Source organism: Equus caballus, chromosome 1 (genome assembly GCF_041296265.1).
Source record: "Equus caballus isolate H_3958 breed thoroughbred chromosome 1, TB-T2T, whole genome shotgun sequence".
In the NCBI taxonomy this organism is placed as follows: Eukaryota; Metazoa; Chordata; class Mammalia; order Perissodactyla; family Equidae; genus Equus; species Equus caballus.
In genome coordinates, this window is record NC_091684.1 from 37,955,700 (window position 1) to 38,099,878 (window position 144,179).

At 39.5% G+C, this 144,179-nt stretch overlaps 1 protein-coding gene, 2 long non-coding RNA genes and 1 pseudogene across 9 annotated transcripts; 1 reads left to right on the plus strand and 3 right to left on the minus strand.

The window, feature by feature from the left end:
• Positions 1-2,310: 2,310 nt before the first annotated feature.
• LOC138923419 (uncharacterized) lies at positions 2,311-29,991 on the minus strand. Of its 4 annotated transcripts, none has more exons than XR_011436993.1 (5): positions 29,750-29,991; positions 15,058-15,478; positions 13,502-13,680; positions 5,735-6,228; positions 2,311-5,008 (listed from the first exon to the last, which is right to left on the minus strand). It is a non-coding gene; the product is annotated as an uncharacterized lncRNA (long non-coding RNA). The 4 variants fall into 4 exon arrangements; XR_011437003.1 differs by having other exon boundaries at positions 4,770-5,008; positions 14,917-15,478; XR_011436992.1 differs by lacking the exons at positions 2,311-5,008; positions 5,735-6,228 and having other exon boundaries at positions 13,469-13,680; positions 29,750-29,961.
• LOC111774425 (small ribosomal subunit protein eS27-like) lies at positions 16,209-16,477 on the minus strand (annotated as a pseudogene).
• Positions 29,992-30,107: 116 nt separating the features above from the next.
• On the plus strand, positions 30,108-48,856 carry LOC138923415 (uncharacterized). Its single transcript, XR_011436988.1, has 2 exons — positions 30,108-30,456; positions 48,499-48,856. It is a non-coding gene; the product is annotated as an uncharacterized lncRNA (long non-coding RNA).
• Positions 39,276-117,550, minus strand: HECTD2 (HECT domain E3 ubiquitin protein ligase 2). 4 transcript variants are annotated; one of them, XR_011436981.1, is made up of 21 exons: positions 117,265-117,544; positions 101,471-101,600; positions 79,992-80,130; positions 79,176-79,278; positions 78,183-78,272; positions 69,858-69,922; positions 66,534-66,579; positions 64,227-64,336; positions 62,623-62,771; positions 61,925-62,048; positions 59,407-59,503; positions 56,212-56,319; positions 55,218-55,350; positions 54,212-54,300; positions 50,443-50,610; positions 47,169-47,243; positions 46,394-46,481; positions 46,202-46,308; positions 44,535-44,650; positions 43,810-43,953; positions 39,276-41,760 (listed from the first exon to the last, which is right to left on the minus strand). XR_011436981.1 is itself a non-coding variant. In XM_023642734.2 (21 exons), the coding sequence occupies exons 1-21, from the start codon at positions 117,400-117,402 to the stop codon at positions 41,640-41,642; spliced, it is 2,331 nt and encodes a 776-aa protein (XP_023498502.2). In that variant the 5' UTR covers positions 117,403-117,550; the 3' UTR covers positions 39,276-41,639. The 4 variants fall into 4 exon arrangements, 1 of the variants encoding a protein (XP_023498502.2); XM_023642734.2 differs by having other exon boundaries at positions 50,443-50,601; positions 117,265-117,550; XR_011436985.1 differs by lacking the exon at positions 59,407-59,503 and having other exon boundaries at positions 50,443-50,601.
• Positions 117,551-144,179: the final 26,629 nt, after the last annotated feature.

The following is a 144,179-nucleotide window of genomic DNA, read 5'->3' on the forward strand; positions in this document are numbered from 1 at the left end:
ATAACCCTGGATCAAGAGGTCTTGGCCAATCTTTACTCCAGGTGTTCTCTGTGGGGATTACCTTGACAACAAGCTGAGATTTCAGAACTGTGCATTGCCTCAAAGCTCACGCAGGCAGGATCCCACTCTCAACCACCGACGTCAACCAATTGGGGATCACGAGGGTATCTGTGGGACCCACTACTTAGAGGAGTGCCAGGTTACAGCTACCACCACCCCCGGCTCCCCAAAAGTGTGCAATGTGATTGCCTTCTCTCTGCCAACTGGCCCATTTAGGAGACCTCACGGTCCCTCCAGTAGACAGACAATTCTTATCTTAGATTGCGGTCAGTTCCTGGATGATAAGATTACCCAGGATGCCCTTCAGTGGGAGGCCACCCCCTTCACTGTTGGTCATTTCCAGCCCCCAAGAAACTGAGGCCTTTTCCTTTTCTCGCCTGTGACCTAAGACTTAAGACTTGACTCTTTGCTCTTCCCTCTCCCTTAAACTTGTTTTGCGGTGAATCATCTGAAGCATTTGACCCTTCCAGAGCTAAATTTGACTCTCTTGTGAGGAATTTCAGGGCATATGTGACATGTAGGAAGGCAATTTACGTGTATGCTCCAAAGCCTGAGTCCGGCTTGGCCTGACTGTATGCCTTCCACTCATCGCCCAGCCTGGCCAGCATGTTCGCTCAGCCCCAGCTCTTGGTGAAACCCGGTCCTTTCTGGCTGGACCTCGAGTCCAGCTCTTCCGCAGCCACTAGGCTCTGTTGGTTCCTTCGCCCAGGCTCCACACTCACTTGAAAATCTGTAATGCTTCACCTACCTGGGCTCCCGAGCCTGGGGAAAGCTTTATCAATGTCCAGCATCTCGCTCAACTTCAAACAGCTATCTTTTTTGAAGGCAAGTACCCACTTACTCCCAGTCCTTCCTTTTTCTTTTACTCTCCCTTCACTCAAAGAGGAATTTATATTTACAAAACATCTATATGTATTTTAGGATTACTGTTAGTCTCAACAAAACCAGGGAAGGTCCAATATGTTGATTGAACCTGATTACTCATCAGGCCATATGGCAGTTGCTATATAAATATTTATAGAATTGAATTAGTTTTTTTGATAAATATGCCAGGTTATGTCCTTTTCAGAAATTCAACCCAAGCCTTTGTGTGCATGTCTCAGCTAAGATGCTTTCAGCCTTATCACTTACAAATACTTCTGTGGGATGGTTGGAGATAATTTTTCACTGTCCTTTCAAATGGAGCAGGTGCTGATGGGCTGGGGGGCAGAAAGAGGTTACAGTACTGATCATGGGAAGGCAGAAGCTGGGCTGCAATTTGATCGAAGCTGCAACCTTATCTATTGTCCACCAGATTAAGTGTAACAGAGCGAGTGGGCCCCTGGCTTTACAGCTGTGGGCACAGGGCTTTGACAACTGTCACACTGACCAACATAGCCCAATATAGAATCCACTGCCCTGGTAGGCTCTGGAGGCAGAGGCTGTGGCCCGTGTAATTTTGCATCCCCAGTGCCTGGGCCTGGTACATAGTTGGTGCTCAATAAATGAATAAATCAAGATATGGACCATATATAAGCACTACAGGAACTTTAGAAGAGAGGTATTATTTTAGACTTTCTCAGGCCTTGAAGGATGAGACATGAGACGGTGTATAATGAGTTACTGGGTAGGGACAAACTGAAAAACAACTTGGAGTGGGAAGCTGCCAGCATGCCTGTGAGAAGATGGACATGGCTGCTCACCTTGGTTCATAAAGAGTCACTCAAATGGGGACTCAGTTAAGGAATGTACGTGGACACCTATTGGCCTGGAAGAAAGGTGTAACGGGGACTTGTTTTCTTTTGTGGCTTAATAGCAGCTGCTTCTTCCCTTGGTTGGCTGCACTCTGAAGAAATTTGGGTCAGTTTGCATATGAAGCCCAGGATTCTTCTGGGTGGGAAAGGACAGGAGCACAACCTCCTTTTGCAGAGTTTGGAAGTAAGGGAAATCTGATGGGGGTGGCCCGGGGGTGGTCAGGACTTTGGACAGTCTGGCAGATTGTCACTCTGGGGTCTCCAGGGAGGGACTTACCATGAGGGAAAGGGGAGTCTAGCTTTGTGACTTGGGCTCAACATAGGGCCTAATACTGGTTGTAGAGGCCTCTAGAATCAAACTTTGGTGGAGGTGGATCAGCGAATAGATGTGATTATAAGAGCTGTAACCTGCCACCTGGGGCGAGGGCGTAACTACAGGGCAGACAAACGTCATAAGATGGTGCAGCGCGATTGTTCAACTGCATGGAGCAACAAGAAACAATGGTAGGACTCAACATTAGATTTTCTAGTTGTTGTTTCATTTTACTTAGAAAGCTCGTGGGACTCTTGTACAAATTTTAGGAGATCATAAAGATGGAAATATAATTCTAATAGAAACATGTAAGACCTCCAAGGGTTTAATTGAGGAAGAAAAAGTGAATATGCTTGTACTCCAAGCTAATGAAGTAGGTCATGCCAGTTACAAGTTGAGAAGTGATGAAAGTTTGTCAGCTGGGAGGCACCAAAGGAGCAAAGGTGTGGAGATGGAAAGAAGTCTGCTGTGTGGTTTGTGGGGCAGTGAGCAGTCTTGTCCCCACAGTGAGAAAGGTTGAGTTGGCCAGTGGTCAAATGTGAGTCTGTGTGGGTAAGAGAAGTTAGATTATGGATGGGTTACCACAATGGAAGGCCAGGAGTGTGCACATTATTCCCAGGAAGCCATCGCTTTTGAAGCATGTAAACCAAGAAGTCATTCTGGTGGTGCCCTGAGGGATGGATGGGAGGAGCAGAAGCCTGGATGCAGGGAGGCCAGCTGGAGGCTTTGGTCCAGGGGAAGGCAATCTGTTACCTTGAGGGCAGGGATTGTGTCTTCTTCATCATGGATCCCCAGAAGAGTGTCTGGCACATAATAGGTGTTCAATAAAAGTTTGTTGACCTGAGTAACAGGAATGCTGTCACATGGTGGGATGCAACCTCTAGGTGTCATGCAGAGCTCCTGATTTCAGAAGTCAGGAGACCCAGGTTCCAAGTTCTAGCACTTCCTTTCTACGTGATATTGTGCTTCTCACTTCACCCTGTCGGAATTTCAGTTTCCTTAGGTATGAAGATCAGTCAGCCAGTCATTCGCGAGCATTTGTTGAGCACTAGTCAAGTACCACATATTGTGCTAAGTCTCAAAGAGGAACAACAACAACATGCACACACATACACATATGTGTATATATGTGTAAAAAGAAAAGACTTATTCTCAGGAAGTGGAGGCTGATAAGTCCCAAGATCTGCAGTCAGCAAGCTGGAGACCCAAGAAGAGCTGATGTTTAAAGTTCAAACACTGGGAGAAACCAGTGTCATCGCTCAGGTAGTCAGGCAGGAGGAGTTCACTTCTCAGTCTTTTCATTCTCTTCAGGTCTTCAGCGGATTGGATGAGCTCACCCACATTGGGGAGGCAATGCGCTTTAGTCAGTCTACCGATTCAGATGTTAATCTCATCCAGAGACACCGTCACAGACACGCCCGGAATAATGTTTGAGCAAATTTCTGGGCACCCTGCGGACCAGTCAAGTGGACACATAGAATTGGCCATCACAGGGTGTTAAGTGTGAAAGGGAGTCTGCAGTTGGAGTGGACACTGTTGACTGCCTGCCCATTCTGCGCTGCCTTCCCAACAGAGCTCCAGTTTTGTTCAGGAATATATTCCACCTCCACGCAGCCACCTGCTTCAGGGAAGCTGACTCACCTCCAGCTTCAGGGCGAATGGTCAGAGGGAAACGCCATTCTTTTTGCCAATGACTGACTCAGGAGTGGACACGTGATGTGATTCTGGCCAATGAGACCTGAATGGATGTCACGGTCCTTGTGGGAGAGTTTCTTCTCAGGAAGAAATGCTCTCTCTTCTTCCTCTGCCATGTGTCAGCCCTGAATGTGATGCCTGGAACTGCCGTCTTGATCGGCCTAATGAGGAAGCCATCACTGAGAACGCCAGAGCAGAAAAACTGGAGGAGAAATCTCCAAAACCTGCTTTACCTTGCTGAGCGTCTGGTTTGTGAAGGACCCATGTCCTTATTGTTTATCTCAGTTTTGAGTCAGAGTTTCTGTCACTTGCAGCTGTATCCTACCTGATACAATCATAAAATAAGATTGGAAGCTTGGCTTAAACAGAGTTAAGGAGGTTTTCTTTATTCCAGGACTGCTTGGTTCAACAGCATTTATTACGTGGATGCGCATTGCAAATTTCCAAGAGCGGGATGTAACTGGCAGCATTTCCCAAAGGAGCATGACTGTGCAAACCTTTGCAGAGAGGAGCCCGGGAGACTGATGTTCCACAGAAATGCTGCTACAGGAGGGGGAGATGTGAGACGTTAAAGCAGAAAGATGATAGCATCACGTGCTCCATATACCCCTTCATTTCCCTCTCCAGCCACATCAAGGTTTATGTCTCCTGTGATCATAAAATTTAAGGAAACTCAGAAGCAGCCCCCCAGAAAAAGGTTTCATGCCCTGACTTACTCTACTAACTGATTTCTCAGTCTCCTTCCAGTTCTCGAATTCTGTGGGTATAATTGGGTACACCCATCTCTAAACATCGAACAAAGTTCCACTTCTTTTTTAGTCACTTGCCAACATCTGTGAATGATGTTGAAGTTGGTGAGATATATACATGTATGCACATGTACTCAACCAGTCTTTTTCTGGAGTGAATTATTTAAAATAACCAGCTGAATGAATCCCTGTGCCGCGGGTCTCTGACTAACGTTCAAGTTTTACTTAGATTCTGATTTTTTTATTTCTCTGGGTTTTTTTAGTCCAATAGCCCCAGGGAAATGGCTTGAGGCCACAAAGGACAGTGTTAGAATGTTTTCTCTGCAGTTAGTGACAGGGTAGACAAATGGCACAAAATTGTATATTCTGTTCCTTCCCAGATGGGAAAAATTGCTTCTGCGGCTTTTCTTGATCTATGTTAAATTCATTATGGTTTTCAAACTGAAACCACTTTGGTCCTAAAAAGTGAAAGGGAAAAAGGAAGAGAACAATATGTGACGGATCTCTGCATTTAAGTGACCGGACCCCCTGAAGATATGAAGAATTGTGCGACCTTGGGCAGGCCAATTATCCTCAGTTTCCTCCTCCACACCACGGGGTGCTGACCATGACCTCCCAGAGATGGCATGATGGGAACTAAGGGACTTAGAGAGCTCCTGTGAGGATGAGGTGACACCTCGCTGTAGATTTCTGCCCTCAGGTTGTGCTGGGGTGAAGTCACCGCTGACGACAGCCTGGGCTCCAGGATGTGAGGATGTCTGTGTAGGTGGTGACTTATCTGAACTGGGAGCCATGGAGAGAAACACTTTCTCTGTCAGTCTCTCCTTCATTAGAAGAAATGTCCCATTCCTACCCCAAAGCCCAAACCTCAAAGGCCTCCACTGGGAATTCCCTTCTAAACCTTAGAGGATCGTGTCAAGCAGCTAGGGTCTCACACTGATCCAGGGTTGCCCGACTCAGAAAAAGTCCTTTACTTCTCTAACTGTTGACAGAGGCCAATCAATATGGGAGCTGCTTTACAAAGCCCGGCTTGGGCCAGGAAGGCCAGAGGAGTGGACTTTCATTGCAGGGCAGTGGTTGCATGTTTCTTCTGACCAGGTAATTATCGGTTATGGGACAAAGAGGCAGCCTGGTTACCAGTCAGCAAAGTGAAATTAAAAATTAACATGCTTCTGTTTGCTCACCTGTAATCTTTGAATGAGTCAATACCCAGAGGCTGTGGCCGTAACCTGATTTGAGGGCAGCCATGGATTCTGCTCAGAGACCAGCCCAGGTAAACAGTTAAGGTTGAGACCAGGTGGGCAAGACCGGGCTGAAAGTCATCTGGGAGATGGATACCCACAAAGTGCTCAGAGAGTTCCTGCAGGGGGCTGGCATTTGTGGTGCTGGGTGTGGTGGGCTTGACAGGACCCACAGCCGCAGGCTCTCTGGATAGTATTTATTCCAGCTGTCCATTCCAAGGAAGGCCAAGGTCACCAGGCAATACCTTTTCCTTATTCTCTCCTCTTCTGCCCCTTTCTCTCTTCCCAGCCCAATATGGCAGCCAGTCAGATGGAGGTGTGTGGGCAGGAGGCAGGGAAGGAGCTGGTCAGCACAGGTGGGAGCTGGAGGTGTAGCTGTCTGAACTCTGGGTTCACTCACTCCAACTTCCTCTCTTCATTTTGAGGTTTGAAAATACCTGTGAAGAAGGGGGCGTGGGTAGAAAATTTACCTATAGTTTAGTATTTTAAATATATCTATGAGCACAGTTCCTAGCACATGGTAAGCACTCAATGAATATTTACTGCATGAAGAAAAGAATGAATGAGGGGACTAGGACCACAGAAGATGGAGAATCAGAAATAGGAACTTTAATTTACTTTCAACCATTTATATACAGTTGTCTATACCTATGTCTGCCTATCACTGTCCTGTTCCCTTGTGCTTGCTTACTTGTTCTCTCTCTCTGTCTCTGTCTCTGTCTCTCTGTATCTATATACGTATAAAACAGTGGTTCTCAATCAGGGGTGATTCTGCCCCCAGGGATGTTTGACAACATCTGGAGATAGTTTTGGTTGTCATAAATGAGGGGATGTTACTGGTATCTCCTGGATAGGGGCCAGATAGACTGCTAACCACCCTGCAACAAAGAATTATCCAGCCCAAAGTGTCAGTAGTGCAAGGCTGACAAACCCTAGTATAAGAGAATGTCGTGAAACTGTTAATAATGGTTCTTAGTGGTGAGGAGGATGGAATAGAATTTGGGGAAACTTTGCAGTTACTAAGCTTAATCACTTGTGTCTTGGGATTTTTTAACAGCACAGTGTATCACACGTGTAATGAGAGTCAGCTGGGAGGACAGAAATCTTTACTACACACTCAGTCTGTTTAGGAACCATCTAGACCCTGGGGACAGAGAGAGGAGAAAGTGGTACATGCTTCGATTCTGGGGCCCACAGTTAAAAGGGACCATCAGACAAGTACTCCCTTAGCAAGGTGGAACGTGCTCAGAGCTTGTTGAAATACTACTTTTTGTTTTAAAGGCTTGGTGTCATCAGGTATAATTACTGTGCAGCGTGGTTCCAAAGCACAGACAACACGTCCTTCCTGAGGAGGAGGCCGTGGGGCTTTGCCTGGCCTAGGAAACTCTAGTCTGGTTCTGGCCTCCAGGGCAGCCTCTTTGCCAGCCTCTCTGGTCAGGCCCAGCCTCCACTCTAGCCACGCCAGCTGCCTCCCAGTGACCCTGAGTGCAGGGAGCAGAGTCCCAGGGAAGGATTGATGTTAGAGGGAGCTCCCAGCACAGAAAGAGAAGCAAGACTCACTGACCAAATCTAACATTTGTGCTAGAAGGGCCTTAGGAGCATCAGTGCTAACACCCTCATTTTATGGGGAGGAAACAGAGGCCCAGAGAGGGTAAAGGCTTGCCTAAGCTCACACAGTGAATTATTGTGAGGGCTGGGGCTGGAACCCAGGCTTCTCTTCCCTTGGCTTCAGGATCTGTTGTTGTTTTAGGACGCTCCTTGCTTCTTACTGGCCTGGCCAATTTCCTACCCTCTCCCCTCCCGTCACTATAGCAGCCTCTGTTTGCCTGGCCCTGAGCTTGGTCCATGTTCCCCAGCTAAAGTTTTTACCCCTGGAAGGCCAGGTAGGGGCTGGGGAGATTTGAGAGCAGCCTGTTCGGATGCTCAGCCTGGGCCAGGGGGAACACCTTTAACCTCCTGAGAGAGTGAAGCCAGTGAGGTCTGGAAGGTGGTTGTGAGGGAAAACCATACAGCAGTAACCCCATGTTTGGCAGGCTTGGGGCAGTTTCGGTCTGAATAGCCTTGGGATGGGATGGGGTACGTGTGTCTGCAATTATACACACGTCTGTGTTAGCATAAGTAGATATTGATTATGCGTGCGTGTTCATGTGCAGCCATTAAAAAGTTAGATCCATACGTGCTGAGTTCAAGGAACGCTGACAGTACAACGTCAAAGATGTAAGTTGCTGAAAAACAAGTTCAGTAACGGTCCTATTTTGAGATCTAAAAATCCTCAATGAATTTTATATATATTCGCATCAGTTCAGAGAAAGATACCAAAGGATACACCCCAACTGCCAACACTGATTACATCAAAGGATTGAGATTATTAAAGTATTATCTGTGTAATATCTGGCCTATTACAGGGAACCTGTTACCTTTGTAATTATCAAAAACTTAAGTAGAAAAGAAAGTATGTGTAATTATGGCTGCATGTGAATATGTTAATGTGTGTACAGATGTACATGTGTCAGGGTGTTTATGTGAGTGTGTGTGGACATGTGTATGTATGGGAGAGGAAGTCTCAAGGGAGAGCTGTACTTTTGGTGCAAATTCCAGACACGTGACATCCTCCAACCCTTTGGAAAGAACCCTCAAGGATATGCGCCTTACTTGAAAGTTTTGACATAAACATCACCTGCATTTCAGGTGTGGGCTGTTCTGCGGCTCCTAGCTTAGACAAATGGCCTTGGGTAAATTACAAATGTGAGAAGTTGGAGGAGAAGCTACCGCCATGCAGCCAAGACCACTGGCGATTTAGCGGCATTTCTGGGAAAATCCACATCCCCTTGCCCCGTGTTTGTGGGGCATCTCCAGTGTGCAGAGTGCTGTGTGCTGTAGGAATTGGTTTTTCTGGGAGGCTGTTGCACAAAGGAGAGGGCTTCGAAATCTCAGCCTGTGTAGGGCCGATGCCTTCCGCAGGTGGAACCATTTCTCAATCTCTCTCTTTCTCTCAGATCCAGCAGGATTTCCCAGGTACCAGGATTTAGTAATTGAGTTGACTATGGCTCAGTGAAGTGGGTAAAGCTGGTTTCCAAGCTGATCTGGGCTTTCAAATTCCCATCTAGAGCTGCATTCCTACCAAATGGTAGTTAGAATGACCTTTTCCTAGTGTTGGGTGGGTTATTGTGTGTGTGTGTGTGTGTGTGTACACATGTGTGTATGCATATACACACACGTCTGCATACACACATGTAAGGAGAGGCAGCCCTGCCCCCTGGAGGAGACACTCCAAGACCAACAGAGGGTTGTGTTGGCTGTGCCAGGCCACAGACCTCTGAGCACACACAGTCCCTGTGCAATCAAAGACAGCTGTTCTAGTGAGCGGATATCCTTCCTGCCCTAAATGCCACTGCATCCCCTCTCCTCTCAAGCTTTTGGCAGAAGTTTGGGGAGTTTCAAGAGAAATGAGGGCTCCTTGTATCACTGGACCCCTCTCCTTTGGACGGGTTTCTGGGGATGAGGCAGCTGGAGCCAGGCTGGTGGGAACAGTAGGCAGAGGTGTTCGGGCATTTTCTTGATACCATCTGGGCCCAGTGAGAGGGTGGGTCTGTCCTCCAGGAATTGGGGGCACAATGAGAGGGAACTGTGGCTGCTTTTCCCCTATAAGCCAGAAAGTTAAACGAGGAGAAGGGGAAGAGCAAGGTGAGAGAGAGAAAGACAAGAGCGTGGGGGAGGGGGAAGGAAACAGGAGGAGGCAGTGGGTGATGGGAAGGAGAAGATGGGGGAGGGAAACCGACCTTCCCTCACAGGGATTTCGAAAAAGCCAGGAGGGCAGGGGGAGGAGGGAGGGCAAAGGGGGTGATTAAGCACACGTGTGAGGGATGGGCTATAATTAGTTTCTGGGTGGTAAACATGATGTAATCTACACAGAATTCGAAATATATTATGATGTACATCTGAAAATAAACAAATCAATGAAAAAAAATTAAAAACAAAAAGAAAAAGCCAGGAGGGACCCTGCCAAGCCACTTCCTAACCACCCCATTGTGTCAGTGTGAGGCTTAATGCAGATGGGGAGCAGCTGTGTGTCTCCTCAAGCCTGCATGAGGGGAAATACTGGTCTCCTGGGCAGAAAGTCCTAGAGGCATGCCTCCTGGTCTCTGTGTTATTCTCTGTGCTTAATCCTGGAGCTTTGCCATTTCTGCCTTCATTTGTGCGTCTCCAATCTGCCCATCTTCTTAGTTCTGGGTGACTGGCCCCGCTCCGGTCTCTAAAACCCTGGCCTCTGTTTCAGGGAGTGAGGCCCTCCTAGTGTTTCTCCTTGTCTCCAGTTCTTCAGCTGGGTCTCAGTAACACCACTGCCCAAGAGCCTGCATCAGCTGCCGATGGCTGGCAGGCCTCGCCAGGGTCAAACTCCTCGCTCTGCTCTCCACTTGTTTTCAAGACCCTCCCTTCCCAGCCTCATCCTACTTACTGGCCAGGTTCCCTGCTCCTCTCCCAGGGAAGTCCTCAGCCTGCTGAGCCCTGAATACGCTGACCTCATCTCTGCCTCTGTGCCTGGCTGCACAGTTCCCACCCTTCCTGCATTAGTCTAAGGCCAACTCATCTCTCAAGACCTAGTTCATGTCCTGTCCCCAGGACACCTCCCAGTCACTCAGCCCATGCTGGCTGCCCCATTCCCCGACTCCCACTGCATATACAGTTCAGTGCCCCCACAGTTTGCTTCTCATTGTTTTTGTGCCCAGCTACATACAGGCTCCATGAGGGCATAAACCATGCCCTTTACTTTCTTCTTTCTCAGTCCCAACCGAAGACTGGGATTACTCACTGATTGAAATGAGGAAATTAGAGCTAAAGAGATTTGGGGAGGCAGGGTGCTTGAATAGTCCAGAATCTTCCTCCAAGGTCGTCTTTAGCCAAATGTCATTCTCTGTGGCTATGTTCATATGTTTGGTCATGCTGGGTTCCGACAACACTGTAGCAAACACTTCCACATGCCATTGTATGGAGCCATTTCTGTTTTCTCCTTCTCACATGGACACAGCCCAGGTGGTTACTGAGAGTCAGAATACATCAGAGTGCAAACTGATTTGGGAGTCATCTATCCTGCTCATTCTGTGATGTGAGAATCAACAACTGAACTGCCAGCCAATTTCACCAACGAGGAATTCTCTGCCTCTTAAGGCCATCCACTGAGCCTCTGACATATACAAGCGCGGGAGCATTCACCCTTATTCAGAGTGCAAACCTGCCTACAGTGGGGCAATATGCTGGTCATCCTGTCATGGCATTCGGAATTTTCCCCTATACTTCCTGTCCATGTTGTTGTGACTTCTCTTCCCATAGAAAAAGAGGTCAAGGAGGGTGGGTTTGAATGAGATTATCAGTAAGTTTCTTTACAATTTAGATTTCAGTTCCAATTGTGACACGTATTTTTCTTACCTCTGTAATGAGTCAGGAATCTGTGGTTGCAAGTAACAAAAACTCTGCAGATGTCTTCAGGTGTCCGTGTTCTTGCGGTAAGTATATCTGTTAGTACAGTATCAATGTGTCTTCACTGATCATCAACGTGACAGTAGACCCTGTTGTCTTTCCCCATAGCCATTTCATTCCTCTTCTCCACTGACAAACCCCCAATGTGACCAGCCCCAGGGGATGAGTCTGAGATTGTGGTGGCTATCTGTGTTGGGGGTCCCAAGACCACCCCAGGTCCTGCGATTTGCTCGGAAGACTCACAAGACTCAGCATATAGTTGTACTCATGGCTAAGATTAACTACAGTGAAAGGCTACAAAGCCAAATCAGCACAGGGAAAAGGTGCATGGGGCAGAGTCCACAAGAACCCAGGCACAAGCTTCTGAGAATTGTCTCCCAGTGGAGTCACACAGGACATGCTAATTCCTCCAGTGAGTTGTGACAAGATACGTGAAATGCTGTCTCCCAGTGAAGCTCATTAGAGACTCAGTGCCCAGGGATTTTATTGAGGGCTGGTCACATAGACACTCTTTGCCTAGCACATACTAACTTTTCAGACTTCCAGAAGGAAAGCAGGTGTCCAGCATAAACTTTATTACTTGCACACTCAGTTTCAGCACAGTGAGCCACTCTTATAAGTTCTTGGAATGGTGGGAACCCTCCCAAAATCCAAATTCCTAGATGCCAGCCAAGGGGCAACTTCGTAAGCAGGGTTTCCTAAGGATAGCAGTCTCAGGCCTCCTAATTTAGCTCTTTTCTGCACACTGCCTAGTCTCCTTTGCCTGATACTTGCTTTGTCAGCCTCCCTTGCAGCTATGAGTAGCTACATGATTCAATTCTGGCCAATAATTTGCAAGGGGAGAATGTTATGATAATATCTGGAGCTGTGGCAGCCATCTTGTGACATGTGAAAGGACAAAACCACAATATACCAAAGGTGGCATAGGGACAGGTGAAAAGACACTAGATCCTTGGTAATATCTTTAAGCCAATGCACCATTCTGGGAACAAAATATCTCCATACTTCTTTTCCTATGTGAGATCATAAAATGTCTTTATTGCTTAAATAATTATTAGTTGGATTAAGTTGAATGCAGGTTAAATGCACTCCTAAGTAATGTAAGACATATTCTTCTTTGTTGTGGGCTGAATTGTGTCCCCCTAAAATTCGTGTGTTGAAGCCCTGACCTCCAGTGCCTCAGAATGTGACTGTATTGGAGGTAGGGCCTTTAAAGAGGTGGTTAAGTTAAAAAGAATCCATCAAGGTGGGTCCTAATCAATATGACTGGTGTCCTTGTAAGAAGAGCAAATTTGGGCCTAGACGTGTACAGAGGGAAGATGTGAGGACACAGCGAGAAGGAGGCCATGAGCAAACAAAGGAGAGAGGTCACAGAAGGAACTAAACCATCTGATGCCTTGATCTTGGACTTCTAGCTCCAGAACTGTGGGAAAATAAACTTTTGTTGTTTAAGCCATGCTGTCTGTGGTATTTTGTTGTGAGAGCCCTAGCAAACTAACAGACTCTCCATACATGGATAGAGAAAGGGTAACTATAGCAAATATAACTGACAAAAGCAGGAACTTAGAAGAAATGGTCAGATTTGGTGTTCACACACAATTCTCATGCAGGAAAATGATCCAACAGGGTGAGGGAAGAGGATGGATTAGCCAAGTGCCTTTGGAGAAGAGCTGGTTTTACCCATCCAGTCTCTCTTCTTCCAGAGGCTAAAGCTTCTGTGTAACTGTGCTACTTATAGTGAGGTAGCACTGAGACATAATAAGGGAAATGGTCAATGGAGATACGACATCTGGTGGCCACAAGTTGATGGACAATGGAGAAGAGAGGGGAGGCCCCCACGGGGAGGTCCTGGAGAAGGAGCAGAGGCAGAGAGAAGAGAAAGACCATATCCCTGGACTGTAGATAGCCAGATTCTTCTTTGTGACCCCAGGTCTTGGACAGACCACAGTGGTTAAGGGCTTTCTCCTTAGAGCGCGGCAGGGGCTCTCAGGAGGGAAACAAGAGAAAGTGGTTACTGCTGGCATGGAGTCTGACTTGTTCCTAGGGAAGATGGTCGGTTTTGTGTGGGATGCCTGGGATATGTTCTCTGGTCAGACTTCATTTGGTCCTATTGACTTAGGGCTCTTTGAGGATACTATGTGGCCCAGGATTATTGGCTAAGATACGAGTGAGTCGCAATAGCTGGAAACCCAACTCAGATTAATTTAAGCAAAAAAGAGGAATTTATTTGCTTACGTAACTGGAAGGTCCAGAGATACGGGTGGCTTGAGGCACACTGGAGCAAGGGGCTCATCACAGTTGGTTTTCTTTCTCTACCTCTCTGCTCATCTTGTCTCTATAAGGTTTCATTCCTCCAACTGGCTCTCCCCATGTGATTGTCAAGAAAGCTGCTGGTACTCCTGCCCAAAGTGAATCTAATCATGAGGAAACAATCAGACAAACTGAATCAGGAATATTCTACAAAACAACTGGCTTTTTTTTTGGTGAGGAAGATTGACCCTGAGCTAATACCTGTTGCCAATCTTCCTCTTTTCTGCTTGAGGAAGATTAGCCCTGACCTAACATCTGTGCCCATCTTCCTCTATTTTGTATGTAGGTTGCCACCACAGCATGGCTTGATGAATGGTGTAGGTCTGTGTCCGTGATCCAAACCCATGAACTCAGGCCGCTGAAGCAGAGTGTGCTGAACTTAACCACTACACCATCAGGCCAGCCCCTGGCCTATATTTTTTAAAAGTGCCAATGTCCTGAAAGCCAAAGAAAGGCTAAGGAGCTTTTCAAATTAAATGAGATTAAGAAACTCTCATTTTCATTTACGAAAATTAAATGCAATGTGTCAACCTAGATTGTGGATTAGACGTTGGATGGGAAATAAATTGTTATAAATGAATGTGCTGTATATTAGGTAACAGTATTGTTTCAATATTAAATTTCCTGAATTTGATCTTTATATTGTGGTTATGTAAAAGAATATCTTTGTTCTTAAGAGATAAATGCAAAGCATATAGGGATAAAAGGTCAAGATGTCTGCAACTTACTCTCAAATGCAGTAATAATTACAACAACAACAAAAATACTACAATATCACAGAATAGATTAGAATAAAATATGCAGAGAAGGGGGAGAGAGAGAATGATAAAGCACATTTGGTAAAATGTTACTCAAGGTGAAGGGCATACTAAGTTTGTTGTACTATCCTTGCTACTTTTCCATAAGTTTGAATTTTTTTGAAAATTTAAATTTAAAAATTAAGAAAAAAGATGTTCATGGCAGACGTCTATCTCTCAATGTCCATGTATCAATCTCAAGGAAGAGTCTAATTGGTTAGCCTGGACCAGATGCTAACTTCATTGAGATAAGAGGCAGACACTGATTGACAGCCTCACCAGGGACCTTATGAAATGGGGAGGCATTCCCCAAAGAATTCAAAGGAAAGAGCATGGGAGAGCGTGCTGGACACATGAAAGTGAAGACCAAGACATCTATCACAACCCTCTCTCAGTCTTCTCTCTTCTCACAGCTCCCGGTCTCCCACATCCTCTTCTGTTGGTCTCCCGGTGTCCACATGCTGTCTGGTTCCATCTCCCAGGCCATCCCTCCCTCCAAAATGGCACCAGACTCAGGCGGATTCCTCTCAACAAATAGCTCACACTTGGGACTTTTTTGGGATTCCCCTCTCCTCTCGTCACACCCATCTGGATTCCATTCCTCTTGGTCCTACTTCTCTCAGTTCGTTGATGAAGGAAGCTGTGTTCATGAAGTGTTACCAAGGGTTATCTGTGCCCTCTTACCCTCAGCTCACAAATTCATGTTTCTGACTGGGCCTTGATCCGGGCAAGAGAAGCCAGTGGCAGGAGTTCCGAGCACAGAAGCAGCCCAAGGAGGTAGGTAATTTGGGGCAGGTGGGCCTCTGGCTTCTCCTGCACCCCACTGTGTTGGCAGTTCTTTCCTTCATCTCAGGCCAGGCTTTCTGACAGGGGGTGACTGCTGTCCCTCTCCGTTGGAGGAAGCCAGGGTAGCTGAGAGGAACCAGGCCAACATCACTTCATTTCCTAACGGAATTTTGACAATTGATGTGTTCCCAAGCAGTAAAGCAGAGTTAGCAAAGAGGTTGCTGGAACTCTCTTAGTGCAGTCTTGGCATGGATACCTCTGCATTCAGCCTTCTTGAGCACAAGGCAGGATTTAGGGAACCCGTCTGTTGAGGGTGAACCTAGTAAGCAGAAATGAAGAGAATTTACTCATTCACTTATCATATGTTTATTCACGCATTTATTCATTTATGAAAGGCCCAATAGCATAGTGGTAAAGGTAGGCCCACATGAACGTTCTTCAAGGCTGTGCTGTGTTCTCCAGGGGGTGCTATTTGCAAGGACCACACACAGCAGCCCTAGGTTAGAGGCACATGAGTTGGGATTGCATTACCTGGTTTCAAATCTGTCTCCACCACCTCCACCTGTGTGACCTTAGGCTAGATTCTCCCTGTCTCTGTGACTCGGTGACCTCATATGTAAAGTGAACTACCGCCACCTCATAGGGTTGTTTGAGGATTAAATGAGTGAATACATCTTCAGGACTCTGGACTGTTTAAAGAGCATTGTAATCACCTGTTCCCAAAGGGTTGGTAGAAGGGTCTTGGGAAGTCGTCTGGGTCTGGGGCTTTTCTGTGTGTGTGTGTGTGTTTATGTTCCCGGACATTTTAAAGGCAAATCCCTGCCAGCGTATTATTTCACCTATAAATACTGCTATGTGCCTGTAACAGAAAAGGACTAAAACAAAAAACAACAGCAATCCATCCATATACAATGCCATTATCACATAGTAATTCCTAAATACCCCTAATGTCCAGTTCATATTCAAAGTTCTCTGTCTCAATTACTTTTTTTTGTATCCAAAATGTGTGCATTGGGCTGGTTTCCCACTCATGCTGATGCAGGGTGCTGTTAGTGCTGCTTCCATCTGAGGGAACGTTCTTCTGTAAGTCTTGCTTTTCCTCCTGGAGGCTGCCAGAGACAGCGGAGCAGCCAGCACACAAAACTACCATTTGTGTGTGGCTACAGGTGGTGATTAGATAGCATCTAGGCATTTCACATCCATCAAGTAGGAACTGGGCTCTGCTCCAGGCGCTTCTTGTGTTTCTTCTTCTCTCCTGGAGATGGAGGAGAGATGAAGGAGATCCTTCGAGAGAGGCATGTTCTCTTAGGGAAGTCATTGTGGCTGGAAAATTCAATTACTTTTCATGGTTGGTTTTCAAATCAGAATCCAAACAAAGCCTACAAATAGTATTTCTTTACTATTTTACTTGACCTGTAGTATCTGGCTACAGATGCTTCAAACGCCCTTCGCACACGCTGTGAAAAGCCCTGGCGTCCTGTGCCTTTCTCCGGATAGTACTCACAGTCACCTCTTGTTCCGATTTCCCGCTTTTGTAAAGGCTCAGCATCCACTTCTCGAGGCCACTTGCTTTTCTCCTTCAGTGCCCACCCAGACCTGGATCATGGCCTTTTCCCCTTCATTTCCTCAAAATGTTACTTGCGTGTAGCTCTCAGGGCATTCATGGGAAATTGGAAGCAGGAATGATACGGGTGGAGAAGGCATTCAACAGTAGCAACACACAGCACAAAACCACCTCCTGGTTCCTAAATGTCCTTCTGCTACCCCTGTCCCCTGAGATTGCTCCCTGGTCTTTGCCTCCCCTCGGGACCCTGGCTCTTGCCATCTTGCTGAGCTCCCTCTCCACTCCCGTTGCAGCAATGTCTCCCCATTCCTGTGCTTCCTCATCCCTTCCTTTGAGATTGCCCGTGGAGACCTCAACTTCTTACATAATTAGGCCAGGAACCTAGTTTCCTCGGTCTAATTCCTCTGCCTCTGAATAAGACTTAGGATCTCTTACTACAATGAGAAGGCCCAGCAGAGTGTTTTGTTAAACAAAAGTCAGAGTTCTCTCTTGCCAACATGCATTCCTACATGGTCTATCGCCCCTGCACTGTACTAGTCCAGGTTGGCACAGTTGTTCACCTGGAGTGTCACAGTAGCCTTTTATCTGGCCTCTCTGATGTCATTCTTTGTCCTCTCCAACTTACATTTTACACTAAAGCCAGAGCGAGCTTTCCAAGACACTAATGTGCTCACATGGCTGCCCTGCTTAAAATACATCAGTGGTATCCCATTGTGCTTCAGACAACATAGCAAATCCTCAGGGTGCTCACAGGCTCTGCCTGAGTCCAGCCCTGCCCACCCCCGCCTCCCCTCATGCTGCTCTCCCGTGTGCCCTGTCCATCCACTGGTTTTCCTTCAGTTCCTCAAATGCTAGCAGTTCTCTCTAGCAGCCAGATCTTGTCATGCTTTTTGCTCCACCAGCTCTGCTCTCCTCCTTCCCTTCATCTGGCTACCTCTGACTTCTCCTTTGAGTGTTGCTCAGAGAGAGGACTTCCCTGGCCCCTTTTTGTACCCTGCACCTTCCTCTCCCTTCATAGTATTTATATACTTACAATTGTTTGTCTAATGTCTGCTGTCCCGGCTAGAATGTGAGTTATGTAAAGGCAGGGACCATGACTGTCTTGTTCATTGCTCCATCTCCAACTTCCGACACAGTGTCTGATGTAAATACTCAATGAATAATTACAAATGCAACTGAACAACTAAGGGGATGATACTGGTGCCACAGACACTGGTGATAATGGAAAAATCCCAGTAACTCAGAAGTGGAATCATCATTCTTTTAAGGAAATCAACCATGCCACATTATGCTTACACACTAGTGCCAGGATTCTGCCATTTCAAAGGAAAAAAGGAAATAAAAAGTGCATCCAGAGCTGCCCAGCTGGTGCTTACAGAAATGCTGCTCTGCGATGTTTCTTTCTGCACTCAAGAAAGAATATTTTTTAAACCACGTTTCCAAAATTACACAATTGCATGCAAAATGCCTTAGTTCCTGCTGATGAAGTGATTTCTGCAGAGAACTGGCTGCCTTTCAAGAGGAAGGAAGGACTCCTGAGATGCCTCTGAAAAAGATGAAAGAATTTCCAAAATAGCAGCTTAATGTTGTACCACATATGGGATTTTCAAATTCACAGCTGGTTGGAAAATCATTTCCGGCTTCAAGGCATTTGACTCACTGTCTCCGTGGCTTCAAGCGCCCAGTGCTTTATTTATCTCCTGGTTACCAGGGAATTTCTCTGCCTTTCTCCTCCCTGAGTCCCTCCTTCCTGTTGAGTATTTCCAGTTGTGTGGTACTAGCATTTGACTAAGTGTGGACACTTAGAATATAGAATATAAGCTCCATGGAGATGGTACTGCATCTGTGCTTTGTCCCTTTGATCCTGCAAATAGCTGTATCTTAATATATATTGTTGAATAAACAAATCCTCAATCAAAAGGCTGAATGCCAATCAGAAAAGCATGCAGAGAGAATCAACAGTCGATATAAAAGAGAAGATTGATACTAACCTAAACCCTTAACTTAAATATATTCACTCATGCCCATATTGTACCCATTTCCTGTTCCAGTTACAACTACTGTATCGCAAACTGCCCCAAAACTTAGTGACTTAAAATAACAACCATTTTTATTATGCTCACAGATTCTTTGGGTCAGGAATTTAGACAGGACGTGAAGGGGATGCCTCACAACATCTGGGACCTCAGCTGGGAAGACTCAAGGCTGGGAGTGTCCCAGCAGGTGGGGGCTGTAATCCTCTGGAAGACCCTTCACTCACATGGCTGGCGCCTCAGCTTCTATGACTTGAAGACCAGGACTGCTGACCGGAGCACCTACATGTGGCCTCCCCATGGGGCTTGGGCTTCCTCACAGCATGGCAGCCTCAGGGTAGCTGGACTTCTTACTCGGCTGGGAGTATTGCAGTGAGCAAGGTAGAAGCTGCATCGCTTTTTATGACTCAGGCCCACAAGTCACACAGTGTTACTTCCTGCCATATTCTGTTGGTCAAAGAAGTCACAGGACCACCAAGGTTCAAGAGAAAGGGAAATCTACTCTGCCTCCTAACAGTGGCTTGGCAAGCTTGCATTGTAGAAGAGAATGTGGAGAGAAGAGAAAGAAAGATTTTTGCAGCCGTGTTTGGAAAATACAATCTGGCACACTCCCTCAGGCTTCTTCTGCTGATAGGTGGGTAACAAACTTCCAGGCGTCGAGCCTGCAGCCAATGTGATCTCACGCTCCTACTGAATCTTTGTTAAGATTTATTTTTTCCTTTCAAGAAGCGATCCCTGCCTTTATCTTCTTAATCATGATTGGTTTTTGGCTTAGGAAATGATGTTTTAGAGCTGCAAATAGATAGGCAAGATGAGACCAACATTTCCCACCTGTGTTATTTATGAAGCCATTAATAACTGTTTGTTGAGATAAAAAGGACTTAAAGTTTGGAAAAAGTTTTATAAATGATTTTCCTTTTAGAAATGAATGCACATTATTATCCTAAAGACTAAGAAGTCCTGCGGGAAATGAACCTTTTAAATTTGATTTAATTAGGCACCTTTCAGACGGTCAAAAAAATATTAATTTCTACCTCTTGGGTGATGGTCTCGGGGCTCAGTCTCTGATGAACTGAGACTTTCTGGGCCTCGATTTCTTCACCTATAGGGCGTTGATTTGAATATTGCCTTTACAGTAGTGTTGGCATAGAAAAGATGCCCACTAAATGGTAACTGTTGTTATCACTATTAAGCTTCCCCAGCCTCCTTTTGCAGCCAATCGACTGCCCCCTCATTCTTCCCCAGGTCTACACAATGAACAGAAGGCTGCAGTTTCCACCTCGGCATCTCCTCCCTTCTGACCTCACAAACCCCCATGTTCCGCCTCGGTCCAGATAGAAGAAACCCAGCCCACACTTCCCGTAGAACCACATAACTGGGCTAAGGGAAGAGCCAGAAAATGCCACTCTTTCTAGAAAAATCTACCTTTGGGAAGTCTCACCAAGTCACCGGGACCATTTTCATAAAGATGAGACTTTAGTGATGAGAAATTGTTGGGTGGAGGGTACTTAATCCCTCCTGCTTCACCATCCCTGTTGCTTGCCCCCCAGTCTGTGAAACACCTCCCCTTCCCTTGCTTTCTAGAGCAGGCACTGCCGCAGCCCTAACTTCTGTCTATTGTATTCATCCCCATCTAGGGGGCTCTGGCTTCCCCAAAGGAAATGAAAGCATGTCCCATCAACCACGTAGGCTTCCGTTTTGTGCTGTGACAACCAGGGAGACAGCCAAATGTGCAAAGAATCCGGCAGGGTGAGAGGAGGATCAGTCAGGCACAACAGGAGCTGAGTCTGGAGCCTCGGGCTGGGACATGGGCATTCATGTTTCAGGGGCTGGAGCCAGGGGGCAGGAGAAAGTGCAAGGCTACCTGTCCAACTTCACCACTTCCTGGCTGTGTGACCTGGGGCAAGTCACTAGCCCTCTCAGGGCCTGAGTTTTCCTCACCTTAATATAGTGCTGGGGCAGAATGCTGATGCACAGATGGTGGGTTGGTTTAACTTTTATAAACAGTTTGGCACTATGTCCTCAAGCTGAACATGTGCATACCTTATGACTCAGCAATTCCAAAAGACAAGTACAAGAATGTTTATAGCAGCACTTTTTGTAATAGTGCCAAACTGGAAACTACCTGAATGTCTATTCACAGTAGAATGGATAAAAATATTGTGGTGTATTCACACAGTGGAAGACTGTGTAACAGTGGAAAAGCCATGCGTTACAATCACATGCAACACCTGGATGAATCTCACAACACAATGTTGAGGAAAAAAAAGATACAGATGCAGTACAATATAATTCCATTTATGTAAAGCTCTAAAAACAGAAAAAAAATCCCATAAAATGTTAGAAATAAGAATAATAGCTATCCTTGGGGTCTAGTGACCGCAAGGGTTATGGAGGGGGCTTCTAGGATGCTGTTAGTGTTTTGTTTCTTAATCTGGGTACTAGTTACTTAAACTTCATTAAAAACTTATGAAACAAAAATGTGCTGGGCAGTGTGGTGGTGTAGTGGAAAAATCACAAAAGTGGGAATTGGGAGACGAGAGTTCTGTTCCCTGCACTGACCATCTCATGACCTTGGGTAAGTCACTTCCCTTCTTTGGGGCTCGACTTTTTCCATTTGTAAAATGAGAAAGTTGAGTTAGATGATATCAAAGGTCTGCTGGTCCCCAGGGGTGGCTATAAGTTCCCCAAGCCACCCCCAAATCAACCCACAGCAGGGTGCTCTCACACACACCAAATTTCAAGATAATTCCCTCTCCAGATTGCTGACCCAAAGCAACGACAATTTAGACAGCCTAGAGAAGGTTGTCCAAATCTTAACCTGCTGGGACATCCTTGCCCCATTGGCCTCATGGGTTGTTGTGAGGATTGAATGGATAGTGTCTGGCAAAGATGCTGCATATGCTGGACAGACGTTATTTACTATTGTGTTATCATAACAGCTCAGAATTGAGATCAAAGTCTGACCTGACTCGTCATTAGAATGACTGAATGGAGGAGTGGGTGGACTATTAAATGGTACCATTGATTACTTCAAAGTCAAATCTGTAAACCTTCTATAAGGAAGAAAGTTTCAGACAGACAGACTGGAATTCATGGGATGGAGGTGGGACCAGCAAGCAGGGTATTGAAATTAGTTGAGCAAATGGAAGTTTCCACAAAGCCTTTGTGACATTGGGTGGAGTGGTCTCTTGATGAAAGGACTCATTGGAACCTCATAGTTGTGGCTGGCTCTTTGACCCCTGAGAGACCCTCACTCTATGTCCCCGCTATAGGCCATTTGGGATTTGGGCCAGTGAGTGACATGTACCAGTCAGCCCAGGCTGCATGAGCCGACAAGCTGTGACAGTAGCCAGTATTAAGTGCTTACTAAATGCCAGGGCCTGTGCTAATTGTCTTGCAAGCTTGTTCCAAACCTCTGAGTTGGGGTCCTAGCATCATTCCCATTTTATAGGTGCGGAAACCAAAGTTCAGAAAAGCTGCATACTTTGCTAGGATTCAAACTCAGGTCTTCTGACTCCACAGCCCATGTCCTAAAACCAACTCTAGCCATTGGCCTCAGAGAGTTTACACTGTTTCCTCCTCCATGGAAATAAAAATAATACCTATTGAGCATCCACAAGGGGGCAAGCACCAAGGACACAATCTTCAACAAGTTTCGGTAGCCCTATGAGATGGGTATCACCATCCCTGCTTTACAGGTGAGGCTTGGCTCAGAGACGTTAACAGGAACAAAATCACACAGCAGGAAGTGGAAGATTTACACCTGATCTGCCTGACCTGAGTGTCTTTGCTCTTCATCCTTCTACCCTCCTGACGCTCCCTGAGCCATCCTGGATCTACTCACTTAGAAATGATCACTCCCTTCTTGAGATTCTGTGGCTCTTTGATGATTCTTTCCTACAGCACACACCACCAAGAACCCAGGGACTAATGCATGTAGATCCCGTCTCTTTAGGAGGTGGCGAGCTTAGCAAGGGTGGGGTTCTCATTTCATCTCTGTGCTTTTTGTGCCCCATGCCAAGGGAGCAGAGAAGGCAGTCCAGAACTGGACTGTAGAAGCTTCGTTGTAGGGTTCTTGGGTGGAAATTGAGGGTTGAGACTAGCAGGAAGGATCCTGAGATCTTAGAGCCAGAGGGTAGTGAATTGGGACAAAGGCCCCATTAGTGGAGGGCAGAGGGGTGGAGATCCCAGCGCTTTGGAGATTAAATGCCTGGACAAAGACTTAGGGAGGAATAGGGAAGTCAGTGAGGGGTTAAGAGAAATAAGAGGCTCTGAAAGCTGATGCCAACCAACAGTCAAGTCTCAAGTGCTTTACAAACATGCATCACTCCCATATCCTTTTTTTTTTTTTTTAACATTGGCCCTGAGCTAACATCTGTTGCCAATCTTTTTTTTTCTTCTTCTCCTCAAATCTCCCCAGTACATGGTTGTATATTCTAGTTGTAGTTCCTTCTAGCTCTGCTATGTGGGACGCCGCCTCAACATGGCTTGATGAACAGTGCTAGGTCCACACCCAGGATCTGAACTGGTGAAACCCCAGGCTGCAGAAGTGGAGCCCACGAACTTAATCACTCGGCCACAGGCCAGCCCCTATTCCCACATTCTTGTTGTTTGGATTGCCCTTTCAGAGATGCCAGAAAGACCGTTGCGTCATCCCTGCTGTCACTCCTCTGTCCACACAGTGTTTCGTCAGTGCCAGGCAGTGGCTTGCTTAGACGCATCAGGCACGACAAGTAGAGGCAGAAGGGGGACCAGGAGGAGACAGGAAGGGCAGCCTTCAACCTCATCACATGCCTCAGCTGTGGGCCACCCTGCACTGAAGAGCCAGGGGTGCCCAACTCTTTCAAAAACTGTTTAGGGCAGCAACGATGCAACCGCAGGCCTTGCGGCAACTTGACTTGGCTGTCAGAGCTCCAAGAAATCTTGAAAAGAGCAAGAGTGGCTCAGTAAAAGCTGAATGGCCAGGGGGGCCAAGCGGAGCTCTGCATGGCCCTGCCAGGTGTGTGACAGCGATGGGGCAGGCGTCCCCTCCTCCCCCTGGTTTCCTCCCAGCGCTGATGAGGCTGGATTGCATGGGTGACTTTTTCTACTTAGGGCTTTCGAAGCCCTGAGGTTCTACAAAGAGCCCTCAAGGGAACTGCAAGACAAAGTTCAGGTGGCCAGTGCCCTGAGTCCCTCACCCCCGTGTCAAAGGAAGCAGCCCCTCTCTTAGCTGATTCCTGCACTTGGCTGCAAGCCTCTGGCTCCTGCCTACTGTGCAGGTCTCCGCAGCAGTGGGGCAGAGTGCTCCTCCTCTCTCCCGGCTCTGTTGATGAGCCCCACGCCCACGCACGAGACCACAAAGTCCGCAGTTCTTTCCTGCACACTCACAGCGATATATTCAAAGTTCAGATGGTGGATGGGATGAAGAGGTGGGTGCACGCCCCCTTAGTCTGAATGGCCTCATTTTGTTTTTTATTGCGGTAACATTGGTTTATAACATTATATAAATTTCAGGTGTACATCATTATATTTTGATTTCTGTGTAGGTTACATCATGTTCACCACCCGAAGACTAATTACAATCCATCCCCACATACATGTGCCTCATCACCCCTTTCACCCTCCTCCCACCCCCCTTCCCTTCTGGTAACCACAAATCCAATCTCTCTCTATGTGTTTGTTGTTTTATCTTCTATTTATGAGTGGGACCATATGGTATTTGACTTTCTCCGTCTGATGTATTTCACTTAGCATGATATCCTCAAGGTCCATCCATGTTGTCACAGATGGCCAGATTTCATCATTTTCTATGACTGAGTAGTATTTCATTGTATTTATATGCCACATCTTCTTCATCCATTCGTCCCTTCATGGGCATCTAGGTTGCTTCCAAGACTTGGCTATTGTGAATAATGCTGCAATGAACATAGGGACGCATGTATCTTTATGCATTCGTGTTTTCATGTTCTTTGGATAAATACACAGCAGTGAAATACCTGGATTGTATGGTAGATCTATTCTTAATTTTTTGAGGAATCTCCCTACTGTTTTCCATAGTGACTGTACCAGTTTGCACTCCCACCAGCAGTGTATGAGAGTTCCCTTTTCCCCACATCCTCTCCAACACCTGTTGTTTCCTGTCTTGTTAATTATAGTCTGAATGGCCTCATTTTAGCACTGCTCCATCAGTGGGGGGCTCTCTACCAGTCCACTGGGATGTCCCAAGTGAGCCAGCAGAGCAAGTTTCCCAGGGCACCCCCTTCTCTTCTCACCCCTCTTCTCTGCTCCTACCCTGGGCCCTGGCCGTTTCAGCTCCTTCCATAGCCCACTCTCCTAGACGGGGAAATCTGCAGGCCTTGGGAAGGGAAGGGAGGTGCTGTGATGAATCATTCCCCTCCTGGGAGTGGAGGAGGGAGGGAGACTGCCAAGGTGGTTGGGGCCACCTGCCTTTTTTTGCTTTCTGCCACACTCTGGATAGTGAATCTGAAAATCTGACACGCAAAAATGGTTACTCTCCTGAGAAGACTTCCAAAGCTCTGGGGGCCTTATTTGCCATAAGATCATCCATCTCCTTTGTGATCTTGAGTACAAAGCCCATGATGGTATAACTGTGTTCCTTCCTAGGTGGCCTCTGAGTTCTGACCGAGCTTAGAAGATTTCCAGTTCTGTGGGCGCCGGGCTCCCTTGCAGCCAGGCTGCGATTTTGCCCACAGTAGCAGTATTGGCCATCACCAAATCAACCTTTGCAAAAATGTCTTCTCCATAGTCCCCAGGCATTTGAATGTAGGACTCAGAGGGAACAAAATACGTGCATTGGAAGATAGCGCTTCCTGATGTCTAAAATCTGGTCTCACATCCGTCCTCCTCTCCAACACCTGCTATCCTGAATAGGATTCTAGGTGGAAGACGTAGGGATGGAGCTCTCCCCACTCATCAAACATAGGCTTATAAGCAGGGGAGTGGCGGGGAGGAGAGAGCGGTGTCTTTTCCTAGGACCTCTCTTGATTGGGATGGAAGGACCACCACTCTGACACAGAGAATAGCTGCTTGTCTTCCCCCATTGGTGAGTCCTTGAAAGTTGGGACTGATGAGAACAAAACTCTAGATGGCTCTGGAGGAAATGCTTTCCTTGTGAAATAATGCTGAGTCTGAGTAGCTGCTCCAGTTTTTATGCATCTCACCCTTGTAGAACAAAATATGTGTTTCCAGCTTTCAAGGGATGGAGCAATGCAGTAGCTGGATCCATACGGTGTGTCACTGGGAATCGAGTTCCTTGGAGATGAAGCTTGGCAGGTTCCTTGGATCAGGCTTTGCTCACAGATGGTGACACCCTGGGCATGTCATCCAGAAGCAGCTCTGCCCTGCTCTCCAATGCTACGTGTCCCCACCATGTTCCATTGCATGCCCTGTCCTGGTTGGGGGAGAGTATGGTGGCCACACCAACACCAGCAAAGAGTCTGGTAAGAAAACATCAGGCAGCATTTCCAGGCTGGTTACCAGCTGGGCTGCCTTTGTGCATAGACTCCTGCCCACTGGTGAGCCCTGGGGCAAATGCTGCTGGATCCTGGGACCTCCTGTCCTGACCCTCTGGGTGGAGCTCCGGCTTTCCTGCATGTGAATCTTCCAGCTCACCTGATGCTTGGGTGGGTGATGTAAGCACCCCCAGTGATTTTTGGAAGCTGCTTCCTCTCATCTGCTATGATATTCTCACTGGCCAGACCATTCTGGGGTCCACGAGTCATACCACATTCAGTTCACTCAAAAGAATGGCTTGGTTATAAAACTCCACATTTAAGGAGCCAAAGACTACCTAAGAAGTTGCCAAGACTGCAGCGTTAACACGAATGGTGCTGCTTTGCAGCAGCACCAGCACCAGCCCCATAAAACTGTTGACGCATTTGTGACATGTACATCTCTGGACTAACTGTTCAGGTGACAAATGCTTCCAATCTCTCCCTGTGGTCAACAGTGTCCCAGCCCAAGGTGAAGCAGGGCATGAGTGGAGCCATCACTGCACATCTGGGCCCTGCCAGCTCTCTGGAGCCCAGGTTGGAATCCCAGGAAGGGATGGTCAGTAGTCGACCAGGGGGCAGTCAAGTGGCAAGAATATGCTTTCAGGAATCCCACAGATCTGGCCTGAGTCCCAGCACTGCTGCTTGCTAGCTGGTGACCTAGCTCTGGGCCTCAGGGTACAAAGCGGGTCGGGGGTGGGGGGGGGGACGGACTTGCTTCCAGTGACCTCAGTGTCCCTCCCTTTGCAAAAGCTCCAGGATTCTGCCCTGAGGAATGGAAACTGGCCTATTTAGCCCACGTGTCCTGAGTGTTCTCCAAAGTAAACACCCCCTGGTTACTAATTACCTGACCCACATTTCCTGTGAGCGCAATGGCAGGGGGCTGGCGAGCTAAGACTTCCAGGGAGGACTCGGAAAGAGGGAATGGGAAGCGCTCAGAAGGGAGGCCTAAGGCTGGCATTGACTGGGCAGAATCCTGAAGTTCTGGTTGATGCTATTCTCTGGAAAAAGGTATATTTTAGAAGATATCGTTAGTCTTTAAACAAGAACAAATAAGCACTGCCCTATTTTTTCATGGTTACAAAAAATAATATGAGTTTATTATATATATCATATTACGTTATTTATTAGATATAACATTATATATCTAATACAATACCATATATATATAAAGAACGTACATATGTAAATATAGTCAAACATTACAGAAACTATGACTTAGGAAGTGAAAACCTCTGGAACCCTATCACTTCCTCCTCTCTGGTGCCCCAGCCCCAGGCTAACACGGTGAACAGCTTCGTTTATATTCTTGGGGGTTTTTCTTGTAGAGACAAACATAAATCTATTATTTTGTGGAAATGAGGTCGCACTAGGCATGCTGCTCTCAGGGTTGCATTTCACACTTAACCACGTATTTTGGACATTTGTCTAGGTTAGCACAGGTTGGTCTATTTTGCTCCTTTTAACAAGAAGAGGTCTTCTTAATGCCTTGGGGAATCTAGAAAAGGAAGGAAACCAGGAGTATATAAAGCTTGTTTTATTTCATTTTCAATATTATTTCCATTGTATTTAGGAAAAGGAGAATATCTGGAATTAGTTTTCAAATACTTCAGTTATAGTTAAATTAAAAAGCCATCACAAGAATGATCGTTGTTGTAGGAAATCTGTGGATAAATGATTCACTCTGCCATTCTGAGCGTTCTCTATTATTACATCCACTGTGTCTTCAGTTGGACTGTTTGGACAATGGAAAACTTTCTGTGGCAGGCAGAATAGTGGTCCCCAAAGATGTCCTCGTCTTAATCCCAGGAACCTGAGAGTAGGTTACCTTACATGGCAAGCGGGACTTGCAGATGTGATTAAAGTACGGATCCTGAGCTGGGCAGATTATCCTGGACTACCTGGGGGGCCCAGTGTAATCACAGGGGCCTCATAAGGGAAAGAGGGCGGTGGGAGGGTCAGAGCGCTACCCTGCTGGCTTTGCAGATGAAGGAAGGGGTCATGAGCCAAGGAATGCAGGTGCCTCTAGAAGCCGGAAGAGGCATGGAACAGAGTCCCCCCTAGAACCTCCAGAAGGAATGCAGCCCTTTTCACACCTCGATTCTAGCCCAGTAAGAGCCATTTCACACTTCTGATCTCCAGAACTGTCAGATAACACATTTGTGTTGTTAAGCCTCCAAGTTAGTGGTAATTTGTTCCAGTGGCAACAGGAAACTAATACACCTTCATTCATTTGTCTTGTGGGCTGAGATGCCATTTGGTCTCCCTTGGATCCCAACAAAAACGCTATGTCTGAAATCATGACACATCTGTGGTTCCAGATGACGGGGAACTAACCCAGGACTCAGCATAACGTGGTCCTCGGGAAAAGCCAGAACCTACTTGTTGGAAATCATTTTAGGTCATCAAAATCAAAAAGAAAAATGATGGAGAGCCCATTGGCCTCGAGGAGGATGTGCATGGACTCTGGAGGTCCACAGACCCAAGGTTTAAAAGGCCACTAGAGAAGTGGACTTGATATTTTCGCCCCATTTAATGGTGCATCATGGAGGCTCCGTAATGTTGCTTGCTCAAGGTCACTGAGCGGGCTAGGGCCTGAGAGTCCCCCCAGTTCTTGATGTTTCCTTTTCTCCTTAAAGGGAACACCAGGCTTCGGGCACCTCTGAGGGGTGGCAGGAGGAGGAAGAATGGACCTAGATTTGCCATCCACCCAGGCTCTCCTTTGCAACCCTCCTGCCCCTCACCCACCTCAGCTCGAAAGCCTGTCACTTTCCCTATTCAGGGAGGTTGGGTGGTACCCAATCCTGGTTGCCTGTGGCTCCGGTTGACCAGAACTAACCCCGGCAGCCTCCCCAGGCGGTCAGGACTTGTGTTTGGCTTAAATTTCCCGAAGTTCTCCTGTGAGGGGTCAAAGAGGAGGGCTTGGCAGCTGTGTCCTTAGCTGCAACCTGCACGGAGAGCTTCCCAACTTTTCCTTTGACCACTGGAACCTCAGAAGTGACAGTCAAAAGAAAAAAGTAGGTCACTTGGTACAAAGTGGGGGATTCATTTCTAGATTTCTAGATTTCTGTCTTGGACCCAGAGAGTGATCAGAGGCCCTCAGCGCCTTGGAGGTCAAGGCTGACAGGCCCACACGTAAACAAAGGCAGTTGTGTAACTCAGAGGCCACTCTCATCTCCCCCTTTGACTTAATAAATCTCTCTGAGCGCTGATGAGCTGGGCCCCGGTTGGGGCTGTTGCTGCTCTCAAAGAAGCCCAATTCAGCAATAAAAGCTGGCGATGGAAGCCACACTGACCAGGCGCTTCCTGCCTGGGCACTTCGCAGACTTCATTGCTGGGGCTAGGTTCCTGTGCGCCTCTGTCGCGCTCCCCTTGGGTTCTAGCAGATGGAATAAACACATGTGGCTAAATGGAGATCAAAATGTCAGCTGTGTCATTTAACTCCCAGGTACAGGCTGCTTGGTAACGTCAATTTGTGGAACATGCTGAGATCTTACCTGCCTGCTAAGCTGTCACCAGGCTCGGCTTTCTCCTCTTCTTAGGCGGCTGGACCACATTTTTCAGACTCCCTCGCAGTCAGGTGTGGCCATGTATGGTAGATGTGCAGATGCACCTCCAGATGCCCTTTCAAGGAAGGATCTTGCACCCCAGAGGCAGGAAGTACAGTCAGCAGACAGTCTCCGGCTGTCAGCTCCTTCAGGGTTGGTCTGAGCTGCAGACAGCTGCCTCGCCCAATGTCACACCCTCCCAGGAGCCACCCGACTGTGTGAGGCACGACAGCGACGCCCGGCCATTGTGGCCCAATAGAGGACAACTCACATGGTCAATATTTGCTCCACAGTTCCCCACTGGATTGACCATTGCTTTGTCAGGACTGTGTTACAGTCTGACTCCTCCCTCTGCCCAATTCTGTTTCCTCCCCCTCTCCTTTCACAGGTGTTGATTCCTAATAACCTTCATGTCAACATCTGCTTCCTGAATCCAGCCTGTGACTCTGTGTGACTGAGTTCTCTCCAATGTAGTGTGAGCAGAGGCAGTGTGCGTCATTTTCAGGCCTGGCCCATGAAAACCTTCTGGGAGGATCCATCATGCTTTCATCTTTAGCCCGCTGCATATGAATGTCAATGATGCCCTAGAGGATGGTGGCACCTGGGGATCATTTCGGGGTGAGCTCCCTGCTGACCCCAACACCCTCCCAGAACTGGTAAGTGAGTTAGAAATGAACTTCTACTGTACAAAGCCACTGAGTTTTGGGCATCCATTTGTTACCTCAGGTTGGTCTTCCCTGACTTATCTCCCCTCCACCTTTACCTCCCCAGATACAAATGGAGAAGCTAGAGAATGGCAGGTCTCCTTGGGGGTGGCCATTGACCAGGGGTGACTGAAAGCTCATGTGTCCACTATGCCTAGACTCAAGCAGGTCAGAGATTCCTGGAGAACTAGAGAGAAGAACAAGGCCTGGGGCGGCTTTTCTGTGCAAGATCCATACTCCAGCAAAACATGGCCCGATGCAACCAGGCTCTCATCAATCAAAATGCAGCTCCCCTCCCTTGGGGGCAGCAGTCAGAGAGGGGAGAGAAAGCAAGTTCTCACTCTAACACCCACTGACTGGAGAGGAGAATCAAAGGCCTTGTTTTTGGGTCAAGGTTGGTATGTAGGAAGAGGACTACCATTCCCCAACAATGGAATCATTCAATTCTTTCAATAATTCATAGATAGGTGGGTAGATAGGTGATAGATGGTACATAGACAGATTAAAGATAGATAATGGATAGATAGAGATAGTAGACAGACGATGGACAATAGATCCAGATAGATGATAGGTATGTAGGTAAGAAATTGAAGCCCCGAGACATTGAGACATGTGTCCACAGTCACATAGCTAGAATGGAATAGAGGAGGATTCAGATCCAGGTCTAGTTTGACTCGAAGGTGGGATTTAAAACCCAGCGCCATATCCTTTCCTCAGCTGAGGATGGCAAAGAACATGTTTTGTTTGTCTCGTGTAGAGTTTCGTTTGCCCCATAGAATGTTTTGTTTGCTTTTGTTTTATGATGTTTAGAATTCATCCACTTGTAGTTGGATTTTGTCATCTAGTAGTTTTGTTTTGTTTTTTTGTAAAGGTTAGCCTTTTAGGGGTGCATTCCTCAAATTTTTGCATGCTCAAGAATGTTTATGCTGCTTTCATTTGAAGGATGACTTGGGTGGATACACAATTTCTTAGTAACATTCTCTCAGAACTCTTGTGGTTTTACGACAAGGGTGCGTGCTGTTTGGGAGGATTACGGCCTATCTGAAGGAGAAGCGTAGGAGCTGAGTTGAACAAGTTGGGTAGAATAATGGAAAGCCTCTAACCCGGCTGATGTGTTTTGACTTTGTATTGTCAGCAGTAGAGAGCCAGTGAGGGTTTCTGAGGAAGGCGGTGGTGGTAGGTTGTGTGTAGATGGATTTGAGAAGGAAGAGACTGGCCACAGGGAGACCAGATTGGAGCTCCCAGAATGATTAGGTGATCAAGACCTGGACTAGGTCCACGGCAGTGTGAACAGATACACTGTGGGGACAGACTGTGGGGCTTGGCAATGGCTTGGATATAGAAAGGACAAGGACAAAGGAGAAAGCTGGGGTGTTATTTCTAGAACCAGAGAAAGAAGGTAGAGGAGGAAGAGAAACAAAGGAGAAGGAGAAGAGGGGGAGAAGGGGAGGTCTGAGATCTGAGATGCAAATGGCTGCATTTTGGAAGAGCTGTGAGGCCCCTAGGTGGAGCTGTCTGGAGGCTGCTGAAATCTGGGAGTGGAGTTCAGAGGAGAGGTTAGGGTCCCCAACCGGAAAGAGTCCGTAAGTGTGGGGACTATGTCCAAGATGACATGCACCTGAGGTACATCTTTAGCCATGCTTCTGGAGGGTGTTGCAAAAACAGCCTCTGACACTCTCTCCCATCAAACCTGTTTTCTTCCCAGCAGTGATGGAATTGCAGCCTCGGCTGAGCAGGATAAACCTGGGCTCCAAGGCACGCCCCTGCCATTTGCAACTCCTTCTTGTTTCTAATCTGGTGTGTTTTTCCTGATTAATATTTGCTAGAAGTTTATCGATTTTATCAGCCTTTTCAAGGAACATGCTTTTGGGTTTATGTTTCAGCTCTACTGTTTTTTACTTATTTATTTTTTCTATGTTCCCTGTCCCCCTCACTGAAATTTTAATTTATTTGTTGAATTCATTAATCTTATCTTTTGATAAAAAAGCTATAAATTTTCCCACAAACACTCTTCCTTCCAATAATAGTCTATATCCCAGGTGGCTAGATATAGTGTTTTCACTATCATAGTTTTCTTCTTCTTCTTTTTTTTTTGTGTGAGGAAGATTGGCCCTGAGTTAACGTCTATTGCCAATCTTCCTCTTTTTTTCTCCCCAAAGCCCCAGTACATAGTTGTATATCCCAGCCAGAAGTCCTTCTAGTTCTTCTATGTGGACCACCACCACTGCACGGCTTGATGAGCACTGTGCAGGTTAGTGCCCAGGATCCAAACCTGTGGACCCCAGGCCACCGAAGTGGAGCAGGCAAACTTAACCACTACGCCATCAGGCCAGCCTCTGTCATGATTTTCTAAGTCATCATTATTATAGACTTAATTTCTTCCTCGACCCAGAGGAAATTATTATTCTATACTATACTTTAAAATTCCAAGGATATCTGTTATTTTTTTTGGAAGACAAAAAGGAAAGCAAATGAAACCATCTAAGCTTACATAGCCAATAACTATCAGACTTAGGACTAGAACCCAAGTTGACTGAATCCTGGTCCCATCAATGAGAAAACGTTCATCCACTTCCTGCAGGATAGTTCAAGCTTGGGATTTTCTGGAAAGCCTCACTAGTTGGGGGAGCATATGAAACGGAAAATTGTGATTTTGAGGCATACAGATACGCGTTCAAATTCTGCCTTGGCTTCTTGACAGCTGTGTGACCTTGGATAAGCTTGTGGGCCTCTCTAGGTTTCAATTTCCTTATCTACAGTGTGGGGATGATAACACCAATTTTATGTGGTTGTTGTAAAGATTAAATGAAACTTGAAATAGTGTACATAAAATGCCTCATACACCATAGGTAATCAATAAATATTCATCTCTGCTCCTTCAATTAATATTCTGTAGATGCTCAGGGTACTGGATAACTGGTTTAAAAAAATTAAAAGTTTTTTCTTATTACAAAATGTTCATTGCAGAAAAATTAACACAAACAAGCAAAAAAGACAAAAGTAAAATCATGCATAATTTCAGTGATAATTACTATTAACAAAATGCAATATAATCTTTCAGATCACACACACACACATTCATACACATACACACACACACACACACTCAAAATTTGGATGATACTATAGAGCTGTTCTACAACCTTCTCCCCAGCCCCTGTCATGGTTACTGTATGATGGCCATCAGTGCTCATTAATTATTTTCCGTTTGGTGAATGAGCCACTTGGTAACTGGAGGTGGGCAGGCGAAGGCTCTGTGTAGTTTGGAGTGGAAACATGGTGGTAGGTGGGGGTTCAGAAGGCGTTCCTCCGAGGCTGACACACTGAAGTCTTGACAGTCAGGATGCAAACGGGTTTGTGTGAGTCAGGGTAATAGGTTACGAATAAAGATGAAACTCCTTCCCCATGCAGGTCTCTGGTTCACTCCACTGATTTGATGAGTGTTTCACCTGCCCAGTCAAGTCAACAAGTCAGACAGGATTTTATCTGAGTTTACTGACCCAGCACTGTGCTAGGTGGGGACGCAGGAAATACCTCTGTTCTCAAGCTGCTGATATGCACACATTTAACCACACACAAGTTTGACAATACTAAGTGCCACTGAGAAACGAAGATAGGCGGGGAAGGGATGGATGTGAAAAAGAGGGGGTTTTGCCTGCTATGAAGTTTTGTGTTTGAGGGGTGGTGATGGTTCAGGGTGAGTTTTGGCAGGGGAGAGAAAATTCTGGTCTGGGGAGGTTGTAGAGGGCAGGAGACCTACCTGGGTTGGGATAGAGCTGAGGGAGCAGTTGGCTGGTGGGAGAGGAGCAGGAGCAGCACCTCGGAAGCACGAGGCTGAGCAGGGACCGGACTGAGCAGCGTGTGTTCAGGAGACAGCAAAGGAGAAATCCTTTCGGAAGCTGGTACTGGGGAATATTCAATATAAAAGTGGACACATGGTAGGCTTTGGAGTTGGAAGGTGATCAGATAAGCCTCAGATACATCTTAGAGGATGGAGAGAGAGGCACACGATACGAACAGAATTTTATAAAAATTAACTGTAAGGACCTTAGGATAAATGGGGGAAGAGTAAATCTACAGTCAAGGCGGCCAGTTAGCTATGAAGGGTTGAGCGTCTAAACCAAGGAGGAGGCTGTAGGAATGGAGTAGAAAGAAGGGTCATACCTGAGAGACAACATGAAGATGAAGCTTGCTGACATGAGGTCAAAGAGAAGGAAAAATCAGAATGAGACCAATGTTTACGAGCCTGGGAATCAGGAGAATAAGACTGCCAGTGACAGAAATGGACAAGGCAGGCATATTGAAAGTCTTATAAGTAGAGGTGCCTATATGCAAGATTGTGCTCCTTGAGAAACCCTACTGAAAGAATTCTCTATTTTTTTCTATTGTAATTAGAAAAAGTCAAGTTAGGTTGTAGAAAAACCTAGCAGCTTAATTCAGTGGTGACTAATGCTCTTATTATATGTGTACCCCTGGGTTCAGAAATGTAACATCTAATTGATTAAACATTGAATTGTATCATTGTCATGAAATCCTGGAGAAATTTTCTTGCTATGAGACACATTTTAATGCTTCATAAAAGAACTATTCAAAATCATATCTGCTTCCAACATTTGTAAAGAATAAGCAAGTGCTGTATGAAACTGAAGATCAGCCTTCAACTGAAATATTGTAGGCACCCCATAAACTTGTGTTAAATTAACAAATTATTAAACATTGGTGTGAATAATTTACAGAGAACATGCATTTAAGTTTATGCATTGGATGGGGTAAAAAGAACCAGTGGGCATGCTTGTATAGGCTGAACTGAAATGGAAGAGGCCATTTACTACCATGAGCTTTTATAAATTTCAGACATATATCTACAAAAATTTAAAATACAAATGTTCAAGATTGAAAGGAAGGGAAATCATCAGTTACAGGAAATGAGAAAGAAATGAAAAGCCAAAGGTAGTAAGCAGGATTCAGTGACTCATGAGGGTGATGAACCTTCTAATGTATTTTCATGCCCACACGAGTTCAACAGACATGCCTTAGGCCTATTCCAGGTGAGGAGCCCAAACTGACCCCACTTCATAAAGCCTAGAGTATAAACTGGTTGCTGTGTGTATGAAAAAAGATAGAAAAACTCTACTCATAAACCCCAACCTATGCCACTGTAGGTGTGGGGGTCCAAATTTACACAAGTGGAAGGTAACATAAATATGGGTGGGGGAAACCTACATGGCCTTGGTTGAGAACAACATGAAACTACTCTGCTAGGGAAGTTGCACTATTCAGGAAACAAAATTAAATAAAAAATGCAAAAATACAAAATTACAAATCACACAAGGAAACAAATCACTATGAGAGCCAGTAGACAAACAAAAACAAGAATTAGTGCTTCAAGAACTGAAGAGAGGAGAGCAATCTAAAAGAGAACATCAAACAAGTATGCTGAAAATGATTAAAGAAATAAAACCATATGAAAGAAAGAACAGTTTGAAAAAAGAGCAGGTGGACTTGAAAAGGAACCAAGGAATTTCTAGAAATAAAAAATATAGCTATTGAAATTACAAAAAACCTCAGTAGATTGGTTAAACAATAGATGAGGCACAGAGGGAGATGGAAAGGTTGAATGAGATGGTCCAACGTGTTTAACAGGAGAGATTAGAGAGAACAGGGAAGAGCAATATTCAAAGAGGAAATGACTGAAGAATTTTCTAGAATTGAAAGATACAACTCCATAGATTCAAGAACCATGAATCCTAAGTGGGATAAAAAAAATATACACTATACACATTATCTTTGATGTTCTGCAGTTTCATGAGAAAAGAAATATCTTAAAAGTAGCCAGAGAAAACAGAGAGATTATCAACCAAGAAATGACAATTACACTGATAGCTAACTTCCTATCAACAATGAAACCCAAAGGCAGTGGATTAATATACAGGCCATTAATTGGGAGACCTGTGCATGCATGCTCAACACAGGCAAGATGCTCATCGTAGCCTGGATTACCTCGGAGGAGACATCTAAATGCTAGTCCATGGGAGGATGGATCACCGAACTGCGGTACATTCATTTAATAGGATCTGTTCTGCCACTATAAGAGAAAAATAACCATCAACTTAGAAATGCATGCTTAATGAATCTGTCTTTCAAGAATAAAGCTGAAATAAAGTCATTTTCAGTCAAATGAAAAAAATTTACTACCAACAACCCTCATTAAAAGACTTTCTCATAGAAGTGCTTTAGGAGGAAGAAACTTGATCCCAGAGGTAGGTGTGAACAATAGAGGGTGGAATGGCAAACAAAAAGTGGTTGAATCTAAACAACATCAACTATATAAAATAATGTTTTACAGGCTAAATTAAAATTAAAAATTTCATATTTATAAATGATAAAAGTCAGGCCACATACTAGAAGATATTTGCAATGCATGAGCTATAATAACAGTAACAGTAATAGTAATAACACCAAACGCATAACACTTATTATGGGTCAGGCATAAATCTAAGTACTTATTCATTTATATACATATGTAAGTTAAATAAGTTTATCTGTTTCATGTATTAGTATATATGTATGTTCCTAATACATCTATATACACACATACTTATAAACTTATTTAACTTACATATTACATTATTTAGATGTAAGATATATACATATATACATGTAAGTATATATACTCACACGCATATATAATTACACATAGGCTTAACAACCCTATGAGCTATGTATTATTATTTCTTTATTTTACAGATGGGTAACCTGAGGTGAAGAGATCTTAAGCAATTTGTTCAAAGTCAGTCATTGGCAGATGTGGGATTCAAACTGAAGGAATGTACCTCCTGTTAACAAATGATCAATATCTAGAATAAAGTAACTCCTAAAAACAAATGAGAAAAACAGAAAAAAATTAGGCAAAGAATATTGAACTGGCCATTCCCATAAGAAATCTGAATGGCCTGTAAATGTACAAAAAGGTACTCAACGTCACTAGCAATTATGCAAATGAAAGTTAAAACACACTGGTCAGATTAGCCAAAAAAAGGTCAGGTAAAACCGAGTGTTGAGAATGTGGAGAAATGACAACTCTCCTAATGTGGTGGAAATTAATGCTGGAACCATCGCTCTGGAGAGCAACTGAACAGCATCCGGTAAAGCTGAAGATGTGCCCTCTGTGATCCAGCCACTCCATGTCAGAGCCGTTAATTGGGAGACCTGTGCATGCATGCTCAACACAGGCAAGATGCTCATCGTAGCCTGGATTACCTCGGGGGAGACATCTAAATGCTAGTCCGTGGGAGGATGGATCACCGAACTGCGGTATATTCATTTAATAGGATCTGTTCTGCCACTATAATGGATGAGTTACACCTAAATGTATAATCAGGGATAAATCTAGAAAAGACAATAGTGAGTGTAAAAAGTTGTGTAAAGATAGGCAGAGTATGGGATTCTGTATGCAACTAGAATGATACTACAGCGTTTGCAGTTAGCCACATGTATAATACAAACGTAAGACAGTGTGGGAAGGGTTCACACCAGCTGCGGTGTGATGGGGAAAAGAGAGTCTACTGGGACTGGGGAAAGGCACAAAAAGCAGCTTCCACTCATCTGTAATTTTTACTTTTAAAAAAGCCTGGCAAAATGTTAACACCTGTTAGCTCTGAGTGTAGGGACATGGTGTTTTACTGTATTAATCTCTGAAATTTTTCTCTATATTTGAAGTATGTCATTAAAATAAACTGCCCACTGATTTTTCTGTTTTAAGATTACATCATGTTACACATCTGTAAAGTAATATTAAAAACCCTTGCCTAGTGATACAGCTATAATAAATTCTAAAACACTGTTTCTGGATTAAGATTCTCCTAACACAATTTTAATGCCTCAGGAGCACTTTGCGTTCTTTAACCTGTGGTTGCACCCAATGTCTGACGGTCACAAACCTCCAGAGGCTTCGGGAGCAGTGGTGGTAAGATGTCATCACATTCGCACCGGGATTCCTCTCGCATTATATTGCTTACCATATGCCAGGCACTGAGTGCTCTACATGTATGAATTCACTTAATCCTCCCTACAACCCTATCTGAGAGATAGGTAAGTTTGTTTCCATTTTACAAATTAGTTTCACTTTATAATCGAGGCACAGGGAGATTAAGTAACTTGCCCATGGAATCACAGCGAGTGAACAGTAATCTCAAATCCGGCAGTCTGGCTCCAAAGCCCAGTTCTTAACCACTCCCCTGGACTAAAGGCTGGGCGGCCATCTGGGCAAAGTGATCTTGTACCCTCCCCTGTGACAACCAGCCCTAGTCTTTTTTCCACCCAGCTACCTATCCTTTTCCATTAATACCCATGACATTCTCTCCTACATTCTCATACTCTCTCCTCTCCTTAAGCATAGGAAATGTGGGCCATGGGAAAAAAAGGTCAAACTAATAGTTTTGGGAAGAAATACTTAAGATCTAAAGTTGTCTATCTGTGGCCAATGAAATGTCATACTTAGTTCGTTTCCTGGCATTATAACATTCATTTGGCAGAATAGCTGTGTGATCATCTAGACACTGGATATACACAGTTTCATACTGAAAATAATGCTAAAGAAGTTGGTTATAGTTGGTGTCAATAATAACACACATCTTTTGAAGCTACATTAGCAATTAAATTAGCAATTAAAGCACTAGTTTGAGCGTGTAATAAGGAGAATTGTTTGCATTTATAAGATATTTTAAAGTTACAGTTTTAATTGTCTAATGTTCAAAAAATGAACTGAAGCCTTGCTGATTGTATAACTTTAATATTTGAAAAGTTTTATCCAGAATTAACAACTTAATATAATACAGATTTGTACAAAAAAGAGGGACTGTTAAAAACTTCTGATCATACAGACAAAAATATGATTAAGCAAAGACTAAAAAAGGACAGGACATTTTGTAAATACTGATAAATACTGTGCAATGCTTTAATTTACTGTGGCAGATACAAAAATCAAGAATTCATTAACAGATTATATAAAAAAAAGCAACTACATGAATTTTTTAGCTGTTTAAATTAACGAAATATAACAGTAGTGGTTTTTTTAAAAAAATGAGGTATTATTACACTGTAAACCAAAAACAGAGCATAAATAAATAAAGGCAATGTGCAATTTAGTGATAAATGGTTATAAATTTCAACTTAACAACAGACAACAAAAATTTTCCAGTTATCTATGGACTTTGTCATTTAAAAATTTGGCTTGCTTGTGTACTTCTTATTTAAAAGTGACATAGCTATCGAGAAACAAGCACATCATTAAACATGCAGACCAGCCAACACAATTTTTCCATCTCGATCAAACAAACTTTGTTTACATTTTATTTAAAACACTGAAACCTGGCTTCTTATACATGATTCTTTTGTGCTTATTAGTTAGTAGTAACCTACATTCAAAATCTCACTTTCGAGTTCAAGCAGTGTAAGAGAGAAGCAGTTTTATTTGCATGTGGATTAAAAACAGAGCAAACAAAACCAACAAGCTTTTAACTGTCTGAGGCTTGCCAAGATTTTGAAGAAGAAAAATCCTTTAAATAGTATGTCCAAACATAAAAGCAGAGTCGCTTCTGCCTCAAAGACAACAGTAAACTAAGTACCTCCTTTTCCTCAAAGATTCGCGGGTTGCTTCAGAACTGCAGGAGAACGAGCTGATGATTCCTCCACCCTGGAAGGATTCTGCTGGTTGGGTGCAGGACGCAGAGCAATAGAAAACAACATAACTCAGAAAAAATCGGGGGAAAGTATTATTTGCATGTGAACGATATGCTGGTATTAAATGCTGGCTTCGTTATTATTGCAAATATATCTTCAGAGTTTTCTGAAGGAAAGCTATCAAAGTATAATAGAGAAGTCGATTTGGAGATACTTATAACATGCTAATAAAACTGCTTCATTTGCTATAAGTTAAAAAGAAAACCATTTACTATCTGACTTAAAATGCAGTTTCTTTTTACATGCTACTTTATTAGAAATTCCAAAAAGGGTACTTTTGAATTTACTATATTCAGGATCCAGTGAAAAACAAATATTTTGGCCAAAATGTTGAACTTTACTTTTACAACAAGTTACATCATTTTGACACAAATGTTACATTGTTTTCACTTTTGTCAAATATCTTATCCTACCTTTTCCAAAAATTAGTGTTTCAGTACAACTGGTGATCAAAAAATACTAGAAATAAGCCTTGTACATCGATCAAAGTATATATAAAAACAGTTCTTTTCTTTTGTGCTTGTAATTGACTTAATTTAGCAACGATCAGTTAGATCTGATTTCCTTTCTAATATCCTGACACTTAAGAAGAAATTATCATTATACAAATATTACAGAGTACTCAAAGTAACTAGTTTACTGCCAATGTGCATGCAGACTAACAATAATACTTAAAAGAATATAACCTTGAATCCAATTAGTCTGAAAATAGTTACACTCTTGTACAATCATCTTTATTGATTTGTAAAAGCTGTATACACATCTAAAACCCTGAATTTACTTTGTAAAAATAAATCTTTAGCAATAAATGGCACTATCAAAATCCCATTATTCTCAGGCTATTATGTAGTTATTTACATGCTTTTCAGCAACAGTGGAAAAGAATCTTATAGGACCAAAGCCAGTATATCAAAAAACCCTGTAAACTGCATCTGCAATTGTACTGTTGTTTACACTTCTATGTGAAAATATGGCTCTAGGCCTCACATTAACGGTAATGGAGCTCCTCTCGGTGTTGCTACTGTGTGCTAGCAGCACACAATCTGCCCCTGGGTTCCACCACGTCATTGATGCATTCTTCACTGTCCTCTGCTTTCCCAGTGGAACAGCTGTGACAAACTACTTATGGAGAATGATAAAGTGCTATAAAAAAGAGGGACTGGACCCACACCTGTCTCTGCCATCTGGTCTTTTCCTCATTCAAGCAATTTCTGTGTTTTTAGAAAATCAAGCCTCCTCCACTGAACATACTTGATATTTGATTTAAAAAAAAATCAGTATTTTAAAGTTGGTGAGCTTTGTCAAGGTGTTTTGAAACAGAAACATGAAAAGGTTAAAGGCACAAAAAGAGGGAAGTAAATGCTACATATAAAATATATTTCAAGTCTCCTAGGTTATTCAAGTCCAAAACCTTCTGAGTTTGAAATTCCAATGATTAATTTCTGTTTCAGGTCCTTCTTGCTCTTGTAGGGGGGAAGGCAGAGTTGATTGAAGCAGGTGTGGGCAATAGGCAACCTGGGGAAAAAAGTTTTCTTTACAGATACTGAGTTTTAAAACACACACAGAATGACCACTAAGAAACTGTCAAACACACACAATTCAAATCTATTTTGCTATGCTAAGACATGACTCATTAATGCCTCCACTGAACAGACACTTATGGATCTACAATGGTGAAGTGCCACGTCTCTCATGGTCGCCCATATTAACATATGTGAACTTCCCACTTGAAGTCCTAGACTTGTTCAAGACTCATGCCTAAGCCACGTGAGCTTAAAAAAGAATCCTTGAAATAATAATAGTGGGAAAAGTTTAGATATAATGTCACCCTTGTATTAAATACATTACTCAGATTACTCTTTTTAAATTGACAATATTTTTGTTAACATGAAATATTCTGAAAAATTAATTTCTGTTAAGAAAATAAATTTATAACATTAAAAGGCTTATCTTGAACTTTTTTCATTTCAGGTCTTTAATTGTAAATCTTATTCAGAAATTTCTTAATTGTATATACATATGTAAATATTTGTTTTATGTTTTAAATATAATCTTGATGGTGACTTAAGCATTCATTCAAGAAACATTTACTGGGCACCTAATATGTGTGTGGCTACATGAAGATTACAAAGATGCATAAGGCATGGCCTCTACCTTGAAGGGCTAAATGACTAAGACAAAGGTGCAAAACGATAAGTGACATATGACTTCTATAAAATATTTGAGGGGCTCATTGAAGAAATGATGACTGGCTTAACAGAGGAAGTCAACGTGAAACTGGGTCTTTAAGAGGGGTAGAATTTTCATGAGTAGAGAGGTAGCAAGCAAATGTCACATGTAAAGAGAACCACTTAAAAGTATGGAGAAAGGAAGGCACAAAGTGTGTCTAATGAGGGGCAACCCTGTACCATAGTGGTTAAGTTTGGCACACTCTGCTTTGGCAGCCTGGGTTTGTGGGTTGGGATCCTGGGTATGGACCTACATCACTCGTCAGCCGTGCTGTGGTGGTGACCCACATATAAAGTGGCGGAAGACTAGCAGAGATGTTAGCTCAGGGATAATCTTCCTCAAGCGAAAAAAGAGCAGGAATGGCAACAGATGTTAGCTCAGGGCTAATCTTCCTCAGCAAAAAAAAAAAAAAAGTCTAAGGAATAACAAAATAGAGCCTGTCGACCAAAGTGTGGGAAGAAGTGAAAATTGATAGGTAATTTGGGGGAGAAGACTGTGAAGCTTTATTTGACAGGATCCATATTCTAGAACTGAAAGTGACGGAGAGCAATAAAGCTATTATGGCCCAGGGAAATATCATGAGCAAAGCAGTGTTAAGGAAAATGAATTTGAGGATAAAATAATTAAAAAGGAAAAAAATTTGAGCAGGTAGACCAGGAAGGAGGCTATTTAAATAAGCTAGGAATTAGACAAAAAGTAACTATACCAGGGAGGTGGCAGTGGGAAAGGAAAGAATAGAGTCCAAGTCTAAAATGAAAGGAAGAACTGACAGAACTCAGGGGAAATAAGGGGCAGGAGAAAAAATGATTATAATCAAAGTAGTGTCTACTCAAATTATAAGATATTTGGAAAAGAAGTAGATCAGCATTAACCCATCAACACTATTAGAAAATAATTTAAAGCTGTCATCATTACTTTCATATGCAAAGAGCACTATATTAAAAAAAAAAGGACTAGTACTAGTGGATTTCTAGCACTAATTATAATGGCCACCCTCCCCCCAAAAACCCACCTTAATATTTTTAATAAAAACACTTTTAAATAAAAATTAAAGTTAGATAATCTACTACTAACAGTAAGCTAGATTCTAAAAGAGACTACAAAGCAGTTCACTTAAAGTAAAAAGTTGATGGAAAGGAGTCATCATCAGTTAGTGGTGGTGTGTCTCAAAAACTGATAGAGAACCTTAAGCCACAGTCTCTCTCAGTTCAAGGCCATATTTACTCCCAAGATTTTTCTATGAAAATGACATCAGACTGAAAGAATCCTCTAATTCCAAACATATTATTAGCAAAACTTATAGACTAAAAATAAAATTATAATCTAGAAATTTACCAGTTAGTAGAAGTTTCATTCTTTGAGATTTTGAAGTTCAAATCAGCCATTCCTCCTACAGGGACTCTGTCACTTCCTGTCGTAAAATGTAGCAACTTCTTTTGAAGATCAAGAGGAAATCCAAGCACAACATCCCAAAAGTATCTAGAGAACACCAAAGGAAATTTATATAAAAGGTCTTGACAAAAATCCTGCAGATCAGAATAAAGTAATATAAAGTAAGCTCTAAGGAAAAAACTTCCCTTAAACATACATAATACACTTAATGTGAAATTAAGGAATGACAAGCTTCTAAATATGAATTAGATTTTTGACTAATATTATTATAAAAATAACATTTCAAAAAAACTATAAAAGAAATCCAACAGTGGATAGTACAAAAGCCATTTTCTCCTATAAAATTTACAAGTCTTATTTTTTCAACACGGTGTTCTTAAAATGCGATTTATAGCATCCCTGAAATTCTAGAACCAAAGTCATTTTTAGAAAAGTAAAATCTCTATACTTTTGTAGAATCTATCACTTTCTCCCAAGGGGACTGTTAAGTGATTTCGTATTTAATTTTCTCACATTACTTTCTAGAGATAAAATAAGGCAGTTTGGGACTCTACAATGTTTCGACGGACTTACTTGATGCAAAGATTGTTAGTTATACACATAAATGAACCACCTTCTCTTTCATTCCCTCCTCTGCAACCTCACTGTCAGAAGTATAAAGAGCTCACCTTATAGTCAAGTCAGTTTTCGCATAGCCGTCATACTGCGTACTTCTCTGCAGAGCGTGCATATCCAGTTCAGGACTTCCACAGACCAGAATTTCAACCTCTTCTGGACGAAGCAGCTGCCAATAATTTTTTATCAAAAATGATGATAAAAAGTGATGACTTAAAAAGAAGTGAAATTAGAACTGTTTTCACTGAATCAAATTACAAAAATCATGACTTCTCTTTTGGCAAATCAAACCATTTTTTGCTAAGGAAAAATCTTCTCCATTTATATTTTTCCTACTCAGGTAAGATATTTTTGCTTCTGAAAGTTCCTAAGTCTTTTCAAACCTATTAGGTCCCCCTTTTTGCAAATAGTAATTAGCAGTTTGCTAGAAAAACAAGCAAATGACCAAGCTGAATCCAAATTACAACTCTTCTCCAAAACCCAGCCTGAAACTCTCTTAGCTACTCCCGCATTCACTGATCTCCCTGCCTCCCTCCAATATCCCATGACGCCTCCCATGTGCACTGCAGAGTTTGGGGACTTGGTTGTAGTTTGTCTTGTGTTTTCAGCTACATAGATTATCTCCCACCTAAAGAGATTAAAACTTAAAAATAGAGACCAGGCTATGCCATTTAACTCTTATTTTTCCTCCCTCCACCCACACAACTACCAATGTGTCACAGACAAACTCTAAATTAGAGCTCAATTAAGTGCCCTGTTTTCACAGGTACTTTTAACAACAAACAGGTGACAAAGCTTCCTCTAAAACAAGCTCTCTCCTATGAAAAATAATTCAAACAAAAGACCCAACCCTCATAATAAAACTGAGGGGAGATACCAGTGGCATGATGGATTAGCTGGGGTGAGGAGCACCAGTTCTTTAGAAAATGATGCTTTTTTCCTTAGGCTATTTCCCACATGGTGTTCTAAATAGGAGCTGACCCATATTCACACAGCTAAGGTAAGTCAAACCAACCGGAGACCGTCATGACTCCGGAGACAAACCACTTCCTATGGGTAAAAGGCAACTCAGAGTTGCTGAGGGACCCTTGAAGCAGCAGGAAGCAGTTACGAATATGTGCCTTAATCAGTAAGACGTATGGCTTTTGCCCTGGAGCTTCCGTGTTAACTTTTTTCTGTGCTTTGTCCCTCAGTATTAAGACCTTTAGTCCCCAGGATCTCATCATCCACTCTGCTTGGGAAATTTTTTTTTTTTTTTAAGATTTTATTTTTTCCTTTTTCTCCCCAAAGCCCCCCGGTACATAGTTGTGTATTCTTTGTTGTGGGTTCATTCTAGTTGTGGCATGTGGGACGCTGCCTCAGCGTGGTCTGATGAGCAGTGCCATGTCCGCGCCCAGGATTCGAACTAATGAAACACTGGGCCGCCTGCAGCGGAGAGCGCGAACTTAACCACTCGGCCACGGGGCCAGCCCCTGCTTGGGAAATTTTTTAAAGCCCTGAAAGACATAGTACAAGGGGAGAAAAATGGAGTTGACTGGCCTCCTTTCCCTTTAGAGAATCAAGGCTGAAATGGGAGAACTAGTTTTATTTCTGGCTCTATCTTTAAAAAGTAGAAAACATTTTCTATTTTAAAAGCTCATCTGCAAAAATATTTACGGAACTATTTGTCAATATCATAGTTTTACAAAACGTCATTGAAAGCATAAAGTTTTAAACTCACCATTAGGGCATTTGAAGCACACACACTATGAAATCCATAATAAAATGCAGCAAACTGCTTATAGATGGATTTGTTGAGAAGGAAGTCAATATAAAGCTGTACATATTCTGGAAAGCAATTTTACATTGTTAATTAGTAAAAGTAAACAGTAAACATTAATGCATTTTAATTAAGAAATGGCATCCAACTTACCTTTCCTATTTTGATTGGTAACTGGAATCTTATCACCACCTGGCTTTAAATTATAGGACTTAATTATTCCAAATTCTTCTTGAAAAACCTGATGGGAGATTCCAACAAGCATATTTAGTGGTATGGTTGATCTAACAACAGGGTTCAATGAACAGGTTCGTAAAATTTAAAGAGAACGGTTTTTCCCCCTTCTAAATACACAAATGACAGAAAAGCTAAGCTCTTGTGATATCTGTGTTAAGAATGAGGTATCATGAGGGGATTATGGGGTAAAAAAGTGGGGCCTTAACTTAACTCTCTCTGTTGAATACACTTAAATACTGATGTTCGTAAAACTGTGTGGCCCTTTAGGTAATACTCAGGTCTTCGGAGCTACATGGATTACTATAATTTTCCTCTCCCAATTATTGTTAGGGGAGTAGAAATGAGAGAGCTCTGGTCTGATCCATTAGTTTCTGCTCCTAACTTCTTGTACTAAAGCTACAGGAGAGGCTTATTTTTAGAAGCTGAAAGCTCTGAGAAAGTAACAGAGTCAAGGGAATATGCCAGCTGCCTATCAAGAGTCCTTTATCCTTGGTGAATTTCTTTAAGCACTTTCACTGACTGCTCATCTACATGTGTCCCTCCTTTATGAGGTTAAGATCCTTTAAGATAGGGGATGGTATGTGTTGATTAATCTTGTTCATCTTTTCTAATGATAGGTATTTAATAACAAATGGCATTTTATAGATATGAAACACATAGTTAACAGAAAGCTATTTGCCCTTAATAGTACCTGGAATGTTGAATAGAAATCTTCTTCAACATTGCCTTCGTATGACAGGAGTTCACTTAATCCATGGGCCAACTCCTGAAAAGAGAAATCTGTTATCTACATTTTTAAATCAAATAGTATCCCAAATAGTTACGTCGATCTACTACAGTTAATTTACATTTACAAAATCTTTCAGATTGTGAAATAAAGATAACATTAGAGATGTATTTTTCAGGGCACAAAATGCTTGCTAATGATTTCTACCATCTAAAAGGCTTAGAAGAATTCACTGGAAAAGGTCATGTAAGAGGAAAATACCCAGTTCAAACCACAGAGGTCTATTCTTCAAACTCTGCGTTCTATTCTTATGCAGGAAGCTAAAAGCACAGATTCCATCCTAATTCACTGCTATCTGCAACATCATCATTTATGAATTTGTAGTATTTCTCATTATCAATTTATATTCTTAAAAAATCTGTTTTAAGATTCATCTTTTAAACATAAAAATACAGTCTATACCTGTGAAGTGGTTTTTACACTTCACTTTCAGTGCCCTCCTCTCCTAAGAAAAAGCTGAGAACAGAAGAAAGATTTTCCTACATTATAACTCATGTTTTCCATGAATGAAGATTTAAAAATAGAAAAATTAACCCAATCTTTAAAAAATTTTTTTCAGATTTTATGAAAAAATTAAAGTTTTAACTTATTAGAAGAAAAGATAAAGAATAGCATGGTTAGAATGATCTTACATACTTTACCTAATAAATTTTCCATTCCATTAAAACCAGAAAATTTTAAACAAATCTAGGCTGACACAGATTTGATGATTGTCATCATTTGTTTCGAGTATTAATAAAAATTTTGGATGCTGAAAATTATAATTGGGAGATTTGTGATGTTTTTAAAGAACTCTAGGGACTGGTAGGTGAATCCAAGGGAAGGGACTTAATATCTTCCTTCAAAGATTCAATTTTTAATGACAAAATACAAAGTCAACAGGTCATGAAGTTACATACTCAGATCTGCTTTATTCAGGACTGTAGGCATTTTATTCCCAGCCTTTGTATTTTCAAACCCCTATTTCTTTGGAGACTGTTTTTTGTTTATCCATACTTACATTCTTAACTGTAATATGCCATCTCTAAAATAATATTAACTACCCACATAGTTCAACTTTTTTTATGATTTTGTAAACCTATAATGAAATGAAGAGTGTATGGAGATAAAGAATACTGTTTTTACACACAGTTTGAATACCTGGATCTTATTTAAGAGCACATTTGAGTGTGACTGAAGCAGAAGGAAAAGAGATATGGTTGATAATTCAAGGTTATGCTTGCTTTTCCTCTAGTCTCAACTAAAACCCTCGAGCGTGATTTTGACAAGACTGTGTGGAGAAGATGGCTGTTCTTGTTGCTGGACAATTCTGACGCTTTGAGTCATGGAGCCCCTCTCTAGAGAAACAGTGGGGTAGTCATTAACATGGTCATGGAAAATTACTGCCTTTATTAACACCATATTGAAGGCCCCATTGTTAAATATTTTGCTTACTTTCTGTATTTTTTGTCCTATATTCACAGATACTGTGTTTAAATTAAGAAACATATCTAGCTGTTTCTCTTTGCTTTCCTGTTTATTCTTCCTGAAAACACACCATGTAGACATACAAATGGTATACAAACAACTGAATAAAAAAGGAGTTAAACTTTTTTATGGATATATTTTTACCATATATGAAATGGAAATTGGGTGCCAATTTTTAACAGATGCCATTTATTCATAAATTAATAATCCATTTATAAACAATTTTAAAAAATTACCTACATCCACTATCCTAACACAGTTTTCTTGCTTCCTTTCAATCTTTATTCATGCATGTGTAAAAAGTTAGTTTTTTCTACAGTTCATCTCAAAGTATATGCACAATCTTGATTCATTATTAAAGAGCCAATATAAGAATATGAAATTAACTGTCATCTTCATCTCCATAACATAATACACTATATTTTATAGTCATTCATAAAATTTCCATTAACTAAAAAAAGCTGGATCTAAATGAGTCAAGTTCAAATAGCTTTATTCATAAAATTAGACAATTTATTGGTAAAAACCAATAATAAAATTAGGAAATTTATTTGTAAAAACATTTGGCAAAAACTGAATATGCCAGACCAAAAAGAAATCACAGACATCTAAAATGAGAAGGTAACTCAGAGAGCAGTTGTCTGCTCCCATCATTTTACAGATAAGAAAATGAAATGGATCATCCAGGCTCACAGGTAGAGTGTGGTAGATACAACACTGCAGAAAGGAGATCTTCCAGTTTTTTAATCAGAGCCTGCTCTATTACCTTTTGCAAGCGGTCTCATCACACTATTTTCCTAACTATTGAGTCTTATAAAAATACGGATTTAGGCTCTTAATCTGAAAGAATCCAAACCAACTTCCAAAAATGTGTCTGATATCACTCCCGGGGAGTATGAAGAATGGTCTTCTAATTGGTCTGGTGTTCTGGAGAGGTTTCTCAACATCCACAGGAAGGTGCCAACCCTACACCAAACTCATCTGACCATTAAAACACAGGGATATTCAGATAGGCCCTTAATGAGCAACAGAGAATGTCTACATCCAGGTACTTGCTAAGAGTATTACAGGGAGTTCTCTGCTGACCAGTAGTTATCAAAACTCAGCTGTAAAAAATATTACTATATGGGACTGTCAGGAGGATGTATATACTATTCATTCCTCTACTAAATTTTAACAGTGGATTAAATTTGATGATCAGAATTCTAATTTCTGAACTGAGGAATGTTATGAGACAGTGCTGTGAAATTCATACATTTATTTTAGAGAGGCTGTTGCGGACAGTGTTAATGATATTGCACACAATAATTTGAAAAAGGATCCACGGAAGTGATCAAGTACTAAGCACTTTATTATCTCATGTAATCCCCCAATATATAAGTTCTATTATGCTATTGTTCAAATAAGGAAATTAGAGCTCAGAAAGGGTAAACAACTTATTCAAGTTTACAGAGCTAATAAGTGGCAGAGCCTGGAATCAAATCTTTGCCTCTCACTCAAAGCCTGTTCTACTATGCTACGAGAGCCTAGAAGTGCTACAAGGTGGGTTACGTCTCCATAAGAAAGGAGAAAGCTAGATGAAAAAGCAGATGGGTTACAAAGGCAGAGGGAAACCATTTTTAAACATAAAAATAGCATTAGGAAGAGAGACTGCAGGCAGACGAGAGAGATTTAGCATTAAGAGAGAAGACATTAATAACTTTATACTCACAGGCATAATCTGACATAAGTCGTCAGTGGTAACACTGCAGATGCCTACTGGTGTATTTTGATCACTAGGAACGATGGGAGGGCTCAATAATTTCTTGTAACAGCAGGGGGGGAAACGAATATCCAAGGTAATGCTGTTATAAACAGCTAGTCCCATAAGCTATGCATACTAAATGTTAAGCATTAACATAAAATCCATGACAACAAATGAGTTTTGAATTATGCATCGGTCTATTTCTTGCATACTTCTTTCAGATCTAACACTGACTTTCTAATTAATCCCACATACTTCCTTTTCTTTATTTTCCCTTTATTTTACGTAATATAATTCCTTGATTACCAAAAGTCATGTAAAAAGGAGGGGTTCAGTTGATAGTATCTAATGATTTTCCTAGAAAACTTTATCTAAAATCACAATAGATAGCAATTGCATACATTTACATAAATTATGTAACATATAAAAAAAGTTTTCTAAATTTAAACAAAGATAATGGTGATTTTGCAGCAGCAATTTATTCAATAGAATTCATGCAGAACACATTACTGATTTTAGTGATCGTTCTGACTATTGTAAAGTTCAGTACAGACTACGTAAAGAAAGCTGTATTGAATAAACATATGGATACACAGACATACATACAGACACACACTACTGACAAGCTAATAGGACAATTAATCTCCTACACTAATACTTAAAAGGCTTTTATTACTTGGAGTTTACTCAAGGTGTTAAAGTTAAAAACTACAGATGTTCTATTTATAAACTTTGCCCAATGGTATTTTATTTATTTATCAGTTATATGGCAGAATGTAACTTATCCCTGCTAAAAGAGAGGTTTTAGATCAAATTTCATAATATTTCAACTGTCAAATAAAGATTATTATATCAAGTTATTAAGGAGGTCATTTTTTATGGGCTCAAAAGGAAATCTAAACATATGGGCTGGATAAACTATTGAAAACAATTTTTAAAACTTGAAAGACAGCCGGTATTTTAATTTGCTAAGGCAGAATATTCGAAGGCTAATAATAATTTATGGAATAGACAGGCTATTTTATAGGTAACCATATCAACAGAGACTGAGCAGTGTGTTCAAGGAGACAGACAGCGAAAATAAGTTCTAATACACTTCCATAATTGTGACAATAGCAGTAACAATAATAACCACAAACTACTGTAGTTACCATTTGTGATTATCTACTATGGTGACAAGTTCTAAGCATTTTTCATTAAAAATTTTTTTTTAATAGTCCTGAAGAAAGGCTTTTAACAGATGAGGAAGTAGGCTCACAGGATTTGCTACAGGGCACTTTCATAAGCAGAAGTATAATGTTTCATTTCATACTAAATCAACCTGCTCTGGTTGAAGCAGGGATGGGTGCTGGGGGATTCTGCTGGAGCTGCTGAGGTGTCTGTCACATGGTGCAAAGAGCAGAGTCTGAAAACTCTGCACTATATTATATTGTTCCTACTCCTAGTTCCAATGCCCCTTTGGTACAGGAAATTCTATTTTTAAAAAATTGCTATATTACAGCTCTTCATGCAATCTTTACAATATTTTATAATTATTATTACAGGTTTTACTATAACATTTCTTGTAAACTCCAAAGCCTTACCATATTTAAAAAGAATTGTATTAGAAACACAATACTGTCAGAACTAGTAGAACAACAAATCTTTGGTCCTGAAATTTAAAAACTGAAACTATGTAGAGAACCAAGTATATTTTCCCAATCGTCATGACTGTTACTTCTCAATTTCTAGTTCTCCTTGCCTTTGATACATCTCTCAACCACTTACAGGATCACAATCCACCATCACCTCACATTTATTCTATATATTATCCTGCTTTTGGGGCAACAATCTTATCTTGTATAGTTTATTTTTGTGTGTGTGAGATAAATACACATAATAATGAGACAGTAGTAGCTATAATAATTTAATTTTAGATTTAAGTGTTTAACTTCTAATATGAAACATCTAAGTATGCTTAATATGCTCCTTTGAGGAATGACTGAATAAAAACTAATGTCTATTGCAAAATAAAACAATGAGCAAATCATGATACTGTATACCACCACTGATACATTTATCTAACATAAAGAGCTGTTATAAGTATGAAACAAACTTATATTTGAAAAGGGTGATCAGAATAGTGTCTGGCACATATGGTTCCATAAATATTAACTATTTTATTATTATCCTCACTATTATTATTTTGTCATCATCAGCATGCTTCTCAATCTACTGCTCTCTAGCCAGCTAAGTAAGATCTAATACCTTATTACAAATATTAGAAAGTCAAAATATGACCCAAATCTAAGCCATGATAAGAATGTAAAGTATGACAAACATAGATATTGGAAAATTCAAATAGCTCATAGTGTACTGAGAACCTCAATGACTCAGGTCTTCAATTAAGTTGAAACAGGCAACAAATGATTACTGTAGATAACAGAACAAAAACAGGAGTTTAAGAACCATTAAGTGTTCCATATTGTGGAACTTAGCACTCTGGACCTTTAGACACGACAATATATACAAAACTGAAAATTAAGTTTACCAGCTCAATGTGTAGTTTTCTCCCTACTACCTTTTCTTCCATCAGCCTCTCAATTTCCACATACACTCTTCAGCATATATTCCAACAAATGCAGCAAAGACAGACATTCAAAGCCCTCCATGAGGCTTTTAATTCTTTTTCTGAAGGTATCTTCCATAACTTTCAGTGCGCCCTCTGCTTCCATTGAGTGGACCTACACTTTGCTCTGGAACAGGTGCAGCACAAGGCAGCCTTTTTTTCTAACCATTCTCCCTGTCCATGTCCTACTCTCTTCAGCCCTGTGTTAATCAAATATATTGGTCCCATTTTTAAATCTCCACCTTCTTTGGGAGGAATACACTGAATCTTTCCCTTCTCAGAACTCCTTAGCACTTAATGCCCAATGGTCATTTGACTCTGAAAACAGACTGCATTGTTGGTCTACTGCATTTTGCAATAGACGTTGTTGGTCTATTGAAAACACCCTGCACTGATGGTCTTCTGTCCATCTAGGTGGTAAGCTTCTTAATGGTGGATATTTTCCCCCTCTTTTAACCTATGTATCTCCAGTCCTTGCTCATTTAATTACTCTTCTCTCCTTTCTTCCACAATTATATTTCTTAGAACTTAAAAAAACTACTGTAGAAGGCCACTCTCCCACCCAGTGCAGGAACACCCTTTCCAATACACCTGATAGGGATTAGAGGATGGCACAGGAATTTATATAATCTTGAAAACACTATAAAATAATGTCATTTGCTTTAAATGTTCCTATTCCATTCAATTTTTAATTCTTCTGGATGCCTCAGGATTTGAGAGCATATTAAGGGGTTAGATTTAATTTCCACAATTTCAACATAGTAAACTGAGTGAAATAAGCACAAAGTGAAAGAACAGAAAAACAGTACATTATAAATGGAAAAGATACTTTAATGCCTTAAATTTCTGATAATTTAGATTATATATGAAATAGGAAATAATTTTTATTTTGAGATAAAGTTTTCAGAGAAAAATATAAAAAATTCAGTCATTCCTTTCAATTAAATCTGCTGACATTATATAGCTGTGATATTGCAAATAATAAAGTTACTGAAAAATCTGTTAGTAAATTTGACAAGAATGTTTAATATGAATAAAATGCTTAACGAGAAGTTTTCCAAAATTCAGATAAAATTTTTAAAAATCCCTAGTCTACTAGCACCTCCTAGTGGAAAGTTTAAAGGATACAATTCCAACCAATCGGAACTCAGAATAGTTATCACATTTAAAGCTGCTAAACCAATGGCAGTATGAATCCTTATGATATGTAAACATGCCTGAAAAAAGAAGAATTTCATTAATGTGACAGATTAAAAAAACCAGAGTGGTAAAAACGTACATGATATCTCAACCATTAGAAGCAAACCAGCAATAGTTCTGTTACAAACCATCTTTCAGGTTAAAATGCATCAAATATATGAACAGAGAGCATGCAAGAGCATTTTATTGTTCAGGGGTATTCTGAACGAAGGGAGAAAACATGAGGTAAAAAGACAGAAACTAATCAGCTTTCTTTTATAAAAACTATAGTTTTATAAATTTTTAAAGATACGATCAAAATTAATTTTGAAGATTATCTGGAGATTTCAATTTATCCATGTCATCTCTATTTCCCATTGCCAGAAAGATGATATATATACATATATACAAAATAAAGAAAAATAAAGACCAAGAAAAACACTTAAAATTCTCCTTTGAAGAAAAACATTTAACAGATACTAAGGATTACACGGTATTTTCTCTAAATAAAGTAAAACCAAATTTAAATTTCAAAGGTTTATTTTTGTCTTAAAAATTAGTGAATTGCTATTAAAATGTCTCATTTTTAACAAAAGAGGAATCGAATGTTAGTATAAAACAAACTATAGTTTTGTTTTTTAATTTCTAATTTATTTATTTCAATGACAAATTAAATTTTCATGCATTTGACTTATTCAGGAAAGATGTGGATGCTTCCTTGCAAATGTATACTTTCAATCTTTATACATTTTGTATAGGCTTCCTAGAAAGATAACGAACATTTTGATCATCAATTTGGTCTACTTTTAAAATGTAAATAACAGTCCTTAAAAAATTATTCAACATTTACGATTGGCAAAAAATCTGTAAAATCATAGGGTTGATTAAAAATAAGAGTGACTTCTTGAATCTAACAATTATGAAAAAATGCTGTTCATAAAAATTAAATACTCACCATAATCTGGATGAAAAATTTGGCGAATTAGAAGAAGGAACCATTCTTTAGTCAAGCCACCCATATCCAAACCAGCTTCCCCTACAAATGTAACTTTCAACTTCTTTTTCAAGTCTGCTCTTTTCCGGGTTAACTGTTTGAAGAAATTATATAGCAGAGGAGAAAAAAGGGCAGTAAAAAGGAAATTAACTTTAATTCCGGGAAATGTGTTAGGCAGTCTTTATCTTATTTAGAATGTCAAAAAACTCCATCCATCCATTCATCCATCTATCCAATAAATCTGTCAAACACTGTGTGAACAAGGTATTGGTATGTTTGTTGTATAGATCAAGAAACAGAGAGGTCAGGTACCTTGCCCAAGGTTATTGCCTCCCGTTATCATAGTGTCTCCAAGAGTTTAACTTAGCAGATTACTATATAAAACAATTTGTTTCCTTTTCTTTAACTTTCCTTCAACATTAAACTTTAAAAAATTACATAACTAAATCAGCCACTATTTTATAATAGCCACATGAAGATCTGGCTGAAGAGCTGTATGTGCACGAAGCGCTATAACACATGTACATACAATCAAAGCATGTTTGACCCTAAATAGACCCAATATACCCCGTGGATCAGACCTGTAACTTTATAGATGAGTAATCTGAGGCCAGGAGAAGTTAAAATGACTTGTTACTCACCCAGCCAGTAACAAAGGTGGGTCTAGAATCTAGGTTACATATTCAGAAACATGAATTACTCATTTAAGTGTTCTATATAAAATCCTTTCCTGGGGAATTAACAACAAACCATTAATAAACATACAAAAAATGGACATAAGGCTTAACTGTGAATACAGAACTGATTTTAACTATAACATCAAAATATAAGCAAGCACACTGATTGGCACACAGAAATAAAAGACAGCTTACTAAGATTTTAGTAATAAACCATATTGTACAATTTATTTAAAGCTTTAATCAATTAATACCATTTTGGAATAAATGATCTATACCTCATCAAGAGAATCGCTAACCAGATGTGTCCGCCTTACTTTCATATTTAGAAATAACATATTCATGTCAGGTCTCTGTCTTCGGGATACTTTATCCACCAGACTTTGCTAATTAAAAAAGAAAGCAAACATTTTCACTTTTACTTAAACTATAATTTCATTTAAAACATTTAAACACTTCAGTAAAAATCACTTATATTCTTCTCTATGCCATCTCTCATATAAACAATTTCATAAATTCAATCATAAAAATTTTGATTTATGAAAATGCATTATTATTTCATTTTGGAACAATGATAACCACAGGGGGTCCAAAATGGAGGACCTCAAATAATTCACCTTCTATAGCAAAGAGTGTTGCATTATAATTTCTATATGGCTCATCTCTTAAACAGCAAAGTTTTCTGTTTATTAGATAGAAAGTGGAAACAGTTGAAACAAGGTATATGTACTTCTGATAATAAACTTGGCTTAAACTTTTTTTAGATATTGAATTTATTCTAAAGGCAGAGTCTACTTTTTGAAAGTAATTTGTCAATATTTATCAGAAACATTAACAATGTTTATATCCTTTTCCCAGTAATCCACTTCTGGGAATTCTAAACAAAGAAAATATTTTGTAAAGTGAGATGTTCATCACAGTATTATCTATAAAAGAGAAACTTTAGGAATATCCATTACAGCTATCAAAAAATGATGGTTATAAAAACTGTAAATATCATGGAAAATGTTTAAGGAAGGTACAACTGAAAAAAAGGAGGCAACAAAATTGTGTATACAATACTGTTTCAACTCTGTTGCCTTTTAAAGATAATATAGATAAAAAATATTAAAAGAAAACTTACAAAAATGTTAACAATGGTTATGTTTGGGTGATGGAAATTATGGGTGATTTAAAAATTTATTTTTCATGTTTTTTCAAAATATAAGCAATGACTATGTAAAAAACAACATTTAAAAATATAAGGAATACATATATATCATTTATCATATAAGTCTACATGCTTGCATATTTAACTTATTTACATCTTTTTCAGACTATTTCACCTTCTTAGGTAGCAAAGAAAATGAATTATTGTGCAGATTAAAGATGAACATTTCAGACACTTTAAATACATGCAGCAATTTCCTTTAGTAGATAAAATTTTAATACCCCAAATCTATATAATAAAGCTACTTTCATGATTTTGTGGATTACTATAATAAAACATTCTAATTCAGAGCCCTTCTTCATCTCCCCGACACCCAATTCAAAAGGCTTTTTAACAGTTCTTTTCTCCACCGGGCCCTCCCTTTCACACTCAAACAGGTCTACATTCCTGGGATAGTATCCTGTGTCATGGACCTGTTTTCCTACCCTTTCCTACCTTCTGTTCCCAGTCTAGCTCCTGGGAAGCCATCACACTGGAAATATCCAAGACACAAATTTATACTAGGATGCTGGTGGAAGACAAGGCTTAGTCGCTACTCCTCCAATCAGGAATTCATATTTAATAGAAAGTGCTTCAAATGAAAGAAATAACCCAACAATAGTAGAATTTTAGACAGTCTGATGAGGAAGTTATTTTTAGGGTGGGGAATTCTTTTGCAACTTTAGTTTATACCATGTAAGCTCTTGCTTACATTAACTACCCATAAGGCTGTCCTTGTGTCAAAATAGTTACCAGTCATTAATTCCAAGTGGTACAGCAGTTTACAAGTTAAAATGTTGGGAAACACCCATAAGAACTGATAATGCCACTTGACTCTTCAATCTCTACTCATTTGTGTCCGTGCTCTGTGGAAGACAGCCTGTGACACAGTCTACAGCTGCCACTCTTCTTCTTTTAATTGGAAGAAAAGTTCCACAAAAGAAGATATTTGATATTGTAAGTGTGAGTGACATAGCAGAAAACTGCTCAGAGGAAATTAGATAATCTTCTCGCTCTTCAGATTTTTTCCTTACAAATACAAAGAAACATAAGCCAAGGTGAAAAAAAAAAAAAAGAAGTACTAAAAAGGCACATGAAATTGCATAAATGTAATTAACAGAAAATTCAAAATGACTATATAATCTTTGAGCCAATATCTACTCAAGGTTAAGTAATAATTCTGCTGCTAAATATGCCTGTTTAAATTTACTTTTTAGGGGTGTACTGTGGCTAGGGAACTCCCTTGCTATACAAGGCCATCAAATTTCTTCTAACATCCCCATACTCAGTGTAAGCTGACTCTGGCATGTCACCAGTCACTCAAATCTTTTGTCCCACTCTGAGAGAGACAAAAACATTCACCTTTTAAGAAGTGAATTACCGAAGAATAAACAATTCTTATTTTTTATTTTGAAGTATTATAATTTATGATTTAGGATTCTTTTTATATTCTTAGAGGACATAAGACATGGAAATCATTCTTTTTACTCTATGGGTTTCTTTTTATTTTAAGAAGACTATGGCCAATCTTCCCTCTAATTGGTCAAGTTGTGAGTAATCATGTCATAAAGCAGATACTCAAAATATATGAAAATTTAAATGTATAGTCTAGAGTTCTAATAAAAAACAAAAAGCTCACTTAATCTGATATCTATTAGATAAAGTACATAAAATTACTGTGCTGTGCTGAAACACAAACAGGAGGGAGTGATAAAGACAGGCCCAGAGATAAACTTCATCCACCTCCACAATTTGCCTAAAGTCAGCCTGACTGCTACCCCAGTTTCTATGGGCCTCCATGCATTTTGGTTTCCTAAGAATCAATAAAATATCTTTCACCTTCTTTGGACATACTTCTCAGCTTTCCAAGATTAAACATTTTTTACATCTTCTAATTTTATGGTTGTTTCTATTTGATTTTCATAGAACCTAGACAATATTTCAGTGGTTTGCTTTTAAGGACACTCCTTGCCCTCTCTGTTAGTTACCCTGGAGCTGAAACACGGTATCTACAAAATGATGTCCAACAAGTTCCCGGTACTCTGGATCTGTGAGAGGCATTTAATCTTCCTGTCATATTTATAATATAAGGAGAAGTCGATGAGAGTATCTTTTTCCTGTATCATGAACAGGTTTAAGTACTTTTTGGGGGAGTATAATATGAATTTTACTTTTAACATTTCCTGATTATGCTAGAACAATTCACAAGACATTTGACTTATTTATTAAATTATTTACTATATTGATTATAGTCAGCATAAATATGTTTTCATAGCTGGCTTACCCTTGCGATGCTTATCATCTGTTGTTCTGAGTCTCTCTGAATAATGATTTTTTTTGCAGCTATAGAAATAACGAATGGGTACTGACAGAAGGAAAACCTGCTCAACAAGTGAAAACAGAAAAAGCAAAATGGTGTATTTTTAGCAAAATTATACTAAGGGAATCTAAGGTACCTCTTCTAACAATATAAAACATTACTTTTGTATTGTGTTTTACCATTTACAAAATAATTTTATGTGCATCATTTCTTGCAATCCCCATAGCCCTGTGAAGTATGTATCATTACTAGATGTGCAGTGCCTTTCTTCTCTAGAGGAAGCTACAGTTAATGTTCTGAAATATATGCTAATCACTTATATTGTTTATACAAATAATTTCAGTTTATGAATAGTCACCGTATATCATTACCTGTGGAAAATATGGCCAACACAAAAACCAGGAGGCAGAAGTGTTGATGAAAGAGGATTAGAACAGAAAATTCACATGCAGAATTTAATGTAAGAATCCATTACTATAAGAATACTTCTGATGTGTGAGCTTCAGAAATGAGTAAATCTAGCAAAAACTACAGTGGTAAAGAGCAAAGTAATAAATTTAAGAGCGATAAAATAAAAGGGAAAAAGTATGTTGTTGTTAGTACTGTATTTAATGGTGCAGTAATATGCAATGGCATGTATTTGTAAAGACACAACATTATGATCAAAGGTTATGAAAAATAACTTCTTTCCTGGGTCAGAGCTCATTTTATGTTACATAAAAAAGCCAAAAACTACACAGAGAGAAATGCATTTAGAGAGAACTAGTATGGCAGCAATGATGCTTCAGGAGTTAGACGCCCATGAGAAGTGGCTGCAATGAATCTATCAGTTAGAGTTGGCATCCATCTCAGTATAGACAAGCAGCACATCTGTGACCACTGGGTGCAATGATGGCATCATGAGAAAAAAGGAGAAAGCCCTGGTGTGAACTGAAAATTAAATGGCTTTCTCCTGGAACAAAATTGTTCATAAACAGTAAAAGTTGTTCAGTACTAATGTGTAATAATTTTGAATCACTAAACGCTAACTAAAAACTTAGAAATGAGAGGAAGTGCAATGAACTTAGATACAAATTGGTCTTATTACATACTTTAAAACAGTGCATCTCAACTTTTCACTAGTCATGGCACAGAGAAAAATGACACTATGTGTATGACACATTGAGAAATACAGATGAGGCTGCTGATGGCCAGAGGTGACTTGCCCTAGGGTTCCAGGTCCCCCTCTAAGTCCAGGCTGGCTTCCCAAGGGCTGAAGGGATCATAGGATCAAAACTCCTCGGTAACTCATTCTTGGTACACCAATACATAGTGGTTAGAGGAGCTCTGCATTAAAAGATGTCACTGAAATATGCACAATAACTCTTGGAGTTGTTTCGTCTGTAACATTACAATCATATTAAAGTAGGAGAAAAAAATGTCTTTGCAAAATAAACTTTGTCAAGAAAATATGCATCAGACTGACCAAGATCCCCAGAAATGAAATTTTTATTTGGTTCTGAGTGTTCAGATATGGACTGAGATATGTCCAGAAGGTCAGTCTATGTTTTAGGCCAATTCCAGTAGAAGAGGTTCCTGGAGGACTGAACCAATTTATGAACTAATCTGGGGTTTTGAGGTTACTTATATCCACATCACGTCTCTTAGTCTCCTTTAGAATAAATGCACTCTCCAGGATATCTCACGGTCTGGGAATAAACTATGTTTGGGATAGTCTGGCTGGTTTAATCCAAACTATAAGTATGGATATAAGGTGCAGTGTATTAAAGAATTTGGTCAGGTGTTTTGAAAATCTATTACACTATTGTAATAAATAATTTGTGGTGAAGCCATTTCTCTGTAACATCCATTCTTTTTATACTATAGTAAAGGACAACCACTTTTCCTACAGCATATGGGAAAAAATGAGTGAATTTATGTGTGTATGTGCACATGTGTGTGATCACTGTGTTAGATTAGGCACTGGAAAACTATGGCCCTGGGGACAAATATGGCCTACCACCTGTGTTTGTAAATAAAGTTTTTTGGGACACAGACACATCCACTCATTTACATATTGTCTAAGGCTGTTTTTGTGCTACATTGGTAGACCAGAGGTTGTAAAGCTCAAAGAGCCAAAAATATTTACCATCTCGTACTTTACAGAAAGAAAAAGTTTGTTGACACCTGTGCTGGAAGACAGCAGATAGAGTGAGAAAATATAAGAAACTGCATACTAAGATAGAACCTTTCCTTTCTTAAAAAGATGCTATTAATCAAATCAAAACCAAATAAACATGTATATAAATTCAAAATGTTAACAAAAAAAGAAAATGCTTTAGGAAATATAATGATATTTCAAGGCTGGATATGTAAACTATATATGTAAGTTTATATGTAAAGGTATGTGTATATTTAAATTTACTTATCAAACTTAAAATCCAGTCATTATTTTGAACAGTATTTTATTTAGGTGAGTAATCAAATGAGCTTCCGGTCATACCTGTGAGAGTTTCCAAAGCTCTGCCAGGTGTGGTATTCTTCCATGAGATCAATGTGATCCAATGTAGAATTATAGAAATCAATATAAGGAATAAGGGGAGGGTGAACCAAATCGTTTGCAGTATCTGTGAAGGTAAATTCTTACATAATGATCCTTTCCAACATACACATGATTCATTCTAATAATAAGAACACTTTAATGTCCACTAGAAAGACTTTATCTAGAAATTACTATTTTAAGCAATTTCAGCTCCAAATGAAAAAGAGAGTTTTAAAATTGTGGTCAAAATGCAGCCAACAATTCCTTGCTTTTTAAAAAAACCCTGTGGTGGGGTATAAGGGCATAATAAAGGGAGGAGGAGGATGGCCATCTACTCCTACTTCTTCCCTGTCAGTGTGTCCTCTCCCAGGGGTCCTCAGGAATTAAGGGAAGTTCCTGTTTTCTTAGGAATCACTACTTCGCAGGTCATGTGCAGTTGATAGCTGTAACAGAATACTGCCCAAGAAAATGCATGAAGCTTTTTCATGCTCATAAATTAATTGTGAAATCCACTATCAAACAGAAAATAAATTACAACTCTTCACCTCAAATGAATGTTTAAAATGTGAGAATGCCTCTATAGTACTCTGAGATCCTTATGGAAATGTCCCTAATATTTAACAAGAGAAAAGTAAAGATGAGAGAATAATAAAACCTACTAAGTAAAGCCAACACTTTAGATGCTGATGGGATCCACCAGGAACACTTTGCTATAGGTGGAAATTCTTCAGGCTTTGCAGGAAACAGGCGTAAAGAAATAAATTGCAGCAATCTCTCTACCAATTGTTTGAACCTCTTCTGGGATAATCTGGTAAAGATTAGGAAATAATTCCAATCAAAATTCACATTTTCTATTTTGGAAAAATATTTGTTACATATCAAACTGAATCCTATGTGCACAGAACTTTAGAATATTCCCTCAAACTCTATTTCTTAAATTGCCAAAAATTCAGAAAGATGAAAAATCTAACTTTGAATATTGCTTCTTCATTACATAAGAAATGAACACCAAAATGACTATAAAATTAGTATTGAACATTTCAGTTTTAAGGCTTTCAATACTCAGTCAATCCTCATTATTCACGGACTCCACATGTGCAAATTCATCTACTTGCTAAAATTTAATTGTAATCCTCAAATTAATACTGTGGCACTTTCATGGTCATTCTCAGATGTGCAAAGAGTGGCAAAAAATTTGAGTTGCCCAATATGCACATCCCCAGCTAAGGTTGAATAAGGTGATGCTCTGCCTTCTCGTTTCAGGTCTCATACTGTAAACAAGTGTCCTTTACGCAGCCTATTTAGTGTCACGTTTGTCACATTTTTGTGCTGTTCGTTAGTGACTTCACTTTTAAAATGGCCCTTAAATGTAGCACTAAGGTTCTGTCTAGTGTTCCTAAGTACAAGAAGGATGTAATGTGCCTTATGGAGAATACATTTGTGTTAGATAAAATTTGTTCAGACATGAGTTACAGTGCTGTAGACTTTAAGTTGAATGTAAATGAAACAACTAAATAAGATGTCTTTAAATAGAAATACAGACAAAGAAAGGTTGTGTATTGATTGGTTGATGAAATGTTGTGACCAAAGGCTTGCAGGAACCTAACCCTGTATTTCCCATAGGAGCAATGGTTCAGCATTCACTAATTCAGTGTTCACAGTAACTTTATAGAACATAATTATTGTGAATAATGAGAACAGACTGTATTTAAAATTAATTTTGGAAATATTTTGCCTCTAACTTCTATCAATCATGGACAAAAGTAATTATTAATGTGAGTATAGTTCTGTGAAAAAAAGTACTGTATTATTATAAATGGATATTGATGGCTAACCTATATATTACAACGACATTTTTAGGTAAGGAAAAGACACCTTGTACATAATAGATTTATTAACATAGAGATAGGAAATAAAAAGACACAAATTAAAATAGTAATGTCTGAGCAAATCCAGTCACCATCTTTGAAATATATGAAAAATCAGTGATAGGAACCGTGCTTCATAAAACACAAAAGCAGTGAATAGAAATCTTACCATCTTGCACAAGCAAAATGGTTACTTACATTAAAAACAACTTTTTAAATTATCTTCTATGTAGTACTAAAGTATATGCTTATAAATGGCTTTTGAAGCACTGTGAATTAATTGGTATCATTTCTAAAGACCTGAAAACATTTAATATATTTTATCATAAAATTATTAATATCAAACTTAAAAACTGTAAGATTATAAAAGTTCTTAATATCATAGAATGATTTACTTTTTAAACCAGTGAACCAGGAAATGATGGTCAGCTTCCACTAAGGTAGCGATCTGTCGTAGCAAGTGAGCATAGATGACATATGTAGATGTGTTATTAAATTGAGGATTCTGAAAAAGATATTAAAGATAATTGTACTAAAATTTTGTTAATATGTAAAAGGAAAAACACTAAGCTTAATAAGCTAAGTAGCAAATTCAGAAAACTAAATTTGAGATTATGAAATGCTAGGTGAAATCCTTTAAAACAATAATCTATTTGTTTAATTATTTAATTAACAGAGACTTGGATTTCTGCATGGTACAGTGGAAACAGCCAGCCCTGGGGGTCTAGTAGTTAAGATTTGGTTCTTTCACCACCACAGCCTGCAGCCTGGGTTTGTTTCCCAGTCAGCGAACCACACCCCCATCTGTCAGTTGTCATACTGTGGCTGCTGTGTGTTGCCGTGATGCTGAAAGCTATACCACCACTATTTCAAATACCAGCTGGGTCATCCATGGTGGACAGGTTTTAGCCAAGCTTCTAGACTAAGACAGACCAGGAAGAAGGAACTGGCCACCCACTTCTGAAAAAACTGGCCAAGAAACCCTATAAAGAGCAGTGGAGCATTGTCCTATATAGCTCAGAAGAAGGGACAATAAGACAGGGCAGGGTTCCACTCTGCTGTACACAGGGTCACTAGGAGTCAGAATCAACTCAGAGGCACTAATGACAACAAAAACAGTGAAAAGAGAATGGGCTTTGGAACTGAGACAGATCTGGGTCTTAGGGCTAATTTTACCACTTACTACCTATACACCCCTAAGGCGTGTTCCTTAAACTTTGATTCTTAATTTCCTCATCTGTAAAATGGGAAAGATAGTATCTATCTTAGACATTGTTTTGAGTATTAAAAAAGAAAATATATGTAAAGCAACTAGCTCAGGGCCTGGTATAATTGGTGGCAATCACTAAAATCCAATTAAACAAAAAACCTAGCTCTTCCTGGATTTAAAAAAAAGAAAGCAAGGTAGAAAAATGAATAAAAGCTGGCTGTGAAACTTTTGCTGTTCTGAAATGAGTTATCCGCATATCTCACAAAGAACAAGAAAAATCACAGAGCAGCTTCTGACAACTATTAAATGTTAAAGGGACATTGAAGGAGTGCTTGTAAACTAAATAAAACCTCTAGTTATATTTCCAAAATCTAAAACTCCATTACAATGTACATTTCAGAACTTCATAGAAAAATGAATATTATTGAAAAATAAACTGAAATTGTGAAAAATAAGAACATATCATGTATTTTTCAAAATTGGCTTATCGCCAGGACATTTCAAACCTGGGGCATGACCCCAGCTGATAACTCATTTAGTGAGGGTCATGAGAAGAACAAGAGATCATAAGCAGAGCTTACCGCTGACTAATATACTCACTTAAAAATTTGAGCTTCATGTTGTCATTTTCCAGTCTTTACTCTCTCCATGTATACTTCCTTTTTTTTTTCTAGTTTTGCCTTTCTCTTCCAACCTCTTTATTTTCCTTCCTTACATCTCCTCAAATACCTCTTTGTTTATTTTTCCCCTTTTTTCTCCTTTTTCTTTTTTCCTCTCTCCCCCTTCTTTGATCCCCTATCCTGAATATTTCCTTCTATTGGACATAATATTGAACTAAACACTATCTTATTTAATATAATTTGTTCTTACCTTTAAATGAAATGCTAATCTACACAAACACCTTTTGTAAATTACAAAGAATAAAAAAAATGTAGTATGCTAGCTATGGGAATAACATACTTCTTTCTCAAAAAAATAAAAACTAAAAACGGCTCTTCATTTGTCTAGTCCTTTACTTATTTTTGTATCTATGAATCTGTATCTCTCAAGAGGAAAAAGTTCATCATCTTTGCTTTAGCAAATATAAGCAACCACTTTGATATTTCCATTAGAATCTAACTTAAGCATTTATTGAAAATATATAGAGAAGTTAGAAACCAACTAGTTGGGAAATAAAAGAAAATTTTGGAGCCCATTAAAACTAGTTACAACAAAGGAGGGTGACTGGAGGAGGAGGAAGTGCTTCCATTGTGTTTGTTCGCAGCAGGAAGGCAAGAACTAAACTAAAATTTTGATCCCAGAGATAATTTAGCTTCTCATTGTTTATTTGTTGTAGCTTTAATTTTCTGTTTAAAAGTAACTATAATCTAAAAAGTATTAATAAGGTTGCTCAAAACAGTATTTAGTATTTGATATCACTTCACTTATACATGCATAGATTAAGATATGAATTAGACAACTTCAAACTTCAACTAAATTCTTGCTTTCTTACCTGTAAAAGTATAAAATATGCTCTAAGATCATCTTTTGTTCGTGGACTGAAAAAGAAACAAGCATGATTGATTAGAGATGAATGTTTAATCTTACAGTATCTAATAAAAAATGCTCAATAAATGCTTTTGTAAGAATGAGTTGATAAAAACCAAAAACTAGACTTAGTATGTATTACTAGTGAAACAATAACATATCCATTACATGTTGGCAATACAGGTTCCTCTGTGCCTACTCTAGGCTGGTTCTGAGTTAACTAGGCTGTAACATTTTATAAGCTAAGTATCATGACTAACTCTGGAAACAGTTAAGAGTCTGACAATTAATCAATCATTTTAGAATACTTAGATTTTGTTTTAATAAAGGATAGCTGATATCTCACTTAAAAATATTTATGCATTAAAGAAAGAAAATATGTTTGTGTTTATAGGTCTAGTCCTGAAGTGACAGATGTAGGAAATGTCTGCAAATCAAAATCACACTTTAAATATATCTAGTATGTTCCTAATTAAAAGAATATTTTGAACCACGGAAAATTAACTTTTTAATTTTTTCCACATTAATCTGGATTTTCACATTATCAAATATGACTAAGAGTTTTTTATTCCCAAAGCTGATTAGTGTTTCTTTCTTGCCCTCTCAAGATTTAGTGAATACACCTTCACAAATGTCAAGAGGTAACTTCATTTTTTTGAGGAAGATTAGCCCTGAGCTAACATCTGCAGTCAATCCTCCGCTTTTTTGCTGAGGAACACTGGCCTTGAGCTAACATCTGTGCCCATCTTCCTCTACTTCATATGTGGGATGCCTGCCACAGCATCGCCTGACAAGCGGTGCATATGTCCGCACCCAGGATCCAAACCGGCGAACTCCAGGCCACTGAAGTGGGCGTACGAACTTAACTGCTGCACCACCAGGCTGGTCCCAAGAAGTAACTTCTTGAATTAAAAATGGTTCACCTATATGATAACTAGATGCAATTCAAGATCCTTGACTGGATCCTGGATTGAAAAACAAAACCCAGATATTGAATAACAATTTTGAGACAACTGGGGAAATTTAAAGGTGACTACACTTTTACAGAATATTATTAGATGAATGTTAAATTTGTTTGGCGGGATATGGTATTATGGTTACGCAAGAAAATATTATTAGGAAATATATGCTGAAGTCATTAGGGATGAAATGTCACAATGTCTTCTATTTACTTAAAAAGATTACCTACACACTAAGGGAGAGAAAGCAAAAGCAAATGTGGCAAAAAGCTAACAACTGGTGAATCTATGTGAAGGGAGCATGAGTTTTCATTGTCTTCTTTAACTTTTCTGTAGTTTGAAATTTTTCAAAGTTAAATGTTGAGGAAAAAATGGTTCACCTCCAAGTATCTCCTTGAATTTCCTTTAGAAAATAAAATGACCAAATAATTATTTATTTTTCTGTTATAGTTACAAAATAAATCTGAAAACACAAATCATTGCCCAATATGTACTAGGTAACCTTTATAAAAGGTAAAGCCATATAATCTGAAATATAAATATATATAGCATATGTATTAAAATTGAAATAAGTATGTATACACATGTACATAAAATTTTTATATTAATCAGCAATCATATTTCTTTGTGGAAGAATTATCTCAACTAAATAATGATTTAAATTATTTAGGTTTAAATCAAGTCTAAACTATTTCTGTCTATAATATTCTATATAATTGTCAGACTATTTTCTCAATGGGACTACCGTTTTCTCTCAGAAATTATAATTTGAAAATATTTTAAAATGCTCAAGGCAATTCAAAAACATTAAAATTCCTGGTGCTAGGAGAGTCCTATTTTTTTCCATTTTACAGTTGTACCACGACAACTTCCAATTTCCTGTCCTGTGTACTAGCATATCAGTACATATAAAGTTAAGGGTACAGACTGCCTGAATTCTGATTCTGACTAAGGCACTTACTATGCTAATGTGGGCAATTTACTTAACTTCTCTGTAAATTAGTTTCCTCCACTGTGAAATGAAAATAATCATATTACCTATTTCAGAGGATGGTAGTGAAGATTCAATGAGAAACACATGTAAAATTGCTAGAAAGGTGGCTAGCCCATAACAAACAGTCAATAAACTTTAGATCTGTTGTTGACACAATAAATGCAAAGTAAAACAAAATTTCTGAGTAAAGACTACATGCTTCTTTGACCTGTAAGTCACATCAAATTATCATTTTCATCTGTCTCAGGCACATTTTTGAGAAACAGAGGATAGAAAGCTTTGAGAGTTTGCTTATTAGAGGGGACTGAGATCCCAATAGTTTCAGACAACTTGATTTTCTCATTTCTCCTAGGAATTCTCTTTACACTCTAAGTTTTTCTCTTCTTTTTCAACAAAGCATTATGTGTTCAACCAGAAACATGAAATTCAAGGAAAAATTCATTACTAGAATGATAAATCAAGAAAAATATCATTAAGCTAGAAACCACATGAAACTACACAGTATGATTTCAATTACTTTAAAAGATGATTAGAAAAAAACTGCAAAATGTTAATTTTTTAACTTTTTTATACTACTCTCTCTTCTAAATTTTCTATAGTAACCATAAGTTTCTTTGAAAATCAGGACAATATTATTAAAATATACAGGGTACATTTAATATTATATTTAACAATTCTAGTTTGATATTATTTTCAAACTGGGCTTAATACCAACATTTGAATTAGAATTTAATGGTATTCCTTGGCTTTCATAGAAGCTATTATTTAAAGTATAACGCTACTTAAATAACATCAATTTAAATAATATGTACTTTTAAAAGTATATTCTTGTGTGTCCTGTATATTCACAGTTCAAAACATTATCAATTACATTGCCTGTCCTTCCTTATATAATGATTCAATATTTACTTCCAAGAAAAAAATACTTCAGTAGCTAAACTTATGTTTCCTTATATTAGAAACAAGAAAAATTTTGCCCCAGCTACCAGGAAGCTGAAGGCTAAATTTAATAGCCAAACTATTTCATTCTAGGTTACTGATGTAACTACCTATCTCATTTTTATAAAGCACATGTATGTGTACACAAGAAATTGTATACACAATTTTACAGGATTCACAGATCCTCTGAAGCTCACCTATACACCCTCCTGAGAAGCCACAAATCTCAAGTTAAAAAGCTTTGTTATAAGTGATTTATAATTTCTTTCTGATCTATGTTTTTATTATAACAACTAAAATCTTTTCTGAGAGTAAAATACATACATACATATAAAAGATGTATAAGATGTGTAAATTAACCATCTATACTGATTAGCTAAATATTAGTTACAAATACCCTTTCCATTCTCGTAACAGGCTGTTAATGATTCCCTTTAATACTGTCTTCTGAATGTCTTGAGGCTGTAGGCAAAAGAAAATCATAAGATAATTAGGATTAGCTACTTAGTTGACTTTTATATGTTAATTATATTTACAGATCTGTTTCAATAGTTAAAATCAGACTTCAGGACCAAGGACTGCCACTCATGGGAGTATCAATTTCACACCTGAGAGCCCTAGGGAGCACCAATATCCTAAGATTACAATGAGAATGCTCTCTGGAATGTGCAGTGTACAACCTGCACAAACATATATGGTGGCCCTTGATGACCAACATCAGTCTTCTATAACTGAAAAACAATTTCACTTTCCCTGGATTGACAGGATAAAATCATGAATACAAGTCCAAGAGTAGCATGTTTAACGATATAAAAAGATTGCTTGTATTGTGGACATACTTGGTCCTACCAATATCAAGTTACAATCAGCAGTTAAATCCACAATTACTAAGTGCAACCAAATTATGTTCAATAAAAAAAAGACAACGATTTTTTTCATTATAGGATTTGGAAAAGGCACAAAATTAACATTCCTTTATTGTTTAATAATTCAAATACTAAAAAAACCTTATTTACTCCCAAACATGCCTAATAAGAATGCATGAAAATAAAATAAAATACATCTAGATGGTACTTTAGCTTACAATAAATAATGACTAAACCTTCATTAACTAGAAGCTTCAAGTAATCATTAAAGTTTCTGTGTCACGTTGTTGTAAGAAAGAGACAAAGGCCATGTTGTGTCATGTTATTATATGAAAGAGACAAAGGCCAAGATAACAAGCATATATCATGGATTGACTTTAAAACCACAACCATCACTTCTCAGACTTGTCTGTCAGCACTCATTCAGCCTAGCATCTTATTTTATATATATTTAATATATCGCTCCTTTCTCCCCATTGTCTTACAGTGACCCTTCACTCCCAGAAGGTAAACACCATCCCTGCTCAATTAACCACTTATTTAGAGTCTGACCCTTAACAGTGGAAGGCTGCAGGAGAAAAATCAAACGAAAGTGCTGACTGGACACACTTTAAGTTTATGACACAAATCTCAAAAAGATGCTCAACAGTATTGACAGTACCTCAACATTTCCCCAGTTCAATTACCTCCCTACTCTTCAAGACAACTATTTCAAATCTACTTCTCATTCCTCAAATCTCCAATACCTCCTTCCCATTCATCACCTTCAGCTATGACCTTGTCACAGGCTTGAGAGAGAAAACAGCACCCAGATGAGAAGAGATTCATGGTTACACCATCAATTCTACCAGTTTACCTGCATTTGCACTTGACCAAGGCCAACCCTTTCACCTGGGCCCTATATCCCAACCCTTCCCACTTTTGTCAAGGACCTGGTTATTCAGCGTTCTCTTATCTCCCCTGCCTCATCCATTTCTTCCTTTCTACTAGATCATTCCCATCAGTAGAACACTACATACTAAATCATCTGCGTGAATTTGCCTCTACATTTCCACCCTTCTTGACCCTGCTCTATGCCCTGGGAGGCTGACTACTAAGGACCACATCAACCAGACTCCTTTGCCTTTTGTCTTCTGGTTGGATTCAGCCAAGATAGAACACTGACAGGAGAGGGAAGAGAGGTAAGTTGGGATATTTATTCCCTCAGCTCCCTCCCTGCAAGGTCACCATGGGCTGGCTGTGTTCCTCAACACAATGTCACATCTGTAAGACAGCCCTCTCCCCTATAGCCCATCTCCGGTTTTACCCTAGATATTGTACTGCTCTTTATGGTGTCCCTTACTCTGGTAACAACTTTGTAAAGAGTCCTCTCCAAGTTACCACTTTGAGTGTGTTGTCGTTTCCTGCCAGGACACTGACTAATATATTGCCCATATTAAAAACCCTTCATTTGGACCCATGTACTGTTTCAGGTAACCCTCATTGCTCTGCTTTCCTTCATAGCAAAACTCAAGAGTTGTCCATACTCACCATCTCTACTTCCTCTCCTCAACCCATTCCAAACAGGTTTTGTTCCCACAATTCCCCTGAAATGGCTCTTATTAAAGTCATCAATTATCAATATTTTATTAAATACAATGGTTGACTCTGTGCAAATCTTACTAAACCTCTTAGCAGCATCTAAGGTTAATTACTCATTCCTTCTTGAAACACTTGTTCTCTCCTTTGCTGATGCCTCAGTCTTATCCATTTAATTAAATGGCAGTATTATCCACTCAGTTTCCTTTTTTCCTCAAGTCCCACATCCAAGCTATTCCTAACTCCTTTCTCTTGCCCCACTACAGACCATCCTCCTCAAAGCATCCAGAGAGGTCTTTCTTAACTGTAAATCATGTCACACCATCCCCCCATTCCCTGCTTAACATCCTTCAATGACTTTCCATTACAATTAAAATTCAAACTCACAGGGGCATATACAGTTTGTCTGATCCCTATCTCTCCAACCTGATTCCCTCCTTTTTTTCTTTTCCCCAGTCCTCTCCTTTCTTTCCAATTCATTAAGCTTTAGTTACAACAGCTTTACTTCTGATCTTGCCAATGTGCTCCCTTCTCAGGACCTTTGTATTAGCTGCAACTTCTGTTAGTGTGCTGCTCTCAGATCTTTACATGGCTTCAGTCCTTTTCATCATTAAGATCTCAAATGTCACTTACACAGGCCTTCCACGAGTGTCTTAGCTAAAGCAACCCCTAGCCACTCCTTACCACATTACCCTGTATTCTCATAGCACTTATCAGTACTGAAATTATCTCCTTTCCTATTTGTTTTCCCGATTATTATCTATCCACCTGCTCCTATTAGCATTAGAGCATAAAATCCTTGGGGATTTATATTCTGTGCATTTTGTTTACCATTATATCCTCAATAACAAGGATATACCATTCAATATATACATGCTGAATGAATGACTGACTCTGTACTTAAGATCTATCCTTCCAAGGTGCAAATAAAAATCAACATTTTCTGTATAACCTTCCCAACGCTAATGATGTCTCTCCAGCTGATCACCTGTAGTATTTATTTTCCTAAAGGCTATATGTTGTCTGAAATTAGTAACAGATACTTGAACTTTCTCTTGGTTAATATGTGCCTGGTATATTTTCTTCCATACTGTTGCTCTCAATCTTTTCATGTTCATGTTTCAAGTGTCTTTTGTAACTAGCATGGAGGTGAATTTTTTTTTCTGCTTTATCTCCCCAAATGCCCCCTGGTACATAGTTGTATATCTTAGTGGCAGGTCCTTCTAGTTGTGGCATATGGGACGCCGCCTCAACGTGGCCTGACGAGCGGCACCATGTCTGCGCCCAGGATCTGAACCCTGGGCCACCGCAGCGGAGTGCACGAACTTAACCATCGGCCACAGGGCCGGCCCAGAGGTAAATTTTTCAAAATCCTAAGTGACAGTCTATGTCATTTAACCAGTGAGTTTAACCCATTTACATTTTTTGTGATTATTGATATATCTGGACTTGTTTCTACAATCTTACTTTTTGTTTTCTCTTTAACACACTTTTAATGGTTCTGTTCTTCATGCCTTTAAAGAAACTGATCACGTTTTATTTCTCCACCTGTTAGCGTGTTTTCTTTCTCCACTCCCCTATTTAGTTAGGAATGTTACTTGCCAAATTTGCATTATTTTAGAGGTTACTTTTAAAATTCTATGATCCATAGTTAACAAGTCTAAAGTTATCATCTTAATCTCTCTTCAGAGCATCTTAGAATACATTTAACTCCAATGACCTTGCTCTACTTACATGTTATTATTCTGTTCTTTTGGTTTTTTTCAATTACACATTAGACATTAATTTCATGCACTGTCTGTTTAGACTAACATATAAATATTTACCAATTTCTTCTCCATCAGTCTTTCTTACATCTCAGATCTTCCTTCTGAAATCATTTTCCTTTTCTCTGAAGTACATTTTTTAGAAGTTTCTTTAAGAATATGTCTGTTGGTAGTAAAGTTGGTCTTCATTTACTGTAGGTATCTTCACATCACCCTCATTCTTGAAAGTTAGTTTCTCTGGCTATGTCAATCAGTGTTTACATTATTTTCTTTCAGCATTTTGAAAATATTACTCCATGTTTTCTGGATCCCATTGCTGCTGTGAAGATGTCTGCTGACAGTAAATTGCAATTCCTTTGTGGATGATCTGTCTTTTCTCTTTTGTTTTTGATAAGATCTCTTTATTTTGATGTTCTACAGTTTCACTACAATGAGTCTAGGTTTGGATTTCTTTTACCTTGCTTAGTATATATTGTGCTTCTTGTGTTATTTCTGGATTCATGTCTTACATGAGTTTTGAAAAATCCTCAGCTATTAAATATATTTCCATTCTTTCTATTCTCTACTTCTGACACTCCAAATAAAATGTATCTTAGATGTTCTCATTCTACCCTCTATATCTTATTTTTTTCATACTTTCTTCTTTTTCCCTCTGTGGTCTACTCAGAAATTTCTTTTCACTTCTATCTTCCAGTCTTTTTTCAGCTGTCTCTAATTTGCTGTTTAATCTATCTATTGATTTTTCTACTTCTAAACATTCTATCTGGTATCAAATCTAATTATTTTAGATAGTCTCATTGTTGATAATCTCAATATCTGAATTCCTAGGGGATCTAAATCTATGTTATTTTTTCTGACTCATTCATAGTTATTTTTTTGAATGCTTATTGATATTTATTATTCTTTAGGAATCCTATGGTCCTAAAAATGAGGATTTTTATTTTCCTTCCTCTAGAAGCTGGTGGTCAGTGGGGCAAGACAGTGAGGGCAGTGGGGGAAAGGAAGCTCTTCAGGCTTGAGACCACTTTAGCACCTCTTTCAGGGTTTCTGGTTTATCCCGGATCTCTTATTCAACTACCTCAACTTGCTGCTGAGACAAAGTTTAGGCTCCAAGTTTCAATGTGACATAAGTACTAAGCCTGATCATTCCTCCCTTTCTCCCTGCCCGAGCCCTCATCTTTTTTTTTTATCTCTATAGCTTTTTCTTTTTCAGAATGTGATATTGTATGAATCATACAGTATGCAGACTTTTCAGACTCGCTTCTTTCACTTAGCAATATGCAATTGAGGTCCCCCCCGCCCCAGTGTCTTTTCACGGCTTGACAGCTCATTTCTTGTTATTGCTGAATAATATTCCACCGTATGGACGCACTACAGTTTGTTTATCCATTCACCTATTTAAGGACATCTGGCAATATGCCTGATGGCTTCCAATTTTGGGCAATTATGAATAAGGCTGCTATAAACATTCGTGTGCAGGTTTTCAAATCACTTGAGTAGATACCTAGGAGCATGACTGCTGGATCATATGGTAAGTTCACATTTAGCTTTGTAAGGAAATGAAAATAAAACTTATCAAAATTTGTGAGATACAGCTAAAGCAGTGCTTAGAGGGACATGTATGACAGTGAATGATTATATTAGGAAAAAAAGAAAGAGCTAAATCAGTAATTTAAGCTTTCACCTTAGGAAACTAAAAGAAAACAGCAAATTAATTCCAAAGTAAGCAGAATAAAATACATGAGAAACTTAGAGCAGAAATCATTGAAAACAGGGAATAGAGAAAAACAATGAAACCAAATGCTGATAAACTGATAAACCTCTAGCCAGGCTAACCAAGAAAGAAAGCAAGAAGACACCAATTACTGATACCAGAAATGAAAGAGGGATCGTCACTACTGATCCCACAAACATTAAAAGGATAATAAAGGACTATTATGAACAACTCTGCCCACAAATTTGATAACCTAGATGAAATGGACCAATTCTCTGAAAGATACAATCTCATAAAACTCACACAAGGAGAAATAGATAATCTAAATAGGCCTGTATCTATTAAAGAAACTGAATCAATAATTAGTAACCTCCCAAAACAGAACACACCAGACCCAGATGATTTTACTGGTGAATTCTACTGAAAATTTAAAGAAAAGACACCAATTCTTTACAATTTCTTCCAAAAAGTAGAAGCAGAGAGAATACTTCCCGACTCACTCTATGAGGCCAGCAACCCTCATACCAACACCAAAGATATCACAAGAAAAGAAAATTACAGATCAGTATCTCTCCTGAACACAGATGTAAAAATCCTCAACAAAATACCAGCAAATCAAATCCAACAGGGTATAAAAAGGATTATGCACCGTGACCATGTGAGATTTATTCCAGGGATGCAAGGCTGCTTCAACATCTGAAAATCAATTAATTCATCACATCCATAGGTTAAAAGAAAAATAATATGATCATATCAATAGATGAAGAAGCATTTGACAAATCCCAACCTCCATCCATGATTAAAAAAAAAAACTTCGCAGCAAACTAGGAATAGAGGGGAATTTCCTTAACTTGATAATGAACATCTACAAAAACCTACAGCTGACAACATTTCTTAATGGTGAAAAACCAGATGTTCCAGGTTCATCTTCATCTTGTACTTTCCCTGCCTCAGTCCTGGAATCAGCCATTTCTCTAGGGAGCTCTGACTCCTTGTAGTGGGGAATGACATTTAGAAACCATGTACACTAAAGTGCTTATTGCTACTGGGATGTTATTATTTCTAGGCCCTTTCAGTGACAGGGTTAGGAAATACACACACACACCCCCCCCATCTATCTATTAAAATTCCTGAGTTCATTATGATGCCTCAATACCAGTTATTTTGGGCCATCCTCCAACTCATATTTTTATCTCTCTTCTCCAGAAGTGAGAACCTGACTCCCAACATCAATATATTTGTTTTAATTCAACAACACTACACAGAAAGTAGTTTCAGAATTGCTAACCCGTATCACTGGGGGAAAAAAAAACTCAGGAATGTTGAAGATGTGTTTACAGCTTTCTTTTAATCTTTAGACTGAAGATATATAAAGTGCTATGTATAAAAGTTACTTGACTTAGTTCCTTTTTTGTTTTCTGGTATGGTTATGGTATTCATTAGAAATATAGTTAGGTTTTTTTCTTTCTGTTTTTATTCCATTTTAAAGGGTTTTCGCCTCATGTTGTAGATTTAATTTTTTTAGTGTCTATAAAACATTAACATCATTCCAAGTCAAAAAAAGTCAGAGAAGTGTCCCTAGGAGTGAAGCTTTTGGGCACACTGTATGCACATACTTGGTGCCAGTAAACAATACCAAGTAGTTTTCCAAAGCGGTTGTAGTAGTTTATACTTACCTCATCAGGATATGAAAGTTCTAACTGTTCCACAATATTGCCAATTCTCAGTAAAGTTTCAAAAAAAATTTTTATATACTTTTGAATGGATGTGTAATGTTTTTTCCATTTCTCTGATGACAAATGTTATTAAGTACCCTTTTATATATTTAATAGTGAAGTACTGAGATTAGGAATAAGACAAAGATGCCTGCTATTACTTCTTTTATTCAGAATTGTATAAGAAGTCCTAGCCAGAGCAATAAGGCAAACATGTACATCCATACAAGATATAAGGATTGGAAAGAGATAAAACTCATTCTTCACACATGACATGACTGTGTATATAGAGAATCCAAATAAATCTACTGATATATTATTAGAACTAATGAGAGAATTTAGCAAGGTAACTAGATAAAGACAAATACATGCAAGTATTTCCATATACTAATAACAATTAGAAAATGAAATTATGATAGCATCAAAAAAAAATCAAGTTCCTAGAAGTAAATGTAACAAGAAATGTGTAAGACCTTTACTTAGAAAATTACAAAATATTACCAAGAGAAATTAAAGAAGCTCTAAGTAATTGGAGGGATATACCATGCCCATGGATTGAAAGGGTGTCAATTCTTCACAAATTGACCTACAGCAGTGGGGTTCTCAAAATCTGGTCCCTGGATCAGGAGCATCAATATATCCAAGGAAGTCGTTAGAAACACAAATTCTTGGGTTCTACCCCAGACCTACTGAATCTAAAACTCTGTATTTTAAGAAGCCCTTCCTATGATTCTGATACATGCTAAAGTTTGAGAACAAGTGATCTAGAGATTCAGTGTAATTCCAATACAATCAAATAACTTACTTCCTTTTGCTGAGTAAATGAAGCACGAATTTTATTTTAGCAATTCTTTCTAAACAAGAACTGGATATAAAAATATTTTCTGCTCAATTCTCATTTAATTAAAAAAAAAAAGAATAAAAGAAGCCAACTTTCTGAAAATCCCAACTAAATTTACTATTATATTAGAGTTTCTAAAATAATTTTGTTATAAGGAGATTTTTATAATATTTATGTGGCTGCTTTTAAAATACAAAAGAGCCAAAGAATTATACTGTTTGCATGTGTTCATAAATACTTACAGTATTAAGTAAGGTATCATATACAGCATTCACAAATTTAGTGTTAATTCCAGAGTCTTCAATAGTATTAAATGAGGCAGAGGCATCTTTCTGCAAATTCAATTAAAGAATAAGTGTATATTACATTTTAAGGACTATTCTTTTTTTTTTTTTAAAGATTTTATTTTTTCCTTTTTCTCCCCAAAGCCCCCTGGTACATAGTTGTATATTCTTTGTTGTGGGTCCTTCTAGTTGTGGCATGTGGGACGCTGCCTCAGCATGGTTTGATGAGCAGTGCCATGTCCGCGCCCAGGATTCGAACCAACGAAACACTGGGCCGCCTGCAGCGGAGCGCGCGAACTTAACCACTCGGCCACGGGGCCAGCCCCTTAAGGACTATTCTTAGTAATATCTGAACCATAGTTATTCCGTCATAATTTCTAGTATTTTTTAGTAGGATGAAAAAGAACTTTGGGGGCAATATTGCTAAAAAATAAACATAAAAGGATTATTTTAATACCTTTCTTTTTTTTTTTTGCTGAGGAAGGCTGGCCCTGAGCTAACATCTGTTGCCAATCTTCCTCTTTTTTGCTCGAGGAAGACTGTTCCTGAGCTAACATCTGTGCCAGTCTTCCTCTCTTTTGTATGTGGGTCACCACCACAGTATGGTTTGATGAGTGGTGTGTAGATTCACACTCAGGATTCAAACCCACGAACGCCAAACTGCCAAAGCAGAGCATGAGAACTTAACCACTACTTGACAGGGCTAGCCCCAATAACAATTTTTTTAAAACTGAAAGAATGGAGTAAAAAATTAATATTAGTACAAATAAAAATATTCTTTCAGATATCACTTAATATTTGTCATATGTAAAATTTTGGAAATTAATACATACGTATGTCCGTTTAAACAGTTGCTTAAGTCAATACTGGGTAGAAAAAGAGGTAAATTTATTGTATCCGTTTTGGAAAATTTAAAACTAAAAGTGAAAAATGTGTTTTATGTATTATTACCTTAAATGCAGCATTTAGCTCTGGGAAAGAATCAAATGTTGTGAGATAAAAATCATGTACTGCTTTCCAATCTCCTGATGACTTAACTTTTTCTACATCTTCCCTAAAACGAAAATAATTATTAACCATAGTAAATAGAAATACTATTCAGGTAAAATAACATTACTTCTTTACAAATAAATGTCAGCAAACATGCAATCTGAAATACTGAAGCTGAATACAGAAATATGTTCCAGTTAGTTAATGAAAATATAGTTTGTGAATTTATAATTCTTAATTGGATTAAGACATTAATCTAACTTCAACTTTCCCATTTACTTGCCATTAAAAAAATTCATTCTTCACATGCTCCTTAGAATGATCACTCTTTCATTCCTTCACTTCACAGTCAAACTTCCAGAGAGATTTCCTTTACATTCTGTCTCTAATTTCTCATTCTCACTTAGTCCTTCAAGTATCCATTTGGATTCTTTTAGTAGTGGCACAGCTTTTATAGTTTATGTGTTACATATTAGATGGAATTTTATTTTCAAAAAAGGAAACATTCTACTATATTATCACCACCTTTTTGCCTGTTTTGACTTATATTCTCTTAGTGTTTGTTTTGTCGAAACATTATCTACCCTTTATCTGTTATTTACACATTTGTTTTCATCTTCAGCTTGAGATATCTAGTATTCCATGTCTTCACTCTTGGCTAATACCTTATAATGATCCACAAGTTCAATCAATTTCTCAAACAAAAATATTAAATTATGTCAAGTGCTAACATGCAGATGACTATATGTCTACATATAATAGTGAGCTGAAACTTACTGAAAGTCTTTCATAGTTTTGGGCTGGACAGGAAGGACAGGTTCTGGAAGAACTGGGGCCTTCATTTCAGATGATAATGCATCCATAGAGATACGCTGTTTTTGTCTAACATCAAGGCAAGTTGGTGGTAGGTCTCTCACTGTGAAGTATAAAACAGCAATCAAAGTGATCAATCAGAAAAATTTTCCAAGTTATAAAATGCCAAGCTAACTGAACATGAACAGAAAACAAATGAATTATTTTGTATTGCATTCACCTTGGGAATCATACAACAGAAAAACTTACCATAGTGAAGAGCACTTACTGGACGGTCTTACTGCCACCTCACCCCAACTTCATCCACAACACATACTAGGCTGTATCTTACATTAAAAGTTATCTACAGATGTAATATAAAGTTTCTTTTCCCTCCTTTCCTAAAAGCTGTCTTCCAGGGGAAACAAACTCTATATTACATATATACATATAAACATATGTAAATACGTAAATACATATTACAAAATATATAAACATATATTACATATATACATACATATTACATATATAGGTAATATAGAGTTTTCAGTAATACTTGATATTTTCAATGTTTATTAGCTTTTTGAATACATGTAAATCATTAATTTACATCCTCTGCAATTCTTTATCGGAGTTTTAGCATTTTCTTATCAATTTGCATGAACATTTTATGTATTTTTCCTATTCTTTTCTTTTTTGCAAATACTTTCCAGTTCATTATTTGTCTTTTTGCTGCATTTCACAATCTTACAATTGTAAAATAAAACAAATACAGAAAAAACTCACAAAACAAATGTATGGCTTAATGAATTAGTAAAAGACAAATGCCTCTGAAACCACTACCAGTCAAGGAATAGTGTTACCAGGCCCTCCTTGCTCCAACCACCCATATGTTGACTAGACTGCCACCTCAACTTTAATTTCTCTCAAATTCTTTTTCTTTCTTCATTTCTTTCAAAATTTTAAACATTCCTCCTTTTCATCTTCTAGTTCTCTGAAGACATTATCTGTTATGTTTGTTTGCTTTCGTGTTTCTTCTAGTTTCTTTCTAAAATTTAAAAAAATATTTCTAATTCTTTCCTTTATTTCACTGCATTTGGAGTTTTTACAATTCTGATATATGTTGTTCTTTCAAGTGTTGTATCATTTTCTTAATGAATTTTAGCTCATACTGAAATAGAATTTTATCTGTTTTTGTGGGCATGTGTCTGAGTGGCTGTTATTTTGTTTTTTACTCTTTTTTATTACAGTAAAATTTTGTAATTAAAAATTATAAAATTTGTCCTTGCTCCTTTTCTGTTGCCAATTTCATTTGGAATTAGTTTTCCCAAACTTACAGGAGGTGTAGCTCCCTTTTTTGTTCTTTTTATGTTGAACTCAAATATGATAGCTTGTTTTCTAAGACTTCAAGGTCGTCTTAGTTTCCCTCCTCCACTTTCATTCAGATATCCTATTGCCTTAATCTCTATTGTCGCTGCATTGCTCAAATTTGATTCTAATCTCAGTATGGGCCCTGGCCTGGAAAGGAGCCCTAGACATTCAGTTTTGAGAATTCACAGAGGTAACCTCCTCCCTTCAGATCTTAGCATAGGTCCTCGACATTCACCTGCTCTTGGCAAAACCCCTCCCAGTTTCAGCCTTTGTTCTAGGACTGGCCTCCTGAGCTTTCCAATGAACACCTGTTCGTTATTTTGAAGCTCTCCTGTTCTCAGGTCCATCAAACACCCAGATGCTTCCTTCTGCTTCCTCCTGCCCAGAAGCTAACACCATGGAGATCTTATGGTTTTGGTGATTTGTACTGCTTATCTTTTGAGGCTTATAGGAACATTTTACCAACTAATTCTGATGTCTATGATTTTTAATTTTGCTATATATTTGGTTTGTATGTTTTATTGGGGCCTTTAGAGAGATTAAAAAACAATGCTGCTTCTCCTGTTACCTTCACAGAATCTATTGTTTGCCTTTTAATTTTATTTCTGAAAACAGAAGATACTTAATACTGTATTAGCTAATTTCATCAACCTTTTAATTTAGTACTTGATATTTTTATGATTAGTAACCCTTCCCTCTCTAGAGATCAGATGATCATCTCTCTCTTCTAATTTGCATCCTTCACACACATGTAGCACATTGCCTGGAAGATAGTAAATGCTCAATAAATGTTGTCTACTGCTGTTTCTGGAATTTATTTTATTATATAAGAGGTAAGACTATACACATTTTTCCCTAAGTGGCCAATTACAGAATACTGTTTATGAAAGCATGTCATTCCACATTGTTTCTTGATACTACTTTTATCATGGCTTAAGTTCTTTTACATACTGGGGCCAATTTTGGGCTATGCATATGATTCCATTGACTGGCCTATTACTGTATGAAACAATTTCAGTTACTATTGTTTCATAATATCTATCAATACACGGTAAGGGAGCAGGCTTGGTGAGAGACAGTAGTGGCTTGCACCACAGTGGTAGTAATGGAAATGATGAGAAATGGTTGGATTTGTGATATATTTTGAATACAGACTTAATAGGATATGCTGTTGAAAGATATGCTGAGAGAAAGATAAAAATGCCAGAATTTGTTGACAGAAAGACAGGAGCCAAAGATGACTTCAATAATTTACCCTAACTAACTGGGTGAATGGTGGTGCCATTTACTGAAATGGAGAACACTAGAGGAGGTTTTCTCAGGGGGAGAGGTGGGAATCAAGAATGTTCTTTTGGTCACATTAAATGTAAGATGCTTATTAGACACCCAAGTGCAGATGTTGAGCAGACAACTGAATATGTGACTCCTGAGCGCAGGGGAGATGTGAAGGTTTCTATCTCATGGAAGGGAGTAAAACTGAGCTTAATGAGATCCCTAAGGAGAGGTAAACAGAAAAGAAGCCTGAGGACTGAGCTCTGGGAACTGAGCCCTGGAGCAATCCAACATTGGAAGTTTACTTTACTAATATTTCCTCTTCTATTTCAGGGAGAAAACATTAAAGGCTATGACTTTTATTTTGAACATAGCTTTAGCCTTATCTCATAAGTTATGATGCAGAATTCTCATAGTTGCTATTTTCTACACCTTTAAGTTCAGTATTAATTTTTTACTGCAGAAATTAAGAAATCTATTTTTAAAATTTCTAAGCCAGTATGTTTAAATTTCCATTATTAATTCTAGTTTTATGGCATTGCTGTCAAAGATACAGGCTTTACAATTCCTCATATGAGTAACTTATTGAAAATAATTTTATATTTTGTGAAATTTACTTTTAAAAAACCTATATTCTGTTTGAAGAATACAAAGTTAACTACAGCAAACATCATAATTAATGGGTAAATATTGCAAGCATTCTCTTTTAAATAAGGGCTGAAATAACACAGGAACAAGTCTACTATCAGTACTTTTATTCAACATTGTACTGGAGCTTCCAGCAAGTGCAAAGACATGAAAAAGTTATTAAAGACACAGGACTAGAACGAAAGAACAGTGTCATTTTCAGATGATTTGATTATAAACACAGACAAATAAAAGAAACACACAATAGAAGAAAACACACAAATGACACACATCAAAAGACGTTCAGTCTCAGTGAGTAAGGAAATGCGATTAAAGAACACAACGATACAATTTTATACCCATTCTATTGCCAAGAATTAAAAAGTATGACAATGTTGGAGAGGATGTGGATCAATTTGATATTTCACGTATTGCTGATAGGAGTATTTCATATTGGATGAGTTTGTGTTTTTCGAGAAATTGGTTGATGTCATCTAAGTTGTCAAATTTATGTGCGCAGAGGTGTTTGTGGTATTTTTTATTTTTTTGATGTCTGTAGGGTCTGCCGTGGCATCCCATTTCATTAGTGATACTGATAATCTGTCAGTCTTGATAGAGGTTTGTCAACTTTATTCATCTTTTCAAAAAAATCAGCTCTTTGTTTCATTGATTTTTCTCAATTTTTCTCTTTTCAATTTTACTGATTTTTGTTCTCATTTTGATATTTCCTCCCTTCTGCTTGCTTTGGGTTTATTTGGCTCTTCTCTTCTAGGTTCTTGAGGTGGGAGGTTAGATATTTGTTTTGAAACTTTCCCTTGTTCCTAATGTATGCATTGACTGGTAAAAACTGCCCTCTCCATACTGGTTTAGCAGTCTCCCACAAATTTTGATATGTTGTATTTTTATTTTCATTCAGTTCTATTCATTTTTTTAAATTTCCCTTGAGACTTCCTCTTTAACCCACAGGTTATTTTATCTCATTTTTTCCTGGGAAAGATTCACCTTGAGCTAACATCTGTTGCCTACCTCCTCTCTCTCTGTTTCTTCCCCAAAACCCCACTACAGAATTGTATATTCTAGTTCTAAGTCCTTCTAGTTATTCTCTGTGAGCCACCACCACAGCATGGCCACTGACAGATGAGTGGTGTGGTTCCATGCCCAGGAATCAAACCTGGGTCACCGAAGCAGAATGTGCCAAACTTTAACCACTAGGCCATCAGGGCTGGCTCAACCCCTGTGCTATTTAGAAGTGTGCTGTTTAGTTTCTAGGTGTTTAGAGATTCTCCTGCTATTTTCTGTTATTGATTTCTAATTTTATGCTACTGTGGTCAGAGAACATACTCTATATTATTTCAATTCTGTGAAGTTTTTGAGGTTGTTTTATGCCCCAGGATGTGGTCAACGTTGGCATATGTTCTTCGAGCACTTGAAAATTATGTATATTCTGCTGTTGTTGGGTGGAGTGTTCTCTAAATCTCTATTAGATCCTGCTGGTTGATGATGTTGAGTTCTTCTATATTTTATATCCTTGCTGATTTTCTGTCTAGTTCTACCAAATCCACAGTTATCATTGGAGACCAACACTCAATTGTGAATTTTTGTTTCTCCATTCAGTTCTACCAGTTTTTGCTCCACATTATCTTACAACTCCACTGTTTGATACACTCACATTTATGATTGCTATGTCTTCTTTGTGATCATCCCTTTTATCATTATATATCTCCCTCTCTGTCTACAGTAATTTTCTTTGCTCTAAGTCTACTTTATCTGATAGTAATATAGCCACTCCTCTATATCTTTTTCCATCATTTTACTTTCAACCTGCCTATATTGTTATATTTGAATTTAGTTTCTTGTAGACACGAGTGAGGTGGGTCATGTTTTTAATCTACTCTGCCAATCTCTATCTTTTAACTGATGTATTTAGACTGTTTACATTTAATTGTAATTACTGAGATGTCAGGGCTTAACTCTGTCATTTTCTTTTTTGTTTTCTCTGTTATTTTTCCTACCTTCCTGTGGGTTACTTGAACAGTTTTTAGAATTCTATTTTGATTTATCTGTAGTGTTTGTGAAAGATTGCTCTAGATATTACATTACATACACATAACTTATCATGGTAGACTGGTGTTGTTTTACCAGTTAGAGTGAAGTGTAGAAACTGTACATTATTTAGCATCTTTTTACCCTTCTCTCTATAATTATCTTATTTCCTTTACACATGTTTAGGACCACACCAGTGTTATAATGATTGTTTCCAACGTCAACTATAATTTAGAAAATATAAAAGAAAAAGAAAAGTATATTGTGTTTACCTATTTTTTGCTTATCATGTTCTTTCTTCTTTCTTGATGTTTCAAGGTTCTTTCTTTTATTGTTTCTTTTCTGTTTAGAGAACCTTAAACACATTCTTTTAGATTAGGTCTACTGAAAACACATTCTCTGTTTTCCTTCATCTGAGAATGTCCTGCTTTCCCCTCCATTGCTGAAAAATATATTCACCACATATAGGATTCTGGGTTGGCAGTTCTTTCAGCTACTTCCTTCTGGCCTCTATGATTACTGATGAGAAATCTACTGTTATTTCAATGTTTTTTTCCCTATAGGTAAGGTGTTGTGTTTCTCTGGCTGCTTTTCAACCTTTTTTTTGGGGGGGGGGGTTCAAAAATTTAATTATGATATGTCTTGTGCATTTTTTGGATTTATCCTGCATAGGGTTTGCTCAGCTTCTCGAACTTATAGGTTTATGTCTTTTCCCAACTGTAGGAAGCTTTTGGTCATTTATTTAGGTACTTTTTCAGAGTACCCTCTTTTTCCTCTCCTTCCAAGACTCCAATGACAAGAATGTAACATTTTTAGTTATAGTCCCACAAGTCTCTCAGACGGCTCATGTTTTTCTTTCCAGTCTATTTTCTCTCTATTGTTCAGACTGAGTAATTTTCATTGTTCTTTATTCTGGCTCATTAATTCCTGTTTCCTCCACTCTGCTTTTGAGCCCATCCACCAAGCTTTTTACTTAGGCTATTATATTTTCTCAAGTATTAGTACTTCCAAACCAACAGAATAGATTAATATTTTATAGATTCTAAATTCTACAATAATGAAATGTACATATACAGAATTTAATTCTAATGTAATCAGGACATGTTTTCAACTAAGCAAATACAGCCATATCAACCATCACAGCAGTAACATAGCTATAAGGTCTTCCTTCCTTCCGTATCCACTCTCCCAATCAAGCATCTATCCTTGGATCTATCAGCTACTTCAACCGACTAAGATAAATTTCATTAGGGTTAGGGTACATTTTAAGGTAAACTTTCATATTAGAAAATAGTACAAAGATGCTAATTTCTTATACTTAACAGCAAAGGTTTCCAAACTTTCCTGTGTGTCAGAATCACCTGAAGAGGTTATTAAAACACAGATTACTAGGCTCTCCCCAAAGTCTGTGATTCAATAGGTCTGAGGGCTCTCCCCAAGAATTTGCATTTCTAACATGTTCCCAGCTGATGCTGATGCTGCCAGTCTGAGGATCATATTGAGAAATATTGTTCAATGGCTTTTAGAAGAGACAGCAATGATGCTGACAATATAAAACATTATTAAATTTCTTAAATTCAGTTCCATAATTGACTTATACCCTTTATTAAATATGGAAATATCCAACTTCTAGTAATTTGTACTTTAAGCAGAAATTGGACAGAGGCTCAATTTATTAGCAAGTAAAATTAGATCTCTCTATAAATAATTTCTTATGGATTGTTTGGAAATCTTTGTTAATGGGAAAGAAAAGGGCATCTCAGCAGAAAAGAAATAGATGATAGTCTCCTCTCTCCAACACCAGTCTTATTACTATCATCTTTTGAGACTCCTCTACAGTTTCTGTTCCTCTTCACCAGGCTTACCCTTTCCTTTCCCTTCCCACATACCTTTCCCAAGCTGGCTATAAACACCCACTATTAGATATAAACAGACTCATTCAAATATAAATTAACTTATTCACTCACATAGCATATATACACATTTTTATACCCACTCATTTTTATTAATACCACGCTGAGGCGGAAGAAGAGTGAAATTTTAGTTAGTAAGAGAACTGGATTTTGGCAAAGCCTCAGAGTGGGGAGATTCTTATATAAAGAGAAATAGTAAAGCCAAGGCCAAGAGGATTATAGGGTAAGGTTAGAACCAGAGGTCCAGACGGGATTTAGTTTTAGTTCAGAAGGTAACTTGGACTGAAGAGTAATGCAGAATATTAATGTACTATGTTAATGGAAGTTGAGTCAGAAAGAAAGGCAGAATCCTTTGCTCACATTAGTGAATGAAAGCCAAACTACAGGATGTGACATTCAGCTATTAAGAAAGGAAGAATAACAGCTTGCAGCTGCTCTCATGTCCCTGAATATCAAGGCATTGTTTCCAGAGACAGGCTTTCAGCCTGTTCTCACAGATGGTTATTAAAATCTAATTCAAAAGAGAAAATCAATGTGGTTATGAGAGATTAATTAAATCTCAAACTGATATTACAAGTAGAATGGGCAAATCTTTGTTTTATTATATGCAGATTTTTGGCAATATAGAATATCATAATACACTGAAAAAAGCCAAAATATATTTATCAGTAAAAACCTGTCATTTAGGTTTCATTCAGCCAATACTTGGGAACACTCTGTGCTAAATTGATAAGCAGTAATCATTTTCCCTTTCTTTTAATATAGTGTTGCCAATTTTAGTTGGTTGCTTAGAAACATTAAGTAAAACATTTGAAGCCAGTGCAAGAATAAGGGTTGTGGTGGGGGCTGGCAGTATATTTAAAAAAATGTGAAGATCATAATACAACTATATATAAGGGTGTGAGATTATCAACCAAATTTTACCAGCTCACTATTTTGAAGAAGCTATCGTAGCTGACTCTAGTTGGAAACTAGTAATATATAGCTTTCCACAACCTAGCCACCAAAGCAAAGACTGACATTTTAAATAGGCCACATGATTAGGAGACTGAAGATTACTCCTGGTCAGTCAGTACAGATGGCAACAGCAGCATCACAGGTAAACAAGAGTCTCTATGTAGGTTGGGTGTTCAGTAAGAGGAACCGGGGCCTCCATTCCTTATCCTACATCAAGAGAGGAAATATTGATATAAAAGCTTTGCTGCTGGTGACACAACATCGCAAAATGCTATACCCTAAATTTCATCCCAAACCATCAAGCGCTGCATAACGATGTTTTGGTCAATGACAGACTGCATACAGCAGTGGTCCCATAAGATTGGTACCATACAGCCTAGGTGTGTAGTAGATTATACCATCTAGGTTAGTCTAAGTACACTACTCTATGATGTCTGCACAACGACAAAATCACTTAACAATGCATTTCTCAGAATGTATCCCCATTGTTAAGTAACACATGAGTATAATTTGTAATTAAATAAGTACTAATAAATAAATAATGGAAAAGGCACCAGCCTTGGAAGTAAGGGACTAGGTCTTGTTGCTGGCTGTGTTACTAACTTTCTTAACCTTAGACAACTCATGGAAATTCTTTAGGCCTCAGTTTTGACATTATAAAATGAAAGACATGGCCTAAGTCAGTCATTCCCCAGGTTCCAAAGAACTTCAAGGGCCACCTCAGGGGAGCAGTGCTGTGTGGATGGGTTTACTCAGAGCAGCTCAGCTATTCTCTGCTTAACATAATGATGCTCTAAGAAAAATTTTGTTTTTCAAAAAGCATTTTGCTACAGGGGGCTGGCCCCGTGGCCGAGCGGTTAGGTCCGTGCGCTCCGCTGCAGGCGGCCCAGTGTTTCGTTGGTTTGAATCCTGGGCACGGACATGGCACTGCTCATCAAACCACGCTGAGGCGGCATCCCACATGCCACAGCTAGAAGGACCCACAACGAAGAATATACAACTATGTACTGGGGGGCTTTGGGGAGAAAAAGGAAAAAATAAAATCTTTAAAAAAAAAAAAAGCATTTTGCTACAAAAATAAAAAACAAGAACAAAAATAGGTTTGAAAACCATTGGTTTAGACATGATTTCTAACTTGTATCTCTACAACTATCTAAGAACAAAATACACAGGACTTATAAACCAATAAAAAAAGTTAAAAAATTCTCTATTAGAGTGAACTACATAATGAGAAATTGAATATAGAGAATACCTATAACAGAGAAATTGAAAAACCATGGAAACATAACATGCGTGTGTCATCTAAACACCTGATTTTAGTTACAACTTACTGTCCTACAACAGGGTTTAAGAAAAAGTCCTAAAATAAGAATCAAAAGACCTGGTTTTTCTTTCTGGATCTACATTTTACATTCACGTGATGTGGTAGTTTTAAAATATGTTCATAAATTCTCCGATATTCCTCCTATCAAAAGATGAAGTCTAATTCTTCTCCCTTTGCATATGGGCCAGACTTAGTGGCTCAATGCTAATGAAAAATGTGGCAGAAGAGATGGTGTATGAATAGGTTACAAAAGGCAATAAAATTTCTGCTTGGCTCTCTCTTATGGGAGGCTCACTCTTGGAATCCAGTCTCTTGTGAGGAAGCCAAGCAGCCAATGACAAGGCCAGGTGTAGGTGTCCCAGCTAGAACTCATCGAAAGTCCAAGCCTATAGCTGGCATCAATTGCCAGCACGTGAGCGAGCAAGGCTTCAGGTGAGTCCAGCCCCCAGCCTTTGAGCCACCTCAGCTGAGGATCAGGAGAACAAAGAGGAGCCTCCTCACTGATCCCCACCCAAATCACGTTTGTGAAAAAAATAAATGTTGCAGTTGTTTTTAATCACTAATTTTTGGGGTGGTTTATTATTATGCAAAATAGACACAGGAACATGTAATCTGGCGCACACAATCTCTCAGAATACATTCCTCATCTGTTAAACAAAGAAACAAATGGCGGTTTTCCAGGTTAGGATGGCAGATTGGACACACATATTTAATTCCTCCCAAAATTCTACTAAGACTACAGTAGAAGGTTCTGTCATTGTTTTAAAGACATAAATCTGCAAGGACAAAGAGAAGAGGGAAAAGGCCATAACCTCAAAGGTAAAAAGAAGCTAGAAAGCAGAGAGACCTGAGAAAGCTGAATACCAAGCCTCTACAGGGAAAGATGAAAAGCAACCTGATTTACACCACAAAGTCCTTAAAGCACACAGAATAGAGAACTGGGTGTGTGTGGGGGTGGGGGGGTGAGGGGGGAAGGGGCACTAAAATCAGGGTTACAGTGAAAATTGTTTGAAGAAAAAGTTAGATCCCTAGACCCCCTCCCTGCCTCTGAGTGACTATCCCTCCCCCATATCTCCTCCAGCAGAAGTGTGAAAATTTCTACTATTTGGAGAGAGTGAAACAGAGGGGCTTTGGACTGGGGAAATGCTAGACACAGATGAGATTATACAAACTAACCCAAGAAATAGGGGCAGTAAATAATTAACTGCTGAATATTAAATGATCAGTGCAGAGACAGCCACCCCTCTTCCCCCAGCAAACAGAACATTGCAGCCAGACCCTTACCCTGTCCCTTCCCAAGAAAGGAGATTGCAAGACACTTCTCTGGGGAACCTGACCAAGAAGAAATAACCGATACTGATATCAGGGTTCCCAAACCAGTAGCCTGTTCATATCACCCTATAATGAAGCTCATGGTCAACAAATCTTATCCATGCCTCACCTTCCAATCATCTGTTTGGTCCCCCACTGTTAACCATGAAGAGAAAACCAAAGATTACCAAACATCTGAAAAAAGGGTTCAATACGTAAGATTGAGACCAAAACAGACAGACAAAAGCAACCGGGAAGAATCAGAAATCATGCAGGGAGGAAAAAATTTAAAAACTTATCACTAATTTACTCAGAGAGATAAAAGATAGTACAACCACTAACTGACAGGGTGCTATAAAAAAAGAAATATTCAAAAGGGAAAAAAAGAATTCTTGTTTATTAAAAGGATATTAGCAGAAATAAAATATTCAACAGAAGAGCTTTGGGGAAATTCTCTAAAATATAGAGCTAAAGGATAAAGAAATGGAAAATGGAAGTGAAAAAAATAAGACGATTAGGAGTTCAGAAGGTCTGGCTTTTGGATAATAGGGGATCCTGAATCAAAGAACAGAAAAAGTAGATGGGAAGAAATCATCAACAAAAAAATCCTACAAGATTTCTTGGAATTCAGAGACATGAGCTGCTAGATGGAAAGGGCATACCAAATATGCAGAACAAGGAATGAAAATAGACCCACACCAAGGAAGAGCACTGTGCAATCTTAGCCGCCACCCGCCACCCTCCCCGAGACAAAAAGATGGCTCCACACACTTCCAGAGAGATGGAGCCATCTCAAACAAAGGGGCAGGGTCACAATGGCCTAATGAGAGCTGCACTCCGCACAGACTAGAAGAGAGTGACCTATCAGTTAGTAATTTTGATGCCTGTCATCACGAAGATCCTGACCCTCTTTGTACTCTTCTTTTTTAACTGAAGATGGAACGAAGAGGTGAGCCTAGCCCTATCTGCGCTTTGGGTGGTCTTGACAGTAGGGAAATGAAATCCCTGCTCTCCATTTCTTGTTCTACTATCTGAATCAGGTGAGGACAGTCAGTTCACCTCACTGCTTTCACTGAAGGTACGCCTGACAGCCAGAGAGGCCATATTTCTCCTAGCCATCTAATACATAGTCCAAATCCCAGCTCTGTCAGGTATCCCAAGAGTTATCCTTTGTTTCCGAGGACTCACTCATAACCTTACCCATTGACTTCTCCAGAAGGGACTCAGACATACTTGGGGAAGTTAGAGCCAGATGTGATTCAGAGACTGTTCAAGATTAACATCCCCTGGGAATCTTCGCCTAGTAGTGGCAATATTGTCCCTCCATTACACATCCAGGTTTGTGCTTGCTATTCAGTTTTTCAAAACTAAGCAGTATATTGTTTACGGAAATAAACAGAGGTAACAAAACTATTAAAAAAAATCAAAGGAATAGTAGTTACCGCTGGACAGAAAGGCAGGGCAATGCAATTGGGGTTGGCTCACTGGGTCTTTTAAGGGGCTGGTAATGTTTTTTTCTTAATTTGAGTGCTAAGTTCACGAGTTTTCATTTTATTATTATTAAAACCATATGTTGATTACATTCTTTTATATGCGTGACATGTTTCAAATTTTAAACAATTTGTGCAGTCAGTTACTCATGAGGTAAGAGTAATGGAAACTCCTGCCCCATCACAATCCCTTCCCCTACTACTTGGCTGCTTGTATATATTGATCAGTCACATTTACTGAATTTCACAAAGCATGGAACTGAATGCTTTTAAATGCTTTTTTAATTTATCCTTACAAGTTTATGAGGTAGCTTCTTTATTGTCCTATCTTACAGATGAGAAAATAAGCACAGAAAGGTTAAATAACTTTTCCAGGATCGTACAGCTGGTAAGTTACAGAGCCAGGATTCAAACTCAGCCTGGTAAGTTACAAAACTCATGTTATTTTCACTACTGAATGATGCCATAGCTTCTACCACGAATAAAAACAAGTAGCAAAACTGAACCTTAAACTTACAACGAAGCAGGAGATAATAAACTATGAAATGTCAAACAAAACTCAGTAAGGATCAAGCAAAATCAATATGTTGGAAAATCATAAAACTCAGGTGTAGAAGATATTTTACAACTCCTAATGCCCCATTTTCTCATTCTATAAATGAGTAAATGAGGGTTAAGTTTAATGCTAAAGGTCACAATGACAGTTATTGGTAGTAATACACTCAAAGATGCATGTTCTTATTTAGTACTATAATTTACAACCTGTGAGTATCAGGCAGATACTAAATGAGCTGCAATTTGAAGGATCCCTCCATCAGTTCAGTACTTTAGTATTGCTTTTGACTACTTCAGTAGTGGCAGGCAGCCGAAACAGGGAAAGACCAGAGTGGATTAGTCATAACAGGTGGTGTTTACATCATTGTCTATAGGATGACTTTTCTGAACATTTGGCAAAAAATAAAATTGAAGGTGGGAGAGAGAAAGGAAGAAAGAGGGGGAAAAAACTCTGACTCATAGGACTTTAGCCATCAGAGCCAAATAAAATGATACATTCATTGGTTTTTGGAGACAGACTTTCTACTAAGTTCAACGATGTGTGTCTTCATAAAAATGAAACAAAAGCATAGGTGAAGTGTTCTTTTATGGGTCTATTTATAAAAATAATCAAAATTCCTCTTTGTAGGAGGTTATTTTTAACGGAACAGATGGTTTATATTGGGCTTATCTTAGAGAATTTATGATAGCCTTGGATGGGTTTGACCCCAAGAGGGCAAAATGACCAGACACTCAGAAAAAGTACCTCTCATTTATTTCGTCATTCAGTAAATTACTTACTGAGTAAAGACTCCATGTACCATGGACACTGGATCCTGGAGATACACAGATGAATTAAAAACTCAAGGAGATTGTAACTACATTTACTCTTGGACCAAACAATCCCACTTCTAGCAATATCCTATAAATAAACCTGCACACGAACAGAATGACATATGTACAGAGTCATTCATTGTGGCATTGTTTACAATAGCAAAAGAATGAACCCAACTCATTTCTTTTAATAGAGTCTTATTAAATAAATTATAATACATCCAATACAGCACAATATAGCAATAGACAAGAATAAAGAATCTATGTACTGATATAGAAAGAGATCCAGGATATATTAACCAACAAAACAAGGTGCTGGACAGTTTGTATGTAGTTACCTTTTCTTTAAGAAAAGGTGGAAAATAATGTATATTTATGTTTGCTTTCATTTGCATAAAGAAACACATGAATACAAAGGCAGCAGGGAAAAGTGTGAAAGTGAGACATCTGAAACATAATTATTTTTATAGTTTTGGTTTTTGAAACAAAAATGTGTTACCTATTCAAAAAATTAACTTTAATATAAAAAAAGAAAAAGGATAGCCTTTTCCCTCCCCAAAATAAAAGCTTATGGAGCTTACAGACTAGTAAAGAGACAGAGAAATAAGCACATAAATGCAGCAAGGCACTCTAAGTTCTTGCTAGATACACCTCTCCCACAGGAATAGTTAAGAAAAGCTCACTCTGACGGAGGGAAGGATCTTGGAGATTTAGTCCAAAATCAGTTCATTCTGCACAAACCTGGAGAAGGGGTCATTTGAGGCCTTAGAGATACTTCTTCTAGGGCAGGAAACCTAGGGCAGCTTTTCTCTCCCCAGGGAGCCAGTCCTGTGTTGGGTTTCTTCTAACAGCTTATTTCCCTAACTGCCTCTCAAGTTGCTCTTGAAGAAACTGAAAACTCTGTGGCACTTGACTTGAGAACAGATCAGAGGACCCCACCACACACAGATCCAATCAGTGTTTGAGCTGAAGACCAGTCTGGTCTTCCCTTGTCTAGTTCAGAGTGGCAAAGATTACGGGATGCATTTATGTAAGCGTGTAAAAACAACACAGTTCATCACATCGTATCAGGGCTCCTCCAGAGTAAACTCATGAAATGGACTGAACTGGGAGGGGAACAGTCCCTGGAGGTAAATGTCAGAATTCATGTCTACTCTTTTCTGAATTACCAAGAGTACAAAGATATTTTAGAAGGCTTGGAGAGGAACTGCTTCATTTCTCTTAAAGATGTTCTGCTGAAAGGAAAGAAGATACAAAGGAGTGAGGGAGAATGTAGTGCTAACTACCCCCGACCACTACTTCTCATTTACGCTGTTTCTCTGAAGATGTATCATCCCTAGCAGCTGTTATAGTAGGTAAAACTCCTACACTTCTCTCATCTTTAAAAGGACAGCCAACTCGACAGGCATACCTAGTCATGTGATCTACAGGGAGGAAAGGCATCCCTCAGCTGTTAGGTAAGCCCACGCTGGGCGTTTGCAGTTTCTCTAATACCACTTGAAGATCAGACAGGGAGACAAGCTGTTAGAGAAAACCCGGCATAGGTCCTGCGACCAGAGAAGAGGGAGGAAAACTGTAATAACTGCCAAGAATGATGCATCTCTGAGGAAACAATCTTACTGGCAAGTAAGAGAGGCTTCCCAAAAGATCAAGGAAATATAAACATGCTTACATTTGGAAGACTTAGTCAATAATTCTTTCTGCTGCAGCCCTGACCTATGAACACCATGTCACACCTGAATTCAGGTGGCATCCAGACATCGCAGCTAGAAGTCAACACCAGGAGGACCAGTAAGATAAAGGAAGTACGCTAAGAGGTCTATTCCTCTGGAGTGGTGCTTCATTCCAGGTGCAGGTTGGGGCTGACCAGGCTCCCCAAGACTGGCACAGACGCCAGGGAATCAGACAAGTGGCAGGAGCTCAAGTAGGTGGACCACACTCAGAGTCAATATAGCCACCCAAGGAGGAGGCAGGCAGGCGGTGGACATACAGGCAACAAGCTGGATTCAGAGATTCAGATGTTAGTCTAGCCAGGATGGAACAGATGGGAATCAGAGTGTAGAATCAAAGGCTAAGGAATTTGAACATAGTCCAAAGAAAGAAGGTTACAGTTATCCATCATTTCTTTTTGACTCCTTATCATTCTCCACAGCAGACATTTCCATTTTGTCAAGGTTCCTAACCTGCTGGGCTGAACGATGTCTGCCAAAAAGATACGCTGAAGTCTTAAACCCCTGGACATGCGAACATGACCTTATTTGGAAACAGGGTCTTTGCAGATGTAATCAAATTAAGATGAGGTCATCCTGGATTAGGGTGGGCCCTAATCCAATGACTGGCAACCTTATAAAAAGAGACAAATTTGGACATAGAAAGACAAACAAGGGAGAATGCCATGGGAAGTCCAAGACAGAGACTGGAGGGAGGCATCTACAAGTCAAGGGACACCAAGGAATGCTGGCAACCACCAGAAGCCAGCAGAGAGGCATGGAACAAATTCTCCCTCAGAACCTTCAAAAGGGACTAACCCTGCCTACAGCCTATTTCAAACTTCTAGCTTCCAGAACCATAAGAGAATACATTTCTGTTGTTTGAAGCCACCAAACTTTTGGTACTTTGTTACGGTGGCCCTAGGAAATTCATACACCCTCCAAAGGGACTAGCGAGTTCAAGGTGAAAAGGAATGAGTTTTCTACTTCCACTTCCTCCTCCTGGCTCCTCTCTTCCCTCTGTTCCATCATCTAAGTAAGAAGTGCCCCTCTCTCCTTGCTGCAGCCCACATCTCAACCCCTATGCTGTAGTCTTCCTTGATCCCATCCTCATACCACTTCTCTCTCCTATTTCTTCATTTTATTATTCTGTGTTCCTACTGCACCTTTAGTCTCTCCCTCTGTATCCCCTCCCTTGACAATACTGCTCTGCAAGATTCCAGTGTTCTTTTCTTTCAGTTCAGGCGACTCTAAAGGAGTCCACATTTGCCCCTACCTCCTCACCACTCATCTACCCCTTAACTTTTTACAATTTGAATTCTTCTCATATCATCCTACTAAAACTGTTCTCTTAAAAGTCCCCAATAGGGGGCAGCCCAGTTGTGTAGGTCAAATCTTCACACTCTGCTTTGGTGGCCCAGGTTTTGTGGGTTTGGATCCCTGGCGCACACCTACATAGCTCATCAAGCCATACTGTGGTGTCATCCCACAAACAAAATAGAGGAAGACTGGCACAGATGTTAGCTCAGGGATAATCTTCCTCAAGCAAAAAGAGGAAGACTGGCAACAGATGTTAGCTCAGGGCCAATCTTCCTCACCAAAAAAAAAAAAGTCACCAATAAACACATTAACAAATTCCTGGCTTTGTCTCAGTGTTTAGTCATCTTGTCTGCTCTTAGCAATGACACTATTGATCAAATCCTCTTTAAATTTTCTTTTCCCTTGATTTTCAAGTCATTGTACAACCTGGTTCTCTTATCTCCTTCAGAACTCACTTCCTTTTCTTTCACCAACTCACCTTCTTTTAATAAAGGCATTATCCCAAACTACCTTAAGCTCTCTTTTCCTTTTTCTGTCTCTGCCATTCACTAGCTATGTAAACTCATGCAGGGAAAGTCACTTAAAACTTTCTGTGGCCTAAGTTTCTAAGTTTCCTTACCCTTAAGACAGGAAAATAATTCCTACCTCAGGCTGCTGTAAGGACTAAATGAGCTCACATACTTAAAATGCTTAGAATCATAACTAACACACAGTAAGCACTATATGAAGTTGCTGTTGTGGCTGCTGTTATTATTGCTCTGGTACATCCACTCTCACAGCTATTTTCCTGCCCTAAGTTCTCTCATTTTATTCTATGCAATAAATACTTGCTAAGAACCTCTGATGGACAAGGCAACTGACCTAAGCTCTGCAGGGATTACAGAGGCATTTATTCTCTCATGGAACATACAGTCTAGGAGATTACAGTATACAGATAACACAAGACTGGGAGACTATTAAGAGTCAACAACAAAAAAATCTAAATGGCAAGTCAAAGCAGGGAAGAATTACACCTGGTTGCAGAGAATAAGCAAAGGTTAGGAGAGAGGTAGCTCTGAAGAACAGATACGATCTGACAGGTGGAGAAGAGGGGAGAGTGCATTTCAGGCAGTGGGAACAAACCGGCAAAAACTCTGAGGTAAGATGTGAGGCATCCAGGAGAAGAGTTGAAATGTAAGTTACATGTAGAAGAAAAGTGGGAGATAAATTTGAAAAGCTGCTGTCATATTATGAACATCGAGTGTTAAGGAAAAAATTTTTTATTTAATTTTGGAAGCATTAGGGAGTTTCAGGATGATGTAATTAGAGTTGTGTGATTAATGTGATATGATTAATCAGACAAGAGAAACAAGTCAGTCAAGAATTTCCTCTATCTGTCAGAACAAGAGTTTTGTTGTCAGAAAATGTGGGATTGGATTTTGGTTCTGTCACTTAGCAGTGTGACCTTGGCCAAGTCACTTACCCTATCTGAGCCGCAGTCTCCTTACTTATAAAACTGGTGTGACGAACAGAACTTTAAAAGGGTCTCCATGATTCTCAGCCTCCTGGTGTTACATCATAATTAAATTACATGGCAAAAGGGATTGTGTAGATACAATTAAGGTTACTAATTGGTTAACCTTAAAATAGAGAGTTTATCAAGATAGGCAAACCTAATCACATGAGTCCTTTAGAAGCAGGGAGTTTTCTTCCACTGGTTTTGGAAGACAAAGCCAGAGAGACTAGACACACAAAGGGGATTCAACACAAGGGATCCTGCTGCCAGCCTTGCAAGAGGAAGCTGTGATACTGTGAGAGGAGCTGTGAGCGGGCCCATGGCAAACTGTGAGTGGTCTCTAGGACCAGAGAGCAATCCTGACAGCCAGCAGGAGGATGGGACCTCAGTGTCATAACCACAAACAATGAAGGCTGCCAACAACCTGAAGGAGCATGCAGGAGGATTCTTCCCCAGAGCCCAGCCCACACCTTGTGAGACCCTGTGTAGAAAACCCAGCCACAGCGGCCAAGACCTCTGACCTAAAGAGCTATGAGCTAATAAGTGGGTGTCGTTCTTAAGCCATTAGATTTGTACTAATCTGTTACGCAGAAATAGGAAACAAATAAAATGGAGATTCTAACATCTTTTATTTTATGATTGTTGAGGCTCAAATAAAACAATGTATATGAACGTTTTCTCTAAATTATAAATATTACACAAATAAAAGTTATAGGTATTATCTAGTTAATATGTCTAAAATGGAAATCCTCTCTCAATTCCTCTTCCTCATCAAATAGCCTCATTTTCTTTAATTCTTTATTTCTCTAAAGGGATCACAGTTATAGGTTTGTTCTGTTTTGCTGTGTTGTGGATTGGGGGACTGTGACAGACGAGCACTGGTGCCTTCTTGGGGTAAGAATGAGGTGATGGAATACCTGTGCATGTATGTGTGCATGTGTGTGTGTATGTGTAAATAAAGGAAGAAAGAAGTTATCATTATCAAAGGCAAAGGTTGATAAATGAAGTAATGTAAACACCAACCTGCATGTAGAAAAGGTCTAGCACTAGCGTGGAGTGTCAACAGAAAATCTGTGCAAGAATAATTTATGCCACATATAGCTTATGGACACAGGGAATGTACCAGAAACTATGTCCTTAGTCATTTCTAGGTTTGTTTTGTTTTGTTACAGGGCAAAGCACACTTAAAATTATGCAAGTAATATATGTTTCCTGTGATAAAACAATATAGAGCTGTATAAGAAATAGAGCATATTAATAATACACACCGGATCCTACTTTCCCGAGGAAACCATTAACAGATCGGTGGACATCCTTCCATACCTCTTTATATGCTCAAAGAAGTATAAAAGGTTTCCCTACACTTAAAAAACTTCGAATCATTTTCTACCTATTATTGTGTAACCTGCATTTTTCACTTTACAATGTACTGTGGGCATTTCTCCTAGTCACTTTATAAACATATCACATTTTTCTTAATAGAAGCAAAGTATTTACAACATGAATTACTATAATTCAGTTAAGCAATTCAATTAGATTGCTTAAAATACCACTATTATAAACAATGTACATTCTTTCCGTATATCTTTGCACGTATGTTACATTATTTCCTTAGAATAAATTCCTAGAAATGGAATTCCTGGGTGAGTATATGAACATTTAAAAATTTGAGTATGTGTCAATAATTTGCCCTCCAGAAAGGCTGTATCAATTTCCAAGCCCTATACTCATAAAAATGCCAATTTTCACACTCCCTAGACAACACCACTGATATAAATCCTTTTATTCTCTGCAACTGAGTAGGGCAATGGTAACTCTTTGTTTTAATTTATACTTCTTTAAATACTAGTGAGATTGAGCATCCTTTCACATGTGTACTAATTGTTCACATTTCCTTTATTTTTCTTTAAAGATTGGGACCTGAGCTAACATCTGTTGTAATCTTCTTTTGTTTTTTTTTCCCTCCCCAAAGCCCCCCAGGACTTGTATATTCTAGTTGTAGGGCCTTCTGGTTGTGCTATGTGGGATGTGGACTCAGCATGGCCTGACAAGCAGTGCGAGGTCCGCTCCCAGGATCCGAATGGTGAAACCCTGGGCCGCTGAAGCGGAGCGCGTGAACTTAACCACTGGGCCATGGGAGCAGCCCCTCATATTCCCTTTTTGATTGGTCTGTTCATACCCTTTGCTTTTTTTCTCCTGGAATCTTCATTTTAATGATTTATTAATGATCTTTATGATTCAAGGATGTATTTTTCACTGACTGTGATGTTTGTACTTAACTCTGTTTACGACTTTTTAAAATTCTTATAGAAGTTTTAAATTTTCTTATGTATTCAAACATCAATTTTTTGTTCCGTAGCTGTTGGCAATGTTGTCATTCCAAGAAAATTATTATAAAAACAATCTCTTGCATTTACTTCTAATACTTTTGTACTTTTAAAAAATCTAAAGTTATTATTTTCAACAGGTTATCGAGTTGGCCTAATTTCATTTTTTGAATAATTTAATACCATTTATGTACAGGACTTTTTACAGACCTATCTCCATCTATTTGGCTATCTCGTGGCAGTGTTATCATTAGTACAGTTTTATAACATACGGTCCAGTGGAGGAATGGGCTCCCTCATTATTTTTCTTGTATCTTCTCAGACTTCTATTCTTATAGATCAAATAGATCATTCTTATAGATCAAATAGAGCATCATTTTCTTAAGTTTCCCTAAAAAAACTGTTGAAAAATTTATTAAATGTAGAGAGTAAACTGGGTGTATCTGATAGCTCTATGATATTTATGTTAAGTTTCTCCATTCAAACCACCTTTTAGTCTTTTGATAAAGTTTTAATTTTCTTCATATATGTTTTGCTCATTTTATTTTAGGTTTATTTCTAAGTGCTTCATATATTTTCCATGAAGTGTTATAATTGATTACTGCTCAAATAAGGAAATCTATTGAATTTTTGTATATTTATATTGTGTCTGGCTCCCTAACCAAACTTTCTTATTACTCATGAGCTTTGTATTTCATTGTCTTACTCCAGGTAACAAGCACCTAAAAATAATGATTTTCTTCCTTTCTGTAAACATTTATACAGCTTATTTTCCTTTTCTTATCATATTCATTAATAAGATCTACCAGAACAATGCTGAATAATTAAAATTTACTTTTTAAATAGCTGGAAAATATACTTTCAGCCAACATATACAGATTATGTGTACCTTTAATAATTATAATTACATTAATTAATTAATTAATTTATTTATTACCATTCTTGATGTTAGGGAAAACAAGATGTGCAGGTGAACTTCTGTTTTCAGCGGATTCCTTCTTCTGGCTAACAGCTGAAACACAACTGCTGAAAGTGGAAACTTGGCCTTTAGATCCTCTGTCCAAACCCTAAAAACAGAAAAGTTAACAATGCAGCATAATTCCTACTAGCTATATTTAAATTGTTTTATTGCAGAAATCATAAACATTTATAACAGAGATTTTACTTTGATGATAGATATTTGACAGAGAGATAAAACATATATATAACATTGACTTACCTTTTCTAGGACCAAATTAAGCATAAAATGAAAACAGTCATATTATCTACCTACCCACAAACTGATAAAGTTTGGAAATAGGGATAATCATAGTACCTTCCTCAAAGAATTATTGTGAGGTTTAGCTGAGATAATAAGTATAAAATAATTAGCACAGATCCTTGTACATAGTACACACTCCATTAATATTAACTGCTATTTTAACTTTGTATTTACATAACACTGTTTTTGTGACCTCCACAAATATTATTTTCAATAGTTAACATGTATCTAATACTTACGTTGATTCATTGAAGGTTTTCTTGTCTTTTGACACAACTTGAAAAGTTCAGGTAAAAAGATAAACCCTGCAGAGTTCATTTCTTTCTAAGCACTCTGATTGTACTTTGGGTACCAGGATTTTAAAAAAATAGTGCTAAGCACTTAGGAATCCTTAGGCACAGGTAACAGAGCAATCTTTCTATAGCTAGAATCTACCCATTTACACACTTTCCACAAAAGAATAACTATAAAATTCATAATATAAATTAATCTTTATTTTAAAATTATAAATAAAATCATATTACCTGTGCGAATATTGCACAGGTAATATGATTTTATTTATAATTTTAAAATAAAGATTAACTTATTAGATTAATTTATTAAATTAATTAAATTTAAAGATTAATTTATTAAAATTATTTATAATTTTAAAATAAAGATTAATTTATTAATTTATTAAAGCTATAGAGCTACCTCATGGCTTATCCTCAGCTCTTTCCAGCTTACACTATGTTCTAGCTTCCAGATGCTTAACACAATCTAGTAGTTAACTCTTCCTTAACATCCACTTCTTTACAATTTCTTTGCTTTCACAGTAGAGTTTCTTTTTCATCTGCTCCATCCTCATTGATTTCCATTTACCTTTTTAGAATCAGCTCATATGCTATGTAGCAAAAACATTTACACTCACCAAATATTCACTCTCCCATATTCCCTACTCTCTTACAGATAGGTGAAGCCGTCTGATTAATTCTAATAGGCCACAAGTAGAAATGATGTCATTTGTGGACCACAAAGTAGTAAGTCATTTAAGGCTGGTGGGCAAATCCCCAAGTCTTCTCTCTCTTCCTCCACTGTGACAATCATGGAGGCTACAGGTTGACATGTTAGAGAATCCAATGGCTTGGGTGCCTGAGTGACTATGTGGAGTGAAGCCACTGCTGACCAACATTACATTATACCACTAACAATAAATAAACCTTTACTGTTTTCAAGCACTGAAACTTGGGGCTAATTTGTTAATGCAGCATAATCTATTCTATCGTAACTACTCTGCAAAGCTTTTTCTGGTGGTGACCATTTCCACAAAAATCAAATTCTTATTTATGCTTGTAATTTACTTAAATTATTCCACTGAAATAATTTTTTTCATACTGGTCCTTCATGCCAGACCAGAAACTCCTTATTCATCACAGAGCTTGACATAAGTGAATTTTGTGCATAGATCTTGTACTTTAGAGTAAATTTATGTTTTCCTTTTTTTAAAGAACGAGCCCAGAAAGAAATTTCAGATAGTATACACACAGAATTAAAATGCTTCTGGAATTAAGGGATTTTTAGAAATGAGTTATTCAACTCCTTTATTTCATGGATGAGGAAACTGGAATTGTCTGACACTCACCTAAAGTCATTCAGCTAACAAGCAACAGAGGTGTGATGGACACTAAACGAGAACTTGAGGAATACTTTCACGAGGAAAGTATGTATATGCAATTTTTTGCATGTGAAATCTTGGCTGCTCACAGAATTTGTTGTTTTTTGTTTGTTTGTTTGCTTTATTTGTTTGAGCTTGCTTCTTGGATACATTTAGGCTCAGTGAAGTCTGAGTTAATACTTCTGTGTTAGGATTAGCCTACATGATCCAGCCTATAAAAGTTAAACATATTGCCTAACTTAAATAAAGTAGTCCTCTAATAGATTTTAGTTATGAATCTGAAGTTTCAGAACCATAGACAATATCATTTACGGTCTTGTACAGAACCCACAGCACAACACAACAGGTGCTCAAGAAATGATTATTCCTGTGCTAACAACATACTAAGACAAGTCATTTACTGGGTACTTGCTATATGCCTAGTACTACGTTACGTGATTTCATACAACGTTCCTATGAGATATGCATTTACTCCTGATTTTACAAATGAGGAATCTGAAGCACTATGCTCAAGTTCAGAGAGCTGGCAAGTGGGAATTCAAGCTCTAATCTGAATGACCCTGAAGTGTGTATTCGTAAACCACTACAACTCACAGTCTCTCACTATGGTAGCTATCATACATTAAGGGTTTATCCTATGATAACAGGTGAGTTACACATATCACCCTGTTTTCACAACAGCTGTTTGTGGCTGATATTATCTTCTCTACTTGTACAGATATACACTGAAGGAAATTTAATAGCCTTAGGAGCAACTCACCTCATCAGAAGAAATTAAAAACTAAGTGTACCTTAGGGAAATCTTTGATGTCCTTGCAATCTAGGAAAGACTCAATATTTCATTTTCTTTTCCTACTCCTTCCTCCACCCCTTCTTAATAAAAGGAGATCCCAAAGAACATTGCTTAGTTCACTTGGGGAATTTTCCAAATAATAAAAAATAACAAGTAACTGATTGAATCAATAAAGCCATTTAACAACTATCAGTTCTAATCTCTAGTAGATTTATAATGTAGATTCCCAAGGAGAAGAGACAAAAATTGGAGAAAGAGATAAATAAGACAGTGATATGAGATACTTTTCTATAAAACAGTCTTAGTAGATTACATAATTTGCATAATCTTGGTAAATTAAAGCAAGACGCTCAAGTGTACGGAACTAGTATGTTGATTAGGAAAATAAAACCAAAATAAACTATGCATTTTAAAAAGTAAATCATTCCTTGCTATAATTATTAGGATACTTAAATAAGAATTATATTAACTACTGGGGCCACGTTTGCTTATTTGTATGCTTTGTTCTACCAGAACATCTTAAATAATAGTGGGAACAAAAGGCAAATTTGATGCACTATACCACTTATAGATGGTAATTAATGAAAGAAACCAACTTGTAAAATGAGGTCAATGAATGGCCCGTCAGTAACAAAGCCTTGTTAACTTAGCTGTAAATATCTACAATAACTTAATATATAGAAGGTGTTTTTTTGTTGATAACTGTCATGGATGTTATCTAAGACTGAGCAACAACAGAATGTAGGGACCAATGCAGTTGGAATATAGAATCAGAAAGGGAGAATGGCCCAGACGAGACTGGAAAGGTAGACAAGAACCATATCATGAAGGCTTCGGGCTATGGAGTATAGATTCTATCCTGGAAGGTACAGGGAGTGACAAGATCATATCTGTATCTTAGAAAAATCACTCTGGCAGCATTGTAGGGAACAGACTGAAGGGGAGCACTACTAGAAGCTGAACCAGGCCTTCTGGAAGAAATGAAGTGCCAACTGAGACAGTGGTAATGGGGAAGGAAGAGGAATGGCAGCCTGGGCCAAAGCAACGGAAAAATGGTAAAAGCTATTTCAGGTCCAAGTGTGAAGCATAATGAGAATCTGAGAATCCTTTCATAAATTACAAAATAAATGAAATGAAGAACAACAATGCTTTATTTCAAATTTCAGGAAAATAAACAAACTTTGACACCACATTGTAAAGAAGAGGACTTAGGACTTAAGAATGTGTAAAAACCTGAAGAAAATTCTAGACTGGGTTATAGAAACATACGATTTGTGAATGACTAGAAAAGGAACCAATGCTCAGTAGGCAAAAGCATGCTTCTCATGACAACATTACAGAATTTTTCTAATTGACAGTGTTACCATTATGCTACTGTTATGCAAAACTAATATAAGGACAGAACCATGAGAAATATTGGCATGTATGATATGAGCTGACAAAGAAGATTAAGAATGAATGGGCAAAGAGATAAGAAACACAAAAGAAGGCGATATGTTAAAAAGTAAGGGAGGATAAAGTTTCAAGAAAAAAGGTGGTCAACAATGTTAAACGATGAAGAGTGGTTAGGTCTAAAATGTGCCTACTAGAATGAGCAACTATGAAATCTTGCAGACCATGGAGACAACAGATTCAAGGGAATGGTGGTGACAGAAACCATGTGAAATGGATTGGTGAATGAATGGGAAGTTGGGAAATGAAAGAAATGAGCAGGGATTGCTCTGTCCAGAAGCTTCACAGGAGAGAAAGGCCAGTGGCTGGAAGTGTAGACAGGTTTGAGGAAAGATACACTGAGCATCATGGCTGCCCAATCCAATGTTCACTTCTATTTAAACTGACCTATTCGTAGTCCCCATAGCATTACTGCTATTCTTTGCACAGGAATGGCCATAGATTGGAGGAGAGAGAGGCTCTCAACTGAAAGGAAGCCACCTCCAGGCTAGGTGGCCATATGTAGGTGGCCTGACATAAAAGGCATTGATGCTTCCTAGGATATCAATCAGAGGAGGTCTGTTCCAGATTTTAGACAGAGGAATATGGAAAAGAGTGACCAGCCAAGAGTGAGAGAATAGCAGAGGCACAGAGAGCAGCCAGTCTCTGTTCCTGCTTGCTTTCTGGTTTTAATCTATGCATATCATTCCAATAAATCCCCTTTTTCCAAAAGGAGGCATATATGGCATGATTTTCTGTTCCTTGTAACCAAAAAAGGAAATGAAAAAAAATCCTTAGTCTAATAATAAGTCCCTTGTTTGTAAGATGACTGTGCTCTTGATATTTTATACTTGAGATGACAAGAAATTAATCATGGACAATTGTACAGGTTGACAGGGCACTACAGATAAATAAAGCAAACCTTCAATACAGCAGTTGTCCTCTACTACCTTGCACAAGAGAAATCTTACACACAACCTAATGCTTTCATGAGGAAAAACAGGGCAGCATGTTGTGCAATGGTAAACTGATTAACTAAAAATTAGAGACTTAAATCAAGAAGCTATTGGGTATTAACACGACATCAAACTTCAGACTAAATTAAAGATTAAAGAACATTACTTTATAAGCCTTCTAAGAATTGGATCTACCACAGTTATTAGATCCGGCTTCCTGAGGAGTTTAGGAAGTGTTATCCACGAGTCCTCAGAAGGAGCACACTGAGGATGAAGCCCTGGAATGCGGCCAGCCTACAAACAGTGGGCTGGATGTGTTGAAGAACAGATAGTAGCAGGATACCCAACCAGCTGCTGTAGACTGAAGATAAGTACAAACAGGGAACACAGGGGGAAAACACACTCAGAACTCACTGAGGGAAAAAACTCAAAATACTTAAATTTGGCATAATAAACAATGGACCTGCCTCTCTAGGCAGAGTCTGTGTGTTTAATAAATAGCAGAAAAATTTTATATAGTAATAACATAACTAATCAAAGGTCATATTTCACAAATACCCACCATGGACCTCAATGGTCTTTTTGACAATATAATCACACAGGTTATACGTAAGATCATGATATAATTTAAAAAAATTGAAACAAACAAAAACTTAGAGGACCTGTTCTGTTCCTGCTAACAAAATAATTAGTCAACCTTTTTTAAAATTTTATTTTAATATATGAGTTCCTACTTTCAGTCTTTATTGAAGGACAAACTACATAGAGTTAAATTTCTGATTTCTTTCATATTTTTCTATTAGATGCCAATAAGAAGGATATTCACAGTTTTCCACAACAGCTTTTGTATTGAATACAAAGTTCTATTATATTCAAATTTCCCGTAAGGGGGCCGGCCTGGTGGTGTATTAGCTAGGTTCCTGCGTGCTCCACTTTGGCGGCCCGAGGTTCACAGGTTCGGATCCTGGGCACGGACATAGCACCACTCCTCAAGGCATGCTGTGGGGGCATCTCACATAAAATAGAGGAAGAGTGGCACAGATGTTAGCTCAGCAACAATCTTCCTCAAGTAAAAAGAGGAAGATTGGCAACAGATGTTGGCTCAGGGCCAATCCTCCTCACTTACCACCCCCTCCAAAAAAATTCTGGTAAAATTTACTTTGCCTATCCTCTATCCTCCAAAAGGTGCCTTAAAAGATAAAACACTTTTGTTCACAATCTAAACCAATCTTTGATAAAAGAATAATTGCTGGCTCTGTTCCATCATGAAACATTTTTTAAAGCCATATTTCACTATATTAGAGTCTCTGAATTAAAATACTTTAAACTGAATTTCTGTCTACAAAATTCATTATTTATAACATATTTTAAATTACTAGCTTTGCAAACAAGCTGGAAATGCTTGCATTTTAAACTACATCAAGAGAAAATTAATGTTGCAGTCTGGTTATCTATTTAGATAGGTCAGGCTGGCAGTAGTTTTATTTACTGAAGAGACAACACACTACAAATGCTTAGATAGATGGACTCTGCATAGAGCTCTTTGGTTTGGTGGGCTCTGGATGCAAAGTTGTCACAGGGGATCCAGTATATGTTAAATGATGTTCAATATCTTCTCTTTGAGAAGAGATGTACACACTGTATTTTAGAAAATGCTCCATATAACAAATAATGACTAAGCATTCTAAAATGTCCCGTAATACTTTGTTATTCAGAAAATTCACTTATGTAGAATACCTGTCGTCAAGAATGACAAATAAAAAGCATTAACAGTAACAGTACAAAAGAAATTCAACATACATTAGGGTAGTGGTTCTCAAACTTTCTGGTCTCAGGATCCCTTTATACTCTTAAAGATTATTGTATGTATGTACTAATTCCTTTTAAAATAAAAATAAACCCATTTCTTATTAACATAAATAATATTTTATGTAAAATAACTATATTTTCCCAAACAAAAACAAATTTAGTGAGAAGAGTAGCATTGTTTTATATTTTGCAAATTTTTTTTTTAAGATTTTATTTTATTTTCCTTTTTCTCCCCAAAGCCCCCCAGTACATAGTTGTATATTCTTAGTTGTGGGTCCTTCTAGTTGTGGCATGTGGGACGCTTCCTCAGCATGGTTTGATGAGCAGTGCCATGTCTGCGCCCAGGATTCGAACCAACGAAACACTGGGCTGCCTGCAGTGGAGCACGCGAACTTAACCACTCAGGCACAGGGCCAGCCCCTATTTTCCAAATCTTTTTAAACATCTGGTTTAAGAGAAGACAGCTGAATTCTTATACCTGTTTCTGCATTCAATTTGTTACAATATCATGTGTCATGTAGCCTCTAGAAACCTAGACTACACTCATGAGAGACTGAGCATGAACAAGACAAGACAGATAACACTATCATTATGAAAGTAATTTTGACCTCGTGGATCTCTAAAAGGATATGGAGGACCACACTTTGAAGACTGCTAAAATAGAGATAAACAGTAATTAGAACTAAGAACAAATTTAAGAAATCTTGGCAGAACAAGAAAATATCATCTAAATCTACACTAATACAGCAATTTGCCACATGTGGCTACTGAGCACTTGAAATGTCCTAGTCCAAAATGAGATATCTAGTAACCGTGAAATACACAATTTTCAAAGGCTTAGTATGGAAAAGAGATAAAATACCTCATTAAGTGTCTATATTGACTAAATGCTGAAATGGTAAGTTTTTGGACATGTTGAGTTAAATTATTAAAATTAATTTTAACTGTGTTTATTCTTTTTTAAGGTGGCTATCAGAAAATTTTAAATTACATAGGTAGTTCACATTATATTTTTACTGGACAGAGCTGATCTAGATAGATAAAACATACTTTCTTAAACTAGATCCAACCTAACAAACAATCTTAGGAAAAAAGATAGAATTATTGTTCTGATTCATAATTTCCCTGCTTCATTTGGAAAAAGAGATTTGCCAGAAAGGCAGCAAATTTAAATATGGTATAAAATACTCCACAGACAAAGAATAAAAGGTGTCTGAACGAACAAACACTGAGTTTCTTGATTTGGTAATTTCTGATATGTACATAGGGACAACGGTAATCTATATACTTTTGGAAATTTACTTTTCAAATTCACAGATGACTATTTTGGCAATAGATTAAGCACCCCTAATATAAGGCCCATTGCCTTCAGTCTCAATGAGGCACAGAAAAACTCCATTTACAAAAGAGAGAGTGGCTTCCTGAGATACTAAGAAAGGTTATGGTGTCAAAAGACTGGTGAACAAATGTTCATTTATGTTTTAAGTTAAAAATATTTAAGATACTCTGCTTTACCAACTTTTTAAATAGACTAACCTAAACTATCAGTTAGGACCACATCAGCTGAGAGGCCTCAATTGTCTTTAGAGTCTACAAGGGAGAATATTTTAGGCTCTGTTACTGGGTAAAGATATTTTGTTTCTCTTTTTGTATGTTTTTTCACAGTTCCCTATAAGAATGAAGGGTTATAAAATCAAAAGTGCTATCTCTGCTCTACATCCTTCCATTAAGATGTGAAAAATTAGCTACTTTCAGGGTGTGAACTTCCCTCCCAAACTAAATAGCACTGGCCCAAGTGGAATTGCTTTCTTTAAGTGATATAAAGCACATCTCTCAAAGGAGACTAGGAAATAAGGATGTGGGTTCTGAAACAAAATTTTGTCACCAAAAAAGTCACAACACAGTTGATACTGATCTTATAGATAACTGAAAATTAACCCTACTTAATATAATAGAAATGTTAGTCCTGAAGCGCAGAAATTTGTGTTCACTTGTCATCAGGAAGGCAAGGTGGCATGAGAGATTTTACTCACTTTTTTTACAACATAGGAAAAGAAACTGCATCAATTGATTATTCTTATATAGTAAAATATTACTTTTAAAATGTGTGATTTGGTGCAGTCATTCCTCAATGAATTTCTTGTTCTTTAATAAAAACATCTGGATCAAAACTAAGTTAATTTGAAATACGGCTTTCTTTAATGACTAGGCTCAAACTTCAGACTGACTTTTCAATTCAGCTGAATTAGTAAAACTTCAATAATTTCTATTGTTAAAAGGCTTGTTCACTTATTACATTCATTCTCCCCCCAAATTTTTTGATTGCTTACTAAAATGTCACCCAGTTATAAATATCAACTTAGGAACAACCAGTTACTCACACAAGGCTTAGGAGTCTAGTAACATTTTTGCAATGCAAAGGGATCCTTCATCCATAGAGTCAACTACAATACTAGAAAAAACCAGGAGAAAAAATAGGGAAATCAAAGCTTCCCAGAGCTTTCTCAGCTCCACTCTCTTCCTTACTCACCTTCTGTTGATCTTTCTCTACTCTCTCTTCCTCAACTCTAACTAAAAACAAGCAAGTTAATTTCTAAACACTATGCCAAAATAAGCTGCTACTCTAGCAACACTAGCTGTACACCTTTTTGAAGCTTTATCCCCACATTTCGTTTTTAAAAAGAAATTCATATGCACCCAGACATATATCAGCCCTGAAAAGTTCAGAGAGTTCATGATACCCCTTAATTCAGCGTGTGTGCGCGTGCGGCTGGGGCGGGGGGGGGGGGGGGGGGGGGGTAATGGGGGCTGAGGAGGGAAGGAGAGACAGGGAGATGGAAGGAGAGACAGGGAGAGGGCTAGGGGAGGAGAAGGGAGATGGGCTGATAAAGGCTTGATAGAGAAGGCTGTGAAGGAAAGCACCCAAGCCAAAGGACAAGAGTAGAAAGGGCTGGCTGATTTACAAACAGCTTTCCGCTGTAGAGGGTGGTTTGCTAATAATCATGATATCATCTAACACTTATTGAGTGCTTTCTTTGTCAAGGCTTTTTTCTAAACGCTTTATGTGTGTTAATTAATTTATTAGATAAGTCTTCTTATCTACCCTATGAGGCAGGTTCTATTATTATTGTCCCCATTTTATAGACAGGGAGCTACAAATAGCAAAGCAGTATTGTATTTAACAATTTTGGAGGTTCCCCGGTTCACAACTTCTAATGACCACTTTTCTCCAATTGTTAAATACAGTCAAATTATTTGTGTCCTACCATCCTGAATTAACTATGAACAGGAGAATAAGCAGGCAACTACACTATGGCTTTGCATTTAAAAAAAAAAAAGTTGACAGACTTTACACCCACTCAAAATTAGACACACCTTGGATATGTATTGATATAGCTTACAGCCCTCCCTTTTTATGTCTTAAGACTCAGATTCTTTTTCTTTAATGAGATTGCTTTACTTTACATAGAATTTAATGATACACTCATACCATATTAAAACTGAAACTATCAGATATCCTAGAACATATCTTTCTCTCCCATAATAGTTCTACCTCTGGCAACAAAATTTTGAACAAATTTGTCACTGGACCACATCCTCTTTTCTAAAATAAGAAATATTTCTATAGGTGCAGGTTCTTTGAACCACATGGCCTCTGACCACGGATACAGAGTATATGGAATAGGGGAAAGAGCATGAGTATTTTAGTCAGAAACATCTCAATTTTAAAACAAGCTCTGCCCCTTACTATCCATTTTACCCTTTGGTAAGGTACATATAACCTCTCTGACTCTCAGATTCTTCCTGTGAAATGGGAACAATATCTTCCTCACAATCACAGCAGTTGTTGTGTTACTGTTTTTGGTTGCATTGACTGACTAAATGAGAGAGACAGGGAAAATGCTTAGCATAGAGTAGGTACTCAAACAGTAGCTTTTATATTACTTATATGTATTACACATATACATATGTAATGCATTTTTGTAGTATCTATGGTTTATTAAATTGTTTAAAATGCCTTTGCCCCCATAGCCTTTGTTCTTTCCCATCTCACCTTCTATTTAGTACATAATGGACAAAGATTTTCCATGTATAAGATTGTTCCAAACACCTAGATAGGCAGAGTTTTTGTAAGTTCACAATACACATATTTATTTGGAATGCTGTTGACTGGAGTGTTTTATGTAAATATTTTCTCTGAGAGAACTCATCTGGAAACTTCAGAATCCTCTTTCTTTACTAATCTTCCTCCTCTTTCATTTCTGTTATCTACTTAGTTTCCACATAGTGTGGACCCTTCCATCCCTTACAAGTTACCGCATGGCCGCCACCCTAGTGGATGCGCCATCATCACAGGTAAGAACTACAAAGCTTCTTCCTTCGCCCTGCTCCTCCTCCTCCCTCCTCCAGTCTAACTACCTCTAATCACTACCACTGACTTCATTATGTCGCTCCTCTATTTAAGAAACTCCAATGGCTTCCCACTAACCACAGACAAAAATGTCCATGCTTCTCTGCCTAGTGATGTGGCTCCAGCCCTCATGCAATCACCTCCCACAAGTTCCCAGCAGGTTTCCATTGGGCTCGCCCTATTACTCTCTAATTCTCTCCTTTAAGCCTGTTCATGTTGTTTTCCCCACTGGATTACTTTCCCGCTTTCTTTTGCCCATCCAAATCCTATCATCCTTCAATGGCCAGCCAGCTTAAATAATTACCTTTACTTCAAGGCTTACTTCAAGGCCTTTCTTCACAGTTCTGCACACACTGATTTCCTTTCTCTGATCTCCTATAGTGTAAACTGTTTCTATGGCTCACTGTGCCTTTTACATAATGCTTTGCTTTGTTCTATTTTCACGTGTTAGCCCTGCCTACCGAGGCAGGGACCTTTTTTTTAACCTTGTCTTTGTGTTTTCTGTAGTATCTAGTGCAAAACTAAACATAATAGATATTCAATAATTAGTAGTTATATTTTAGCCCAGCAGCTCCAACAAGCCCATTTATACATACCTGACACAACGCATACAAACTTATTCTTGTTAGTACTGATTTCCTATCAAATCCTCTCCACATACCTTATGCTCTCCCTCAAACTCTTCCCCTGACCTTCCACCTACTGGACAAGTCTTCGGGCCTTCACTGTGGGCAAACTTCCCTTTAAAATCCTAAATTGATTTCCTTCACTTCCCTGACTTAAGTAAAATCTAGCTCTTTCTCAAAACCACTTCATTCCTTGCCACCCTTTCCCGTGGAGAACCTCTTTTTTTCCTGTTCATCTGACTTAAATATTAAGTAGACAGTCAAACTCACCCTCACTTGCCATGGTTATTTTTGCCCCTCCTTGACCATTTTCTCCTTCCCCATTCACCAATTTTTTCTAACTTCCCTATTACATCAGCAACTAATTTACAATATCCTCCTCCACTCCAATCCATCAACTTCAGTAAATGCAATATTGACATCATCAGCCCTTCATACCCATACACTACTTCAAATTCTTTATTCTCCTCAATTCTGTGGTCTTGCATCACCTCTCCACAGCAGCAAGGCCAACCTCCCCCGTCCCCCACCCAACAACGATAGTCCTCTGAGGGCTCTATCTTGAGCCTCATGAGCATCTCTACCTAGAACCACTTTGACTGCCATTTCTCTCCACTTCCCCACCCCATTTCTGCTGTGCCTCATTCACTATCCATACCCTTCACCAGTCCATTTCAAATGGTGCTCCATAAACCAAGGAGACTTGGGGCAGTGTAGTTAAAATACAGATTCCATGGAGCTTCTGATTCAGTACACAAAGCATTAATTTTCAATCTTAGCTACACTTGGAAATTTTTTAAAAAGATGCCTGAGCCCCATCCCCAGAAATTAATTTAACTGGCCTGCATTTGGGCCTGGACAATGAAGGCTTTAAAAGTCCACCAGTTGATTCTACTGCGTGTCAAAGGCTGACAACTGGAGCTCTAGGGTGAAATCTTGGACTCAGGACTTTAACACGCTACCAAGGTAACTCTGTGGTCAGTCATGTTTGAGACCATTGTGTTAGGACTTCCAGACTAGAATGGACTTCCTGCACACTTAGCTGGTCTTAGGATCAATCACTCCAGGGCTGCACTTTCCAGCACCCTCTGTCCCACCCCTGCACCTCTTTAAACTTCTGGGATATAGTCCCAAGTCTTCAAGTTTAGTTAAGGTCATCCTAATCTGGCCTTCTACTTATTTTAGGGAGCTGTCACTGTAAATTATTTCCATACTGTTATAAAAACATGATAGAATGATTCTTGGAAAAAGCTAGTACTGTAGGGCTACACGAATTGAGCCATAAACTCAATCGACATAGACAGAGCTACTAACCTGGGGCAAAAAGGAAGAATCACTACAAAGGCGCAAAGAAAAAAGTTGCTGATGGCAATTAGGTTCCTAAGCAAACCTCCAGAAGTTCTATTTAATCCACCAAACAGGCCACAAGCTGTCATTCCCTGCCTCCCACACGAAGGCCTTCCCCACCCACTGGTAAACTCAGTCATCATCCCAGCTCTCCTGGCATTCTTGCCCTCTGGAGGCCCAAGCACACATTTTCTTGACTTAAGCTTTTTATTGCCATAGGTGGGAATTTCAGCTCTGGAAATTCTCTCTGACAAACACACACACACACAAACACGCACACACACACACACACACACACACACCCCACCAATAAGTTCCTCATCTTCCCCTTACTCTTCTCTTACTGCAAAACCTGAGAAAAAGTCCTTTTCCCTCCTGTCCTGACCCAAAACAGTGCTAAAGACAAACCTCAGTGAATTCAAAGAGCCATAAATTCTGAACGTCATTTTTTTTAAAAAACTGTCATTAAAATAAAAACAACGCTATCAATCCTAAAAGACTCTGTAAGGAACCAGAAATTGCCTTCAGAATCTTACGTCTTTCTATTCATCCTCATCCTCTTCTAATTTAACCTATGCCTTTGAAGGTTTAATTCAAGATTTAAAAAATTTCTTGAACTCTATTCTTCTGTTTGACTAGTAGCAGAAGTGCATAATCCTTAATTCACAATTCCAAAACCCTGTAAGCTCTTAAAATTGAAAGGTTTTTGCAACTTATTCGGCGACAAAACAGGTACCTGACTTGAACTCTGACGATCCAACCTGGTCTGAACTGATATGAAGCTACTTATGGTTTGACTTCACCTCATTTTGAGTGAACATACACACATTTCACTGCAGAGCTATTAACAGGCTTGATTATGGGAAAATAGCCAGGACCCCACTGTTGGTATTATATATATATATAAGTATACCAAATTAGCTTTCTAAAATCTGAAAAACTCTGAATTCCAAAGCCCCAAGGGTTTCAGATAACAGTCTTTAGATGTGTGTCCACACTGTAACAATTTCTACAAATTTTTATTCCAAATCTTCAAGTTTTCAGTTACACTGAGATAAATATGTTTTGGGGAGGGTGTTCACTAGAGGACCTGACCCCATTCATGTAACCGTTTCTACAAGTAATGCATTCACTGTTTTAAACACTGACTTAGACAAGAGCTGTTGAAACGCTACCTATTTGCAAGTTAAGAACTTCCTAGAAAAGCTCTAAAAACCTAGGGTACGAACAACAGGAAGCGGGTCTGCAAGCAGTTGGGAGACAAATTCCTTCAAAGCGTTTCCCAAAGAAATTGCTAACTTCAAACTCCATTTCACCAATCAATCATAGCCATATTTAAAAATGTGTGTCATTTTATTACTGTCCACACTTTGCTGCCCTGATTTAATCTAAAGAGCTTATTCTAACAATTTCCAGTTATCACAGTCCTTAGACATTTTTGAAAGACCTACCGAATCGAAACATTATTCCTAATACTCATACTTTGAAGATGAGCGAGCTATTTTAGTAAGTTCTTAGTCATTTAAGAGGGAGGTTTTAAGTAATGAATTGCAAGCAGGAATTAAGAAAATGTATCATGTTCTCTAAACTTTTACTATTTTGTCACGCACAGCTGCCTGACAAGTCATGGTCTTTAAACGTACCAAAGCGAACTTTCAAAAAGTATTTCAATAGTATGTCAAATAAAAATCTCAAAAATCAGAAAAATATTTTTTTTGGTGCTCCAAAGTAACCAAAGTCATAACCACCAGTAAAAATAAGGAGGGGGGGGGGTGTCCCATTACATCATCTGGCAACGTGTAGTTTGAAGCCTGAGCGCTCTCCAAATAATCCTTAAGAAAACCCAGCTGGGAAACCATTCCTGTCAAGCTTAGAGAACTTGAGTTTGAATAAAAGGTTAAAAAAGCCTCTCCACCTTACGTCACATGCCTGTACCATAAGAAAAAGCAAACCATCACCGAGGCATCTACCTCCCACCACCCTGACAGCGCCGAAAGGTCATGATCGAGTAGAAACTCGCCGCGGAGCCTGTTCCACCCGAACCGGGAAGGGAAAGAAACGCGAAGAGAACGGGGACATCTCGGCGCCCCAGGCAGGCGGGCAGCTCCGCGGAAACCCACTCGCGCCTGCCTGACACCTTAGCCTCATCCAACAGATAATGCCCGTTCCAAGATGCTAGAAATTTCCTTCGGCAAAGCAGGGGCCCCTTCAAAGCAGAAAATCACCGAACACAGCCAGCGGACCCGGCCACCCCACCATCTCCCGAGGGGGGAAGGTGCAGCTCGCGAAGTGGCCGCGGCTGCCCACGAGCCACAACTCTGATCTCGGCCCGAGGAAGCGAGGCCCGGGCGGGCGCATCTCCCCGGGCGGCCTCCGGGCGCCCCTCGCCCGCCCTGCCGACGCCCGCCGTCGGGGCGCCCAGCGACCCCCGGCCGCCACCTACCGCGCTCGCGCTGGCGCCCGCCGACACGATGGGCGGCAGCTTGTCGCGCTCCAGTTCCTTCCCTTTCTTCTCCTCAGGCGCGGCCGTGGCCTCTGCCGGCAGCGCGGCGGGCGAGTGCACCCGACCCTCCTCGCTCATGTCGGGCCGGGCGGCGGGAGCGCGAGGCGGCGGCGGCGGCGGCGGCGGCGGCCGGGCTGCGGCTGGGGCTGGCGCTGCTGCCGCCGCGGCCGCGAGAGGGCTCTGGGCAGCCGCTTCCAACCGCCGCCGCCACCGCCGCCGCCGCTCCGCCCCCGCCGCCGCCGCCGCCCCCGCCCGCGCCGCGGCCCAGCGCGCGCCCGGATGCCCCGCCCTGCCACCGCCCCCGCGCGCGCCCGCCGCCCCCACCCCGCCCCGCCCCGCCCCGCGCCGGGCTCTCGGGCGGCGGGTCTGCGGCGACGGCTGCTGCCACCCTCGCCAACCCCGAGGTCCCGGAGAGGAGGCGCCGCGGCCGACACCAGGCCGCCATGTTGTTTACAGACTGTCGCCCGAGAGGGCGAGGAGAGGGTCCCCGCGCCCCGGCCGTACTGTAGGGTCTGGACTCGGGGGATCAAGGCGAGGGCTGCCAAGGGTCGGGAGGAGATGGAGAGTGCCCGGGTGGCGCCTGGAGGGCAGGGCGGGCGCCCTGGCTTGGGGCGCCTGGACCCGCCGGATCCGGGCTGGGGGCCTTTCCCTCCCCAGGGCCCACAAAGCCGTCTGCCGCGGGGCTGCTGCTTGTCCCTGCCGTCCCTGCTCCCCCCAGGACAGCGGTGGCGAGCCCGCGCATCCTCGGGAGACAGCCCTGCCTTTCTTAGTGGACCGACCCTTTCTAGATCCCTAGTAGCCCCCCCCTACAAAGAAAAAGCCTGGGGGTGAGGGGCAGTGAGACGTCGTGGCCCCCCCTTCCCACCGCAGGGCCGGACGGCCAGGCCACACTTTCCATTCCTGTTCCTCTTGTCCCCCCTTTCTCTGCCAAATCCGCCTCTCCCTTCCCGTCCCCACGCGCCTACATCTCTCTCTCTCTCTCTGCATCCCTTTGCTGCCTCCTATTCCTTCCTTGTTCCTTTCCTTTTATAAATTACAGATGGACAGACCCAAATTCTGCTGCATAATCCGTAATGGGTAAGAACTTTAAAACTGAGGCGGAAAGCTTTTAATCGTGATATTAAAACAACCCCAACCCCCACGCCACCTAGACAATTTCCTTTCCTTTCTTATCGCCCCCTCTTTTTCCTTTCTCAGTCTCTTGGAGCTGCGGAGACACCTGCTGATCTAAGAGAAGGGAGAGTCAGAATGCGCTGTATGACCTTAATATTAAAAATAGGGAGTTTCTCGACATCCAAGTCTTCAGATTTTTAAGTTGTGGCTTTGTTGTTTTACTCGAGGTTGAGTGAATTTTCAGATCGAGATCCAAATATGAGAACCAAAAATATGAAACAAACCCAGATGATGTTTGGGTTATCTATTGCTTTACCTAATTAACAGTTATTAGCATAAGTAAGTACTAGTTACAGTGCATTGCGAGATGAGGCTGCCTGTTTTTCAAACCCAGAATTTGTAACAAGCGGATCTGAAGCAATGTAATGAATATAATAATTGGTATTCAAGATTACCTTCTAAATTATAAATTCTGACTTTCGTTTATAGAAAGTCTTTCTGGTTTTAATATAGTTGCTCTCATCACCTATTTAAATGTTAATTAGCAAAAGGTATGGAGTAAGTGCCATATAGTCAGCAAAAAGTATTTCAGTGATAATTAGCCTTGGAGGGAAATGATGTATACACAGGTTACTCTGAAGCATTCTCCTCCTTTCTATTTTTCTTGAATTCTTTTTCAGGATTTTCTTTCCTTCTTAAACCTCTGAAATACTTATCCTACGGAGAGGAACATACAAGTATTTCCTAACTTTAGCAGGTCAGCATGCCGATCTTTTGATAAAGCAACAACTCAGATGTTATTCCAAAAACGGAAGCTTTTATTTTAACTACAAGATATTCTATGCTGCTAAGGTAGGTGGATAGAACAAATACTAGGGGGAAAAAGTATCCTCTTTCCTATTGTTTTCAGCTAGAATTAGTAATTTGCAATAAAAATGCTTGGATGAGAAACCACTTGAGTTACATGCCTTATGCTTTCTCTTTTCGTGTGAGAGACAAAATAAAACAGTGTCTGTACATGCAGTCACATTCAATAGAACAAAATGCTTAAATATTGGCAAAACAAGGCAAGTCAGAAATTTTAATTTCTGCTACTGCACCACAATGGATAATCTATTTCTAAACAAGCCCACTGATTAATTCACCTGTGAAGTACATACCAAAAATGATAAGTTATTCGTTGATATTTTCGCTTACTTCCTATTAAATATATTACTCTGGATGTCCCATCCCTCCTTCTTGCGCATGCACTCTAGGATGGGGGTTGGAGGGTGGGAAGGGGGCTACCGGAAAGCTGCACAGTGATGGCTCGAGGGGAACTCATGGGCTTGAGAGAGTGCCACCGACATGCTTCTAGGGGCCCAGGTAGGAGAGAGGTGGTTGTAGAGCAGGACATACAGAGAGCTCTGACTATTCTGTACAAGGGGGCAGAGAAGATGCTTTTTGGCTATGCCAAGTGTCATGGAGAAGTGCAACAGTGATGGCATCCAAGTATACACTCATAGCTTTGGAAAAATGGGGAGTGAGGCAGGAGAAACATTTCCCCTTCCTAAGCCCAGAAGGAAAACCTGAGCTCATTAAGTATACCTATGGGGAATAGGAGTTTGGAGAGTGAGGAGGTTAGAGAACTGGTTATTTCCATGGAAGAAAAGGAAGGACCAAATTACAAAGTAATGAAAGGTCTAAATTATAGATAACATTCTATCGTAATTACACACAGTAATACTAATCTACTGAACAACAGCAAAGTAAATTCTGACAGGTCATTTAAAAGTGGTTTATAATTAATACCTTGATTATAGAAGGTACAGCCGTGAAATAACAAACTTGATTTTTTAAAGAAAACATCTTTTTCCATTTCAACTGAGTGTTATTCTAAAGTAGTAAACTTGGGGAAATAAACTTATTTTAGCCATTTGACATTGTTGAAAATGTTGTTACAACTCTTCCTTAGGTTGAATGACTGGGGCTTTTAAAAATTACTATTTAAAAAATAACTTTTCTTCATTACATAAACAATACGTTGTCATTACAGAAAAAGGTAGAAAATACAGATTACCAAAATGAAGAAAATAACCCCTGGATCCTACCCAACTTCAGACAATGACTAAGACCTTGGTCTGTGTCTTTATAAAATCTCCCATCTCTGTGGATTGATCGATGGATCGATCGATCTATCTCTCATCTATCTATCTATCCACACACATATATGATATTTCTTACTTTGTTTTTACTTTGTTTTTATTAAAACAGAACGTACTGAAATACTGTTTTGAATCTGTACAACTCGTTCTTTAGAATATCCCCAGTGGTGTGGTAAGTCTATCTTTAGAGGATGAATTTTCTTTTAATTGCACACTGTTATGTAGAGCCAAGACTGAAGAATAGAATGGATAATCATCACGCTTTGTATTTTGAATCAGATCTCTCTTGAATCTGTTCTCTGTCTGGGTTCCCATGGCCATTGACCTAAAGGCCCTCAACATCTCTAACCCAGGTTATTTCTGTAGCTTGCCAACTGTTCTTGCCATCAATGGTTTACCTGCTCTAATTGCTACTAGAATGACCTTTTCAGAATACATAACTTCTTGTCAGGCCTCTGTTTAGAAATACTTCAATGGTCTTTCAAAGCAAAACTCTGAAACCCTAGCATGGCATTCACCTGAATTTTTTACCAAAGAAGGCGTTTTCTTAATGTTCTAATTAGGATCATTTGTTTCGTTTTGCATGCAGAACATATTGCACATCCTTACATTTAAACACCTGTTACGTTACATTTTAGCTATTTGTTCCTCCAACAGGTCATGGCACAGAAGGGAAGGACCGTGTCGACTTAGTTGTTGAGTTCCCATGTGTAGCACACTATCTGGAGCGTACTGCTGAGGAAGCACTCGATAAGCTCAGAATGGATGAAACAAGACGTTTTCTTAATGTGGCTTGTAAGGGGCTCTGAAAACAATTTCCAAAGAGGAATTTCAAAAACATTCTGAGTGACGGGCTGCTCTCATTCAGGTGATTTGCTTCTGATATTGCTTCTTAAAAACCTTGGGCTTCCAGAGCAGTGCTGTCCATTACAACTTTTTGCAATGGTGGAAATGTTCTGTATCTGTACTGTCTTGTATGCTAGACACTAGGCACATGTGGCTGTTGAGCACTTGAAATGTGGCTATCTGTTGTGTTTTCAAGATGCCCTCTAGATATTTCCAAAGGAATAGATAGATAGATAGATAGGTACTTCTTCTAAATCTTAACCTCAGTTTTACCTTTGTTTTCTACTCACAAAAGACAAAAACAACAATAAAACAATAAGTGGGACAACAGAAGCGTCCTGTGCATGATGCACCTATTTCAAATTTTCGTGAGTCTAGGTTAAAAGAAACTCTCTGTGTTCTAGTGTTGCTGAAGACAATGAAACAAGTCAGAATGGCAGACATGGCTATTCATTCTTCCCTTTTGTCTTGCTAACAGAACCCTGATTTAATTTGGGCTAGTACTATGCCCAATAAAAAGTGTTTTGTTTTCTGGCCTTCCTTGCAGCTAGAGGTAGCCATGTGACATAATTCTGGCCAATGAGGTGTAAGATGAGTGTTTTAGGGAAAGGTTTTGCTACCTTTGTCCTGCCTGGAATGAGGATATGACATGTGGATATGGTACTACCATCTTGTTACCATGAGGCTGCAGGCGTGAAATTGAATGTCAAACACTCAAGACAATGTAGTAGAAAGAAAGAATCTGGAAGATTCTTGAAATCGTGGAACTGATAGACCAGCTTTGACTGCTTATATTTTGGATTTCTTGTTTTGTGAGACAAATAAATCACTATCTTGTTTAAATCCACATTAATTGTTTTTTCTATCATTTGCAGCTAAACACATTCCTGTTATACTCAGTGCACACACACATGCACACACACATGCACCCCATAATATTTTTGTCTTGATTGATCCCAAAACTAGTAAAATGGTTGAATTTCTACTGGTTTAACTTGTTCTTTCAGTTGTATAGGCATAACCCTAATTGAGTAGAATGTCTCAATCTAATTCTATAATTAATATCAGGAATTGCAATAACCGTTGTGAAAGCATGAACTTTCTTCTTTGGAGTTAGAAAATAAGCCTCTGTATTTCAACTTAAAGTATTAAACACAGTGAAATTAGGCACTATGAAAACTGGTTTTTAGTTCTGGCTCTTCCAATTTTTAACTAATTCTGTGGCCTTGGTAAAATCCCTCTGTCTTTGAGTTAGTTTCCTTACCCTTGCATGGGTGTTGTGAAGCAAAATGAGAAAACGTACAAAAGTGCTTTGTGAACAATGATGCATTTTAATAAATCTGACTTAATGAACACTTACTGGGTACAAGAGACTGTGATGAGTGTTTTCCGAGGATTGGTTCATGTATTCTTCTCAAGAACCTACTTTTGATATTGCTGTAGGGTAGGAACTCATCCCCATTTTATAGATGGGGAAATTCTGGAATCATGTCTAGTAAACTGTGCAGATTCATCTCTTTACTTCCCACAAAGCACAGAAGTGCTACTCAAAAAATGTTTATGGCAGGAATAGATGTGCATTTTATTCATTTTGAGATCCTATAATTGTATACCATCTAGGATGTTGTAAACTCATGAATTTGGTCACAATAAAGGACTGCTACTGAAGGCCCACCCAGCACCTCCCTGTTGCCCAATGTCCTAACAGAACGTTTTCTACTAGAGCTACTGGACTAATCACCCTTTATTAAGGTGGCAATCCAGGTTAAGCATCTTTGGCTAAGAATTTCTATTGCCCCTAGAGGTTTTTGAGGACAGATACAGAGGATCCCCAGCCTTTTGCAACCTCCTGCCCACAGGCTTAACAAATATTGAATAGATGAATGTCAAATGCTTCACAAAGACTGTTTTTGGGGGCTCTGCAGATGTTACAATCACATTTGGATCAGAAGAGCAACATGGGACATTCTGGAAAGATTTTAGTAAATCCTGTGTTATTTAAAGACATCAGGTATTATAGTTTATTTTTAAAAGGCAGGCAATTATGAAATTGGCATTCCCGGTACCACTATTTAGGTAGAGGCATTAGCACTAATAGGATGCACTCACATGGTAAATCTCCTCCAAAGACAAAGGAGGTACTGTAAACCTTCCTGGGGTGACTCTATCTCTATCATATTTTTCTTCACAGGAAGCTGAAGTGCTGAGTTACATCATCAGCCACAGGATAAATATATCCTGTGATATGAGGATTGCCAACACGAGGACACCTTCCAGAATGTCAAGGAGTTCCTGGCTTCAGGGTCTGTGCTAATGCATTCTGATGATTGTGGACCATTGTTCCTTATCTCTGACCCTTCTTTTCACTGTGCAGGCGCTTTGCTTAGTGGCAGAATGGTAAATGGCACTAAAACATCTAATTATTGAAAAAACTGCTATCAATAGAGAAGTATTAATACCTTGGTAAAGAAGCTCATGGTGAAATCAGGAAGCTCCATGACTACCTTGGTACTCATCTGCTTTTATAATTATGCTGATTACAAACCTCTTTTGGAAGCCCATTCCTAAGGACAAATCTGGACTCTGCATTATGGCCCTGTTATATTGTTAGATTATTTGTCCATTGCTGCTGATGAGACACTAGTCTGTAAGCTCAGAGAAGGCAGGATGAACGTCAGTGCCCTCAGCTCTCTCCCACTGTAGACAGTGTACCACTGCAAATTTCAATTTTATAAGGCCTTCCTGACCACCTTTATCTGGTTGATAAAATCAATAATTCCATCACGAATTAACCAACATCATTGATCACTTACTTTATAGTAGGCAAAATATTGGACTGGGTGCTTAAGATACAAGAATTATGAAACTATCCCCAAGAAGTTTGCAATTTAGTACAATGGTCCTCAAACATTTCTGTGCAGCAGACTCTGTTGGTAGTTTATTAAAATGCAGACTTTCAGGCTTCAGCCAGAGATTAGGGCTGTCAGGTTGTATGGGGATGTAGGTTGGGTAGGCCTTCATGTTGTATTCTGTGAGGATGGTACTCTCTGGAACATGAGTGTACAACTTGTCTGACTGTAGAGCCTCAGGAGAATAGCGGGCATTGTGGTGTCTTCCCAACATCAATTTCCCCTTCATTTGGTAAATATATCCCCCCCACCCCCACCCAGGGTGCTTTAGGAGACCATGCTTCCGCCTCTGGTTGGGGAGTATGGGAGACATGGCTCAGAGTTAATCAAACACAGTCCCATCTCTGGATCACGGTATTCAGCTCCAGAATCAGTACATGACCCAACGCAAGTTAACAAGAAGTGAAGCAGTGTTTTCTGGGAACTTTTAGAGGAGGATGCTTCCTTACATAGAAACTTGTAGGAACAACGTCCTCTCTCTTCCAAGATATGGTAGAGGAAGCAAGTTCCCAGGGAGCTAGGGATACCTCCCTTCAGAGTGAAGCTGACGCCGTGGAAAGCAGAGAGGAAGAAAAAAAGGAACCAGCTGTTTAATGACATTGACAAGCGACTCAACCCCTTTGATTTATTAACTCCTGTTTCTTTTGAGAGAAAGTTTGTGTGTGTATGTTTTGTTTTTTGTTTTTGTTACTTGCAATGAAATAAATCTTAGCTGTTGTGGTAACTTTGAGGTGGGACCAGGAATCCTTATTTTAAACAAGCTACTCTAGATGATTCTGAAGTCAGTCGTGATGGACCAAGTCTAATATGTTTGGATAGGTATCATTTTCAGAGAGTAGAGGTATTTGTCTCATAAGTTTAGTTTTGAAAGCTCCTAAGGAAAATATGTAGGTAAATAAAAAAAAGTTTAAATCATATTTAATAAATTGTATTTTGGTTTGTCATTTGTCTATAACACATCTGCCAAGATAAGTGCTCTTGAAACTTAAAATCATACATTTTCTGCTTTGCTGTCATAAGAAATGATTTTATTGTAACCACAATGACAATAATTCTTATGCCTCTATGTGGTGAAGTGGGGAAAACAGGTTTTAAGTAATCATTACTTAGTGAAAATTGAACTGTCACCTCAAATTGTCAACAATCAGATCAGAAAATTTAAACAAAACTAATAGTTCCTTTACTCTTCAACTCCATAAAAGTAAAAAATGGTGCATAAAACTGATATGCACCATTATTGTCATCTTGCCCTTTCAGATATCAGCTCATCATTATCTGTATTCTATTGATGAAATAGTTCACATATTTCAATATTCAATTCAATAAGTGACAGATAAAATGGACAAAAGAAAATTGTAGTGTTTATTAACCCATGCCTTAGAGGATCAGGCATAAAAAGATTTCAGTAAATGACAACTCATTAATATTGCTATTCTTTTTCCTGTAAGATGCTTATTGTATCTGATTAACCTTTTACTTTCCTAAAAAGATAATGTTTTCTAAGGAAAGGACATGAAGAGAAAGGGACCAAAATAATCTTTAAAAGATTTCTATAAAATTCCAAAATGCATTTTTGAAAGACTTCCATTTGGGGAGTGATGTAAGCATCATGGTGGAATGAGGTCTCTCAGAAATCTTTCCCCTCCAATATACAACAAAGGAAACATCCATAATCCAACAGAGGACATCCAAACACAACACAAAAAACATTGGAGAGACCCATGCAGCCATACCACGGAGGCCGGAGAGACTGGAGCCCTGCTTGGAGGAGGTGGAACGGGGTAAGAGAAATCTTCGCTCCTTCCCCCTAAAGACTGTGATCAGGACTGCAGGAGGCCTCCCAGAGGGAAGGAACATGGAGGGGACATTTGTTCATGGGAACATCAAGGACTCCCAAGGGCCCTTGCAGCCTAGAGGGAAGCCCTCTACCAGGGCAAAAGCTTTCTCAGGGGGTGACCTTATCAAGCCAACACCCCAGGAGAGCAGAGGGAGAAAACCCAAAAGCACATAGGAGAAAGTGCCCTTCCCCCCACCCACTCAGCATGGCTCCAGCCCCTGGGATTTCAGCTGAAAGCAGAGGGCTCAGAATACTTGGCTCTTGACCCCTACCCAGTGGCGATAGGTGATAACTGCAACTAAATAACACCAGGAAGTGAAAGAACAGACCAACTCTCTCAAGCAATATCAAACATTATATCAAGTCTCCAGACCAGAGAGAAAACAAGTACCCAGAAATTAGTCCTGAGGACACAGAAACGTGTAATCTAAATACAAAGAATTCAAAACAGCTATCATCAAAAAACTCAACAAGTTAAAAGAGAATGTAGAGAAACAATTCAACAAGTTCAGGAGCTAATTCACAAGAGATTGAAACTATAAAGAAGAATCAATCAGAAATATTAGAGATGAAAGACACAATTGAAGAAATAAAATGAAATATGGATTCCCTGAACACTTGAGCAGACGCCATACAGGAGTGTATCAGCATAATCGAAGACAGAGATGTTGAAATGTTCCAGATAGAGGAGGAGAGAGAACCAAGCCTAAAAAGAAATGAAGAAAGTCTCTGAGAAATATCCAACTCAATTAGAAAATGCAAAATAAGAATTATAGGTATTCCAGAAGGAGAAGAGAAGGAGAATGGAGTAGAAAGCTTATTCAAAGAAATGATAGCAGAGAACGTCCCAAACCTAGGGAAGGAAATCCATGTGGAAGAGGCTGCCAGATCTCTTAAATATGTCACTGTGAAAAGACCTACTGCAAGGCATAGAGTAGTGAAACTGACAAAACTGAATGACAAAGAAAGAATTCTAAGGGCAGCAAGGCAGAAGAAAATAACCTACAAAGGAACCCCCATCAGGCTTTCAGCAGATTTCTCTGCAGAAACCTTACAGGCTAGGAGAGACTGGAATGACATATTCAAGTCACTGAAGGACAAAAACTTTCAGCCAAGAATATCCAGTGAAAATATCCTTCAGATATGATGGAGAAATAAAAACTTTCCCAGACAAACATAAGCTAAGGGAGTTCAGAGCTACAAGACATGCCCCACCCCCCCCACACACAAATCGTCAAGAAGGCCCTCATACCTGAAAAAAAATAAGGGGGAGGGGGCTAGAAAAGGGTTACAAAGCACAGAGTAAGGAGTTAAATAGGTTGACAGACTCAGAGCAGGATAGCAAATACTCAAGAATCCAGCGTTAAAGACATAGAGAAGGAAAACACCAAAAATAAAGATAATCTTGTCATTTTAACCACAAACTCATAACACAAGATGTGAGATGTGAGAAATAAGATGTGAGAAAAACAACTTAGGAGGGGAAGAGGAGAGGGACTGAATCAGTTTAGTCTAAGGAAATTAGAGGCCATCAGAAAAGGGACTGTCTTATCCACTAGATCTTGAATACAAACCTCAGGGTAACCACTAAGCAAAAAAGCAATACAGAGACACAAATAATAAATAAGGAGAAAACAAAGAAACACAACATAAAAAACTACGTAACTCAATTGGTAGACCAAAATACACAGGACGAGAAACAAAGGAAATGCAGGAGAACCAGAAAATGAGTGATAAAATGTCAGCTTTAATCCCTCATATATTAATAATCACCCTAAATGTAAATGGATTGAATTCTCCAATAAAAAGACACAGAATGGGAGATGGATTAAAGAACAAGACCCAACAATATGCTGCCTTTAAGAAACATATCTCCACTCCAATGACAAACGCAGGCTCAGAGTGAAGGGATGGAAGATGATGTTCCAAGCTAATGGCAAACAAAAGAAAGCAGGTGTTGCAATACTTAGAAAAAGTAGACTTCAAGATAAGACAGGTAAAGAGAGACAAAGAGGGGCAGTATATAATGATCAAGGGGACATTCCATCAAGAAGAAATAACACTTATAAATATCTATGCACCCAAGATAGGAGCACCAAAGTACATAAAGCAACTGTTAACAAACCTAAAAGAAGACATTAATAATAGCACAATAATAGTAGGGGAGCTCAACACTCCACTCACATCAATGGATAGATCATCCAGGCAGAAAATCAACAAGGAAACAGTGGAATTAGATGAAAAGCTAGACCAGATGGTCTTAATAGACATATATAGAATACTGCATCCAAAAACAGCACAATACACATTCTTCTCAAGTGCACGTGGAACATTCTCAGAAACAGGCTATATGCTGGGGAACAAGGCAAGCCACAATAAACTTAAGAAAATTGAAATAATAACAAGCATCTTTTCCAATCACAACACTATAAAGCTAGAAATTAATTACAAGGAAAAATCTGAGAAAAGGACAAAGATGTGGAGACTAAACAACATGCTATTGGACAACCAATGGATTACTGAAGAAATTAAAGGAGAAATCAAAAAATATCTGGAGATAAATGAAAATGAAAACATACCATACCAACTTATATGGGATGCAGCAAAAGCCATATTAAGAGGGAAATTCATCTCAATACAGGGTCACCTTAGCAAACAAGGAAAAAAACCCAAATAAGCAATCTCAAACTACAGCTAATTGAATAGAAAAAGAAGAACAAACAAAGCCCAAAGTCAGCAGAAGGAGAGAAATAGTAAAAATCAGAGCAGAAATAAATGCTATTGAAGCAAAAAAGGTGGTAGAAAGGATCAATGAAACAAAGAGCTGGTTCTTTGAGAAGATAAATAAAATCGACAAACCCCTAGCTAGACTTACAAAGAAAAAAAGAGAGAAAGCTCAGATAAATAAAATTAGAATTGAAAGAGGAGAAATAACAATGGCTACTACAGAAATACAACAGATTATAAGAGAATACTTCAAAAAACTTATGCTAACAAAATGGATAATCTAGAGGAAACGGATAAATTCTTAGACTCTTACAACTTCCAAAAACTGAATCAATAAGATATGGAGAATCCAAATGGACCAATCACAAGTAAAGAGATTGAAACAGTAATCAAAAGCATCCCCCAAAATAAAAGCCCAGGACCAGATGGTTTCCCTGGGGAATTCTATCAAACTTTCAGAGAGGATTTAATACCTATCCTTCCTAAGCTATTCCAAAAAATTAGGGAAGATGGAACGCTTCCTAATACTTTCTACGAGGCCAACATCACTCTGATACCAAAGCCTGACAAGGACAACACAAGAAAGGAAAAGTACAGGCCAATATTGCAGATGAATATATATGCAAAAATCTTCAACAAAATATTGTCAACCCGAATACAGCAATACATCAAAAAGATCATACATCATGATCAAATGGGATTTATTCCAGGGACACAGGGATGGTTCAACATCCACAAATCAATCAATGTGATATATCACATTAACAAAATGAGGAATAAAAACCACATGGTCATCTTGATAGATGCAGAGAAACCATTCGAGAAGATCCAACAGCCACTTATGATAAGAATTCTTAACAAAATGGGGATAGAAGGAAATTACCTCAACATAATAAAGGCCAGATATGACCAACCCACAGCCAACATCATACTCAATGGGGAAAAACTTAACACTATCACCCTGAGAACAGGAACAAGACAAGGATGCCAACTCTCACCACTCTCATTCTACATAGTACTGTAGGCTTTGGCCAGAGCGATTAGGCAAGAGAAAGGAATAAAAGGAATCCAAATAGGGAGTGAAGAAATGAAACTCGCTGTGCAGATGACATGATCTTATATATAGAAAACCCTAAAGAATCCATTGGAAAACTATTAGAAATAATTAACAACTACAGTAAAGTTGCGGGGTACAAAATCGACTTACAAAAATCAGTTGCATTTCTGTAGTCTAATAACAAACTTACAGAAAGAGAACTCAGGAATACAATTCCATTTACAATTGCAAAAAAACGAATAAATTACCTAGGAATAAATTTAACTAAGGAGACGAAGGACTTATACAATGAAAACTATAAGACATTATCGCAAGAAATAGATGATGACATAAAGAGATGGAAAGAGATTCCATGCTCATGGATTAGAAGAATAAACATAGTTAAAATATCCATACTACCCAAAGCAATCTACAGATTCAGTGCAATCCCAATCAGAATCCCAATGACATTCTTCATGGAAATAGAGCAAAGAATCCTAAAATTCATATGGGGCAAGCAAAGACCCCAAATTACTAGAGTCATACTGAGAAAAAAGAACAAAGCTGGAAGCACCACAATCCCTGACTTCAAAATGTACTACAAAGCCATAGTGATCAAAACAGCATGGTATTGGTACAAAAACAGGCACACAGATCAGTGGAACAGAACTGAAAGCCCAGAAATGAAAGCACACATATACAGACAGCTAATCTTTGACAAAGCTGCCAAGAACATACAATGGAGAAAAGACAGTCTCTTCAATAAATGGCGTTGGGAAAACCGAACAGCCACATGCAAAAGAATGAATGTATACCATTATCTCACGCCATACACAAAAATAAACTCAAAATGGATCAAAGACTTGAAGATAAGTCCTGAAACAATAAAAGTCCTGGAAGATAAGATAAGTAGTACACTGTTTAACATTGAACTTAAAAGGATCTTTTCAAACACTATGTCTTCTCAGACAAGGGATACAGAAGAAAAAATAAACAAGTGGGACTTCATCAGACTAAAGAGCTTCTGCAAGGCAAAAGAAACTAGGATCAAAACCAAAAGACAACCCACCAATTGGGAGAAAATTTTTGCAAATCATATATCCGATAAGGGGTTAACTCCATAATATATAAGGAACTCACACAACTGAGCAACAAAAAACCAAACAGCCCGATCAAAAAATGGGCAGAGGATATGAACAGACATTTTTCCAAAGAAGATATACAGATGGCCAATAAACACATGAAAAGATGTTCAACATCACTAATCATCAGGGAAATGCAAATCAAATCTACACTAAGATACCACCTTACACCTATTAAAATGGCTATAATCACTGAGACTAAAAATAACAAATGTTGGAGAGGTTGTGGAGAGAAGGGAACCCTCATACACTGCTGGTGAGAATGCAAACTGGTGTAGCCACTATGGAAAACAGTATGGAGATTCCTCAAAAGACTAAAAATAGAACTACCATATGACCCAGCTATCCCACTACTGGATACCTACCCAAACAACTTGAAATCAACAACCAAAGTAACAGGTGCACCCTTATGTTCGTTGCAGCACTATTCGCAATAGCCAAGACATGGAAACTATCCGAGTGCCCATCGACTGATGATTGGATAAAGAATATGTGGCATATATACACACAAGATATATATACACACACAATGGAATACTACTCAGTCAGAAAAAAGACAAATTCATCCCATTTGCAACAACTTGGAAAAACCTGGAGGGAATTATGCTTAGCGAAATAAGCCAGACTGAGAAAAACAAACATTAGATGATTTCACTCAGATGTGGAATATAAACAAGCACATGGACAGAGAAAACAGTTCAGTGCTTACCAGGGGAAGTGGGGTAGGAGGTGGGCACAGGGGGTGAAGGGGAGCACTTATGTGGTGACAGACAAGAAATAAGGTACAACTGCAATTTCACAATGAAGTAAATTATTATGAACTCAAATAATAAAAAAAGACTTCCATTTGATTAAATAAAATAATCGTACATGAATCTAAAAACTTTATCTATGTCCTGGGTCTGAAATCTTCCTGTCTGGCAACATATGTTTCTAAATGACTGATTGCTTGAGGCATAAATTCCACTGGTCAGTGTGGTAGACAGAATCTATGAAATGGTCCCCAAAGATGTCCTTCCTAATACCTGGCCCCTATGAATCTGATGAAATCGCACTCCTGTGATTGTTATGTGGCACAGCTGACCTTAAGACAGGGCGATTATCCAGGTGGACCTCATCTAACCCCACGAGCCCAGAAAACTGGAGTGCTCTCTCTGGCTGGCAGCAGCAGTCAGAAAGATTCAAAGTATGAGAAGGACTCCACGTGCCATTGCAGCTCTGACAAGGGAGGAAGCCATGAGAAGAAAAGTAAATGGCCTTAAGATACTGAGAGAGAAGTCCCAGGGATTGCTAGCCAGGAAACGGGGACCTCAGCCGTACAACTGCAAGGAACCAGATTCTGCCAACAGCTTGAACGAGCTTATAAGTGGATTCTTCTTAGAGCCTCCACATAAGAGCCAGTGGGCGAACACCTTGACCTCAGCAGTGTGAGACCCTAGGCAGAGAAGAGAAGCCCACCTTGACTTCTGACCTAGAGAATGGTGAGATCATAAATGGGCATTGTCTTAAGCAGCTAAGTTCTTGGTAATTTTTTACACCGCAATAGAAAACTGATATGCAGTCAGGAAAAATGGGACCAGAATATTCTAGATAGAAGGAACCTCAGAAGGCTTCTAGTCCTCTGGTTCTCTAGACAAAGGAGGTCTTTAGACACAAGTAACAGTGAAAACCACAAGCTATTTCAAATTTTAAAAAGCTTACATTGTCTTACATTTATTATCAAATACTGCCACATACATTTACTTGATCTTGATAACTATCAAGTTTCTGTGTTTTCAGCCCCTTTAGAACATAAGTACCCCTTGAGCAGTGATGCTGCCTCTTTTGTTCATCATTATCCCCAATACCAAGAACAGAACCTGATACCCAGAAGGCACTTAATAAACATTTATTGAAAACAAAGAAATGACTTGGGTTGGAATTATATCAAGTCAGAATTATAACAACAGTTATTTGTTGCCAATTATGTTTTGAAGTCATTAGAGAATAATAAACTTACTTGTATGTATAAATGCAGTTAGATTGGTCAAATCATTCAAAACATAGGCTTCATGGGCAGGGGAAAGTAATAAAAGGGACATCGGTTATTAATTTATTTTTTTGAAAATTATTTTTGTCCATACCCCACCCCTAGAAATACAGATGAGAGAAGTAGTTAGGTTAAATGAATATGTAACTTTTAGCTAAATTGTGGTACTGGCTTTAAATGTTTATGATAGGAAATTTTTTAATCAAACAAGAATCTATCCAAGTTTAAAACGGATAAGTGCTACTGCTAAATCAACTGTGTGAAGAAAAAGCGGAAACAGACTTCAAAAAGCGGGCTTCAGATTCCCAGTTTTTGGAACATAAACTCAATTCCATTCCATTTAATTAAACAGAATTGACTGAACACCTACTATATGAAAATATTCATAGATATTCTTTGGATTATGAGGATGAACACACATGCCTTGACCCTATAGGAGTTTCAGTCTAGGAGCGAAGCAAAGGCAGGTACCCACGTACATAGAGTATAAAGTAGAATGTGAGGGACGCTCTCAGGGGGGCAAAAAGAACCATGGGAGCTGAACAGTGGAGAGCTGACTTGTAGCTGGAAGGGCTGGGAAAGGTTTCATGGAGGAGGCATCATTGGCACCATGGTAATGATCACTGAGTTTATTTACATTTTACAGAAGAGATGTCTCCTTGGAAACTTGCCCCTTGGCCTGAAATCTGAACAGAAGAATTGCTATGCCTCAGAAATAGATATGCAGAAACTTTTTAGACTGAGAGTTGCACTCAATTTCTATTCTCTCAGCACTCACTCCGTAAATACTTATTCCCTTGTCCCTCAATTTTGTTTGTTGTTTTAATGCAACGATGCTTAAATTCAGCCTGGGATTAATGTGGAAGATCAAACATTTTTAAATGTGAAAAGATATAACATTAATATTCAGAAGCTGCTTCCTGTCTGAGAAGAATAAGGAGCACCATCTCCAACCCCATTTGTAGCCCACAGTTTCTTCTCTCGAGGCCGGAGAATTAATCCCTAGACTCCTTGGCCCTCTGGCACTTAGCCTCTGTTTCGTGTTCTTTCTACATTTGTGGAATGTTTCCTCAAACTTAAACACACAATTGATTAAAAGGCATGGCAAGAAAATACAAAGAACATCTGAGAAATAAGATATATGTTTTTCAAAACCACTTTTATTTATCTGCAACTTCATGTTTCGTAATCTTGATTATATTGCCCTCTAGTGGTGTTATGAGGCTATAAAGTGCAATAAACATTTCCTTTTGGGTGGTCTTACTCAACATTTATTGAGCATCTATTGCATGCTTGGCACTGGGGCAGGCTTTGAGAACAGTGAGATGTTAAGACATAGTTCCTACTCTTGCTGATTTCTTGGTCTAGCAGTAGAGGCATTTAACCATAGCGCAGTGTGAAAAGGAACTACAACAGAAGTACCTGCAAAGATCTATGAGTACACAAAGGAGAAAGTAATTAATTCTCCCTAACTGTGTCTAGAAGGGCCTTTCAAAGACACTACACCTGAGCAGAACCTTGAAAAATGTGTAGGAGTTTTCTAGGGCTGTGTGTGTGCGTTGCTTCACGATCGAAGGAGCAGCCTGAGTAAAGGAAGCTAGTCCTCTATTAACTGTTAACAGGCGCAGGGTGTTCAGGTGATGGCTAGGTGCCTGTCATGTGAGATTCAAACATGCTTCAGCCTGATTATATGATGAAATCCCTCTTTACCGTGTACACCCGCAAAACACTTCACGAACTTGCTGCAAGTTGTATACCAGAAAGGTTGGGACAAACTAATCGAATAGGCACTTACATCGTAGTCAAGATTTTGCTCTACCGTGATTAAATCTATCACAATTATATAATACACAGCATTATATGTGATATGTAATACAATTTATAGAATAATATAGAAACAATAGTGTTCTTAATAATAATCCAGCTTCCTGTTGTTAGAACACACACTACAGTTCTCCTTGTCCACTTACTGGATGATTAAGCTGACTTTTACCATCCCTTTAAAATCCCTATGTTCCTTAACTTGTGGGGAAAAAATCAGAGCTTGAAAAATATGCTTACTTAACTATCAGACTCCAGTTGTTTGTGGATTTGTGGCCTTAACTTTGTGGGTGAATATCTTTTCCTTTTGCTATGTGGAAAATGCCACAACTTCCTGTCTTCCAGGTGTCCAGTCAACACTTGCTGTGCAAGTCCTGGGCCATCCCCAGCTCAGCCACCACTGGGCTGCATGCCTTAGGTAGTTTCTTCTGGTGCCCCTTTTTTTCAGGTCAATGGAATGGGGAAGGGGTGGAGGTATCAGCAGGGTAATTATCTGTGACCCGAGATTATTTCTTCTGCAAAAGCAGCATCCTGGAGGGGAGCAAACACGGGTTCTGAAGGCAGACAGACCGGGATCAAATCCAGGCTCTGCCACTTACTAGCTGTGTGATATTGGCAAGTATCTTGGTCTCGCTGAGCTCCAGTTTCCTCATCTGTAAAATCGAGATATTAATAGCTACCTCCAGGATTGGTAAAGGGATTAATGAAAACAGACGAACAATGCCTGGTACAAAGAACGTGATCAGTAAAGATTCATTCTCCTCCCAACTCCCTTCATTCATCGTAACAAGCATAAGCTGTTCCAAACTTCCACTTAAATACGAGCACAGTAGAACAATTTTATGGGTATTCTGTTTTGCCAAAACTACCTACCATCTAGAAAGGGGCTTACCATTTGAGACTCAATCTCATATGCCTCATCTCCCTGGATCCTCACCCAACCCTGAGAGGGAGAGCATCAACATCTCTCGCTCATAATTTACTGAGATTCTTCTCTGTGCCAAATACAATGCTGGGATTAAAGCACTCAATTGCTGCCCTCCAGAAGCCCCCCAGTCAGGTGGGAGGAGACAAGTGAGAAAAGCAGCTACAATTAAGCTTATTAAGTGCGATGCTATAGGTGGAGGGTGACAAAGGAGCATGGAGGAAGGGCACTTCATTTAAGTTGGTCCTTGGGGTGAAGTGGGCAGGTAAACTGGATCAGGAAGGAGAAGTAGGAATTTCTCTTGTGGGAAATAAGAGGAAGGATGCACGGGTTTGGGGGTTGTGGAAAGTGGGGAGGGGGGAGGGAGGGAGGATAGGGAGGATGGAGGGAAGGGACTTTTCCAGAAAAAGGAAACATAAATTATTGAGGCTAGAAGGCAAAGTCCATATTTGTGATCAAATGAATCTTCTAAATCGTCATATTTCGATCATTTATTTACGTGTATGGTGGATGCAATATTGTGAAATGAATGGGCTTTGTAGCCCAGGTAACTGAAGCTTCTTAGAAAAACTGTTACCTCTATCTGAAATAACTTAGCTGTGCTCCAGTTAAAGCCAAATCAGAATTATTAAAGTCACCAGTGTTTCTAATCCTAAACAGAGTAGCAATAATTGTTCATGGTGTCATGGTACTGATATTATTTCATATACACAATATTCCTGTGATGTATTTTTCCTTAAAGAAACTCATGTATTTTCTAGACTACAAAAACTGCCTCAAAAAAGTGGAAAAATTCTCTTGGCTGACAATGTGATTCATTTATTCACTCTATCATTGCCCATTCCATCCATGCAACTCAGCTATCCAGGAGATGTGGACATCTTGGATTCACTCCTCCTCTTGCTTAGCTGAAAAAGGAGCTCTCAAAAATCAGAGCATCAATAGAGAGGAAAGTGAGCACACACAGTAGCATGATGAACAGGCTTGCAAGCCACGATGGTGATGGACTTGTGCTGTGAGAGGCACAGCAGGTTTTTTTCCCTCCCTAACATGGGCAGGGATGAATTCACTTCTTCTCCAACCTTCATTGCTGGCACAAACAACCAAACATTTGCATTTTTAGAGTCATCTTTATGGGTGAATGTTTGGTGTGTAGAACTTTTCCTTCAAGGATAATTTTAGCACTAAAAATGAATCAAATTATTTCAAATCCTGGCACGTTTCAAAATATGAGTGGATGACTTAGGAAGGGTCTATTCTCGAGAAGTAACAATGGTATCAGTAAAATCCAAGAGACTTGGAAGAGAATTTACACACACACACTCATGCTCACACACACGTACACACATTCCTTCGCTCTTAGAAATTGAAATTGATTTAACACATTGAGATTGTTACTTGGGTATTTCTTTTAAATGCCAAGGAATAAATTTACTTTGGCATTAGAGACAAACGTTTCTAACCCATAGAAAAGAGGGCATAGAGTTTGGGCTTAACAAGTATTATAGCAGAATGACCTTTGCAAATGCAACCTCCGCCCCCAATACACCACCCCCTCTCTTTCCTGGGGCTTTCTTTCATGGAACACTAAAATTAATAAGGCAATTAAGGTAGAAATTCAGAGTGCATGCAAATAATCCCGTGTGGTTTCAGAGTATACATTTTTGAAGGCAAAATGAAACACCCCAAAAGAATAAGTACCTACCCATTTGCACATATAATTACTCATATTTGCTTGCATTACTCATTCCCTTTAATTTCTCCTTCTACCTCCCAAGTTTTGAGAAAGAAATACAAGATGCATTTTTCTATGTACAATATCCTGCTGGGTGGGTTGCCATTGTCCTTGGTAGAAGGTAAACAGTAGACTTAAGTAACTGCTCTGTTTCTTTGTATTTCATGGAGTCCAAAACAATGTAAGAGCTTAATGTAATAGTTCTGTGCACTTACATGAGCAAAGTTAATCTACTGATACATACCAGTGTAACTTGGAGAACTTTTCTTTCTAAAAGACGGGCGAAAGCAGATTATCTTTTAAAACCTGAGAATTTGTACCTCTTTTCTTTGGCCTCAATTCCTAGCGTATATGTAATAGTAGAATTAAAATTACCCATAAACCCGCAGCATAGAGACAATCATTGCTAACAGGCACACACATCACCTGTGTGTGTGTGTATTGTGTGTGTGTAAAGCGTATATCACGGTACCCTCATCAGGAGGGCCACAGTGAGGTGGTCACCAGGCCAGGGCTGTGAGTTTGCCAAGACACTGCATGTCTGGGCACCTGGCTGGGGTGGATGTTCTATACTCCACAGCTCCTACAGCTCTGCAGTAGGATCCAAAAGAAGCAAAGGGAAGCACACTGTAGCTGAGAAGAGAAGCCTCTTCATCCTCTGAGGTCCCTCCAATGTCCTGTCCTGATAAAACTTAACACTGTGCTTGCTGCAAAGGAAAAATGCCCACAGGGTCCATCTGCGTGATCACAGAGCAGGTAATGAAGAGTGTGTTTGGAACTGAGAGGTGATGAACTGACAATTGGTCCAACACCGAAGCAGAGGGAGGAAGGCTGCCTGGATACCCACTTTGGGTGATTTGAGAAGGGTCAACTTCAAATAAAAGCAGGCCCTCTTTTGGTTTCCCAGGGTGGAGTGGGTGGGTCCCTGTGGACTCTCAGCCCCTCATTGTCTGTCTTGGGATGTCCAATTTGGTTGGAGTGTCTCTCTCCCAAAACTCCCATTTCTCAATCACTTACCAAACTTTCAAAAAACTCTCTTCGAGACCAAAAAATGACTCTCTGGTGGTTGTGACCTGTGGGGCCCCCTGGAACATGGGCTCAGGTAGGAGCCCCTCCCTTCCTTGGAGGGTTGAGCAGGCACCTCTCGAGCTCCAGCAGAGACCCTCAGAGCCACTTGGCAACCCTTTGCCTCCTGGTCAACCCTTATCAAATTGCCTACAGCCACTGATCCCAGCTCCCCTTCTCCTGGAGATTCCCAAGTTCTTCCAGAGGCCCTGCTCTTGGCGGGTGACCTGGCCATTTATTCTATCAAGATTTCTGGGCACCTGATTTCAATTCCTTAGACTTCTCTTCCCTTTGCCTCAAATATTCTTTTTCTTTACATCTATGAAGAAAAATACTTCTCCTTGCCAGGCCTGCCATAGTCCTGCTGAGTGGACAGTGGACAGAATCTTGCCCTCTTCCCATAGTTGGCTGCAGTCTGACTCAAAGCCAGACCATCCATTGGCCAATCTACAACTCCTTTTGAACAATTAATAAGCACAAAGATTGCAACTAATGCTTATATACAGACTTGGACCACAAACTGCTATGCAGTCAGAGTTGGGACTGACTGCCTGGGCCATGTGCTGGGGAAGCAGAATGGAAGGAGGAGCTGAAGCAGGTGAGCAAGAGCAGAAAGGGAAGTCTGTGACCCCAAAGCGAGCAAGGTGGAGGGAGTGGCTTCCAAATCACCCTCCAGTTCCTATGAGGCTGTTCCTCCAAACTTGGGTTTTGGGACTGTCCCCTGAATCCTGTCAAATAACCCCCAGTTTTCACTCATGCTATTTTTAATGAATATCTGTTTCATGTTAACTTTCCGTTTTGCCTCTTTCTCACCCTTGGCACCGTTGACGTTTTGGGCAAGATAATTTTTTGCTTTTGTAGGGGATGGTGGGCAGGTTATCCTGTGCATTGTAGTATGTTTAGCAGCATCTCTGGTCCCTACTCACTGGATACCTTGTCTTGGTACCTGGATGTCTTGTCATGACAGTCAAAAATGTCTCCAGACAGTGTCAAATGTACCCTGAGGGGCCAAATCACCCCTAGTCGAGATCACGTGTTCTAGGCTAATCTCAGCTTAGGCTCTCACTGCTTGTCCCTCTTGTCAACCCTAAGACTCACCACATCAGCACCTTTCCTTTGACCTATAAACTTGCTCCAAACCCCTGTCCTCCTTGGCCCAATTTTCCTCTGCAGCTACTCTCCTTTCTCTCCCTCCCTCTAAGTTTGAACTGGACTTGCTGCTCTTGGCTTACAATCCTCAACTTCCATCAGTCTGATTTCCCCTGTAAGAGTCTCTAAGATGAACTATTCTTCAGAACGTCACTAAGGACCTCGTTCTGTATTAAATACAATGCATTCACGGGGCCTCCCCTCTCTCCTGCAACCCACGCTCTACCTTCCTGTCTATTCGCCTTTGCTCTTGGATTAGACTGAACAAGAGATGGCAAAGAAGCAAACACCTGGACACCTATTCTCAGCAAATTTATAGCCTTCTTGGGATAGCAAAATGTACCCACAAAACAATAGGAAAATCACCAAAGAAAAGTATAATGAAATTCTAAATTGAATATAATTAAAGATCAAATAAAGGAAAATGAGAGAATAAATTAGTCAAATGAATATTTACTTAAGCAATTATGACATAGCCCCATTTTTTATGTTATAGGGAATAGGAAAAAATATATAATTTCAAGAAGTTTACATTCTAGTTAAAAATCCAATGCATCTACATATGAAAGAATGATTGACTAAGTCAGTTAGCACGTAGTGGGTTCATACTGCAGTGTATAGACAACAAATACTACACAAAGTTGAGAGAGGACCACCATCAGATTTTCACGTGTATATGCTATTTTTACCATTCTTAGAGGACAACCATGTAACAATGACCATTTATGGAGGGTATACTATGTCAGGCTCTGTATAGAGAATTTGACATTATTTGCTTTGTTCTACATGGGATGAATATTGAAAGGGACTTCCGAGGTCTGGGACTTTTGGATTAGGCCTCCAAATCTAAGAACAATGGATGATAAGTAGCCCCCCCTTTTTTTTTCTCGAGGAAGATTAGCCCTGAGCTAACATCTGTGTCAATCTTTCTCTATTTTGTATGTGGGTGGCCACCACAGCATGGCTGACGAGTGGTATAGGTCCGTGCCTGGGATCTGAACCCATGAACCCAGCCCTCCAAAATGGAATGCACTGAACTTAACCACTATATCACAGGGCTAGCCCCATAGCCACACATTTTTAACTGGAATTGTTAGACACATCTCCCTGCACAACTAACTGAGAGGTTGCCAAACTGATTTTCCATCTCTCACTGCCATTACCCACGTACAGCCTCTGTAAAGAGAAGACTGGAAGAGAGAGATGATTGAAAATGTCATTGAGGCAGAAGAGGTATTGACTTCTCGACCTAGTGGTAAGTTCTGTGCTCCACCTTCCCCTAAGCTAGGTGAAGAGGAATCCAGGAATGATCAGGGTGATGCAACAAGAGGAGACTGTCATCTCCTGCCTCAGGTGGCTGCTGGCTGAGCTGCAGAAACTGAGCTGCTTTTTGCCTGGAGATACTGAAAGCTGGAGCTGGGGTGGAGCTGCCTACAATGGCAAGGGAGGAGAGACTGTGTTGAGGCGATAGCCTGCATGCCTGGTGTTGGTATGGCAAAGATACACAAAGTTTTGCTGGGCCAATTAGACATTGGGGAAGATAACTGGGCTCCGTCGTCCGTGTTAATGGAACCCTGCTGGAAAGTTCTTCTAGCCAAGAAGAGGCTACGTGGTGTGTGCTGCTGGGCACAGGATCAAGAGGCCAGCTGGGGAATGCATTGTCTTCCTTAGGGAGCTGTGTGGCATAGAGGTCCTTGAGGGGCTTCCACAGAATCCACACATCCGCACCCCACGAAAGAGCCAAGACTTCAGTCTTCTGTCATGACAGAGAGCGTCAGTGATAAGACAGCAGCAGCTAAGTAAAAAGACTGCCACTTCTCTTGTTTCTCCCTCCTCCTGCTCTGACTCTGAAAGACCCAGAAGCAGGCAAAAGAGGAGTGGAAGAGCAAGAAGGAATGAAAGGCTAGATGGCAGCAGGGCCCTGAGCCATGAGTCAGCTGAGTTGGGGGGAGGAGGAAGAGTGGTGGTAGGGGAGAAGCCTTTAGGTTTGTATTTGGGTTGGACTGGACTTTTTAGTATTCGGAAGTGAGGTTTTTTCTTATACCCCAAAATTTCCAGAAACCTGTTGTTCAAAGGCCAGGAAGGGAGAGTCAATATAAGTCGGTGGGAGGCCGAAGCTGGAGGAAAATAAAATCATTTCCTATTTATCCCTCATCAAGTTCAGGTTGTTAACAAACTGGTTGAAATTACAAAAACTCTGTGAAGTATGATTATTGCCTAATAACACTGCAGTGCGGAGAAGTTAAGGTGTCTGCCCCAGGCCACACGGCCAAGGAAGTAGTCTCAAAGCTGGAAACTTGGGACCCGTGACACCACACCCAGTGCCATCTCACCGTGTCCTAGCTGCCCACTTGACACAGAGCAAGGTTTGAGGTTGGTGTTTTAAAAAGAGGTAGAATTTTGAAGAGAATGCAGGTGAGGGCACTGCAGACAGATATGAGCATGAAGGCTTGGGACACTGGACCAAAATGGGCTTGAATGCGGAGAGGAGTATGTGCTGGGATGTGAGGTTGGTTCAGGTAGGGCTAGGTTGCTAGGATCTGGGAAGGGGAGCCTGAATCTGACTGCCCTAGTAGGATTCTGAGCCAGCAAGTGAAATTTGAAAGTCATGGAGATCACCCCAGTGGGGGTGAAGGAAGATAACACAGAAATCAGGCCCTCTTAATAGGCCAGATGTGAGATGATGAGGATTAGAATGATTTGAATGGTGATGGTGGCAACAGAAATTGTCAGGATGTGATGACAAATTTGATAGAGGGAAGAAAAGAGAGGCTTAAATAACAGGTTACTAAAGAAAATAAACTGTTTGAGGCTGTCTCTAGTCTATTGAGGTAAATAGCTTGAAGGGCAACCTGTCAGTCATGGCTGCTATTAAGAGCCCAGGACTGCCAGGGAAGGAAGATTGGTCTAATCTAGTTCAGCCTTTCTTCTGTACTTTTCCTGGAATGGCGATGCGGTGTGAATGCTAATGCATGTGGTTCAGGCAATTCACAGAGGTGTCGCCCAGGAAAGCCAGCTAGCTGCCAAGACACAGCACAGGGTGACATTCACTGGAATGAATTGAACACAGCAAAGAATCTGGCTTTAACCCTGTTGGCAGATGAGTTTTTCCCTCCTCCTTCTGTTCCTGGAGCATGGCACACAGCCAGCTTCCCTCTGGGGTCAGGCGTGCACTGAGCAAGGGAAACAGAAAGGGGTCTTTTGTTGTCCCAGAACTTCCGCCACTAGAAACTCTCCGTAGCTCCATCCTAGTAGGGTGGGGGGACGACGACGACAGAAAAGCAGAGGGAATGGAATGATTGACAACACAGACCAAAAGCTGAGGAGGGGAAGAGAAGAGATGAGAGAGCGGGGAGCAGAGGGGTTTGAAAAACAAGAGGTGATAGGAAACAAGAAACACTCAGTGAAGGGAGGGCCTCCCCAGGGCCCTGGAGAGGCGTGGTGGTGTGGGTGGCCCTGGGAGTTGAGAACAAAGCCTGGGCAGGGGCGGAGCTCTGAGCAGGGTAGACACAGTGGGGATTAGAGCAGATGGTCTGAGCGGGAAGTTACTGTTCTGAACATTCTTCTGGACGCGTCAGTGAGTGAGACTGATCAGTTCACAGTGAGGCTCAATTGCTATAACGGCAGAAAAGGGTTTTCATCTGCACCACGAGAGAAGCTCTGCTTTTCAGAAGGGACTCATATTAAGCAAAGCCACAGAAATGAAAATATAAGCGAATGCCAACTATTGATTTATAATGAGAAAGACAGCTGTTGACAGAGCAGAATGTTCATGTCAGCAGATCTGTAGGTTATCTCCCCGTAGGCAAGCCACAAGGGAAGGCAAATTATGGCCAGAAGATTGTGGATGAGCCCACAGCTAGAACAAGGGGAGTTTTGCTGCTTAATTCACCACAAGGGTGCAGCTGGTACAGCCTGACTGCCCCTTGCATGGTGCTTAGGTGACCCCAGCAACTTCAAACGTTTAAATCTCTCCCTTTTATTGTCCAGGCCACTGTTTCTCAAAGTCTGGTCTGAAAATTACCTGCATCCAAATTCCTTGGGGAACTTAAATATTCACATTCCCGGGTCTCATCCCAGACTTTCCAGAATCAAAATCTGGAGGGAGAGGCCCTGGAATCTGCATTTTTAACACATTCTCCGCAGGATTTATAAAGGCTGAAGGTAGTTTTAGACTGATGGTTCACTTCCTTTTCAGTCTTTCTTCAAGTGGAGTGCATTTGGTTGATTAGGTTTGTCCCATGAGACTTTCTGTCTGAGGTCGGAGAAGCCCATAGTTCCTCCCTCCTCCCCTCTGCGTTCTAATCCATCGAACAATCCATACAAGTCAAATGGGGAGCTAAGTGTTGGTTTCACTTAGCACTCTGTGGTCAGGCT

What these genes read in the sequence shown, in the direction of transcription:
- HECTD2 (XM_023642734.2), bottom strand. Translation starts at nt 117,402, where the DNA reads ATGAGCGAGGAGGGTCGGGTGCACTCGCCCGCCGCGCTGCCGGCAGAG. An exon ending in TTTCCCTAACATCAAGAATG is followed by an intron (nt 80,131 to 101,470) that starts GTAATAAATAAA and finishes TATACTTCACAG; the next exon opens with TGAGAGACCTACCACCAACT. An exon ending in AGCTAAATGCTGCATTTAAG is followed by an intron (nt 78,273 to 79,175) that starts GTAATAATACAT and finishes TTGAATTTGCAG; the next exon opens with AAAGATGCCTCTGCCTCATT.